General features: G+C 48.1%; 6 protein-coding genes across 15 annotated transcripts; 4 read left to right on the top strand and 2 right to left on the bottom strand.

Annotated features, from left to right (window-relative positions):
* Positions 1–5,108: 5,108 nt before the first annotated feature.
* On the top strand, positions 5,109–11,177 carry LOC120648344 (phosphomethylpyrimidine synthase, chloroplastic-like). Of its 5 annotated transcripts, none has more exons than XR_005664910.1 (8): positions 5,109–5,434; positions 6,175–6,476; positions 6,563–6,690; positions 7,130–7,956; positions 8,491–9,166; positions 9,772–9,856; positions 10,019–10,244; positions 10,931–11,177. XR_005664910.1 is itself a non-coding variant. In XM_039925090.1 (6 exons), exons 2-5 carry the CDS (start codon positions 6,178–6,180, stop codon positions 9,163–9,165), a joined length of 1,929 nt encoding a protein of 642 aa, XP_039781024.1. In that variant the 5' UTR covers positions 5,219–5,434; positions 6,175–6,177; the 3' UTR covers position 9,166; positions 9,772–11,109. The 5 variants fall into 5 exon arrangements, 1 of the variants encoding a protein (XP_039781024.1); XR_005664909.1 differs by having other exon boundaries at positions 10,792–11,109; XR_005664908.1 differs by having other exon boundaries at positions 5,219–5,434; positions 10,040–11,177.
* Positions 11,178–43,227: 32,050 nt separating this feature from the next.
* Positions 43,228–54,234, top strand: LOC120648342 (ankyrin repeat domain-containing protein 17-like). Of its 3 annotated transcripts, none has more exons than XM_039925089.1 (17): positions 43,228–43,331; positions 43,475–43,572; positions 44,062–44,193; positions 45,237–45,380; positions 45,464–45,564; positions 47,431–47,511; positions 48,452–48,619; positions 49,216–49,347; positions 49,869–50,008; positions 51,205–51,315; positions 51,457–51,582; positions 51,854–52,006; positions 52,679–52,774; positions 52,858–52,959; positions 53,419–53,589; positions 53,668–53,747; positions 53,906–54,234. In XM_039925089.1, the coding sequence occupies exons 7-17, from the start codon at positions 48,466–48,468 to the stop codon at positions 53,982–53,984; spliced, it is 1,344 nt and encodes a 447-aa protein (XP_039781023.1). In that variant the 5' UTR covers positions 43,228–43,331; positions 43,475–43,572; positions 44,062–44,193; positions 45,237–45,380; positions 45,464–45,564; positions 47,431–47,511; positions 48,452–48,465; the 3' UTR covers positions 53,985–54,234. The 3 variants fall into 3 exon arrangements, with proteins under 3 accessions (XP_039781023.1, XP_039781022.1, XP_039781021.1); XM_039925088.1 differs by having other exon boundaries at positions 45,451–45,564; XM_039925087.1 differs by lacking the exons at positions 43,228–43,331; positions 43,475–43,572; positions 44,062–44,193; positions 45,237–45,380; positions 45,464–45,564 and adding an exon at positions 46,895–47,317.
* Positions 54,235–55,958: 1,724 nt separating this feature from the next.
* Positions 55,959–64,413, top strand: LOC120648340 (serine/threonine-protein phosphatase 6 regulatory ankyrin repeat subunit C-like). The gene is made up of 13 exons (XM_039925085.1): positions 55,959–56,167; positions 56,330–56,407; positions 56,944–57,093; positions 57,562–57,693; positions 57,933–58,072; positions 58,544–58,654; positions 58,758–58,883; positions 60,920–61,072; positions 62,198–62,293; positions 62,750–62,851; positions 63,390–63,560; positions 63,656–63,735; positions 64,011–64,413. Exons 1-13 carry the CDS (start codon positions 56,050–56,052, stop codon positions 64,072–64,074), a joined length of 1,521 nt encoding a protein of 506 aa, XP_039781019.1. The 5' UTR covers positions 55,959–56,049; the 3' UTR covers positions 64,075–64,413.
* A 477-nt stretch (positions 64,414–64,890) lies between these two features.
* Positions 64,891–77,231, top strand: LOC120648341 (ankyrin repeat and SOCS box protein 3-like). The gene is made up of 12 exons (XM_039925086.1): positions 64,891–65,302; positions 65,511–65,675; positions 66,249–66,380; positions 66,891–67,030; positions 67,703–67,810; positions 67,923–68,048; positions 68,530–68,691; positions 69,630–69,731; positions 69,802–69,903; positions 70,212–70,382; positions 70,468–70,547; positions 76,898–77,231. The coding sequence occupies exons 1-12, from the start codon at positions 65,173–65,175 to the stop codon at positions 76,956–76,958; spliced, it is 1,479 nt and encodes a 492-aa protein (XP_039781020.1). The 5' UTR covers positions 64,891–65,172; the 3' UTR covers positions 76,959–77,231.
* Positions 77,232–78,084: 853 nt separating this feature from the next.
* LOC120648339 (BEL1-like homeodomain protein 11) lies at positions 78,085–80,350 on the bottom strand. Of its 2 annotated transcripts, none has more exons than XM_039925083.1 (5): positions 80,187–80,350; positions 79,403–79,934; positions 78,924–79,318; positions 78,767–78,827; positions 78,085–78,661 (listed from the first exon to the last, which is right to left on the bottom strand). In XM_039925083.1, the coding sequence occupies exons 2-5, from the start codon at positions 79,886–79,888 to the stop codon at positions 78,527–78,529; spliced, it is 1,077 nt and encodes a 358-aa protein (XP_039781017.1). In that variant the 5' UTR covers positions 79,889–79,934; positions 80,187–80,350; the 3' UTR covers positions 78,085–78,526. The 2 variants fall into 2 exon arrangements, with proteins under 2 accessions (XP_039781017.1, XP_039781018.1); XM_039925084.1 differs by lacking the exon at positions 80,187–80,350 and adding an exon at positions 80,010–80,105.
* Positions 80,351–88,203: 7,853 nt separating this feature from the next.
* On the bottom strand, positions 88,204–94,148 carry LOC120648337 (BEL1-like homeodomain protein 7). 3 transcript variants are annotated; one of them, XM_039925080.1, is made up of 6 exons: positions 93,720–94,148; positions 92,472–92,574; positions 90,920–91,865; positions 89,818–90,194; positions 89,678–89,738; positions 88,535–89,203 (listed from the first exon to the last, which is right to left on the bottom strand). In XM_039925080.1, exons 3-6 carry the CDS (start codon positions 91,763–91,765, stop codon positions 88,535–88,537), a joined length of 1,953 nt encoding a protein of 650 aa, XP_039781014.1. In that variant the 5' UTR covers positions 91,766–91,865; positions 92,472–92,574; positions 93,720–94,148. The 3 variants fall into 3 exon arrangements, with proteins under 3 accessions (XP_039781016.1, XP_039781014.1, XP_039781015.1); XM_039925081.1 differs by lacking the exon at positions 93,720–94,148 and adding an exon at positions 93,248–93,460; XM_039925082.1 differs by lacking the exons at positions 92,472–92,574; positions 93,720–94,148 and having other exon boundaries at positions 88,204–89,203; positions 90,920–91,765.
* Between the last annotated feature and the right edge of the window lie 25,064 nt (positions 94,149–119,212).

The following is a 119,212-nucleotide window of genomic DNA, read 5'->3' as shown; positions in this document are numbered from 1 at the left end:
GCAGAAAAACACTGTCTTTTCTTTCATGGGGGGAGTATTCCCCGAAAATAATTGAAGCACTCTATTTCGCTTCATTGCCTTTTGTATTAGAAATCCAGAGGCATCTTTCGTCTAACTGCTGCCACCTTACACAGGTTGTCCAATTATGGGTCCCTGCCGATATCCCAGACTTAAATCATCGAATTGCTTTAGCATATTCCCCATGTTAAAATAGGCCGAATCATCAGTAAACTAACAAAACAAAAATACCGCCCACTCTCTGACAATAGTTTCTCCATTTTTTTAAAAAAAAGAAGGATATGGGATGCCAATAAACTTTTCTTGCTCACCTTTAGGTTCGTTTAAACGGCGCCAGAAAGGAAAGCTGCTCCGGATAAGAACGCGTTGGGCCCCGCACACCTGTAGGCGTCGCGTAGAGTTGGCGAGAATCCTACAAGCGCCGCGCGCCGCGGCAGCGCTGGACCCGGCCGGCCTGGCGGGCGCATCCGGTGGCTCGGCCTCCACTTTTGGTAGCCTCGCACCCAGGCTCTCCCCTGCTGATCCGGTCGTTAATCACGGTGTCAGCTTCAGCTCCACTTTACTCCCTTCTCTCGCCGTTTTTATAACTTTTGTTTTTCTCGTCATCGTTAGGACGTCAGCGTCTTTTCCCGTTCAATTTCGACAACGCCTCCGCAACTCGCGAACATCCTATCCAAATTTGCTTTACCACGTTCCGGGAGCTGATCCGGTTTACTCCAAATCGATTGTGTTTGCAAAATTTGAATTTTCAGGCGCCTCTGTTTGAAAAATCTTCTCGGATTTGGAATTATTTTCTCAGCTCGCATGTACTAGTTTTCCCCCTAAAACTCAGAAATGGAACTCCGAATTCTCTATTAGCACCACGGGGCCCATGTGAACACATAAATGGGCTGAATTAGTTGTGCACTCCTGCCCGGGGCCTGTGAAAAACTAAACATAGGCCGAATCTTACCTTACCATCCCTGGCCAATTCCCTGGCCTGGGAGCGTGCCACGTCGCCAGCCGCTTCCGGCCGTCCGATCGGGCGCGCGGACGGTCCAGATCTTGTGTTTTTCAGTCATTTTACACAAAAGTATTTGAACTTTCTTGAAATACAACCCGCCGTCCACCCTTCTCTCTCAAAAAGTTTTTCGAATAAGCCCCTAAAATTTTCTGCAATCAACACGCAGTCCACCACCCTCCCGCCGGCCACCGCCGCGCGCCCCATGAGCCGGCCGCCGCCAGCTGCGCGCCGCGAGGCCTCGCCCGCCCCGGCCCAAGCTCACTAGAGAGAGAGAAGGGACGGCGGGAGCGGAGGAGCACAGGCCGCGACGGCGGCGCGCATGCTCGAGCGCGGCGGCCATGGCGCGGAGCGGACCTCCAGCGCAGCGGAGACGGCGGCCATGGCCGGCTCGGGACGGCGCATCCCTCGTCCCTCCCCCCTCCCTAGCCGGTGCGGCCCTCCTCCTCCCCCTTCCTTTGCCGGTGCGAGCGGCGGAGACGGCAGCCACGGCTGGCCACTTCCCCCCGGCTCTCGGTGACCTCGGCGCGAGCAGGATGCGAGCGTGGCAGCTCCGTCCGCCCTGGAGCGGGCTAGGGGCGCATGCACGGCAGCCGCTGCCAACCCTGCGTAGGCGTGGGGCTCGGGCGAGCCAGCCCCGGCGCGGCGTGCTCAGGCGGCGCTACAGGCTGCCAAAAGCGTAAGCGGCGGGTCGACCGGATGCCTGAGGCAGACTAGCAGCGCGGCCTGCGAGTTCTCTAGAAGGTGAACAGTACAAGCCAATAAGAACTCCACTTTCGTACTAATCCATGCAAAGATTTGTGAAAATCATAGGAAAATAATTATAGATCCAAATAATGTGAAATTAATTTGGTTAGATTCATAATTTTATCCTCTACCCGTGGAAAATATGTTTTACATATCTTACTCTAGCCAAAATTTCTTTATTTTATTATAATGTGCAGAATTTGATAAATGCAAAATAAATTCCCTAGGGTTCTACAAATTGCAACACCGATTTTATTGGATCTGGTGTGATGTGCCGTTACCTGGAGAAATGCATATACACAACCATCTTTGCATTATAATTTTTTTATGCTTTAGTTGCCTTATGTTGCGATTTTTTTGCGTGTATATATTAAATATTCTCTTTGCATTATATCCTATTAAATGGTTTGACAGAGGTTACGATAGCACAATATGGGGGTGAATTTCCACCTGGATACGGATACAATAGCAGACAGAAGCTTCAAGAGGTACCTGCGATGCTAAACAACCACATTTAGCCTTGTGTTAGTGGATCTGAACTGAACAACTTGCCTCACAGGCTGGGCAATCTCTGTTCTGTTAGAAGCATGTATCTTCGAGTTAAAAAAAAGCAATTGAAGCTTGAGTGTATCAGGATTAGCCCATTCATGTCTTGTAATTTTCCCTGTTGCTATGCTTTTATAAAATGCAAACAAGTTGTAGTGCTTAGCTTTTTGGCCTTTCTAACCAAGCTTCTTCAAGTAGATAGGGTCTGTTTAGCAAAACAGCAACACAAACACAGTACAGTACAACCATTTCCAAAGCTACAATTTTTGAGAAAAGTTGGTGTTAGAAAACAAAGTTTGGCTCACCTTTTCAAGAGACTGCATATATACCGGCTATCATTTTCCAACAAAAAATACGTCGAATTAACTTTCATCATTAATCCAAAAGATATTCTAGCTAAATGCAAATTCAGAAGCATCAATCTCATATGGCCATTTGAATTGGCTTTAGTGAACAGACTGTGCAATTGGAAATAGTCACCAATTATAACTATCTTTCATCGTTATATGTTGCTCAATTTGTCATCTTACCTTTTATTCACATACAAATGCACTCAATGACATTTGGTTTGCAGTTGCTATTGTAGTTGTTGTCCCCCACCTATGGAAATATCATCAGCAAGCATTTTGATGTCTGCTTTAGCTGCATGGAGATCTTACAAGTGCACCCTGTATTGCATCCTATTAATTCAATGAAGCTAGAATACCATGCTTCCTTAATTTTTGTTCAAAAAGTGATTTAGTGAACCTTAGGATATTTAATTAGGAGCTTCCTATGTATAGTATCCCACTTTGAGATTTTCATTTGTAAAAATACATAATTATCGATCATGAATCAACATCAATAATAACTTTCATAAGTTAGCCTAACTTTTACAAGAACAGATAGGTACTTGAGATAAACACTAGATTAGATTCAGTAGAAATACATCGTTAAAAGATCTCTTTCTTGTAAGATTGATTGATTGGCTTCTGCTTTCCTTGCATGCAGGCGAAGACCGTGCCACTTGCAATTGACCAGCCACAATAGCTGGTCCTCTCCTCTGGTGCTCGTCGCTTGCTCAACTGTTGCTTCATAGCACTTGGTACAAAACTGAACCTGATTGGAGGGAAGACCGTCAGTAATTTTGGTGCAGCAGAAGGTAGCTAATAAAATGTGCTTATGCGCCCATTTGTTTTATGCTGAAGCTGAATTGAACCTTGTGTCTCCCTGGCTATATTGGTTGAATATCTAGGTTTATGTAGATAAGTCTGTATTTGATCCACCTTTACCAAACAAAAATTGAACCTTAAATTTGAACTGTAGTCACCTAAATTTTGTTGTGATCAATTGAATGCATAATATTCACCATCTATGCATTGTATTTAACTAATCATCAAATTTTTTTAATAAATCTAGCTTTGTACTTTGCTACTTGTTGAGCTACAGAGCTTTTTCAAACAACTAGAAACTAATACATGTAACACATACAGATTATTACCTAAAAATAACACTTTCTCAAGTAATAATCCTACAACTACCATTTTTTACTTGTTGCTACCTTTTAAACTTGAAAGTGTTGCAAGACGCCTATGATTAAAATCAAACTACATAGCTCACCCATTAGCTTCAACTGGCAAAGTCATTTAATTATAAGAACTACAACCTCCTAAGACTTACTATAAGAACTCACTTCTGCCATACATATTCCTTTGCACCTTCTTTAGCCATCAGGAATTGAAGCTGCCTCCAGTGTTTTGCCAAGCACCCCAAATGCTGCTATAACCTTTGTAAGTTATTATCACCGAAGAAGCAATCTACCATCTTATCTATTTAGTAGACTGTATTATTATGCTCTTTCTATTCCTCACACATCCAGAATGCCCAGCGCAGATAAACTAATGTAGAGGTTTGATTCTTTTCAAAAAAATATGATTTGCCTTATATTTGACCTGCTCTTCCTGTTACGTTTACAGACAATAAATCTACTTTGCCATTATTACATCGTTTGACTCTATACTACGCTTGTAGTAGACAGCTTGATGCCTAAATCATTTTGCAAACTGACGCACCTCTCACAGATCCGCGCGCGATTTGTGATTGTAGCTTAAACACACAAATGTCTTGAAAATAAAAAAGTGTACAATGTAAAAATTCTTCAACATTTCAAAACCTACAACATTGTTGCATATCAAAATTTAAAATTCAAAACTCTTTTGTAATTTCTTTGCACAAATATTTATATTTTAACAAAAGATACACTTGAAAAGAAAATTTGCTCAATAATTCAAAATCTAAAATAATTTTAAAGCGCAAAATTTCAAATTAAGATGCTTTTACAATTTTCTTACAAAAATATTTATATGATCGCATGATGAATAAACAAAGTACTAAAAAAATCCAATGTATGGTTAGTATTCTACAAGTTTATGTGCCTTTTAAATTGAATTTTATACAACATATTCTCTTCATGCCGATCACCACAAAGGCTATCAATTTTTTTTTTCTATCTATGCTTTTTGTTTCTGTCGAATAGCACTGGTTCATCCACTGGCCAACCGTGGCAACGCTGCGGCGTTTTCTAGTGTTTAGTAGTGAAACCTCGCAACAGGCCCATGGCCTCATAAGCCAAGGCCCTTAAGAACAGGTTCCACTGCCAAGCCCGTTTGAACGGCGGGGTCACTGGCGAGGCGGAGTGCCCGCCGGCCGCCGATAGCCAGACGATCTCCTCGTCCACCCACCACGCGACAACGGCGAGGCGAGGGAGATTTTTCTTCCGTATCGCACCGAGTCACGGTCGCTGTCGCTGCCGCTGCCATTCACTCGTCGCCGAGCTCACTCTCTCTCGAAATCTCTCCCTGAGATCGTATCCATGCCAATAATATCTCCCCCGGCGATCGAAATATCTCGCGTCGCCGTCGCCGTCGCCGCCCCCGTCCCCCATGTCCTTTCTCGCTTTCCAGGGATGGTGTGGCCACCCGTCCCCTATCCCCTCCCGCGCGAGGCCTCTATAAGAAAAATCTGCCACTCCGCTCCGCACTTGCACAAGGTGCACACGCGCTCGCCCTCGCGTCGCTGCTCCGGTTCTCTCCCGCCGATCGACGCCACCCCCACGTCCGGACCCGCGGTTCCTCCGACTCCGAGGTGAGAGATATCTGCCCGGTGTTTTGGGCCCATCTCTGCTTCCGCAGCGGGTGGAATTTCGTTTGTATTATAGTTGCGCTTGTGATGATGATACCACTAGTAGTAGATAATGACGCGGGTAGACTGTGGTTCAGAAATCAGAACTTCAGTTTGTTGCGTCTCCTTAGTGCGTCATCGATATTTGAGTTGTTTTCGAACAAATTCGTGTTGCAACAGTTTACTCTTAGGGGTGAAATTATAGTATATCCCCCTTGCAACAGTATAGGCGCATAGATAAATAGTCACACAAATGAACAATTTCAAAATTCAAGTATATCCCCCCTTGTAACTACCTTATTAAACGATGTTAATGTACTCTTGCTGAAACCAGATAGAATTAGTTAAGGAATAGTTTCTGAGCGGTGGGGCATGGGACAAGCATTTAGTTGGAGTCAAACCTACAAGGTAGAGAAATTGATTCAATTGCTAGATGACCCATTCTTTTGCTGTCATGTTATGATATCCTCCACTATCCTTCACTGACCCTGCTGTCAGGTCATATGGCTAAAATCATTACATACTCAAGCAGTAGTTTTGGAAGTTGAAGTATTATCGTTCGCACGGCTGCCAAGTAGAGAACCTTCAGTCAGCTTTACATGGATATAACTTTTCTACATTGGCAAACAGAAGCTGTGTATTTTTCCAGTCTGTATTAATTCGCTGTGTGTGGTCACTAATTCAGTAGTTCTTACCTTGATCAGGAAATGGCTGCGCTTCAACCCTCATTTTCATCGACAATGGCTCTGAGGAGTAGCGGCAGCAGTCTTAAGTTCCCCAAAACTGCACTTCTACCTGGTTTTAGTGGCATTTCACGTCAAGACATGCAAGAAAGGAATAGTAGCCTTGCTTGTTTAATCCCCAAGGTTGCTTCGGTAACTGATCAGTCAATAGCAGAACCATCAAAACCCAGGAAAAATAAGAACACAGTCGACCCTACAGCACCAGAATTTCTGCCACTCCCATCATTTGAAGAATGCTTTCCAAGGAGTACCAAAGAATCAAGGCATGGTTTCCTTTCACGTTTGACCTTCATTCTTGGACATGCTAACATTCTAGTAGCTTATATTTGTTGTGGTTTATGCGTTTCAGTGAAATCGTTCACGAGGAATCTGGTCATGTCCTCAAGGTCCCATTCCGGAGAGTCCACTTGACTGGAGATCAGAAGCACTTTGACACATATGACACCAGTGGTCCTCAAAATATAAGCCCAAGGACTGGTACCTCCCTGGCTTTATGCTTTTTTTGTGTGTCTTGAATTGCTTTGACATTCTGTTTACTTGTTTACTTATGTTTACATATCTTTTATAAATCTCAATTTGACTAATTAATCTAATTTTCAGAAAAGGGTAAGAATATGAAATGGTTTTATATCCTGCAAAATGCGCTATACGAATTTCCTTTAAAACTAAGTGTGATAGTATTAGAGAATATGCTAAGCACTGATAAACCAGAATAACTTAGAAGTGCTGGCATCACCCTGTTGCTGGGCTATTTTTCTCTTTCTTTTCTATGTACAGTTTTGCTTTATGTTTAGTATGGATTAGAAAAGAAGGGCTTTATCCTGCTGACTCCTGTATCCCCTCAAAAGAAGTTCCATTGTCCCAGAATACAATATAACACATTATGCTGTTTATAATATTCAAAAATATTTTGCAGGACTCCCAAAGATAAGGAAGGAATGGATTGATAGGAGGGAAAAGCTGGGTAGTCCTCGTTACACGCAAATGTATTATGCTAAACAGGGAATCATAACAGAGGAGATGATATATTGTGCCAAGCGTGAGAACCTTAGTCCTGAATTTGTTCGGACAGAAGTTGCCCATGGACGAGCCATAATTCCTTCCAACAAGAGGCACCTGGAATTGGAACCCATGATTGTTGGAAGAAACTTCCTTGTAAAGGTGAATGCAAATATTGGGAATTCAGCTGTTGTGAGCTCCATCGAGGAGGAAGTTCACAAGCTCCAGTGGGCCACAATGTGGGGAGCTGATACTGTCATGGATCTTTCAACAGGGCGACACATCCATGAGACCCGGGAATGGATTATTCGTAACTCTCCAGTTCCTATTGGGACCGTTCCTATTTACCAAGCACTTGAGAAAGTAAATGGTATTGCAGAAAATTTGAGCTGGGAAATCTTTAGGGAGACCTTGATTGAACAAGCTGAGCAGGGTGTTGATTACTTCACAATCCATGCTGGTGTCCTGCTCCGTTACATTCCACTTACAACAAAGAGAATGACTGGCATAGTTTCGCGTGGTGGCTCGATTCATGCAAAATGGTGCTTAACTTATCACAAGGAGAACTTTGCTTATGAACACTGGGATGACATTCTGGACATATGCAATCAATATGATGTGGCATTATCAATTGGTGATGGCTTGAGGCCTGGTTCTATTTATGATGCAAATGATAGTGCTCAGTTTGCAGAGTTGTTGACTCAAGGGGAACTAACACGTCGAGCATGGGCGAAAGATGTGCAGGTAACAATAAAAAACTTCTTCTGGTTACACTGAAATATAAACATGATTTAACTTTGCATATGGTAAATGATTTGTTGAAGATGATAGCACCTATGCAGACCTTGTCAGAAAAATATTCTATATTGTAACTTGTGAGGATCTATACTCAAAACTTGTTGGACTTGAAAATGCGAGTTTGACAACATGGGAAATAGTGAACCAAGCTGTCCTTCTGCAATATGTCTAAATATGATTGCTGGATCTACAGGTTACAAATCAAACATAAAAAGATGCCACTCTTAATGCGGTCTAGCTATTTAACATCTAATGGGCAATCTACTCTTATATCAGTAGCAGCCGTATCCATTTATAGTGCAATTAAGTTTACCTAGGAATTTTCTGTTAAACCTACTGACATATAACAAGATCCAAAATTTCAAATTGCTCATTTGTAGATCATGGTCTCTATATGATAAACCTTTTTATGCATTTTTCTATATATAACTCAATAGTTGAAGTTTTGGACCAAACTTCCTGATATTTTTCTACTTGTAGGTGATGAATGAAGGCCCAGGGCACATCCCAATGCATAAAATTCCTGAAAACATGGAGAAACAGCTGGAGTGGTGTAATGAAGCACCTTTCTATACGTTGGGTCCACTGACAACTGATATTGCACCTGGTTATGATCACATCACCTCAGCCATTGGTGCTGCCAACATTGGAGCTCTTGGCACTGCACTTCTTTGTTATGTAACACCAAAGGAGCACCTTGGGTTGCCTAATCGTGATGATGTTAAGACAGGTGTGATATCCTACAAAATTGCTGCTCATGCTGCTGACTTGGCAAAGGGTCATCCCTATGCACAAGCTTGGGATGATGCCCTTAGCAAGGCAAGGTTTGAGTTTAGATGGCTCGATCAATTTGCTCTGTCGCTGGACCCAGTAACTGCCATGTCTTTCCATGATGAAACATTGCCATCCGAGGGTGCCAAAGTTGCACATTTCTGCTCAATGTGTGGGCCCAAGTTTTGTTCGATGAAAATCACAGAGGATATTAGAAAGTATGCGGATGAACATGGTTACGGAACAGTAGAGGAAGCTGTGAAGGAAGGAATGAATGCTATGAGTGCTGAATTTTTGGCTGCAAGGAAGACAATTAGTGGGGAACAGCATGGTGAAGCTGGAGGGGAGATCTACGTACCAGAAAGCTATGCAGCTCACAAATGAGGTTAGTCTCTTTCGTATATCTAAAGTTTTCCTTCAGAGACACATAAAGCTTTTATTTTTAAGATGTATGATCTCTTAAGCAGCGTGAAGTAGTCTGTCATAGAGGAATTGTATGATAAGTAGTTCCCTATTTCGACCATTTTCACATAACTAAGCTAGTATGTAAAGGACTCTAGCCAACTTGATACCTTAGTATTCATACATGCTAGTCAGTTAGCATGGATGTAACTATTACTTCTTTTCTGGATTTGCAGAAGAGAGTGCTTTAGAAATTAGAAGTACTCTTGATTATTCAATCTTTAACAATGCCGGTAATCCTTTAAAATATGAATTGTTTCACAAAACTAAGCACGTTATCAATTTGAGCCATGAATGCTTCTCTTTTTTTCTGTTGCATTGTTGGCCATGTAAGATACAATGCTTCCACCATAAAAAAAAGTATTGTATTATGCGACTTTTAGCGGTATTATTTTCTATTCTCTGCTGGAATCAACTTTTATTTGTAACTTTAGGAACTTTACCAAACTATTAGTTCATCAGACTTTGCATTTTGTGTAGTTGTGAATACAAAAGCTTGTTTACTCAATATTGCAAAATATTGTGTAGATCTCCTCAGAAGCCACCCAACGAAGCAGATATGCTGGCTAGGGCCTTCAGCAGCAGCAATTCTACCATCTTATGTTAGGAGATGGTAAGCAGTATGTGAATAAAGCTGGGTTGCTTACCTTAAGTATGTGAATGCCAATATGGATTGTAATAAAAGGAAACTCTGTTCTGTGTCCCATTGCATTATTTTGCTCCCTCAAGTATTGTTGCGTCACTATGGGATTGTTGGTGATAAAAGTTGCACCAGGGGTGCCTGTATTCTCGACAGTGTAAAGGCCTCATGGCCTTGACTGTTGTGAGATGGGCTGAGAAAGTCCCTTTGAACCTGAACAGGATAATGCCTGCGAAGGGAGCGTGCAATTCCGTTTTCATGTTTTTCAGGAACCCGTCAGCCTTCTGGTGGAAATTGAAGTACCAACTGTCCGTGAGCGTTCACGGCTCCGCCATGGGTCTGCCTGTTTCTTACAACTGAGGTAACATGGTATTCTTTTTGCATGATTTCATCAACCAGCTGTGTTACCGTTTCCACAGAGAGTTTAGTATGCTTCCCAATAACACTCAAGCAATCAATAGACCCATGATATTTTGTGAAGAATTTGCTCTTCCTGTATAATATATTTCTATAAATGTGTATCTACATTTATTTACAGTAGACTACAGATTCAGGTGGGGGGTGATTAGCTGCTTTTGCCCTTCTCGTCACTCGTCAGGATGGTCAGATAGCGTAGTTCAATATTGCACGAAATCTTTGTTTTTTAACAAAGAATATTGTAAATCTCTCACGTAAACAGTTTTCAATTCAGCATTATGCATGATTGTTTACAAATGCGTGTTTTCTGATAGCAGAGTTAGGATCTTAAAACACCATAAATTCAATATAGAAATAGATCAAGTCATTGCATTGGTGGAGAACAATTTATCACTTTTACCTTCGGTCAAGTGCATGTCTCTCATGTATTACTGCCTGCTTCGCATTTTTGTACTACCTATATTCATATAATCCAACTGCCATGGCTGAAGCGAGATGTCAAGAAACATCTGGCGGCGAAGCAAACAATTCTTCTGTGGCTAGATCTTTTGTGTTCTCTGTGGTACGGGTACCAATGAACTGTGCTCGTTTACATATTGAAGATGAATACTAATTGTGCTCCAACGGCAGAGTTTCAAACCCTTTGGGAGATGAGCTAGGCACCCGATTCTGTGGTATTGGTGCTCAAGTTCTCATGCCATGCTGAGATGTTAAGTACTACAAACGTCCGTTCTGATCTATGTATAACTCTGTCTGAATGTTACCCCTGAGTATCAATTTTGTTACTAAACTGTGCTGCTTTTCTGATATATGCTTTCGGAACCGTTTTGTGTACAAAAGTTGACTAGAGGTAATAATATTTTGCTTTATTGGTAAAGGAAAGGTAAATAGGAACTTGTGAGCCCTCACTCAGTCACTCTTGCTCGAAAATAAACGGTGGTTTCTTACAAAAGTATTTGGCGAATTTCAGGGTATCAATTTTGATCAAGGACTCGTTTGTTATACATTCCTTCCATTCTCTACACAGATTATGTATTTTTTCCTCGAGTATCCACCGTGCTGGTCCACAGTTGGTAATGTGTTGGTTTTATACTGCCACACCCACACGTGACACGTAGATAGCTTGAGGGTGTGTAGAAAGGCAGATTTTTTTTTTTGATGGTGTGTAGAAAGGCAGATAGCTTCACAGTCGGTAAGACAGTAATGACATCCCTTCATTCTGTGCTAGGTAGCTACACGCGTCACGAACTCGAGATAATCATTTGGCGTACAATTAATAACATCCGTTTTTGACACTTGAAACCACCTATTTTATTAAAGCACTTCTGACCACTTAAATGTTTCTTTATATCATTCAAAGTCTATAAAATATTAATGAAGTATGTTTCATGACAAGTCATATCATGAATGAAATAAAGCATCTAAAAATTTTTGGTAGAAAAAAAATAAAATTGCTTGATAAAAAGGTGATGTCGAGTAAACAACAGATGTTTGCACCTGTTTCGGACAGGGTTTTATTTCCCAACCGGAAACCGGTTACTGCCGCCCTCCGGTACCGGTTTACCGGACCGGTTAGGCCGGTAACCGGTGGAAACCGGTTGAATTCAAATCCAAATTCAAATAAATTCAGATTTTCCCGTGCAACCGGTTCCGACCGGTTTACCGGCCGGTTTTACCGGTTTACCGGTCGGTTTGACCGGTTTGAAATTCAAAAACTCCCGTGCAACCGGTTTACCGGTCGGTTTTACCGGTTTACCGACCGGTTTGACCGGTTTACCGGCCGGTTTGACCGGTTTGATCGGTCGGCCTTCATGGGCCGGCCCATTTTTTTTCTTTTTCTTTTTTGATTTAACTTTAAATTCTCACAAACTATACTAAATGAATGAATTTTTGAGAAAATTTGACACCATTAGATTCATCACACCTTGAAGTATTTTTAGGAATTTTTTGGGAATTTTTCATTTTTTGAATTCAAATTTAAAATTTGAATTTTGGCCGGTTGGGTACCGGCCGGAACCGGAACCGGACCGGACCGGTTTGACCGGTAACCGGTCAAACCGGACCGGTTCCCACCGGTTAGGTTAACCCTGGTTTCGGAGGGATCCACCGGTTGCTCCGGGCGTTGTAAGGTATAATATGTTGGGGAAAAAAGTACCTTTTAGCATCAATAAGTATTGGACATGGCTAACTTACGGCCAGCCGTAAATTAAACCACTCGTACGGCCGCCATCTCAGTTGGATTGTGCATGCACCTAGAGTACAAGGAGAGTAGGACCAAACAGATGCATGCACATATTTTTAAAATAAAAAATTATAGTTTTAAGACCGTGCATCGAGATTAAAAACCGATCGCACGGTTGTATTTATTTCAATTAATGCTTCAAAATAAGACCTCACACCATTATATTTTAATGATATTTTTTTGAGAGAAAATACTTTTTCATGTATTCTAGTTTGCTTATGATGTTTGCAAAAATTGTCTATGTATTTACATAATATTGCTTCATATGCCTAAGTTCACTTAAGTGGATATTGGAGTTCATGTTGTGAAGATAGATTGTTTAGTATCATTAGTGGATAAGGGTAAACAGCTTTATTAGGTAGGTGAATTTTGATTGCATCATCAATAATTGGCAACTTTAGCATAGCATATTGGTTGAGCATTTTAACAAATTTATTTTGGTATTTTTTCATTGTACATAAAGCAATTTATGTGTTTTAAAAAAATATTGTCGAAATATATAGAAGTGTGATCTTGTTTTGAAGGTCTCTTAAAATGAGATATAGTTGTGCAATCGGAATTTGAATTTGATTGATGGTTTAAAAACTACAAGTTTTTTAAATTTTAAAATTGCTTGCATGTGCTAATGTACTCTACATGATGAAAGGTCAATTTAGGCTGCCGTACAATAGCGCAAACGTACGACAGGCCATAATAAAGTCATTACCATAAGTATTTCCCAATAACTAGTTGATAAGGATATTCCTATATCATTTACATTGTTATTGGGAAAGTTGCTTTTCCAGTTTTCCAATACTCTCATCCCAATTCAACTATCTTGTGGCAAGAGTCACAACTCCTCCTTTATTTAGGGAGTGTTGGGGTGAATTATTGGATTGTCCCAATAATTATTGGGAAAAGAAAAATTTACGAGAGACTGTCGAAGCATTATTTTCTTATCAACTCTCTCAATATGATAGTTGGATTGAGGAAATGGAGATCTTCATCGTTGTGAAGTCAAAGCCGATAGAGCCCAAAATGATAGCTTTTCTCAATTTCAAATTTATTTTTCTCGAGTCCGCGAAACAGATTCACATTATATTGCATGATTTGCGTAAATTGGTGAAATCAAAGAACATATACGCCTCCCATATAAACCCTCAGTTCTCTTCCTCCATTCAAGATCAGGTGCAAATCTTCAAATGTATTGTTCGGCTGGTTGTGGTTGGTGGTTGGTGTTCATTTGCTGTGGGAGAAAAGTATTGTTGGTTCTGGCTGGTGGCTGGTGTTAATTTCATGTGAGAGAAAAGTACTGCTGCTGTTTGCCAGCAGAACAGAGTGAAAATCTCAACAGGACGAAGCCACTGTGATTATTTCAAAAAAAAAACAATGATATGAGATCATCTCAAACCCATAGTGTCTATTGGAGTATAGGTGGTGTCTAAATAAAAAAGAGAGTAAAAAAACTACCGATAGACACCACTTCCCCAATGCTCTGTTTTTATGATAAATGAAGAAAATAAATCTCATCTAATCCTCTCTGTTCTCTCTCCTTGCCTCATCCTATCACTCTTTTTTCATGAGAAACTATATCTATCTTTTTTCTCATTAACTCTCTTGTCATGTCACCAAATTACTTACATGACACTTTTATTAATCTATGGACACCATCCTACTGAGAGAATTGAGACAGGTCTAAAACCAATCTCAATGGATTTTTATGGCATTAAATATCATAAGTTTTGCTGACATCGCAAGGAGAGAGAAAGATGGAGTTTCATGAAATGTGAGTAGAGTTTCATCATTATAAAATCTATATCTGACACAGTTATCTAGTTCTTAATCTAGATATCTGTGTCATGAATTCCCAACGGAGACTAACCTAATAGGCATAGCCCTATTATTTTTCTTAATACACCCAGGTTGTTGACATTTGCAATTTTATAAGGCCAGTGTAACAGCCCAAAAATTCACATTCAAAAATTATTCGAGTTCAAAAACTATTTTCGAAACTTATTGCAAAATTAATCTCTTGAGCTCAATTCTCTTACCCTGCCTCCCTGCCGCACACGTCGCATCACCGCAGACCGCCGCGCATCACGCTGCTCGCCACTAGCTCGCCGCACCATGCACCCGGGATGCTCGCCGCGCCGCTCGGCCCTTGCCTGACCCATCGCGTCGTCATGTGCCGGCCTCGCCGCTCGCACCGCCGCTCCGCGACGCCGGGCTCCATTAATGGCGCCCGAGATGCTCGCCGGCCGCCGGCCGCCGTGCCCCGCCCCCTCCACCGCCTCCCAACGCCTATAAAAGGCACCCCAGGCTGCTCTCCGCCATCATCCCGAGCTCGCCAAGCCGTCCCGCTCCGCCGCTCATCTTCTTCCTCGCTCCAATTTCGTCATTGCTCTGTTTTTCGCCGAGAACAGAGCCATCCCGTCGATCTCCTCTCCCAGGCCATCTTGGTTCGATTCCTTCCACGGTGAGCACCCCCGCACCGCCCTCCACCTGCCACAACTCGCGCCAGCCCCTCTCCCTGCCCCAGCAGAGCCCCTCACGAGCTCCGGGACGCCGTAGCCACGACTGCCGCGGCCGCCGTAGCCGACCCTCGTTTCCCATGCCCGGAGTCACCAAAGTGGAACCCCCTCACCCTCCTCTCTCTCTCCCCATGCCCTCGGATTCGAGAACCGTGGCCGGGAGCGCCGTTCGGGCAGAGCTCAGAGAGCTCACGCCCGCTGCCATGGAGGCGCCGAGGAAAGGGACGACGCCCCTGTTCCTTCTTCCCGTAACCCCCTCCCCTCTCGTAATTCCATTTACCAGCCCAACTCGCGTACATACCTTATGAGCCCAAAACACCTCCGGCCCATTAGCTCTTTTATCAGGGAAGCAATGTGTCGGGTACCATAACTATGGGGCACCCTAACCCTGGGCTAAAACATCCCCAACACGCGCAAAACATAATTCTGCACCCAGGCCAGATCCTTCCCGAACTCGGACACCCGAAGCTTCTTTAGGTATGGAAAGCCAAAGTCACGCTCGGCCCACGGCCCAGCTCCATGGAGCGGCCCCTCCGAGGCCTTGCTAGCCGTGGAGCCACCTCCGCCCCGCTCGAGGGTCCTCCGCAGAGGCCCCTCAAAGCGAAGGCAATCTCTGACTCGCTCGAGGGTCGCCCGCCGGGGCCCCTCGATGCGTGGACAGACTCCGCCTCGCTCGAGACCGCCCTCGGCGGACCGGAGCGGCGGCCCAACCACCCGACGGGATGGGGCGCATTTACTCGCCAACTACTCCACGGCATGGGACGGGGGTTGGGCGGTGTCAGGCGACGTCAGCTGGCGTCGGCCATCATGCCGCACAGCGGACGTGACCGGCGTCCCCTTTGCCTGCGCCCGCCACTGTGCCGCTATTCCCGGCACGGGACAGGACCGCGGAGCTCTGAGCGGACTTGCTTGACACCTCCTCCCACTGTGCCGCCTAACCCTTGTACCTTTTTCCCTTGCAGGACCCTCGGTGGGCATGGGCGACGACCCTCGAACTACAGTACGGCTCTTGACCAGGGGAAGACCTGCCCGACGGCGCCCTCGACGTCTCACCTCCTCCGACGTGAGGCACCGCGCGCCCAGCAGTCATCGCCACGCCATCAACTAGCGCTACAGGACGCGGACACGCCCTGGGCACAGTCAAAGGACACGCAAGGACGACACCCACGCCCGACGCCCACGCCCGACGCTGCGCTCCACAGCGCTCGGCGACAGGGAAGACCAACTATTCTCCCCCGGACCGGGGGGAGAGGAGGCGACCCGTAGATGTCCTACACGTGTAACTCTCCCCTCCTTGGTCTATAAAAGGACGAGGCAGAGCCTCATTCGGACGAACAAACACCGGCTCACGCCCACTACATCTCTTGATATTGGCACTCGTCTCAATCAACCCTAGCGCACAAGGAACCTTGGAGCTTTCCTCCCTCTCTCGCACAAGCTTGTACCCCCTACTACAAGCACTTCGGTGCAAGTAATACAGTGCATACCCCCCTGCTGGACGTACGGCCTCATCTGCCGAAATCAGGATAAACCCGGTGTCATTGTGTTTCTTCTTGCATCAACCATCTGGAGGCAGGGACACGTAGCATATTCACTAGTTGGTGCTAAACTGCGAGGTCCGGGCACCGACAGTTGACGCGCCAGGTAGGGGCGCTGCGTGACAACTCTTTTCTGTTTCCCAGTTGATCTCCAGATGGCGAGCTGACCAAACCCATTTCCGATGGACGTGTCGGATCTGTTCCCAGCTGGGTACGTGATCTGGTTCTGGAGCCTCGAGTTTCGGACAACCGGCAACGGTTACCTCATGGAACGCCTCCCACCCAGAGTCAACTCCGACGTCCCTACACTACCACCACGATGCCAGACCCGCACGGGTCGGCACGCATGGCAAGCGTGCATCGAACGGCGCAGAGTGGCACCCCCTGGCCCCCCCGCGCGGGTCGAGGCAAGCATGCCACGAACTGGCACCACAAGGGGAGACGCCGCCCCCTCGCCGGCAACACCGGCAGCAACGCTGACAGGAGGCGCGTCAAGGCCACCGCCCTTCCCTTACGGGATGCGGTCCTCTGCCATGTCCTACGCGTCATCTATCAGTACGGACATGAGCACGTACGAGGATTTCCCTGGGCATCACCTGCTCTCGATCCGCAACCTCATCGCGTCTACGCCTGACAGCTCATACCCTGGCTCCTCGGACAGGAGTCTATCCCTGCGCGAGGTCGCATGAACCCGGAGTGGGATTACTCCGGGGTCCGTGATCTTGAAGCTTTCTTGTCATTACAGGTTGCGGCGGACTATTGCCTCGCCTGTTCCGACGACTCCAGCGAGGGGGACTACGATCCAACTCGGGAGTGCTTCGTCGCTATGATAGGAGAGCCCGACGACGACGACGACGTCGCGGCCAACGCAACCCGCGCCGCGATGGCCGCGGCGGGTCCAGCTGCAGCGCCTGGGCCATCCACCTCGGCAAATGTGGCGGAGCAGCAGGCACAACTGGCACAACTCCGAGAGCTTGAAGCCAAGCTCGACAAGGAGCATTAGCAAATGCAGAAGCTGCGCCTCGCGCTCGAGCAAGGACGCACCGGCCACAGAACGGGAGCTCGGGAGTCGGGACGTGTTGCCCGGGAACGGATCCTGGCGGAAGGCCGCGAAGGAAGCCCCCTAATGTTACCCAGGGCCAGTAAGAAGATCACTGTGGCGACACTTCTAATCTGTGCGATGCCCGAGCCATCTACGCCCGAGGGCCGCAACCTGCGCAAAGAGGCGCAGGTACTCCTCGAGGAAGCTGCAGTACAGCAGGCCGAGAGTTTCGCGTCTCGACTGCGCTCAGTGGCCTCGGCGAGAGCTGATGAGGTGACGCGGCAGGACCATGAAGCCTCGGTGCATACCCCGCCGGCGAACAGGGCGAAAGCACCCTCGGTGCATACCCCGCCGACTCCTGTGAAGGACCCACGGCTACCACCCTCGACGTGGTGGACCATATGATCACGAGGATAGGAGCCCATCACCGGAGCCTCCGGGTACCCGTGTGTTCAGCCGGGAAATCCGCGCCGCTCCTTCCCCCCCCCCCCCACGCTTTCGGCAACCCACCACACTCACCAAGTACTCGGGGGGAGACGGACCCCGGGCTCTGGCTCAATGACTACCGCCTGGCGTGCCAGCTGGGCGGCGCGACTGACGATGCGGTCATCATCCGCAACCTTCCTTTGCACCTCGCAGACTCTTCCCGAACATGGATCGAGCATCTTCCGGCGAACCAGATCCATGACTGGTCCGACCTGGTCAAGACTTTCGTGGGAAACTTCCAGGGCACATACGTGCGCCCTGGGAACTCCTGGGATCTTCGAGGGTGTCGTCAGCAACCTGACGAGCCCCTGCGGGACTACATCCGGCGTTTTTCCAAGCAGTGCACTGAGCTCCCCAGCGTCCGGACTCCGAAGTCATTAGTGCCTTTCATCTGGGCACCGCGTGCAGGGATCTCATGCGCAAGCTGGGGCGGAATCCTCCCTCCAGCGCGAACGAGCTGTTCAACATAGCGACCAACTTCGCCTCTGGCGAAGAGGCAATTGGTGCTATCTTCGACAACGAAAGGGGCAAACGCAAGGTGGACGCGCCCGCGGAGGGCAGCAAAGCCAAGGAAACCCCGAAGAAGCCCAAGCGGGGCAAGAAAGGCAAGAAGAAGGGCCCGCCTAACCAGTGCGGTCAGGGGCAAGAGGAGGGCTTTGACGAGGACTCTGATGATATGCTCAAGAAGCCGTGCCCTTATCACAAGGGCAGGGTCAATCACACCCTCGAAGAGTGTGACATGATCCGCAAGTACTTCAACCGTCCCGGCCGTAGGGATGAGGCCAAGAACTAAAAGGACGAGGACGACAAGGGTGGCGATGGCTACCCCTCAGTTGAGAACGTGTTCTTTATTTTCGGCGGGCCTACGGCGAATATGACCGCTTGGCAGCGCAAGCGGGAGCACCGAGAAGTCTTCTCCGTCAACAAGGCTACGCCATCCTACCTCGACTGGTCGGAGGAGACCATCTCCTTCAGCCGCGACGACCACCCCGACTTCATCCCGAATCCGGGTCTATACCCACTCGTTGTCGACCCCATCATTGGCAACACCCGATTCTCCAAGGTGCTCATGGACAGGGGCAGCAGCCTCAACATCCTATATGCCCACACCCTCGAGCTCATGGGGATCGGTCTGGACAAGCTGCGTCCCAGCGTGTCGCCGTTTCATGGTGTTGCGCCGGGAAAGTGAGTTCAACCACTCGGGCAGATCGACTTGCCCATCTGCTTCGGCACACCTTCAAATTTCCGCAAGGAAGTACTCACCTTCAAGGTGGTTGGGTTCCGTGGGGCGTACCACGCCATACTGGGACGACCATGCTACGCCAAGTTCATGGCGGTCCCCAACTACACCTACCTCAAGATGAAGATGTCGGGTCCGAAGGGTGTAATCACCATCGGCCCGTCGTTCGACCACGCCTACGAATGCGACGTCGAGTGAGTCGAGCACGTCGAAGCTCAGGCGGACAACGAGGCCCTCGCGGCCACCCTCGACAAGATGGTAAGCGAGGCCTTGGACTCCACGCGCCGGCACGCAGGCAGCTTCGAGCCAGCTGAGGGTATCAAGAAGGTGCCCCTCGACCCAAGCCATCCCGACGGCAAGGCGTTAAAGGTCAGCGACACCCTCGACAGCAAATAGGAAGTGGTGCTCATCGACTTTATCCATGCCAATGCTGACATCTTCACGTGGAGCTCCTCGGACATGCCGGGCATACCGAGGGAGGTCGCCGAGCACTCTCTTGACATCCGACCCAACTCCAAGCCGGTGAAGCAGCGCCTGCGACGCTTTGATGAGCTCAAGCGCCGGGCGATCGGCGAGGAGCTGCAAAAACTTCAGGCGGCTGGATTCATCAAGGAGGTATATCATCCCGAGTGGCTAGCTAACCCTGTATTAGTTAAGAAAAGAACGGAAGCTGGCGGATGTGTGTAGATTACACTAGTTTAAATAAAGCATGTCCGAAGGTTCTCTTTCCTTTGCCACGTATTGATCAAATCATTGATTCAACTGCGGGATGTGAACTTTTGTCCTCTCTTGATGCTTACTCTGGTTACCACCAAATCAAGATGAAAGAGTCCGACCAGCTCGCGACTTCTTTTATCACACCTTTCGGCATGTACTGCTATGTCACGATGCCCTTTGGCCTCAGAAACACCGGAGCTACATACCAGCGGTGTATGTTCCACGTATTCGGAGACCATATCGGGCGGAACGTAGAGGCATATGTCGATGACATTGTAGTAAAATCCAGGAAAACGGACGACCTGGTAACCGATCTCAAAATCGCGTTCGATTGCCTAAGGGCCAAAGGTGTAAAGCTCAACCCAGAGAAGTGCATGTTCGGGGTTCCTCGAGGCATGCTCTTGGGTTTCATTATCTCCCAGCAAGGCATCGAGCCCAACCCTGAAAAGGTCGAGGCCATCAGACGGATGGGACCAATCCGGGACCTGAAGGGGGTGCAGAAGGTCATGGTTTGCCTTGCAGCCCTCCGTCGATTCATCTCACGCCCCGGTGAGAAGGGCTTGCCTCTATACCGACAACTGAGGAAAACCGAATGCTTCACATGGACCCCAGGGGCTCAAGAAGCCCTCGACAGGCTAAAAGCGTCGCTCACTCACGCCCCCATTTTAACGCCACCAACGGACGGCGAGCCCCTCTACCTATACGTAGCCGCGACGACCCAAGTGGTCAGCGCAGTGATCGTTGTGGAAAGACAAGAGGAGGGTCACGCCCTACCCGTCCAGCGGCCAGTGTACTATGTTAGTGAAGTATTGTTCGAAACTAAGATGTGGTACCCGTAGATCCAGAAACTGCTATACGCGATAGTCTTGGCCCAGCGCAAGCTGCGTCACTACTTCGAGGCTCATCCCGTCACTGTGGTCTCCTTTTTCCCCCTGTGAGAGATAGTCCACAACAAGGAAGCTGAAGGTAGGATTGCCAAGTGGTTGGTGGAACTAATGGGAGAGACTCTCACATATGCACCTTGCAAGGCGGTCAAATCCCAAATTTTGGCTGACTTCGTTGCTGAATGGACCGACACCCAGCTGCCCCCACCACAGATTCAAGCGGAATGTTGGACCATGTACTTTGATGGGATTGTGATGAAGACCAGCGCTGGCGCTGGCCTCCTCTTCATCTCCCCCCTCGGAGATTCGCCTACACTTCCCAGCGTCCAACAACATGGCGGAGTACGAGGTGCTCCTCAGTGGCCTCCGCATCGCCATCAAACTCGGCATCAAACGCCTCGACGTGCGTGGCGACTCACAGCTTGTCATCGACCAAGTGATGAAGGAGTCCAGCTGTCATGATTCGAAGATGGAGGCATACTGCAACGCAGTGCGCCACCTCAAAGATAGGTTCGACTGCCTGGAACTCAACCATGTCCCGCGCAAGTATAACGAGGATGCGGATGAACTCGCTAAGATCGCGTTGCGGTGGACCACCGTTCCCCCAAACATCTTTGCTCACGACATCGCCAAACCTTCTGTCAACATCAAGGATCCAGAGGAACCAAGCCCCTCAACTGCCGAGCCCTCCGACGGGAACCCCTCGGTGGACGAGGCCGAGCCTATGGAGACAGATCCGAGGGTGAGGCCGTGCAGATCGACGAGGCTCCACTTTCGCAAGACTGGCGCGACCAGTACCTCGACTGGATCAACTGTGGGGTACCACCCTCGGATCGCGCTGAGGTACGACTCGTCGCCAGGCTAGCCAAGTCTTTCATCGTGATCGACAGAGAGCTCTACAAGCGTAGCCCCTCGGGGGTCCTGCAACGATGCATCCCTACCCCCGAGGGCAGGGAGCTGCTTTGAGACATCCACACCGGAGTTCGTGGCCATGATGCGGCGCCACGCACCCTCGTGGGTAACGCATTCCGACAGGGTTTCTACTGGCCAACCGCAGTCGCCGATGCCACAGAAATCGTACGAACATGTGAAGGTTGCCAGTTCTACGCCCGTCAGATGCACCTCCCGGCTCACGCTCTGCAGACCATCCCCATCACATGGCCCTTTGTCGTGTGGGGACTGGATCTCGTCGGACCGCTGCAGAGAGCGCCCGGGGCCTACACCCACTTGCTAGTGGCGGTGGAAAAGTTCTCCAAGTGGATCGAGGCTCGACCCATCGCCAAGATTAAATCCGAGCAAGCCGTGCAGTTTTTCGCCGACATAATCTACAGGTTCGGGGTTCCAAACTCAATCATTACGGACAACGGCACCCAGTTCACAGGCAAGAAGTTCTTAAGGTTCTGCGATGACTTTCACATACATGTGGATTGGTCGGCTGTGGCGCACCCACAGACGAATGGCCAAGTGGAACGTGCCAACGGCATGATCCTACAAGGCCTCAAGCCAAAAATCTTCAACAAGCTGAACAAGTTTGGCCGAAGATGGCTCACGGAGCTACCCTCGGTCATCTGGAGCCTGAGAACAACCCCGAGTCGAGCCATGGGGTTTAGCCCGTTCTTCCTAGTCTATGGCGCCGAGGCCATCCTCCCCACTGACCTGGAATATAGATCCCAGAGACTCAAAGCCTACCAAGAGCACCAAAACCAGCAAGCCCGCGAGGACTCACTGGACCAGGTGGACGAGGCACGCTACTAGCAGTCTCTGCGGCGATACCAGGCGCAGAGGGTTCGACATCGTGACCCCAACAAGGGAGATCTCGTGTTGAGACTGCGACAAGACAGCCGAGGGCGCCACAAGCTCACGCCACCATGGGAAGGCCCGTACATCATCGTGGAAGTCTTAAAGCCCAGCACCTACAAGCTAGCTAACGAAAAGGGCGAAGTCTACACCAACGCTTGGAACATTCAGCAGCTACATCGCTTCTATCCTTGAAACTCCAAGTCGTTTGTAAATACTTTGTACTCGTATCTTAAGTTTCCCGGGACAATAAATAAGTATGCTTTACTTTTGAAATTTTTTGGGAGTCGCCCGAACCCTCGGGGGCTCGGACGCGCGCACAACTTTGAGTGAGCCTCGACTTTACCTTCGGTAAAGCCGAGCCTCCCTCGGGGGCTACAATGGGAGGAAACCCCCAAAACGTCCCCCAAAGTGTCACGTTTTTACTGAAAATCTTTTCGCTCCTAAGTCTTTCGAGCACTTAGAAAAACGGACGCAGGACGTAAACAACTTTGGCATGGGACCGGCCGAGCTGTGGGACCGCTTACGCCCGGCATCCCCACTCACCTCCCTACGCCTAAGTAGTTTATGAACACAGCAATCCTCGCAGAAATTTATCTAAGTCGCGTGAACACGCGAGGGCGCGAAGAAATAAGTAGGAAAAGACAACACGCAAATACACGCAAAGGCCTCGAATGGCCACTCCGTTAAGATATTATCTTTACATAGCAAGGCAAATTTAAGGTAAAATCCTAACTTACCTACTTGGGCCTCGAAGCCCAGGCTATCTACAGGTTGCTGCCTCACCCCTCGTCGCGCCCCCCTCTTCGTCGTCCGCGGCATCGGGGAAGAGGTCACCTTCAAAGAGCCCGGCCAAGGTGGTGGCAGCACCTTCAGCACCTGCGTCAGCCTGCTCCATAGCCTCGATCTTAGCGTCATCATCGCCGTCGGGGACGATGTAGCCCATGGCCAGGTGCTCGAAGTCGATGACGTAGTGTGTCGAGACGACACCGAGGGCTTTCTGGACGCTGAGGCGGAGGGCGCCCTTGAGCCGCTCGGTCACCCGGTCACATAAAGATCCCAGGCGACTGACCAATGAGCTGCCTGACTGGCCGCCCTCACCCTCGGCACCCTGGCACGCGGCTATGGCGGCTTCCTCCAAGTCGTCGTGGTCCCTCTGCAAGGACGCGTACACGGCCTGGAGGGCCTCCTTCGCCGTGGTCTCCTCTGACACCTTCTTCCACAGCTCTAGACACAAACAAAAGATAAGTCTCGGCAAAATCCAGTACACTAAAGGTACCTACCCGCAATGCATTTCCTCCCCTCTTCAATCTCCGCCTTCGCAGCAGTGAGGGTGGTCTCGGCGGTGAGGAGGGCGTTTCCCTGCCTCACGATGAGGGCCTCCTTCTCCGTAAGGGAGACGGCCTGCGCGTCGCGAGTCTCCTCTAGCCGCGCGCACTGGGCCGCCCTCGCCTTGAGAGCCTCATCCTTCTGCCGTAGCACGGCGTTGAGCAGCTCGACCTCTTGGGCCTTCTGCTCCTCCGCGGCCCTCTGGGCGTCGCGCTTCTCGATGGCTCGGGCCAGCTCCTCCTTCTGCGCACGGTCTTGCGCCCCCAGGTCGGACACCAAGGTGTTGGCCTCGCCCAGTTGCTCGATCAAAGTGGCGTTCTGCTGCTCGAGCCACTGCACCTCGGAGTACTGCTGGGCCAGCTCAGCGCTTTTGTCACGCGAGATTTGCCTCAACCACTGCGGGTGGAGAGTGCAAGCGGAAGATGCACAAATGAGATCAGAAATAGACGAGTCCGGGGGAAGGGCACTTACACTGCTAATTTCTAGTTCGAGGGCGGCTTGGATTTGGGAGCCAACTTCATACTACGCCTTCCAGACCTTCTCCTCCTCCTGCTCACTGCGATTAAAACCCGGGGCGCCCCCGTGCTGGACCATCCCCCACTCGGCTCCCGTGGGGGGCTCTTGTCCAGAATCGAGGCCAGCCTCGAAAGAAGTGGCAACGACGGTAGTGCCAGGGGCGATGTTCGGGGCGACCCGCTCCGGGTCCTCAGACTGCCCTAACACCCTCACCTCCGGCTCGTCTTCCGGCGGCATCTCCACCACCGGCACCTCCTCTGGAGCCGGCTGCAGCACCGGCTGCACCACCGACTCCACCACCGTGGCTCCCTCGTCCCTGGCCTCCGTGGGCTCCGAGACAGGGCCTGTTCTCTCCACCTGACCGACGGGTTGCTCCAGCGCAGCCCTGTCAGTCCTCTCCTCTCCACCGGTGCCCGGTCAGGCGGCGCCTTCCTCGCCTCCACGACCGGTCTCTCCCTCGGCACCCCGGCCGGATTCCCCCTCGGCGCTCGGCCGGATGACATCCTTCGTGCCATTCCAACCGGCGACATTCACACCCAATTGTGCGCGGGCCAATGCAGCCCCCCGGGCCATCGCTGCCCGGAGCTCCTCGGCGATCTCCTCCGCCATCCGAGGCCCCCCGCTCGGGGGCTACGGCACCGTGCTTGGCACCGCGGACCTTCCCGTCTTGAGGGCCTTGGTGGGCGCTAGCAGAGCGGTTCGGGCGGCAGGGACTCTCATGCTGAGCCGAGGGGGGAAAGTGTCAGAACCGGGGAGGAATAGCATGCAAGAAAGCAGAAAACAAGCGGAGGGAAACATTCCCTGATGCGGCGTCGAGTTTGCGCTTCTTCGAGCTGCTCTTTGGGGCCCGCGACGACCCGCTGGCTCCTGCCGAGCGACCACCAGATGTCGCGCCCGGGCCGGTTTGACCCCTCGGCGGCGACGCTCGTTCAAGGGTCCCCGCGTCCGGCTGTGCGGGTAACTCCTCGGCCGGCGACTGCACGCGTGTGCCCTCGCCCTCAGCCTGCACCGGGGGCTCGGTGTGGGCCCGACGCTGGCCCGATGACCAGCCCCCGGCCCTCTCTGTATCAGACTCGGGCCACATCGAGTAATCGACTTGGCCGCCGCCGCCGAGGACGGAGACTCCGGCTCCGACGTATAGTCGGGCGTCGGGATGGGCGACTTGCCCTCCTTCTCCAGTGCCCGGTTCACCTTGTCCCTCGCCTCCTTCTCCTTCCTCTTTCGGTCGCGCCGCTTTTTCTCTGCGTCCTTCCGCTCCTTCTTCCTTTTCGCAAACCCGCGGTTCACTGCTCGGATCTCGGGGAGCGGAGGAACCGAGGGGTAGCCTTTGCGACTCACCCCCTGCGAGCAAGACCAGGGTCAAGAAAAAGGGGGCAATATCAACGTCGAAGCCTGGAAACAAAACTTACCACTTGAATGTACCCCGCGTCGGGGCGCATTGAGACCCTCCAATAGTCCGCGAGGTAGCTCGGGGGCTGGGACACCACCCGCCCCGCTCGCTGCGCGGACACACCGTCGGATAGGAACTCCTCCACCATCCAAGTACCTTCGAATGGGGCATCCCCCGTCATCTGGAAACGAGGAAGCTTCCTCTCCATAAGGGGAAGCACCCTCCGCCGGTGGAAGTTGGCGATGACGATGGCCGCGGTCAGCCCCTTGCCCGCCAGGTGCTGAAGCGCGTCGGTGTACACCTCGAGCCTCACTTGGCGCTCGGGAGGCGACACCCCATACGACCAAGCATCCGGCTTCTCCAGCAGCACCTTGCCGGTGTACGTCGGGAGCTGCCCGTCGTCGTTGCGAAGGTAGAACCACCCCCGGTCCGCTCGCTGTTGTTGGTTGTCATTTTGCAGGGGATGTAGAGGTCCTTCCTCGATCCCTGCAGCTGGAGCGTCAGGCCCCCGGCGCGGACGGGCCTCCTCACCCCGGCTAAAACGGACTCGGTGTAGAGCTCGCCCCGGAAGAGATGCCTCCATAGGTCCCAGTGGACCGGGATCCCCAAGTAGCCCTCACAGATGGCGACAAAGACCGCCGCCTGCGAGATGGTGTTGGGGGCGAAATTGTGCAGCTCCACCCCGTAGTGGTGGCAGAGTGCACGGATGAACCTACCGGCGGGGACGCCGAAGCCCCGCTCGTGCAGCCGCGCCAAACTAACGACGTAGCTGCTCGGAGGGTTTGGCATCGTCTTCGACCTCGGCGCGATCCACATCGGGCACGCCGGATCAGTGTTTGGCGCAAGCAGCCCGCTGGCAACCAGTGACTCCAGATACTACTGATCGGCGGTGGACTGGCCCCATGGTACCGAGTCGATGAGCTGCACCCTCGCCATCGCGACGGTGGAGGACAGGTGGAGGAAAAAGGGCTCAAAAAAGGGGAAGGTGCGCCCGCTCTCTCTCTCTCTGCCACTCTTTCCCTTTCGTCTGTTTGCTCGAGCGAAGGACGGCGAGAGGAGGAAGAAGGCAACGGCAAGGTAAGTCGAACCGCCTCGCCCATACCTCCCTATATTAACTGTAGCAGTGAGGCCGATTCCCCATGGCGGTTCCAAATCTACCGCATTCAATGCGGTAGATACAGCTGACACCAACAGCTATGCCCCACAAATGCGGAAGCACGCGTGCGTGCGCCGTAACCGCAGCGGGACGGCTCCCAAAGCGGTGCAGGCGCACTGTTAATGGCATCCCATCACTCTGCAGCCGCCCACGCCGTTCCATCTGCCCGAGGACGCCGCCTCAAAAGGCGCACCCACAGGTTCCGCTCTGCACGCACTGAGCCACGACGCGCATTACTCCACGGCTCCGTGCGCTACACCAAAAACTGTGACGGAATATTCCCTTCCGTGGGGGGTTCCTTACCAACTAAGGATCCGCTATTCCGAGCCCTACCGACCAGGGGTTCGAAGGCTGGCCCATTGAGGGTTCGATAGCCGCCTTAGATCAACAGAGTCAGGGGCAACCCGGGCATGCTCATACAAAGCCTAAGCCTGCAACGCGGAGTTCGAGATGCCCGATGTTGTGTTCGAGGTTAGACAGAGGCGGCTAGTTCGAGGGATCCCATCGAGGGAGAGCATTGTGCCCTCGGACCCAATCGAACGGGTCCGAGCCCTGCCTAGCGAACCTCTGCGAGCGCTTTATGGAACGTGTCTCCAGACCACGAGCCGACCCTCATCGAACGGGGCACGGACGTTCACTCGAACTACCCGCTAACAGCTCACTGAAGCATCCATGTCTCGCGGCCCGGGCAAGGGTAGTATGGCTTATTTCACCCCTCCTCCTTGCGGAAAGGATGACCGAGGGTCGTACCAACAAGACGAGGGTCCCCTTTGATCGCCCTAACATGGGCTAGGGCTCAGGGGCGCCTCGTACAGTCTCGGCAAGAGCCATACCCTCGAACGAGCCGGCTGCCGCTCGGTGGTGAAATCCAACGTGTCAGACGTACCTCCTCGCACGCTCAGTCAGCCGTTTAGACTGGTTGCCGATGCCGGCTGAATGCCGATGCCGGCTGAAACGAAGGCTGAATGACCCTGTTGCCCAGCCAACCAACAAACATTATGCTCATAGCCCTTGGATGAGTGTTCCCACTCCTCCAAGGCCTCGGGGGCTACACCTGCGGGTGCGCTGACATGCCCCCGGAAAAAACTTCGCAAGCTCGAGGGACAAAAACCCCAAGTAAACAAGCAAAAAGCAAGCCACGCCAAAGAAGTAGGAGACTTCATTGCTTTTTGCAAACCAAGATTACAAAGAGTCACCGGCTCGAAGCCGTCGAAAGGTACAAACGCATTGCCACCTACGTGGCAACTTTTTCTGTCTCTGGGGAGGATCCGACCCTACAAGCCGGGGGACATCACAGAAGCTGACCCTCCATGGGCCCGATGTTCTTCTGCTAATCCCACTGAAGCTGAGGGATGGTAAGCACGCCCTCTCCAGCATTCGCCCACCACTCGCAAGCATTCTTCTAGCCTCAAACCTAAGTACTTTGGACCACCCAGTCTGGGGGTCGGCCATGGGAAATGAGAGGAAACATTGCAAGTTAAAGGGAGGATAGGAGCAAGAGCAGGGAAGCTGGAGCGGCAAGGGAGACCCTGGACCCCCTATTTATAGCCCCATCAGACGCTAAGCCTTGGCCCAGCAGCGTGGGCAAGGTCTGTAGCACCCGTGAAGGCACAATGCCTCATAAGCAGAAGATGCCCTCGGTGACCGTGCCGAGGCATGACCAAACAAGGAAAAGCCGAAGCCCCTGGATGCTGAGCAGCGCAGCACCGGCGCTGGCCGACTGCCCTCGAATGGCACATCACGAGGCAGCCAGGGAAGGCAGAGCTGAGACCCTGCGCCCGGGACAGCGCGGCGTCAGCACTAGCTGCGGAGCAACAGGCGGCATCATGACCCTGGCCCGCTCAGCGCGCTGACGCGTATCGTCACCAAAACAAACAAGAAGGGGCGCGCGCCTCGGATTGTTTTTTCTGCAGGCGCACTACCCCGGCGCCTGAGCTGTCGCATCTAGCGAGCGAGCGCTCAAACGCGTCCAGCAGGGGCACTGCGCCTATCGAACACATCGAGAAGTAAAATCGCCAAAATACCCTCTGGCCGAGTCCCCTGACTCGACCAAAGGCTCGGGGCTACTGTCGGGTACCATAACTATGGGGCACCCTAACCCTGGGCTAAAACACCCCCAACACACGCAAAACATAATTCGGCACCCGGGCCAGATCCTTCCCGAACTCGGACGCCCGAAGCTTCTTTAGATACGGAAAGCCCAAGTCACGCTCGGCCCACGGCCCAGCTCCACGGAGCGGACCCTCCGAGGCCTCGCTAGCCGTGGAGCCACCTCTGCCCCGCTCGAGGGTCCTCCGCCGAGGCCCCTCGAAGCGAAGGCAATCTCCGACTCGCTCGAGGGTTGCCCGCCGGGGCCCCTCGATGCGTGGACAGACTCTGCCTCGCTCGAGGCGGCCCTCGGCGGACTGGAGCGGCGGCCCAATCACCCAATGGAACGGGGCGCATTTACTCGCCAACTACTCCACGACATGGGACGGGGGTTGGGCGGTGTGAAGCGACGTCAGCTGGCGTCGGCCATCATGCCGCACAGCGGACGTGAACGGCATCCCCTCAGCCTGCACCCGCCACTGTGCCGCTATTCCCGGCACGGGGCAGGACTACGGAGCTCTGAGCGGACTTGCTTGACCCTCGAACAACAATACAGCTCTTGACCAGGGGAAGACCTGCCCGACAGCACCCTCGACATCCCACCTCCTCCGACGTGAGGCACCGCGCGCCCAGCAGTCATCGCCATGCCATCAACTGGCGCTACAGGACGCGGACACGCCCTGGGCACAGTCAAAGGACACGTAAGGACGACACCCACGCCCGACGCCGCGCCCCACAGCGCTCGGCGACAGGGAAGACCAACTGTTCTCCCCCGGACTGGGGGGGAGGCGACCCGTAGATGTCCTACACGTTTAACTCTCCCATCCTTGGTCTATAAAAGAAGGAGGCAGAGCCTCATTCGGATGAACAAACACCGGCTCACGCCCACTACACCTCTCGATATTGGCACTCATCTCAATCAACCCTAGTGCACAAGGGACCTAGCAGCTTTCCTTCCTCTCTCGCACAAGCTTGTACCCCCTAATACAAGCACTTCGGTGCAAGCAATACAGTGCATACCCCCCTGCTGGACGTACGGCCTCATCGGCCGGAACCAAGATAAACCCGGTCTCATTGTGTTTCTTCTTGCATCAACCATCTGGAGGCAGGGACACGCAGCATATTCACTAGTTGGTGCTAGACCATGAGGTCCGGACACCGACACAATGACTCCTCCCGTGCAAAACATTTCATTTTTGGAATTAATAAACATCCCACTCTACAAAGCCAATATCTCACCCATCCAAGCTCCGATTCAGCTGATTCTTTTTCCTAAATTTTTCTAAAATCATATCATATCTATTCCTCCTATTTTCATCTCTTTCCGAGCTCATTTTATTTTAAGTTTGTGCATGGATGTGTTTCTTTGTCATGTGTGCCGTCATCGCCGTAGCCGACGGAGTGTCCGAGGAGGAGAACGCCGACGAGTTCGCCGACCAATACCGCGAGCCTGAACTCGAAGGACAGTACCACGATCAGGACTTTCCGAAATGCTTTGTGAACGGCAAGTTCAATCTCATCCTTTGATGCATATTTTGTCCCAGTTTTATAAACACAACATATTAGCCTATTTTACAAAATTGCATATACTTTTACTGCTAAAACACGGTTGGATATCCACCCCTTGACTTGTTATAACCATTCCTTGACCACCTAGATTAATGTCTAAATATAATTTATTCTATTTGGATGTTAATCGCTGCTAGAATGCTTAGGACCTTGTGCTTAAATTACAATACAACGAATATGGTACAACTTGTTTTATAAAAGGAAAACGTTTGAGTGTGTGGTAAGGGAAAATGTGGAATTTTTTTTTGAAACTAAAAGAAGGATGCACTTAGATGAGATGGATGGCATTCTTGTGTGAATTCCCAAAAGGTGTGCTCATACCGGCGTGGTTGAGCAAGGTTGGGAGATATCCATCTTGTCGCAGTTAAGGACCGAGTTGATGTGTTACCTTGCCTACCTCAACTATCGTGTAAACCAATCGACCGTTGTGTGTGGCAACGGCTTAGCATAAACCCCACTAGTTAGTCTGATAGCCATCAGGAGAGCTGAGAGCAACGGGTGATCAAGGAGAAGGGATAAGGTCATGGTGACTTATGCCCCGGCTAAACCTCAGTGATAGGTCAATGGCCCCTTGGTAGAGTCCGTGTTCACTAGTCAGGTCTAGCTAAGGTGGGTAATGGCTTTATTGGGATCTGCACCGACACTAAGGTGATCGTGCTGTGGTACCCCACTTGTGGGTAAAGTTGCACACCTCTGCAGAGTTCAAACCTATTCGAATAGCCGTGCCCACGGTATTGGGCGAGTTACGGTTTGGTCACACAACTAGCACTTCTTCTGGGATTGGGTTGGGTTGGCGTGAGTGTTTTGGGAAAAGTGTCCGGCAGTTGTGCCGTGAGCTACTGCGGATGAGGAGTACGGTAGCATTAAAACTTGAATCCTTTGTGTAGGATCAACCCCGCTTATTACTCGGTTAGTAAAGAATCGCTTTGAGAAAATCCTTTTCAAAAATAAACTCTTAAATGTGTAAAATCTAGCTTTACTGCAAATGAACCTCAGCCTTATCCTTGAATTATCCTGTGCATATCTGTGTTATTCCTCCTCCATGGATGGGGTTGGACTTGTTGAGTACTTTTGTACTCACCCGATATATATTTGTGGCTTTTCTTTAGAAGAAGATCCAGACTTCGCTGTTGAAGACGTTGAGTAGAGGTTGCGTCCGCACCCAACCTTGCCTGTGGTGTTGACCCCTTGCAAGATGCTTCTGCTAGCCCATTACTCTGAGCCCGAGCTAGAAACCGTCTGGGTCGTGCTTTAGTGTATCACCGTAGCTGTTTTACTTCTTATTATCATTTGTATCGAGTGTCCGCCTCCTCGGAGGTTTGTACATTGACAGAACCATCTGTTGAATAAACGTGTTATCAGCCTCCTGGGACCGATATTTGTATCACATTTAGTCTCTACTTATGTGGGGACACTTCAGGTGGTATCAGAGCCGTAGGTTGGCCGTAGAACGTGACCCTTAGGACCGAGGACCTTTTCTAAGCCAGTTTTCCACTAGATCTTTCCCTGCTTAGCCATCGTTCCACACAGCTCTTACCTTTGGCCCTTGCCTAGTTCCAGATGGCCGACGACGAATGGAGTGGCGGAATCTACCCCGCAGAGCCTGGCCTCCCTAAGTTGTTGCTACTCAGCCTAGAACGCGTCGGAGTTATGGACCCACCGGAGTACGTTTACCGGGAGTACGACTCCAGGGGCACCCTTCGGTGCGACATGATGATCTTCGTGGGAAAAAGCACCCACTATCCTGACATGGAACCCTGGTTCATTTCCACCACTGGTTTGCTTCCCAGACACCTACCGGAAGGCCGCCCGAAAAGCCCTGCGACGCCTGTGTGTGGTTTACAAGCATCATCTCCAGCGGGCTCCTATGGGATTTTTCCCGCCTACTGAAAGAGGACGCTCATGGATTGCCCCAATGAGAGGACTTGGGAGGGAAGAAGAATTAGAAGATATGGTCTCCCACCTATCCATCTACCTCACTGGCTTGTATCAACTCTACCAAGAACAGGCGGCACAACTGAAGCACCAAATCCGCAGGGTAGAAAAAGCAATCCAAGATATGGAAGTACAACGAAAAAGAGCCATACAAGCCGAGAACTCCCAAGCCACTCTCCAAGCCCAATGGCAAAACCATGAGGTGCCCAGGACAGAAGCTGGAATGTTAGAGGAAGAACCCGAAGAAACCCATTGGGATAAGGGTACTCAGACCGAAGATGATGAGCACTGTCTTCCACCAAAGAAGCACCGCACCTGGTTTGAGGAAGTATCCCCATGAGTAGAGAATAATATGTCTAGGCTAGAACCGCTATCTTAATTACGTATCCATGAACCATGTACCCAACATGGTGATGAAATAAAGACCATCTATATGCTAAATTTGTTCACCCAATCTTTGTTTTCAGATGGCGGAGGAAGAATGGACCCAGGGCATTTGCCAAGCCGCACCTAACTTCCCCAGTCTTTTAATCAATGCCCTAGAGAGTCTTGGCGTTACGGAATGCCCAAGGTACTACAGCAGGGAGTACGAGCACCATGGTACTCTTCGCTGCAAGTAATCCTGGTCATCGCCAAAAGTGACCGCTACCCCGACATCCAGCCATGGCGAGTGACCGCCACGGGGTTTAGGTACCCAGACACCTATCCCTTGGTCGTCAGGAAGGTGCTCCGTTATCTGTGCCGGATTTTTGAAGGACACCTCGTCCCCACACCAATGAGGTTTTTCCCCCGGCCATTAGAACCACAGTTTGGGAGGCTCGCATAGGAAGCCTGGAATGGCGCCGCCATGAAGAGGATCCCCTATACCAAGTGGCTACTTACCTAGCCTTCTTGGATCAGCTTTTTGACGAGCAAGCCAGCATTCTAAGGGAGCAGACCCATCAGACCCAGCAAGCAGAGCTCGCGGTAAGGATGCATCAGATTCGAGTGGCTCAAGCCAAGGCAAGAGCCGCAGCCGCGGTCAGTAGCAAAGCAGTTGCCCAGGAGAGCCTCAGGCAGGCCCGGGACCGACGTATGCAAGAATGGACCAGAAGTGGAACGCCAGTCCCGGCAATTGGGGAAAACCATGTCCTACTTGGGACGCCCATCATAGGATGGGGACCACTCTTGGGAACCCCACAAGTCCCACCCGAGAACCCTGAAGGGCCTACTGTTGCCGTTGAAGGAGAAGCTGTTGAGCAATCCGGGGAAAACGGAAACCTTGAGGACGGCGAGCAAGGACTGCTCATTCCCCTGGAGGCACACTCCGTCACGGAAGAAGACTCGCCCCGCGAGTAGCATGCCTCGAAGCCATTCTAGAAAAACCCTCCCCGCCCCTGTGGCTTAAGTTGTACTCTTAGTTGTGACCCTTGCATCCAGTCGTGTAATACGCGTTTTGGCCTTGTCCCAGTGTTGTAACCCCTGCAGTAATAAAGTTGTTTGTGCTTGTTGTCCTGTGTGCTTGTTTGTGTGCTTTTCGACAGGAGGTAGATTCTGCCTTTTCAAAAATACAAACAAAATAACTTAAACATCACTTAATCCCAAACTCACAAACACTCTACCCAATCAACAGATGTCTTCCCGACGCAGTTCAAAAACTTCCCACAGTCGGGCCCCTGCAGCCCCTGGCGCAGGAGGACCGCAAGATGAGCACGGACAAGACCCCAATCAGAAGGAGCAGGAGGTAAACCAGCAAGGAAAAGGGAGCCAAGGGGAAGTGCCACTGCCACCACCACCACCTATCGGGGACCTGGCACAGATAATACACAATCAGACCCTCGTACTGGAAACCCTGGCCAATGCCCTCGTCAATAAGCGGCCAAGAGAGCAGACCATGAATGACAAGCTGACAGCTTTCCTGAGAACCAAGCCACCAACTTTTGCCGGATCCAGCAACCCCTTTGAGGCAGATGACTGGCTGCGTGTGATCCAGAGGAAGCTCGAGCCGTTCGAATGCCAAGATCGAGATAATGTTCTTCTGGCAGCTCACCACCTCACCGTGACTGCCTTAGCTTGGTGGGAAAACTACTGTGCCGCTGCCGAAGATGCCTCCACCATCACTTTGAAGGAATTTGTAAAGGAGTTCCACTGCTATCATATCCCCTCGGCCACCATGAAGCGCAAAGCAGATGAGTTCCGCGAACTGCAGTAAGGAAGCAAGTCAGTAGAAGAGTACACCTACCAGTTCATGGAGCTGGCCCGCTATGCACCCGAGGAAGTGGATAAGGATGAAAAGAAGAAGGACATGTTCAAGAAAGGATTAAGCCCAGAACTCCGGACCTTGCTTACCTCTCAGATATACCCGGACTTCAATACCCTGATGAACATGGCCATTCTCACCGAAAGAGCCAAAGCGGAAGAAATGATGGAAAACAAGCACAAGTTCCTGGAAAGTAAGGCCCGCCAACAGGACCGCTTCCAGAAACCAAGAAGCTCCAGCTATACTACACCAAGATCTCAGGTCCCAATGCAGTATTGGACCCAGTCCCAAGTGACAGGCTCCCAGGCCCCTAACACACAGTTCAGGAGCCAGAACACCATGAAGGCCCCGTAGAACAATGCCAGCCAAGTCACCACCAACAAAAACAATGTTAGGGCCAGTTTCAACTGCCGTGAGATAGGGCATTACATTGCCAACTGTCCATATGCCAAAAATAAGCCTGCTGCATCGGCCTTCTCCAACTCGGTAAATGGGCCTAGGCCACCTATATCCGGAGCGAACCGTGTTCCTATCGGCAGCAACAACAAGGGCAACAGCAACAACCAGCAGTCTTACAAACGAGCCCGCGTCAACCACATCAACGCGCAGGAGGCTCGCGGTGCACAAGGAGTGGTACTAGGTGAGTTCCTAGTCAGCTCAACTATGGCAATAGTATTATTTGATTCTGGAGCATCACACTCATTCATATCGTCAAGCTTTGTGGATAAACATAGAATACCTACAGTACTACTAAGAACACCCCTATTAACCCGGACACCTGGAGGTGACGTCAAGTGTCAACTGGGTTGTTCCCGGGTAAGAATCAATTTAAGTGGGATAGAATTTCTATCCGATCTAGTAGTACTTAAGTCTAAAGGAATAGATGTGATCCTTGGAATGGACTGGTTAAGCCTACACAATGGTCTCATAGGTTGTGCTGACAAGGTATTACACCTAACCAACTCAGATGGATGCAAGTGACCTGCCATACTCGAGGAAGAGGACCAGACCCAATGGTTTTCAGTATGGAAGTGAGATCCTTAGAAGGAGATCCAGTTGTAAATGAATACCCTGATGTTTTCTCCGACGAACTCCCTGGAATGCCACTAGACTGGGACATAGAGTTCTCCATTGACCTTGTCCCAGGAACCTCTCCCATAGCCAAGAGACCCTATAGGATGGCAGCCCCAGAACTAGCGGAGCTGAAGACGCAACTAGAGGAATTACAACAAAGTGGTTTTATCAGGCCTAGCTCATCCCCGTGGGGAGCCCCAGTCCTGTTTGTCAAGAAAAAGGATGGGAGTATGAGGATGTGTGGATTATCGCGCACTGAATGAGGTCACCATCAAAAATAAGTATCCTCTCCCCAGGATTGATGATCTTTTTTATCAGCTAAAAGGAGCCAAGTACTTCTCTAAGATTGATCTGAGATCAGGATATCACCAGCTCAAGATTAAGGAAAGTGACATCCCAAAGACAGCTTAATTTTGTCACCCGTTATGAGCAATTTGAGTTTACTGTGATGTCTTTTGGACTCAAGAATGCACCTGCTTATTTCATGAATCTCATGAACAAGGTGTTTATGGATGAGTTAGGTAAGTTTGTCGTAGTCTTTATCGACGACATAATTATTTACTACAAGAGTGTCCAGGAACACGAGCAACATCTGCGGGTAGTTTTGGAAAAGTTGAGAGCGCACAAACTCTATGCTAAATTCAGCAAATGTGAATTTTGGCTAGAGAAAGTGGCTTTTCTTGGTCATATTCTAACCGCAGAAGGAGTAGCAGTCGACCCTGAGAAAGTCGAAGCGGTTTCCAATTGCCAGCAACCAACTAATGTTAGTGAAATCAGAAACTTTCTTGGATTAGCAGGGTACTATCGGAGGTTCATTGAAGGATTCTACAAGATAGCCCGGCCCATGACTGAGCTACTTAAGAAGCAAAAGATGTTTGTTTGGACAGAGTCCTGTGAAAGGAGTTTCCAGGAATTGAAGAAAAGATTAACAACCGCCCCAGTACTAACCCTACCAGATATTCATCGGGACTTTGTCATCTATTGTGATGCATCCCAACAAGGATTAGGGTGTGTACTTATGCAGGACGGAAAGATAGTAGCATATGCCTCCTGACAGCTCAGGCCTCATGAGCAGAATTACCCAACACATGATTTGGAATTTGCAGCCATAGTACATGCCCTTAAGATCTGGAGACATTACTTGATTGGAAATAAGTGTGAGATTTACACCGACCATAAGAGTTTGAAGTATATCTTCACCCAGCCGGATTTGAACTTAAGGCAAAGAAGAAGTTTGGAATTGGTTAAGGATTATAACTTGGAAATCTATTACCACCCCAAAAAAGCTAACGTGGTAGCCGATGCCTTAAGCCGGAAATCTTATGGACCCAAGGATGATCATCTGCGAGAAAAAATGACACGATTGAATGTGCACATTGTCCCTCGAGGCTCCAGCCACACGCTGAACGTCCAACCCACACTAGAGGACAGAATCAGAAAGGCCCAAGGTTCGGATAAGGATTTAATGAAGATCCGCAAACATACTGGAGAAAACAAAGCACCGGATTTCCGAGTAGATGATAAGGGAACCTTGTGGTATAAGGATAAAATTTGTGTACCCAAAGAAGGGGACTTCCGGCAAATAATCATGGACGAGGCTCATAATTCGGCATAGTCCATCCACCCAGGGTCCACCAAAATGTATTTGGATTTAAAACAAAAGTATTGGTGGAATGGAATGAAGTCAGACATTGCCTAGTTCGTTGCCCATTGCGACACATGTCAAAGGATCAAGGCTGAGCATCAGAAGCCAGCAGGATTACTACAACCCCTACCTATCCCAGTTTGGAAGTGGAACGAGATAGGAATGGACTTTGTGATAGGATAGCCCAAGACCCAGAAAGGTTATGACTCCATTTGGGTAATAGTGGACCGGCTCACCAAGGTCGCTCACTTCCTACCCGTACGGACCAACTATGGAGGAGAAAAACTAGCTCAGCTCTATGTAGATAACATAGTAAAGCTGCATGGTGTACCTAGTAGAATCGGTTCAGATCGAGGAATCCAATTCACCTCCAAGTTTTGGAAAAGTCTACATAAGGCCATATGGACCAAATTGGATTTTAGTTCGGCCTATCACCCGCAGACTGATGGACAGACTGAAAGGGTAAACCAAATTATGGAGGATATGTTAAGGGCATGTGTCCTTACCTATGGTAAAGATTGGGAACAAAGTTTACCCTATGTAGAATTCTCATACAACAACAGTTACCAGACGAGCCTAGGCATGTCGTCATTTGAAGTTCTCTATGGGAGAAAGTGCAGAACCCCTCTGATGTGGTCAGAAGTGGGAGAGCGTTCATTAGTTGGACCCGCCCTCATAAAGGAAGCAGAGGAAAGAGTAGCAGAAATCCGCGAGAAGTTGAAAGCAGCCCAGTCCAGACAGAAGAGCTACGCGGACAAGAAGAGACGAGAAATAAATTTCAATCCAGGAGATTTCATTTATCTCAAGGTTTCACCCATTCGAGGAACCCGAAGGTTTCAAATATATGGAAAGTTAGCCCCTCGGTACATTGGACCGTACCAAATATTAAAGAAATTCGGAAAAGTGGCCTACCGACTTCAGCTACCAGAAGGAATGTCAGACATACACCCAGTGTTCCATGTCTCACAACTAAGAAGGTATTTGAGGGTACCCGAGGCAGAACACGTGCTAGCAGAGGCAATAGATTTGCAGCCCGACCTACGATACCAGGAGGTACCAGTCAAAATTTTGGACACTGTCACGAAAAGAACAAGGAACTCAGAAGTACGGATTTGTAGAGTGCCATGCAGCAAACACAGTATAGAAGAAGCTACGTGGGAACGCAAAGATGTTCTGAAGAAGGAGTTTTCCCATCTCTTTAGGAACCAGTGAGTCTCGAGGACGAGATTCCTTTTAAGTGGGGTAGGTTTGTAACAAACCAAAAAATCACATTAAAAAATTAGTTGAGTTCAAAAACGATTTTCGAAACTTATTGCAAAATTAATCTCTTGAGCTCAATTCCCTTACCCCTGATCTCCATCGTGTTCCTAATCACCTCCCAATTATTTTTTCTCTCTTAATTTTCCAAGCAGCCAATCATCTTCCACCTCTCCTAATCTCCTTTGCTCCCTCTAACACACACTCCCAGCACGCAAGCAAGCAAACAAATAGCAGTAGCACGACATGCAATTCACCCATGCATGCACGCAAGCAAGCTCATCAGATAGGCAAGCTCCACACACACAAACAGACCAGGCCGCGTGCGAGCACGCCGAGCCAGGCCCCGCCATGCCTCGCCGCGGACCCCGCCGCTGCAGCCTCGCCACCTCGCCGCACGTGCGACACACTGGTCCCATGACGGGACCGCACGCTGCACCCGGCACCACGCCGTGCCGCCCACCACCCAGCCCGTCGCTCGCGACCACGCGCACCACAGTGCGACCCTACGCCCTGCCGCACGCGTCGCATCACCGCAGACCGCCGCGCCACCAGCTCACCGCACCACACACGCGGGATGCCCGCCGCGTCTCTCGGCCCCTGCCCGACCTGTTGCGTCGTCATGTGCCGGCCTCGCCGCTTGCACCGCCGCTCCGCGACGCCGGGCTCCATTAATGGCGCCCGAGATGCTCGCCGGCCGTCGGCCGCCGTGCCCCGCCCCCTCCACCGCCTCCCAGCACCTATAAAAGTCACCCCAGGTTGCTCTCCGCCATCATCCCGAGCTCGCCGAGCCGTCCCGCTCCGCCGCTCATCTTTTTCCTCGCTCCAATTCGTCATTGCTCTGTTTTTCACCGAGAACAGAGCCATCCCATCGATCTCCTCTCCTAGGCCGTCTTGGTTCGATTCCTTCCACGGTGAGCACCCCCACACCTCCCTCCACCTGCCCCAACTCACGCCAGCCCCTCTCCCTGCCCAAGCAGAGCTCCCCACGAGCTCCGGGACGCCGTAGCCACGGCTGCCGCGGCCGCCGTAGCCGACCCTCATTTCCCATGCCCGGAGTCACCAAAGTGGAACCCTCTCACCCTCCTCTTTCTCTCCCCCCATGCCCTCGGATTTGAGAACCGTGGCCGGGAGCGCCATTCCGGCAGAGCTCAGAGAGCTCACGCCCGCTGCCATGGAGGCGCCGAGGAAAGGGACGACGCCTCTGTTCCTTCTTCCCGTAACCCCCCTCCCTCCCGTATTTCCATTTACCAGCCCAGCTCGCATACATACCTTATGAGCCCAGAACACCTCCGGCCCATTAGCTCTTTAATCAGGGAAGCAATGACTCCTCCCGTGCAAAACATTTCATTTTCGGAATTAATAAACATCCCATGCTACAAAGTCAATATCTCACCCATCAAAGCTTCGATTCAGCTGATTCTTTTTCCTAAATTTTTCTAAAATCATATCATATCTATTCCTCCTATTTTTATCTCTTTCCGAGCTCATTTTATTTTATGTTTGTGCTTGTCTGTGTTTGTTTGTCATGTGTGCCGTCATCGCCGTAGCCGTCGGAGTGTCCGAGGAGGAGAACGCCGACGAGTTCGCCGACCAGTACCGCGAGCCCGAACCCGAAGGACAGCACCACGATCAGGACTTCCCGGAAAGCTTTGTGAACGGCAAGTTCAATCTCATCCTTTGATGCATATTTTGTCCCAGTTTTATAAACACAACCTATTGGCCTGTTTTACAAAATTACATATGCTTTTACTGCTAAAACATGGTTGGATAGCCACCCCTTGATTTGTTATAACCATTCCTTGACCACCTAGATTAATATCTAAATATAATTTATTCTATTTGGATGTTAATCGTTGCTAGAATACTTAGTACCTTGTGCTTAAATTACAATACAACGAATATGGTACAACTTATTTTATAAAAGGAAAACGTGTGAGTGTGTGGTAAGGGAAAATGTGGAATTTTTTTTGAAACTAAAAAAAGGATGTACTTAGATGAGATTGATGACATTCTTGTGTGAATTGTCAAAAGGTGTGCTCATACCGGCGTGGTTGAGCAAGGTTGGGAGATATCCATCTTGTCACAGTTAAGGACCGAGTTGATGTGTCACCTTGCCTAACTCAACTATCGTGCAAACCACTCGACCGTTGTGTGTGGCAACGGCTTAGCATAAACCTCACTAGTTAGTCTGATAGTCAACAGAAAAGCTGAGAGCAACGGGTGATTAAGGAGAAGGGATAAGGTCGTGGTGACTTATGCCCCGACTAAACCTCAGTGATAGGTCAATGGCCCCTTGGTGGAGTCCGTGTTGGCTAGTCAGATCTAGCTAAGGTGGGTAATGACTTTGTTGGGATCTGCACCGACACTAAGGTGATCGTGCTGTGGTACCCCACTTGTGGGTAAAGTTGCACACCTCTACAGAGTTTAAACCTATTCGAATAGCAGTGCCCACGGTATTGGGCGAGTTACGGTTTGGTCACACAACTAGCACTTCTTCTGGGATTGGGTTGGGTTGGCGTGTGTGTTTTGGGAAAAGTGTCCGGCAGTTGTGCCGTGAGCTACTGCGGATGAGGAGTCCGGTAGCATTAAAACTTGGATCCTTTGTGTAGGATCAACCCCGCTTATTACTCGGTTAGTAAAAAATCGCTTTGAGAAAACTCTTTTTAAAATTAAATCCTTGCATGTGTAAAATCTAGCTTTACTGCAAATGAACCTCAGCCTTATCCTTGAATTATCCTGTGCATATCTGTGTTATTCCCCCTCCGTGGATGGGGTTGGACTTGTTGAGTAATTTTGTACTCATCCGATATATATTTGTGGTTTTTCTTCAGAAGAAGATCCGGACTTCGCTGTTGAAGACGTTGAGTAGAAGTTGCGTCCGCACCCAACCTTGGCTGTGGTGTTGGCCCCTTGCAAGATGCTTCTGCTAGCGCATTACTCTGATCCCGAGCTGGAAACCGTCTGGGTTGTGCTTTGGTGTATCACCGTAGTTGTTTTACTTCTTATTATCGTTTGTATCGAGTGTCCGCCTCCTCGGATGTTTGTACGGTGACTGAACCATCTGTTGAATAAATGTGTTATCAGCCTTCTGGGACTGATATTTATATCACATTTAGTCTCTGTTTATGTGAGGATGGTTCAGCCAGTCTCAGTAGGAGTTTTATGGACACAGTTACATAGACTGAGAATTAGATAACTGTGCCAGATGAGTTTCATAGTGATGAAAATAAAAATCCTAAACAATTGAAAGTCATCTTCACTTCAAATATCCCACCATACCCCTCACAGCCGGGTTCACTTGTCAGGCCGGTGATTGCAAAAGTTTTGAGGTGTCGATGAAAACACTCATTTCTAAAATGGTTCTGCCTTTTGGGGGCTATTTTTTTCACCAAACTTCTTGCTTACCCGCCCACCTATACCCACAATTATTTCCTTGCTTTGTTCCAAACGTTTCCTTGTTTAATTCCGAGCGTTTCCTTGATTGCTTCGGCCTCCACGTATTTGCTTCTTTCCATATTTGCTTCTTTCACGTACAAGCGACGCTGATTTGTTGCTTTCCATCCAATCGCTGCTGCACCATCATCCATTGCTACTGCAACTAATTGGCCGCCGAGTTTGAGCACCAGGACGACCGGTTTGCCGCTGCTGCTCCACGTAGTCGTCGACGACCAGCGCAAGGCCGAGTCCGGGAGAGCCCGCTGCCGCTGCGCCGTCCTTGTCGGTCCCTTGGTCTCGTCAGGGTGTGCCGGCTCGCCGAACGTCGACGCCCAGCGCCCCGCCTCCTGCTTTGCATCCCCGAACACGCGGCGCCGCCGATGCCGCTGCTCGTCCCCGTACGTCCAATGCGGACCGGACAGGACTGCTTCGCCGCCGAGATCGAGTGCATGCTGCGTCCCGTCCTGGCGGCGTCGGCGTGCTCTCCGTCAGCTCTGCATCGGCACGCGCCTGGGCCAGGAGCGGCGCACGGTGCGAGGGGCGGCGGCGGCGTGCGGGCATGCACCGCGATGCAGCAGAGGCGACGCTCGGCGCGCGGAGCGAGCGGCCGCGGCGTGCGGCTTGGAGCTACAGTGGTGTCGTGCGGGCGTGCGGCGCTAGCAGAGGCAGTGCTGCGGCGGCGTGCAGACGTGCGACTTGGAGCGGCGGCGGCGGCGTGCGGGTGTGCATCGCGAAGCGGAAGAGGGACGCTCAGCACGTGGAGCGAGCGGCCACGGCGTGCGGCGGGGAGCTGCAACGGTGTCGTGCAGCCGTGCGGCACGGAGCTGCGGCGGCGTGCGGGTGTGTGGCGCGAGGGCATGGAATGGCCGTGTACTTTTGCTGATGATACAAACCAATAGAAGTCGAAGAAGCGTGGTAGATCAAATCCTGACCAAATCGGTAATGTGTACCTACTGTTTTAGTTTCTAACATCCAGCAGTTGACATGAAAATGCAGCCGATCCAATACTAATGACATTGGTAATATGTATGTGTGGCTATATGTGACTGGTTTTACTTGTACTTATATTATTTCTGATGCAGGTGAAGAAAATATTGATGCTACTGAACAAGCGTGTCAGAAGAGGCATCAGAAATACACCAATTTAATTGAGGGGGAGAAGGAAAGAAGGCATGCAATGGTGAGATAGAATTATAAACGTCATAAAGATAAAACACAAAAATTAGACTCTGCAGTTGTGTGAAAAATGGATGCAAAGCATGAACGTTGCTCGGGCCCAAAGCCTGCTTCCGTTGTCATATCACATTAAGCAACACTTGCTCAAACTGACAATCATTCTGGAAATAATTTGCCATATGGTAATACTAATTTTTAAGATCTGAATATCTGTAGTAGTTTATTCTTTTGTAAGTATATATTTTATTGAGAATATATATATACCTGTTTGAGTGATACCGGCTTCTGTTCAAGATGAAAACATGACGTCCCGCATCAATTTTAGTGATATAAATGATATTGCTATTGCCTCTGAGGATGGTGACCCGTGGCTCCGTAGAAATGGTAATTTCATGAGGAAAAGTACATATGACCATAGTTTGCGGTAATACGTTTTTTATAATCTATTAGTGTAGTTATCCTAATTGCTATATCTTAACTTGTTTTTTTTCAGATGATCGGTCTGGAGAGATACAAGAGAGAAGGCGTGCTAGGGTGAGGGAAAAATATCACTTTAGAAAAGCTCGATCTACATAGTTGAACAGCCCTACTCCTGCAGTGTTTGAAACACAAACATATAGTCAAGGTAGCTGAAATCATTTTTATTTGGAAAAAGTCTATTTTTGACCATCCAACTATTACCCGAGTTCGATTTTGGCCATCAAACTTCAAAACCGGGTATTTTTGACTATCGAACTATCAAAACCATTTATATTTGGCCAGCTGGCCGTTTTGAAGAGTGGTTTTGCTGACGTGGATGACACGTGGTAGTGGGGCCCACATGTCAGCTTCTTTTCTTCTCTTCTCTTTCCTCTTTCTCTCTCTGCTTTCTCTTTCCCCGACATCGGCATCGCAAGCAGGGGGCAGAGGAGTTATGGCGGCGCTCACTGAGGAGGCAACACAAAGGGCAGGAACGTGGGCCCCAAGATGGCGAGCAGTGGCGAAGTCAAGCGGTGCACAGTGCGCCGGGGAGGCAGAAGGAGAGGCCCGAGGCAGAGCAGCCCGACGATGACGGCGCAGCTCGAGGCGGCGAAGCCCGAGGCAGCGTCGACCGGGTCGGTGGTGAGGAGGGCCTCGCCATCGCCGGCGACCGCAACCGGGGCACGCTTGCGCTACACGGTGCGGAGGTGGGCCGCGCGGAAGGCGGTGTGGTTCCTGGGGTGGCGGCCACGAGGGGAGTGGCAAGAGGGGAGGGACCAGTGTTGCGGGTAGCGGTGGTTGGAGAGGGGAGGTGACGGGGGGAGAAGAGGTTCGCGCGACCGGCGCGGGATGGAGCCGGCCATTGCGGCGGCGGTGGCGGCGGATGAAAGGAGAAGATGAGGAAGGAGATAACGAGAGTAGAGAAAGGGAGAAAAAAGAGAGAAAGAGAAAAGAGAAGAGAGAAAAAGAAGCTGACATGTGGACCCCACTGCCATGTGTCATCCACATTAGCAAAACCACTCTACAAAACAGCTAGATGACCAAATATAAACGGTTTTGATAGTTCGATGGTTAAGAATACCCGGTTTTGGAGTTTGATGGCCAAAATCAAACTCAAGTGATAGTTGGATGGTCAAAAATAGACTTTTTCCTTTTTATTCAAGACTTATAGGTGACACTTGTTGGTGAACTGATATGCATGTGATGTAGTTTGCGTCCATGAAGATGATCCCCTAGAAGAGTGAAAGCGCGTAAGGAAAAGGAAATGGTATGCCAATTTGCCAGACATCATCGAGAAGCAAAAGAAGATTACAAGGAAATATGAATTAAAGAAAAATAAAGTGAATATACAAGGTGAGCAGTTATGTAAGTCATTATATCGGTTATTATGAACTTACATCTGACTTACTCCATTGTTTAACAGATGTGATTACAAGATCGAAACCAGCTAGGTCTATAATCAGTGTCGACGAAAGGAATACTGGTCAATTTTCATCAGGCCTTTGGGAGCCAGATGATCCAAATGCACTATTGGAAGGTAATTTAATCTATTGTGATAGATATATTATATCAATTTAATTGATTGTGCATCATTGGGTTGTTGATATATAATGCTTATACCGTATAATAGAGGAAGACTTGGATTGTTTCTTGCCCAACAAAGGTGCACCTTAAAATTATTTTTTTATTTGCATCAGAATTGTTCCGTTTCTGATCCCGAATTGGATCTATGTATATACTATATATGATATACAAGTTTGTAATTTTCTTTATTAAACTACATTTATTAATGATGGATTGACACCATTCAAAAGTAAAAATATGCTACAATTATAGTTCTTATATCATAAATATTTTGTACACACGTGCGTGTCGCACGTGCACCCTACTAGTGGTGATGAAACTCTCCTCACATTTCATGAAACTCCATCATTCTCTCTCATTATCATGTCAGCAAAAGTGATAGCATTTAATGTCATAAAACCCCCATAAAACTTTCATTGAGACCGGCATAAGACTAAGCTAAGCTAAGACCGGCCACAGAATGCTAGTGAAGCTGCAAAAAATTAGGCCTCACACAGCAAAATCAGACATTGAGTACAAGGGCTACAGCTTGGTGAAAATTGTGGCATCACTACTGCCTTGAAACATGGTCCCATAACAAAGTAAAATTTGGGTCCTTTCCCGTGACATGGAGCTGTACTTTGAAGGTAAAAAAATATTGTTTAACAGGGGCGAAGTCAGACCGGAAGAGTATCGGGGTCTTATGTGTAAAATGATGGGGTTATAATTGATCATTAACAACTAGCTACAGCAATTTAGCAATGTCTTTTGCAAAATTTGTCGGGGTCAGCAGACCCCGATGCCAAGGCACAGCTCTGCCGCTGTTGTTTAATAATCTGGCATTGGTGCACGTAGTTGCCTCGCTTCAACTTTTTTGTCATCACATTTAGGTCTTGTTTAGATGTGTAAATTTTTGAGTGTAAAGTACTGTATTATTTTTATTTGTATTTTATAATTATTATTCTGGCATGGGTTAATTAGACTTAAAAGATTAGTCTCGAAAATTATAAACAAATTGTGTAATTAGTTATTTTATTTATTTATATTTAATACTTTATGTATACGTTGAAACATTCGATATGATGGGAAATCTTATAAAGTTTTGAAATTTTGAAAACAACTAAACAGTGCCCTAGTTGGCTTCACTTGTTTCAGTGGAGCGATGTCTAAATTTTCTCTCAATTATTTTGACATAACTCAAAGCATACATTATGGAGGGCCTAACCCGCGTGTTCGTATCATTTCCACACCAAGATTCCCGCACGATCCCGGAGTCTCCGCCACCATGCAAGCCACGGCCGCTGGTGCCGCGGAGCAATGCCAATACCCACGACCTATCACCGATCTATCTCAACCGTCCACACGGAGACGTGTCGACCTTTCGCGCCTTCTCGATTTTCCCACCCCTTCTCTCTCCAATCTCCTCCCCTGCGCCCTGCCATAAAGGCACGGCCGCGCCCCCTTCAGCTTCCAATCGAAGCTACCCGTCCCATCTCCCATCCGCCGCTTCTACAGTGCTCTGATCGCCATGCCGAGCGGGAGGCGTCGCCGCGGCGCCGGCGGCGGGCGGGGATCGTCCGCGGGCCGCGGAAGCGGAGTTGGCGGCGGGTCTGGACGCGGTGGCGGGGGCGGAGGCGGGGCTGGGCGCGGGGACTACGACCAGCAGCGGCAGGCTGCGGAGGCCATGTGCGACGCCGCCTCCCGCTTAGGGTTCAATTGCACCATCAGTACGTCCGATACGGCTGCTCTGCTCCGATTATATACCTGTTCTCGCTCGCTTTGCATTTTGGGTTTCGCTCTTGTGGTGGTCTCTAATGGTAGCTGCCGCTGCTGCTCGCAGACTATGGACCGGACCTTCTGCTGTCGCCTCAGATTAATTTTCTCGTGGCGTGCGACAGTGGCAACATCCGCCGCATTAAGGGTGAGATTTTCCGATTTGTCTATCTCCGCTTCGGTTCTGGCTTGCTCGTTTTTCGGAGGGGGGTTTTTCGTTAGGGGTTTGACCCTAGTTCTAGTTTGGCCTGTGCGTGGGCGCGTGCGCTTGTGCTTTTCTCCCTCAGTATGAGCAGTGTGTACTAGGGGATCCAATCATCTAGGAATGGTGCCGGTGTTCCGAAATTTTCGATTTCATTGTTCTCGATATGATATGATGTGCGGTTCAATTCCTGTATTTCAAGTATTCCTATGGTTAGAAACGCCAGGTTTCGGCTTCTGTATTTTTGTTTTGATTTGTTCCGTACTTTTAAGTGAGCACAGCGCGAAATAGGTTAGCCTTTGGTTTAAAATGGGTCCTAGCGCGCGCCTGTATGCTTCTATTCTACTTTGAACAATGTACTGGGGGTGGGGGGGTGTGTGGTGGTGTGTTGGTTGTGTGTGGTTTGTTGGTCGCGGGTGTTGGGCTGTTTTTGTTGTGTGTGGGTTGGGGGGGGGGGGGGGGGGGGGGGGGGGGGAATGTAGGAATGCTGCCAGTGAATGTGAATGCATTTTCACTTTTTAGTGTCAAATGTGTCTATTTTTCTCTTTGCAATGAGTCTTTTTCACTGTTTGTGGCATGATTTGCCTTTTCGATTCCTCTATTTGAAGGAGAGGCCTGGGTTAGTTGACTAATTTTATATAAATTTATTTCCTACTTTCAGGAAGGACGAATAAGGAATATATTTCCTGATTTGTAGTTGTCTGTTAGCATATGGTTCCACTCTGTTGTGATCCATATATGTAGGGATTTTAAACTTCTGGGTCACTCTGGGGTTTTGGGTTGAGGCACTGATTTTGTGTTATGCAATAATTTCTTGTCATACCTTAATCAGGATTTTCTAGCAGTTGCATTTACTAATTTCGCTTTTAAAATTTGCCATTTGAAGCACTGGTGGAAAGCATGGATGAGGATGACAGAGAATCACTTGCCTCTGTGCGTATGGAGGGCTTAGGGGCACTGCATGCGGCAGCAATGAAGGGTAAAGTGGAAGTTTGTCGGTACTTGGTGGAGGAGCTGAAGTTTGACGTCAATTCGGTTTCTAGCCCTGAATTGGGTATGTGTCCCCTCTTGTGCTACGATATATGCTTTCATGTTTCTCCTAGTTCAAATCCTGGGCTTATGCTATGTAAGATTTGATGTGTTCTAAATCATTATTGAGTTTCTTTTTTCCTCGTACCTATGTTGTTAGTATCTCAATTTTGCATGAAGTCAGATATTTTACTGTTTGGATTTTTTATGTGTCTATTATATTTATATATCTAATAACCAACCACTCACAATCATATTTTTTCTTCTCGGAAACAGGATTCCCATATACATGAATTGTGAATGTTTTGCGAATGTATATTGTGATTGTAGTATCAAGTATCAACAGTAAAACTTGGTCGCATCTACACAGGCACATCCGAAGTGGTGTTTCTGTGTGATCACCGTAGCTATATTTCATATGCTAAGCATGTGTCATAGAAAGAACTTATGTGAAATGCCCTAGAGCTAAGTGTTTGAATATTATCTGCGAATGTTGAAAGTACAACTGTGTTATGCTGTTATGTGCTGATCAATCTTTAATGTTTACTCATTAGTTGTGGTGGGTAAAGCAGAGATGATAACGATCTTGGTAAATTGTTTGCTTCTTATGCTCTTTGGCAGGTATGACATCATTGATTTCAGCTGTCTCGGAAGGACAAGTTGCTGCTGTCAGGTATCTTCTTGCTAAAGGTGCAGATCCAAATAAGCAAGATCATGAAGGCTATGCTCCTCTGCATGATGCTGCAAAAGGAGGTCTACTTTCTGCACTTACCTTGACTTGCACTCATGTTCTGCATGTTTTCTACTTAATGCACATTAGGTTTTGTGTTTCTCTTTATTGAAGTCCTGTTCAACCTGGGTATGGAGATGATCACTATCTTTTTTTTATACCATTAGATGGTGCTTCAAATGAGCGGAGGGTGTGATACTGCAACTGTGATTGTTGTCCTTGTTAATCTCCTCGAAACATATTCTTTGTTAAGAAAAGAAAAATGTGTATACCTCTATTTGTGCATATTACAATTTCATATCTGTATTATTCTGTTTGCTGCTTAAAATCTGTATGGGTACCCATGTGGTTTGCGCTGACATGAATGGTATATTACAATCCATGACTTGACTGAAATAATATGCTGTCCATGAATCATACATACATGGAGGCTACTCAATATTTGCAGCCCAGTAAAAAATATCTTTCTAAATGAAATAGTATTGTGCTAAACATGCATGTTCCTTGCTGTAATCATGATCCATGCCATTTCATTTATTTGTAGGATTTGATGAAATTGCTCGGTTGTTGCTATCTGGAGGAGCAATAATTGATATATCATCTTCTGAAGGGACACCATTACATGCTGCTGCTGCCTTTGGAAAGATTGGTGTCATGCAGATTTTACTGGAGCATCATGCAGATGTAATAATAAGTTTATTGATTTCTTTACCTGTGCTTTTTGTGACAATAGTTGTAGAAGTAAGGTCTAACTGATAAGAGCAATAGCTTGCCCCTGAGTAAAGTTGCTGAGAGGAACTTGAATATTTTGGTAGAAATGGCTTTGGTTTTGGTGCTTGTAGGATATAGGTTGATTCCAAAGTTTAGGTTGCCGAAGTTTTGTTCCAATTTAAACTTCTTTTAACTTTGACTAAGCTTATATAAAATAATGCGCTAATATCTACCAATATCAAATTAGTTTCATTAAATCCACCATGACATGTGTCTTTATATAGCATCTGTTTGGTATTGTAGATGTTATTTTATTTTTCTATAAACTTGGTGAAGTTAGAGAACGTGATTATAAGCATTTTGGAACAGGAGTAAAACATTAAACCTTTGTTTCGACTTCCTCTGTCATAAAATATAAGTGTATTTAGTTAGACTAAATAAATAGAAGGGTATCAACATCTACCAAATGAAAGTAAGCCCACTAAATATTGTTTTTTCTTTTCTATAAGTTTTTTCAACTGAAGATGGTTCGACTTCGGACAAAACTAGAAATGCATAAGATTCCAGATTTCCAGTACATAATGTTCAATTTGACCTTTGGTTACATAATACTCCATCCATCCATGAACCTCACCTGAGGAAAAAAGGAGAAATCCATAATTGATCCTAGCCTATGCATGTTGAGTAAATATGCTGCACAGTCCTGATCATATTCACAAATTTCCAGTGCCACTCCAGCAATCAATAGTGCACATTTATTTCCTAGCTTAATGTTTCCTTCCTGAAACCCAATGTGGATCAACAGAAAGCCAGCACAGATCCACCAATCATTAGGAAACATTTATTTCCCTTTATTTAAGTTTCCTGGAACATGATGCAGATTAACTGGTTAGTTAATGGGGAACTGTGGAATTTGTCTCTCCTTGGCCTTGCTATACAAACCTTAGGTGCTGATAAAAAATGGACTGGAGTATCATGCAGCGATTGGTTATTCATCTGTTGTAATTTTGGGCTTATGAATTCATAATAAGATTTGTTTATATTTTTCTTTAATTTCAAGTATATACTAAACTTGAGTAGCTCCTGACATGTACATTAGCATACTTGTACTAATATCAAAATTATGGATTAAACATGGGAAATGACTTTTTTCTCTTAAAAAATTGCAGGTGAACAAGGTCTCAGCAAGGGATTGTACACCCCTGGCTGAAACTCTTCTTGCCATTCCGGAAAGAATGAATGAATCAACTCGCTTGAAGTGCATGAAACTCCTTGTCAAGGTCTGGTATCTCACATCGATTTTGTTCATTTGTATGTTTAGTGAAGGGGCTCCCATGTGGAAAGATTTTTCTATTGTCTTGTGTTTCTGTGGACTGCAATGTCCATAACTTTATTTTATATTGTATCATCTGTTCACGCAGGCTGGTGCTGATTTGAATTCTAGACATCCACAAACTCCATTGGTGATAGCAACTTTGAAGGGCTTAACAGAATGTGTTGAATACTTGTTGGAGGCCGGAGCAGATGCTAATATTCCTGCTATTGATGTGAGTTCTTATTCCTGATTGTGATTGGGTGTTATAATCCATGTCACTTGTGAAGAGTTCTTTTCATGATAATGCTACCCTTTCAGTTTATCAAGATTCATGGCATCATTAATGCTGTTTTTTCAACTTTGTATTATTTTGATCTTATTTACATAAATTCCATGCTATTTTTTCCCCTTTTTGTGGAAACTTAAATGTGAGAATCATATCATTTGCATGAAAATCCTTACTAGGGGAAGCTATTTCATTTTGTTCTTTTGTTATATGGCAGGTTGGTAGCAAACCCATTGAACTTGCTGCGGAATCTGGAAGAAGAAAGCTTGTGGAGGTCTTATTTCCTTTCACTTCACCTATTCAGGCTGTGTCAAACTGGAGTGTCGAAGGAATAATTGCTCATGCAAAATCAATTAACTCAAAGGACAAGGTAGCCTCAATTTGAGCTTTTTATTTATTTTAGTATTTATGCGTGATCAGCTTTTGAGCACATGTTTCACGCTCGCTCTTCTAGATGCTCTTCATTTCTAGTTTGGCATCCTACCTGCCAGATCGCAAGTTCGCAACACACCATGCTTTCTCGTATAATGTAAATAAGGCTAACTCGATAACCATGCAGATTCTATGAATGTGTTGCCATGTTTATGTAAATGTTCTTTCTATGAATTTCTTTATGTGCAAGGCAATTTCCAATGAAAGATGGTGAAGAAATTCATTCTGTTCAGGAATGAAAAGTTATTGATAACTAAATTTTATTTGGAAGAACTTGAAGGAGTCTTCTGTCCAAAAAAAGGGTTTAACTTTTCATTCAACGATGCACAAACAGTTAATGGGAGAAAAAATGGAATGCCCGCTTGCATTTCAACCTTACCTCTTTTGTTTTCATTTCATTCTTTTGTCAAAACTTCGAATGAAATGCCAGAGATTGGCTATGGAAATATTTCTTGACATGTGCTAAAATTCTTGCACTTACAAACATGCTTTCTATGCTTTGAGTTTGAATATGTTGCACAAGTCAAATTAAATTTCACATCCTAGTCTTTGTGTAAGTAGGCAACATCAAACTCATACATGGTAATTGCACTACTTTTTTTATCTGTAGGTTGATCAACGTGATAATAAAGATAGCAAGGTCCATCTGAATTTACATGATGAAAAAGCAATCAAGCATGATGCTGTTTCATCTAAACCTCTTGAGGTATGTCCTGTCCATATTTTCCTATTGAATTGTATATAAATTTTATATTGACCTTCCCTGACTCTTTTTGGGTATTGATTTAGGATAAGTCAAGTGACAAGGATAGAAAGGCCCAGCTAAAATTACAAGGTGGAAAAGCAGTCGAGGTCAAGGATTATGCCAGTGCACTCAAGTTTTACAGTGAGGTATGCCGTTGCATGCCCTATTAGAAAGCTCTGCCAGTTTCATTGTGCAAAATCCACCCTCTTGTCACAGTGCTTAGGAATGGCTATCCATGTGGTGATATATTCATATATATGACGAAGTAACACCTCCATGGCTAGTTTCATACGAGGGATGCTTTGGGTTTGAATCCTTGTATTTCAGTTTGTTTCTACATTAAATCGAGTCTTGAAATATTTTTGAGTATCCTTTGATTTCAAGTTCCTGAATTTTGTTTCCACATTAAATTGGGTCTTGTTCTTTTGTTTATCCTTTTATTGTGTCGCTTGTCACAAGCCTTCTGCTTGGTACCCAGATTTCAGTTTGTAGCATAGTGTTGCGTTCTGCTCACAACTAAATGAATTATTGTTTATTCCAATCAGTTATGTTGGTCTGGCCTAGTTCTGGAGCCACATGTTGGGCTTACCTCTTGTTTGATGCAGGCGATCAATCTGGATCCTAAAGATGCTGTCCTGTATTCCAACAGGAGCTTCTGCCATGTAAAACTTGGGGAAGCTTTTGAAGCTTTTCGTGATGCTAATACTTGCATTACACTGCGTCCTGAGTGGACAAAAGGTTACTATCGTAAAGGAGCTGCCCTCATGTTGCTCAAGGTCAGATAAAATTACAAGCTTTGCTAGTGTTATTATGCTTTAAACATCCATGTGGATAATATGCTCATATATCCTTAGGAGTATAAACAAGCTTGTGATGCATTCATGGCTGGAATTAAACTGGATCCTACAAATGAGGACATGGAGAAAGCGTTCTGGTACGTGTCTATTCCCTTCCACTTTGTTTGATATATTGCATTTGTTCTCTTGCAGAATTGCTTTTTTCTATATATATGAAAACATAAGGGTAGGTGGGGCAATCTTCATGGTGCTTGATTCCACCTCGTTCCTCAATACTGCCAGTGACATTTTGCAGGGAGGCAGCAGAGGCAATGAAGAAGGAACATCCAGGCGAGAAGAAACATTCCAGTGACAGTGTCAAATCGTTTGATTAGGGTGTGAGAGTTGTTCTGGGTTCAGTTCTGGACCTCTTGATTTGTATATATTAGCAGCAGTGGTAGGGAGCAAGTTATCAAAGCTTGAGCTGTGACATGGTGGCACTTGTAATGAAACACCAGTCAGATTTTGCTGTGGACATGTTTTCTTTTGCGCAAGCTAATCTGGTATCGTGAACATGCCACTTCCTAGTGATTACCCTGCTGTCTCGGTTTAGTTAATTTCACCATTGGCCTTCTGTTCTATCGATGATGTGGAATCTGTTCTCTCCTTCAGAACACATGGAATTTTTCTAGTATCTAAGATGGATTTCTATTTCTTTGTCTATGGAGTTGTGATGTTTGCAATGCCCCTTTTTTACATGTCCCTGATGTCTGAATTTGTTGGCTGTTGCTTCTCTTATGATCAGGTTGAATCGAAGTTTGCCTCTGGATGTTCTTTCCCATTCAAGAATGTGATCAGCAAGTTCAAGTTCCTTTTACACGGAAACTTGAAACCTGCATTGCTCAGTATGGTTGATCCTCACGTCATTTTATTTAAGGCTCCTTTATTGAGCAAACAATTTTCATTTTAAGCAATTGGTTATGCTGTTTCAACCACTGTTGGAACGGGGAAGCCTATGTTCGAATGCCGGTTCTTTAGGGTCCGTGTGGAGTTGTGGGCTATCTGGAAAGAAGAGTTAAACATTCAAACCATGCAACATTATCTTCTATTTGCACTTTCTATTGGAAGTAGGCATGTTGCAAAGAAGAGTTAAACATTCAAACCATGCAACATTATCTTCTATTTGCACTTTCTATTCAAAATATTATCTTTTTGTAAATTATATAACTGAAACTTGGCAAACTGTTGATAGAAGGAAAGCTTTTTATTTCCCCTACGAAGGTGCGCTGAGGGCCTTCATCAAGGAGCTGAAACAAAAATGGATGACAAACAACGGCCGGGAACTTCATGATGGTGAAATTCGCACATGAGATAGGAAAATTAACTCGAACTTTTGGACTCTTCATCCCCATCTCCCGTGTGAAGTTCAAACCAAAGCAAGAACCTCATCATCTGTCGTAGAAGTAGCCGGCCTGCCGTCCCACCCACCGGCGCTTACCGTCGTCAACCTCGAGTGGAGGCAGCCCCGCCTTGCACGCCCCTCTTGATCACGCCGTCGACCGTGACATGCAACGAAGGTGTTCCTGAACCATGAATACAGGCTAGCGCTAGCACTAGCAGCTTTGTGCCCGCCCCGGCAGTGTACGCGTACCATTTTTTCTTCCAAGGCCGTGTTTAGGCCGTCCACAGCGGGCCGAGCATCCTAAGGAGCATCTCCTCCTCGGTTTCCACGCCCTCTCTGTCTACAGTGCCAAACAGTGTATCTACAGTGTCAAACAGTGTATTTGCTCTTTCATTTGCTCTTTTCGCTGTGGACGGTCTTAGTTCACTTTGCCAAAAAAAATTTGAAACAAAATCTTAATATTTCAAAGTACTAAATAAAATCTATTTACAAAAAAATTTACACAGATGAATTGTAAATCGCGAGACGAATTCAATGAGTCTATTTAATTCATGATTAGTGAATGATTATTGCAGCATCACTGTTGCAAATCATGAATTAAATAGGCTAATTAAATTCGTCTCGCGATTTACAACTTATTTATGCAAAAAGTTTTATAAATAAATTTTATTTATACTCTATGCATGTGTTCAAGTATTCGATGTGATATTTTTTTAGAAAAAAAATAAATCTAAACACACCCGTAAGTTCCAACCGTGGACACGATCCCGAAGCCTCCGCCGGGCAAAAGATTCTGCCCGGGCGCCGCATAGCAAAGCATTCATCCCCGACTGCTCTCTGCCCCCATCTGGTCCGTCCATCAAGACACGCGTCCACTTCTCTCTCTCTGTCTCTCTCCCCGCGCCTCCCCCTGCGTTTCCCACTGCATAAAGCTGGCTGCCTGAGCAGCGCGCACGCAGCCAGCCCGGCCTCCCCCCACTCACTCTCCCTTCCCCTGCAAGCCTCCGCATTCCTTCCGAAACGAAAACCCCAAATCCCCAAACCCCAGCCCCTCCTCCATGGCGGGCTGGAGCCGGCGCGACGGCGGGATGGGGGGCGGCAACTACGGCTCGCAGATGGATGCGTCGCTGAGGCTCATCGCCTCCGCTGCCCTCAGGGGGCGGACCGCCGGCATGAGTACGTGCGACGAACGCGCCGCCGCCGGAGCGATCCGGGGTTCCTTCGGTTTCGCTTCCGTTTTATTCTCCTTGTTCGCGCTTCCGATTCGTCGGGCTCCAGGCCTGCTGTGCAGCGGCTGCTGGTACGTCAGTACGTGACGCTCCCCGCCTCCTCGTGCAGGTCCCGAGATGGCGGAGGAGATGAAGCGCTCCATAGCCTCGTCGGATTGCGAAGGGAGAGCAGGGAGGAGCTACATGGGTGAGATCGAGATCCCCTCCTCTCCCGAAATGGTTCAAGTTTGTGGACTGGCAGGCTGCCTTGATTTTGGTTGAAGTTGTGGGTTTTTGATCTGTGCTAGTCGAATCGTGTTCTCCTGTTGTGCATGGAGCCGCTTTCAAGGGGGGGTAAGCGTGTCCATGTTTATTCACGTGTGGGGGGCGTGGGTAGGGATAATTCACTTGGCGATCTCATGTGCACGCGGTATGAATTGTAGTCCTATACTTGTTTGGGACACAAACCACAACTAGTTTTCCTGTTTTGTCCTTGCTAATTCAGATTTTTGTGCATGAACGTCGAGTGTTCCTATTGTTTCCATGCTCTTCTGTTTCTGGAAATGGCTACTCTTATGCTATGTATTGTTTGACACTGTTATGTTGTGAGCTGTGAATATGGGAAGGGTGGACCTTTTCCTGGTTCCATGAGGGCTTTGGTCTTGTTACATAATTATCTCTTTGAAAATATGGAGTGTGCTTTTTGAAAAGTTCGTTTCTTTCCTGTTTGTTTGGGCCCTGTAGAGTTTCTGGACAGAATTACTGAGGACTCTGAAGAGGAAGAGCACCTGGGGCCACTGCATGATGCAGCAAGGGAGGCCAAAATGGATACTTGCAAGCACTTGGTGGAGAATCTTGGGTTTGATGTCGATGTTCGTGCTAATGATGGCTCGGGTATGTGTTTCCTCAGGTTTTAAGTTAATTAACTTCAGCTTGTTATGTAAGGTGAGTTGTTTCATGTGATGCTCATCTTAACTGATAATGTGAATCATTTGTGTGTGTACGCATATTTATTTTGCTCTCATCTGTTTTTGTGGCATGATTACATGGAAGATGCTAATTGGATTCACCATATGTTGAGAATACGTTTCTGAATGATACAATATCGCAAAATGGTGTTTCTATGTGAATTCTGCTTCTACTATCCCAAACAATGCATGTTTTCATGTTACTAATAGGAAGGCCCAATATGAGATGAAAATATTTTTGCAAATTATTGCTTTGCATGTGCTAAAGTTGTACTATGAAATGGTATGGTGCATCGGCACGGTGGAGTTTTTATTCCTTCTCTTTTACAATTGTAGTCCACAGAGACATCAAAGATATGACTAAATTGCTTTTTTTTTGTAACACAAATGGCAGGTAAGACTCCTTTGGCTTGTGCGGTGTCGTGTGGCAAAGTGATTGCTGTGAGGTATCTTCTTCACAAAGGTGCTGATGTTAATAAGCAAGATGTCATGGGCTTCGCTCCTCTGCACTATACTGCCAAACGAGGTTATCCTTTCTGTGCATGCCTGCATTTCTACTCGCACTTATCATGTTTCTTTTTTATCCATCACTGCATGGTGCACAGAATTGATATCTGGTCATAAACTTATAATGATGATCGCCTATACAATTCCTGTGTGTTAATGGCATGAATTAGAGCTCCTGTGGGTTGTGGGTTGATAGTATTTAAGAGATGGCTGCATGCATTTGCTACTGTAACACTATTACCTATTTCTTTTTTCCAGGATACGATGGAATAGCACGTCTGTTGCTATCTAGAGGAGCTAATGTTGATTTGAATTCTTCTGAAGGGACACCGCTACATGTTGCTGCTGTGCATGGGAACTCTGGTGTCATGCAGATTTTGTTAGAGCACCATGCAGATGTGAGTACAAACTTATTTTAGTCTCCATAACTGAACAAGGATGAAATGTTCACTGTACTTCTTTACATTTGCTACGCCAGACTTCATTTCCATTGTTGTCTTCTTTTATTTGTTCCTGACTTCGAATTCTCCATACCCTGTGCTTCCATGTCTATTTGTTCATCGTATATTTTTACCACCCATTGGTTCAAAATCATGCTGTGTTGAATCAGTTGTTATCAACAACTTATGGTGCTTTTTAGAGGGTTTTATTGGGATAACTTTGTAGCTGTTTGTTTTGCGCAATGTGCCCTCCTAAGGGTTACCAAATGGACCGATGTCCTTGAAATCCTACCTTTACTCAAAAGTGTTTGTCATCTCAGCTTAGGAATTCCTTTGAAAGATATATTTCCATTTTTCTAAATTTCATGTGGTGACTGTCTGTTGCTTTGACATTGGATACGTCAATAATCTGTATTATTCCTTTTGCAGCCAGATAGGGTTTCACCGGATCTTTGTACACCCCTGGCCGATGTTCTTTGTGCCGTTATTGAAAAAATTAGCGAATCTGATTGCTTAAAGTGCATGAAGCTCCTTGTCAAGGTGTAACCAATTTGCTTTCATTGTATATTGATACACTGGATATATAATCTTGAAATATTCCTATTGTATTCAGTATTTTATTTATGATCTGTGCTAACCACAGGCTGGTGCTGATTTGAATTCTACGAATCCTGATACTCCATTAGTTATAGCAACTAGCAGGGGCCTACATGGGTGTGTTGATTACTTATTGGAGGCTGGTGCTGATGCAAATATTCCAAAGAAACATGTGAGCTTTTACCGCTTGCTAATTGTTTTTCTTACTTATTGTTATACGCAATACTCAATGCTCTAAGTAGATTAACTGATAATCATGTTGACATATTTATGGCAATTAATTCTGTTATGAATAATTTGGATTCATGTTCGAAGTAATATGGATCATGAGCTGCAAGCTCCAATCCTTTTTGTTGTCAGTTCTTTTACTGGGGACTCTTTACTTTCATGAATTTAATCTTCATGCCACTGATGAAATGGGTGATAACTCGAAGAGAGACACAATGACATGTGGCAAGCTGGATCACCCCGACACGTTGGTCTGATGGCGTGTCGGTGTCCGACACCGACACGTGGCCGATTCCTCTTCCAGGGCCGTACCGGCAAATTTGGGGGCCCTGTGCGAAACAATGGACTGGAGCCCTGGTGGCCTAGTGAAGGATCATGAATACCAAGCGATACCAGTCGGCAAGCGCGATATGCTGTGTGAAAGCACAAATGTTAGAAGTCACACGAGCGCGATGTGCTGTGTGAAAGCACCAATGTTAGAAGTCACACGTGTGACTGATAGTTAAATCATCACATAAGGTCCAATAACTATTTTTTGTTTCGGAATTTTTTTTTGTTGCTGGAACAATTGTTATTGTTTGGGCAACAAAAATTTTTTTCCGAAAAAAAGTTTGTTCTAGCAACAAAGCATTGAGGGGTCTGGTTTATTAGGCCGATTTTATGTCCAAAACACGAAATCTTGAAGAGGTTGGGGTGCTGTGACAGGTACATTTGAGATCACACACGTGACCCCAAACAGCACCCATGTAAAAAAAAGTGGCAAGTGATACGCCTACGACGATTTATCTTTTAGGAGCAATTTGGGCCATGTTTTGCCACAAATTGGGTCAAACAATCAACTAAATTAAAGTGTTTACATGACTATATCTAATATATACCTAATATTTTGGGGGCCCTTCGAATTCGGGGCCCTGTGCGGTCGCACGGCCTGTCCTCTTCGATACGTATCGAAGCAGTATCGGAAAAATAAAAGCCGAAAATAAATAAATTAACTCGCTGATACTTCGTCGATGCGGCCCAGACTCGGCCTCGACACGGCCCGCGCCGCCGCTCGCCTGCGCGGAGGAGGCCTCAGGCGCCGCCGCCGCTTCTTTTTCTACTACTCCAGCTTCCGAGATGGTGCTGCGCCGCCGCCGGAGCGCGCCACTGGACGGGCCGACGCGTCCGCCGGAGATGGGGAGGATGAGCCGCGGCCGTCGGAGATGGGGAGCACGAGCCGCGGCCGCCGGAGATGGGGAGCATGAGCCACTGCTGCCTGGATTTGCCGCCGGGGAGAGAGAAGCATGCGCGATGGGAAGGGAAGGGGACAAGCGGCAGCTGTCCAATGGAAGAGATAAGGTTTTGGCTTTTTTTTGTTTTGCCCCTTTTCTTTCTTAATAATTATAGAACATATAATATATGAATTGGTGACACATTATAGTCCCTATAACTTCTATTTTCTTATATTCTAGTCCCCAGAACTTCTATTTCATCACATTCTAGTCCACAGAGAATGCTGATGAGTTCTTATTTGCCTAGGTGATAATAAATATTAATTATTATTAAATTATATTTCCGTGTCGCCGTATCGGCATTTTGGGGAATATGGCGCATCCGCGTGTCCGATACGTGTCGTGTCCGATACGCGTGTCGGAGTCGGTGTGATAGAGGTGGCAAGTAGAACACCTACTGAAAGTTTCTCATATAGACATGTGTAAACGAATTAGGCACATAACCAACGAGATGGTGAATTTCCACGTCGTGTGGGAGAAAGATCATATGGCACTGGTCAATGGTCCAGAGCATGATATTATAAACTTTTGCTTGTGCCTTAATATTTCACATTGTGCATTTTTCTCTCTTTCTTATTTCTCTTTTGGTTGAGGAGTTGAGGAAACAAATTCATCTGTATGAGAATTCTAACTAGTTGTGTAATAGGATTCCTTTTGTTCTATATATTGGCTAATATAAGATATTACCCTTTGTTTTGTTACATAACAGGGTGGCAGCACACCTATAGAAATTGCTGCAAAGTCTGGATCAAGAAGTCTTGTGGAGAGTTTATTACCTTTCACTTCACCCATTCAAACTATTTCTGACTGGAGCGTTGAAGGAATCATTGCTTATGCAAGATCAAGGCACTCAGAAAACAAGGTAAGAATGTAATCCTATGTTCTAAATCTTTAGACATTTTCTTTGAATATCCTTCTGCACGGCTTAACCTATTTGCATTTATATCATGATCTCTCTCGGTTATTTAGAATAAAAGATGGGATAGAAAAGAACTCGATCACGGGGAGAAGATAACCCCCTCACTCTACCTCCCTCCCTCTAACTGCTAACTGCTAGGTTATTTAGAAGAAAAGATGCAATATAACAAGAAGTCAGCCACATGGAGAAGATGTCCCCCTGGCTTTACCTTAAAGAAAGGGGAGTGCCAAACCATTTAGGGGGTCAGACAACACGACCTGCGAGCACCTTGATTCGAGCCTGGGTGGGCGGCCTCTCAACCATGAGGTGGTTTACTGCTAGCATCATGTTAACCGGTGCTTGCAAGGAGAAAAGCAGTATCTGTTCCAGATTTTGTTTCATGGCATTATTGGTGGAAGTCAACTTCGTTAGGTTTTAGGGTATGGATTATTTTTTCCCATTGCATGCTGTACTTGTTTGTGGTTATTGCCGCATCATCCCATCTATCTCCTGCCAGGCGCTAGCTTCTTCCCTGTTGCTGGTGGGGTTGAAAGAGAGAGGGTGGATGGATGAGAGAGTAGAGTGCCAGATGGAGGGATAATTTTTAGGTGTTTGGATTACAAAATAAACCATGCTTGTTTCCCGAGACATCATGTTGAGCAAAAGATTTGTTCCTGCACCCATGTGCTCAAAAAAGCACTCAAAAGCCTCTGTAAATTGGTGTTAGTGATTATTCTTAAGTTATAACTTGATGGTCAATCCAGTGCTTGTTTGGTATTCTACATCTGATTTATTTGCTAAAAATAGTACTAGTGATTTGTTTGTCTCACCTAAACTACTACAGTTTTATCTTATAAATAGTAATTTTTTGGCAGATTTATTCATCGTTGTAATTGAGTGTTATAGTATTTTAGTCAACTTTTAGTAGTGTGTAATAAGTGCTACAATTGTCACTCTAAAGAATGTGGTTAAACTTCCTTTGGTTGAATGTTTTGTTGACATCCTGTAAAGTTGTTCGGTCAAAACTATTTTCAGTTGCTTCTTGATTCTTATAGCTGTGATAGCCTTTTAACCATCACCTTGACTCAGGGGCATGAATCTGACGAGCATAGCAACATTCAGCAGAACTTACATCATGAAACTGCGGTCAGGGAGGATACTGGGGCATCAAGGGCCTGCACCGAGGTATGCCTAACACGCATATTGTTATGGATTGACTAGATCAGGAAGACTGGAACGCCTGGCCGGGCAGGAAACCCGGCCAGATCGCCGAAGAACAGGCCGCCTAAGGCTGGTTCTATTCTTCTTCGATAACTCTAACCCTAGGACTCAGGCCACCTTTATAGACTAGGCGCCCTGGCTAAACCCTAATCACCCACGAGGTACTGTTCACGCGTTCTGTAGACGCGCGAACAGTACCGCGGCCTCCCTTTTGGGCTCTACTCAGCCCATACAGGCCCAGTTTGCTGCCATAACACATTTCTATTGGAAAATTGTGTTAGCAGTTGCATGCTACTAAATTTTTGGTTTCATAAATTGGTTTGGTAACAATAGTGTGCTGGACAGCTAGCCTGTTATATATAGGTTTGCAGCATTGTTTGTTTTTCTGTTACATTGCCACATGTTTTCTTTATGATTTAGGATAAATTAAGTGATGAAGATAAAAAGGCTCAGCTAAAAATGCATGGTGGAAAAGCAGTTGCACGAATGGACTATGCTGGTGCTTTGAAATTCTATACAGAGGTATATCATCGTGCACTTTATCTTTCTAAAAGCAATTCTAGTTGCATATTACATTGCACAAACAACACAAATAGGTAAATAAGGAATAATTGATGTTGATATCCACCTGATGGAGCCAGCTTTTATTATGTGTTTGATTTCTTATTATCATTATTTGTTTTCAAGATGTATAGTTTTAAACTACTATTTCTTTACAGCTGTTTGCTAATAAATCAACATGGTGAGTTCGGTGGTATAACTGGTCCGCTTTTTCTTGGATTGAAATGATGGAGCTTATTGTTCATGAAAAAGCTTTTTTTTTAACGAACCAACCACAACATACATTGTTAGTTTTGGAATGACAACTACCAACAACTATCAACCACTATCAACAGCTACCAAATATTCTTTTATTCTTACATGAATCATGGGCATACTGCTCACATTTTACTCATAAAAGGATCATACTGTGGTAGACACTAATAAAATCGATTTGTCCTCGATTCCTTGTTTGATTCTGGAATGACATATTGTGCTCTCACGATTTGGTTTCATTCAGGCAATCATGTTGGACCCTGCTGATGCAACATTATATTCAAATCGGAGCTTATGCCATCTGAAAATTGGTGAAAAAGTGGATGCTCTTGTCGATGCTAATACTTGCATAAGCCTGCGGCCTGAGTGGCCAAAGGGTTACTACCGTAAAGGAGCTGCCCACATGTCCCTCAAGGTCAGATAACACTAGAACTCGCTAGTCTTGTGCTGCTTTGGCGGTTTGGCCACCACACCTCCCTGTATATCATCTTTTTCACCTTTTGTCCTTAGGAGTACAAAGAAGCACGTGATGCATTCATGGATGGGTTGAAACTGGATCCTTCAAATTTGGACATACAGAATGCTTACTGGTATTATTCTGTCTCTTGCCTTTCGTAATAAGAATTGTGGTGTGACATTTTCTACACCAGGATTGTGGTAATCAAATGAAACATGTTCCATTAATCTATGCTTTGTCATGATATATTGTTGGTGTAAATCTCCAATCTATGACATTTTTCTGCGCAAAATTATCATGTGTCATTGTAAACCAAAATATAATCATAGACAAATTGTATCTTTCACTTTCAAGGTTTCTTAAAGCCAAAATTTTCATCTCTCTGAATAATCTTGCTGACATTTTCAGGGAGGCTGATGAAGCAATGATCAAGAAATATTCTGCTGGACAAAGTGCCTGGCCATTTGAGTAGGGCTTGGGCGAGTTTCAGATGTTTCTCTTTTTTGAGAGGACAGAAGTTTCCTTCGATCATCACAATGTTCTGTATATCACAAGGAGAAAGTAGTACTAGTACGCTCTTTTTATGGTTCCCTGCTAGCCTCTGAAGTGGCAGTTTCTGTTGGTCGGACATAAAGAAGGGATTTCTGACCAGTGCCTCAACTTGCGATTTTGCCATAACTTGAGAAACAGTAGTTGGCATTTGCTGTAAGCAGTGGTTGTGTTTGAAAATGTTTGCATTTACCGTCGCGATCATCCCGCGATTACTACTATTGCGGATAATATAGCTAGCATGATGCTCTGACTTTCTATAGCATTTTGCTTGGGATGCAACCATATATATAAAATACTGGGCGTCTGATTGGAGATCAGAAGTTGAATTATTGGGATTCAAAACATTTCTTAGCTAACACAACTCCGGCAGGGAAATAAGGCGAAAACACCTGTTACCTTTAATATTTATGATGCAGCAGCTTTAGAAATAGTGATATGATACAAAGCGTTAGAATTAGCCTAAATGTTTCTCGTTGTAGCAGTCAAACACTACAATATTAACATTTGCATGTGGCTAATTGATATCCTTGGCCACAGTTCATGCTACGATGCTCAACGGTTGGTGATACCAAATTACCAATCCACCCGAGACAAACAAACCAAAGGCTTTGTTACGAGTGTGTGTGTGGAAATGTAAATGCTGGAAAAAAAAACTATCTGGCCTCGGGAATCTTCTGTCAAAAGAATCGTGGACACCGCTCACGTGCTCCCGGTCAGCTCGGGGTGGTGCGCCGTGCGCTCCCCTCCCTCCCGGTTTGCTCGGCGCTCGGCGCTCGGCGCTCGCACACACTTCCACCCGGGTGCCGCGTAGCCTATATCCACGGGACACGGGTGCGCGTGCGCCGGCATTGCCCATTCCCCGAGAAGCCTAGCCTAGACCCCTTCCCACGTCCGCGCTTCTTCCTCTCAAACCAGCTCTCCTGAGACCCGCAACCACCCCCAAAACCCCGGCCGCGGAGGCGGAAACCCTAGCGAGCTAGACGAGTCCGGGCCGTGCGCGGCGGCGGCGGCGGCGGACATGGAGGGAGCCTTCGATTTCAATATGAGGGCCATGCTCTGCCTCAACCGCAGACTTCCGTACGGCACCACCGGGCCGGACGTCGACTTCTTCGAGGCCGCGTTCGAGGGGGACATCCCCCGTCTCAGGGGTAAGTCCGCCGCCGATCGGCAGACCCCCGTCGCTCCCCGCTGCGCCGATGCGGCGGCCGCTGCCCCTGGCCACCCGCATTGCATTTCGCGCTAGGATTTCCGCTTTCCGGGTTTCGCTCGTTTGCTTCGCGGGGGAGCACGGCTACGTGCGTCCTAACATATTTTTTTTCCCTATATAACCGCTGTTCATGGATTCATCGATTTTAGAGATGGTGAGCGGTAAGGACGCGAAGGAGAAGGCGAGGCTCGCCGACGTGTCCTTTGGGGGTCTGGGCGCGCTCCAGGCGGCGGCGCGCCTGGGGAGGCTCGACGTTGTCAGGTACTTGGTGGAGGACCTTGGCTTCGACGTCGACGGAGGTAGTGCCGAGCTGGGTACGTGCGCTCTTCCTACCTCTGCATTAAGATTGGCTAATTTGATGCTTGGATGGACCTGATTTTGCAAGTTAGCACGGGCCAACTTACAGCCCGTTCGGCTGAGCTAAAAAGAGCTCGCTGGGCTAGGAATGGAACGGCTAGGCAGCCAACCGTTCGGCAGATCATGTGCAGCCGTTCTTTCCTTCAGTCAATTCCTTCAGCTCTATCCAGCATGAACAGTAAATACCATTATTTGCCTAGCCAACGATTTTCAGCTCAGCCGAACGGGCCGTTACTATTTGCCTAGTCCTTCCATTTGGGATCCATTAAATGTTCGGTTCAGTAAATTCATGGCATTAAATTCGTGGACCATTGGTTGATGTAGCCTTCTATCGTTGAAATTTTGCATCCTGTGTGTCGCTTGTCAAGGTATTTATCATATTTAAATTTGCAGCTACAACACTACATGTATATTACCATACCACGTGCAAGTACATTATTAGAGTTTTTGTAGATCCATGCTTTATAGTTGTGTCTCAGTTGATTTATACGATGATTACAGCCAGTTACTTGATTTCAATCTTATGAAAGGTTTGACGGCTTTGTGTTCTGCCGCACTGGATGGGAGATTGGAGACTGTGAGGTACCTTCTGGACAATGGGGCTGATCCAAATAAGAAAGATGAACTTGGCGAAGTTGCTCTTCATTGTGCTGCTAAATTTGGTATTATATCGACATATTCTGAACATTCTATTTGCAGATTTGCGTGCTGCTATACAAAAGGAATAGATAGAAAAGAATAGTTTACTGTTTCCCGGGATAGTGATCATTTCATGGTGTCATTCCTTGCTCAGTGACATGTGGTTTTGTTGTTCTTTGAGCTTTCATACAAATTACTTTTTGTCCTTTAGTAATGTCCAATCCTTTAAGCATTCTGATTACCTTTTGAGCCCTGGCTGAGGTGACGTTGAGGACATCATTACTTTCCCTCCAAATGCCATTTTGTGACAATTAACAAGTGACAACTACTGACAATCACATGAGTTGGTGCTTGAGATAATACAAGACATGGTTATGCTCTTCCACTCCAGTTTTACTTAAATTATACGTGCTTGCTCTCTCTCCGAGGCAAGAGATGATGGATCACATGTTTAGCCAATTTGTGTAAGATTTATTATGCTCCCTGTATTTAGTGAATTGATAGCAACTCAGATTTTGTGCTTTTCTGGGTAGGGCATGATGAAGTGGCAAAGCTGATATTATCAAGAGGAGCGATAGTTGATACAGCTTATTCTGATGGGTCGCCACTACATATCGCTGCTTTCTATGGGAAGACCAATGTCATGAAAGTTTTATTGGAGCACCATGCAGATGTAACAGACGAACTTTACCCCTCTTTACTTGTGTTTTGTGTGTAATAAAAATGCATATGTGTCTAGTTTGTTGGACTGCACTTTCACTGTGTCCTATCAACTTCAATTCTTGATATTTGTATCTGTATTTTCCAATTACTATCAGCTCAAAATCATGCAGGGAGTGATCAGCTGGAACAAAGACTTGTATTTTCCAATTAATATTCATCAAGTCCTATTGTTTCTAGTGTCTACAGTTGCATCTTCTTATTTGTGATGCTCAATCTTCATGGTGTAGCTGGAGATATGGATAGCGCATTGTCTCACAATTTTAATGCTGTACAGATATCTATGTCATGATTCCTTCGCGTGAAAGGCTGTTGTTGCTGTTAGGCTTAGCTACCCATAAGAAAATAAATTGTCATAATCCTATAGTATTTTTTTTTGTTATGCCATTTGCAAGGAAAGGCAAGGTTAATTATGAAAATGGGGACATTTTTTTTATTTCTATATATAGTATACTATTGTTTGATGTTTTGAATAAGGTGGCCTTTGCATTTGTATCTGGATCTCTTTTGTATTTGAAAATACTTTGCTCTATATTTTTGTTCGAGCATTTTATGTCTTGCATAGATCATACTGATTCTCTTTTCACTAGAGGTGATATTTTTCCTTTTTTTAAAAAAAATGTAGCCAAACATGGTCTCGGAACTAGGTACGCCAGTGACTGCAACACTTTATGCTACTACGGAAGGACTTGAGGAATCTATTTCATTAAAGTGTGTGAAGCTTCTTGTCGAGGTCAGCTGCTTATTTTTCGTATTTTATTATTGAAGGTGTAATCTCCTAGAGTGACTTATGTGACTACTATTTTGAATTTTTGATATATTGTTCACAACTTCCATATCTACAGGCAGGTGCTGATGTGAATTGTACTGATCCCGACAGTCCCTTAGTCGTAGCAACTACTCATGGCTTGACTGATTGTATTGAATATTTGCTGAAGGCTGGTGCAAACGCTAATATTCCAAATAATTGTGTGAGTAACACCCCCCCCCATATTTGTAAATAACAATTTTACATATTTGTTGCTAGCTTCCCTATTGTTACTGCCGTTACTATCCAATGATGAAATAGGGGTAATCTTCACAGGTTGACTTTTTTATCATGAGATCTGTGCTCTTGAGATTTTGGGCAGATTTACATCAGTAAATCGATCTAAAATTAGTTGTACTTCAGGCTAATAATGTGAGGAACTAGTATCTTGACAAGAATCTTGCTTGACTACAGATAATTATATCACTTGAGTTGTGCTTAGTACGGGAAAAAGAGAAATAAATAGCAGTACTTCATTGTTTTGTATTTGCTGCATTATCATGTAGGTGTGAGTCTTGTGAGATCCATATTAGCCTTTTCAGTTATCAAATATATATAAGTCTATGTCATTTCTTCTTCTTTTTTTGATTGACCTGACTGGACATCTAATAAGGTTCCTCTCTTGTTCTTGTGTTTCCTGACAGTGTGGTACTATGCCAATAGAAATAGCTGCAGGCCATGGAAGAAGAAAGCATGTGGAGATGCTATTCCCTTTCACTTCTCCCATTCAAACTGTTTCAAAATGGACTGTTGACGGAATTATTGCTCATGTAAAATCAGAAAGTTTGAAACATTCGAACCATAAGGTATGAACAGTGAGTGTTTGTATATAATCCCTCTGCTCCAAAATTGTAGTCAGCGTAAATTTTGAAATGTCTAGGCACATCTACAAAAGCCCAGAGTACCCTCATATAGGCCCTTCGCTAAGCTATTGTTCTTGGAATGGTGGAAAAATGAAAGTGGTGTAGATAAGGAAAGTTTAAAGTCATCTCAAAACATGTTTGAATTTGCATATGGAAGCAAAATTAGTAAGCTAGAAAAGATATATTTTAGGATAGAGGGATGATGATGAAAGTTTGTATGTGTATGTTGGTTTTATTGTGGAGTTCTGTTCAGTTCAGGTGGTTGTGCTGATGAGTTAGGTTTCACTTTCTGGTATATAGATTAGAAATTATGTTAGGACTTCTCAACATAAAAGAAAAGAGGTATGTTTATCAATTGTTTCAAGCTAGAAGTAGTATTCTACCTCTATCCTTGCCCTGACTCTCTGTACATACTCTTACTTTTTCTTTTAAAAGGATTTGATACTCTTGCTTTTGTATCCTTCTTCCTGCCTAGAACTTCTCTTTCTCTAGGTCTCCTGCTATGTGCCCTTTTCCGTTGTATTCGCCCTCTATTCTTCTTTCATGACCAAACGGCAACTCTTTGCCGGGTGTCAACCGCACAACATACTATTTAAATCTTCTGCTAAAGTGATTTGAGATCAGGTGAGCACTGTACCATGTCACCATGGTGGCATGTGCTGGCAAAACAATGCCAGGCTGAAGCCTTGGTTTGTATTATGTTCTTTGGCTATGACACTTCCATCTTTAGAAAAAGAGATGATGTTGTTTTATTTGAACTGTACATGACTTGGTTATTTCTGAAATTCTTTCATCTGTTAATGTGATGTTGCCTTATTAACTTTTATCTTTGGCAAGTATTATATATTTCATGGTTGGATTAATTTGTCTTCATGATTTAGGTTGGGCAATATGATAAAAGCACAAAAGTTAAGCTGAAATTAGATGGTGACAAGGATGTTGGGCGAAAGAACCACAGTGCTGCATCAAAGCTATACAACGAGGTTAGTTGTAACATGATTAACAATATGTTTGTTATGCTCTTCTGAAGCTTGATCTGTCTTCATGATTTAGGTTGAGCAGCATGGTAAAAACACGAAAGATAAGCTGAAATTAGATGGTGACAAGTCTGTTGGGAGAAAGGACTACCTTGCTGCATCAAAGCTCTATGGCGAGGTTAGTGGTGGTACAAGGAACAATATGTATGCTGTGCTCTTCTTATGCTTGATGACTACTGTGCTGGCATTAATGTTCAATAGAAAGGGAGGGGGTGTATGATTTGTTCACACCTGCTGGTGTGCAAGGGCCTGAATTCAAACCTTTGTTTTCAGGTTGCAATCTAGAAGACTTGATCCTTCATCAAGCATTAATATATCTTTATGGCATTCCTTATACGCACATACTCTTAGTCTGTTTTTTTTCCTGCATTCCTTGAAAGTTGTTAGATTATGTTGCTCACTAAATTTGTCTCTGTTCTGATGCAGGCAATTGACCTGGATCCAACTGATGCAATACTGTATTCGAACAGGAGCTTTTGCCTTCTGCAAATTGGTGAAGCAACAAAGGCTCTATCTGATGCCAATTCTTGCATAAAGGTGCGGCCTGAATGGGTAAAAGGTTACTACAGGAAAGGAGCCGCCCTCATGTCACTCAAGGTCAGATAGAACAACGTAGTTCCTTATGGTGTACCTTCTTGTGTCACTAAGGGTATATTTATTAGCACAATTCTTTTATCCGCAGGAGTATAAAGAAGCATGTGATGCATTCCTTGCTGGGTTGAAGTTGGACCCTGCAAATGCTGAGATGGAGAGAATGTTCCGGTAACTATATACTATTAGAGTATTAGACTATATTGCTTAAGGTTTCATTTTCTACACGAACCTTGGTTTATTTGGGAATAACAGCAAAACCATTTCTATTATGTGCAGTGGTGATAGGCTGATAGTAGTTGTTTAGATGATTAATTATCATAATAATATGTAGTGTCATAAATATCTCTCTAATGGTGTGGGTTAACAAAGTTTAGCATAATGCCACTTGTCCCTTTCTCCTAACACCCAAAATGAACCAATTTGCTTGTCCTAAATGTCATGAATTTTGAAATGGTGGTAGTACTTTTTAAGCGAAGGATTTTACTTTTTTTTTAGGAGAGCGAAGGATTTTACTTAGTTCTACTTAGAGGGGAAAGTTGTTTAATTGGACATATTTTATGAACCTGTTCGCAGGGAGGCAGTTTTTTTTTTTTTTTTTTTTTTGAGGTAGCAAATACTTTCATTAAGCACTGTGTCCAGGTAAGTCACTGGACACCATTACAGCAACATGTTCAGGTACATCACCCATCCAAATTAAGGGACTTTCACAATTTAAACCCATGGTTGCTAATGTATGAGCTACAGAATTACACACCCTAGGGCAATGAGAGATGGAACAAACAGAAAAATCATATAACATATTAGCCCTAATCTCTCTGAACATCATGCCAAGAGAGGATCTGTCAAAGCAGGAGCCACCTAAAGCATTGACCACATTGATAGCATCAGTTTCCAGAATCACGCGTTGCATTCCCAGGGAAGCAGCCTGCTCCAGGGCTTTTAAGCATGCCAAGGCTTCAGCATGTTGGGCATTCAGAAGATAAGCAGCAGGACCTACGCCTGCAGCAGCCACCTGTCCAAGATGATTTCGAATTACAAAGCCCCAACCACCTCTACACATTTCAGGCAAGAAAGATCCATCACAGTTTATTTTGTAAAAATCCTCAGGTGGAGCTTTCCATGTCTGAGAGCCAGAAAGCTTGCTTGAATGATTTTTTTGGTGATTAGCTGAATTCCAGGCATTCATATGATAGAAGACATCACTAACAACCTCCTGGGCACTCTTCATTCTTTCACCAACATTAGCTTTATTACGAGCTGACCACCAACACCACAATAATAAAATAATCTTCTGTTGAATTTCATCTTGAAATGTCCAGATTTTCTCCAGCATATCCCTACCAGTACTCAGCTGCAAAAAACTTACCCTCACCTCTTCCAAATTAAGTAGCAACCAGCATAAGCGCATTTTCTTGCACTTCAGAAATAAATGTCCCATATCCTCATCAAATCTTTGACAGATAGGGCATAGGGTGTCCAATTTGACTCCTCTCCTTGCAATGTTTTTCTTGACCTGTAATGAATTGTGTGCCAATTGCCATACAAAGACTTTCACTTTGTTCGCGACATTCATTCTCCAAACTCTCTTCCAATCAAAACAGCTAGCTTCACCATTAGAAGTAGATGCATCAGCCCCATTATGATGATCTCTAATTCTAATTCCCAGCGCGTAGGCCGATTTAACAGAGAACACTCCCTTAGGATCTGGGTGCCAGGCTGGAAAATCATCAATATCTTGAGATATCGGTAGTGCTAAAATGATACTTGCATCTTCATCCCAGAAAGTTTCCTTAATCAATTGTTCATCCCAAGTGCCCGTAATCGGATTAATAAGCTCAGCCACCGTCCGGAGTAAAGATCCGCGTCTTGGAGTGATAATCCGTCGAGAAATATCCCTTGGAATCCAAGGATCACTCCAGATATTAACTGATGTGCCATTGCCAACTCTCCAAACAATCCCCTCCTTGAGCAAGTTAACTCCTTTTAATATACTGCGCCAAGTATATGATATACCTGCTTTGACTGATGCCTCTAAAATGGTTTTGCCTGCATAGTATTTGGCTCTAAGAACTCGTGCACATAGGGTATCCGGAAATATGAGAAGCCTCCAAGCCTGTCTGGCCAGCATGGCGATGTTGAAAGTGTAAAGGTCTCTGAAACCCAAGCCACCCCTTCTCTTTGGTCTTGTTAAAATTTCCCAAGATACCCAATGAATTTTGTTTATTTTATCTTGCTGGCTCCACCAGTAGCGTCCAATAATGGATGAGATCTCCTGGCATAAACCTTGGGTCAGATCGAAACATGCCATTGCATAGGTAGGGATAGCCTGCGCCACCGCTTTTATCATAATCTCCTTGCCAGCTTTTGACAATAATTTCTCTTGCCATCCTTGGATCCTAGCCCAAACCTTTTGTTTTATGTATTCAAACATCCTTTTCTTGGACTTGCCAATATAAACAGGAAGACCCAAATATTTCTCATTACAGGCTAATTGAGAAATACCCAATTCTGCGAGCATTTGCTGTTGGACCTGAACCTTCGTATTGGGGCTGAACATAACTGATGTCTTGTCTTTATTAATAACTTGGCCTGACACCTCCTCATAGAGTTGAAGAATTTGCCGTAAACAATACGCACCTGATGCTGTTGCTTTAAGTAGAACCAAAGTATCATCAGCAAAGAAAAGATGGCTAACATGAGGTGCACCTGGGCACACACGAATCCCTTCCAACTCACCATTAACCTCTGCTCTTCTAAACAAAGCAGAAAGGCCTTCTGCACATAGAATAAAAAGGTACGGCGATAAAGGATCTCCTTGTCGTAAACCTCTTTGTGGCACAAATTGGTGTGTGTACTCCCCATTCACCTTAACTCTATAAGTGACAGTGGTCACACATTTCATGATCAGATCCACCCATTGGTCTGCAAAACCCAATTTTCTCATGATCTTCTCTAGGAAACCCCATTCGACTCTATCATAGGCTTTACTCATATCCAGCTTGATAGCAGCCAACCCCATTTCGCCTTTCCTTTTATTTCTCAGGTGGTGAGTCATCTCATAAGCTAGAAGCACATTGTCAGTAATTAACCGGCCCGGTACAAATGCGCTCTGTGAGGGAGAGATGATGTCTGGTAAAGCCATTTTCAGGCGATTGGCGAGTACCTTGGAAATCAACTTGTATAGGACATTGCATAAGCTAATAGGCCGAAGATCCTTTAATTTTTCTGGCTTCTTAACTTTTGGGATAAGAACTATGACAGTGTTATTCCAGCCACTTGGCATATGCCCACCATTAAGCACTTCTAGTACTTCCTTTTTAATTTGATCTCCCATGAGTCCCCAGAAACGTTTGTAGAAGATAGAGGGAACACCATCTGGTCCTGGAGCCTTGAGATCCCCAATCCCATTGAGTGCCTCTTCCACCTCCTCTCCAGTGAAACTCCGTAGCAGGATTTCATTCATAGTTGGAGAGACCTTGCAGGGCACCGCTTGAAGAACCTCATCTGTTCTTTGGCCTGCAGAAGAAGTGAAAAGTTTTTTGTAATGGTTAGCAATAAAAGGCTTGAGCCTTTTCCCCGATACCACATCGCCCCCATCCTCCCTCAAGCACTTAATATAATTCCTTCTCTTTCTGTCTGAGGCACAGGCGTGAAAATACTTTGTGTTTTGATCTCCTTTGGTTAACCATAAAGGATGGGCCCTTTGCTTCCAATAAATATTTTGTTGTTCCTGTAATCTCTCCAACTTGTACCTTAGTCTGTGTTCCCTGTTCACATTTTGCTGGGACAGCCTACTCCTCCTGCATCTCTCCAACTCCTTTTTTATACTGCTAATTCTCCTTTCTAATTCACCCAGAACATTTGTATCCCAATCTCGCAGGTCTCGCAAAATCTTCTTTTGCATCTGTACCATCTCCACTTGCCCCAATTCCAAGGCTTCATTCCAGGCCTCCTCTACACGTCCAAAACAGTCCTCCTCCTCCAACCATTTTGCCTCAAACTTAATTGAGATATCCCTAAAACATCCATGTATAGTAGGCTCTCTTTCTCCACATTCAACTATTAGAGGTCTGTGATCTGAGTGGCGAGGGTCACCATTTATAACTCGCACCAAGGGAAATAAATATCTCCATTCTATATTTGCCACAGCACGGTCAAGTCTTTCTCTAATATAACCCTTGGCATTGTGATGATGGTTTCTCCATGTAAAAACATCTCCCACAAAGCCCAAATCCTCCAACATGCAGTCCTCCAAAACATTCCTAAACCGATCCATACACCCTGCAGATTTAGGCTGACCACCTTCTTTTTCACACCCAAAAAGGATTTCATTGAAATCACCTAAGCACAACCATGGTTTATTGTACTGGTTACTCAGAATTTTCATCAACCTCCATGTTTTGTGTTTTTCCTCCCCTTTTGGCTCACCGTACATTCCAGTCAGCCTCCATTCCACTCCTTCCCCATCATGTACAAAAGCATCAATGTGATACCTAGAAAAACTCTTGATACAGACCTCCACATCCCTCCTCCAGAATAGGGCCAGTCCACCACTATTTCCTTTACAGTCTTTGGCCACCATGTTTGGCATTTTTAAAATCCATCGGAACCTTTCAATCCTTCTCCACTCCATTTTTGTTTCAGAGAGAAAAAGGATATCTGGGGATTCATGCTTCTGGAGATCCAGAAGCCCACGAACTGCCGAGGCATTCCCCAACCCTCGGCAGTTCCATGCTATAATCTTCATTTTGTCTGGCAGGACTGCTCCGGCAGCCCTGCCTCATCAAGATTCAGATCAGTTTCAACTTGCACCACGTCGCCTTCCTCATCCCTCCACATGACCTCCATCCTTTGTCGTTTTGTCACTTCATTTCCTTCTTCCATTACATCACAGCCTCTCTTTTTTCCACCATTATGATTAATAGGTTCAACAATTCTCTGATTCACACTCTTAACCTTTTTGACAGTTCGTCTTCTTTTGTTATGACATGGTTGTACTCCCTGAATCAAAAGTTGATTGCGCGGGTTAGTCAGAGAAAAAGCGTCCACCTCCATCTCATGATCTTTTGGATCTGTTTCATTAAACTGCATGGTAGATTTTCCCTCACGAATCAGACTTTCATTTTCCTTCTCATCTCTATGCTCATCCTCAGTAAACTCAGCACTTTTTGTGGTACTTAATGACACCTTCTCCGCCAAATCACCACAATCCTCATCAGCAGAACGCTCTCCTTCCCCCACCTTTATAGGACCCTCTCCTCGATATCATCACTCCAGATTAGTTTCTTTGCTCCCACCAGCAGTTGATGGGCAGACTTTTGATTTAGGGGGTTAGTGGGATGCTCCCCTGTGTCAACACTCCCCTTCACTGAGTTCCCTGAACCAGAACCACTACCAATTATCCATCCCTTCCTTGTTGATGAACCAGAATCACCCTCTAATTTCTGTCCCCCAGATCCACTGCTCCTCGAATTGCGGCTCCTAGAGTCCTCCAAAACGCGCCGGCGAGAAGGCCATACTCGAAGCTCCGGGCCAAACTGTTTCTTTTTTTCCTTCCAGCTACCCCTCGAGCATTCCCGATCAACATGTCCCAGCAAACCACAGATGTAGCAAAAATTTGGGAGGAATTCATACTCCAGTGGACACCATTGTGTCTTACCATTTGGACCCACCTCCATTGTGACACCTCTCATCAGTGGTTTGCGTATGTCAAATTGGATTTTGATTCGAAGGAACTTTCCAATTGCTGAACCACCTTCATCTGTATCAACCTCAATGGTCTTCCCCACCTTGTTTCCAATCTCCTCGCCTGTTTCTGTGGTCATCAGACCAAAAGGCAGCCTGAGAACACGAATCCACATTGGGGTAAACACAAATTCCAGCTCTTCCAACAAAGAGCTATCATCAAAATCCCGCACAATCAAAAGATCTCCCCCAAATTCCCATGGACCCTCTTCAATTGCTCTTCTCTTCCCCGCAGCTTGCAAGAAGGTGAACAGAAAAATATTATCCCCCAAATCCTTGCAACGAATCCCCCTACGAGGACACCAAATATTCCCCACTGCATTGATAATACCTTCCGCATTCCCTGCCTTCTCCGAGAACAGCTTTCCCACTGCCTGCATTTCTTCTCCATCTCCCGCCCCTTTCTTCTTCCAAGCACCCTTCAGCACTGAACTCTCCGCCTCCGACAGCTTCAGGCCTCCCATCATTCCTTCAAGCCCTGAAGTTGCCTCCTTCCCATGCGCCATGACTCTCCTCGCACCTTACGAACAGAATCCTCAGAACGAAAGAAAGGTGGATGGGATGGAATGGAAAAGAGGATTGGATGTGGAACTGTGGAAAAAGAACTATGGGAGAGGGAAAAGGATGGATGGATGGACGGATCGATGGATTGGATGAGGAAACAAAGATTGGAACCACTCGAAATCCTAAACCAGATGGCTGGATTCGAGACTCACTCTGAGTCGCCAGAGCTCTCTAGAGAGTCTGCAACCAGAGACGTGCCTGTTCCGCAGGGAGGCAGTTGAGGCCATGAAGGACTGTGTTGTCTTAAAGAACCTTGAGTCTATCGATTAGAGGACCCAGCACGAAATATGCAAGCTCTGGGATTTCTTTTGTGCGGCCAGCCCATTTTGTATATGTGTAGACAGTCACTGACTATGTGGAATTGTCTGAAATCGTGGTAAAAGTGCACTAGGGTGCCTGGGGTTGATCGCTCTAAGCTGCACGGCACTGCTTGGTTGCTCGAACCAACTGACGGCTTGTTGGAAAGTTTAGGTTCTTTTATGTATGCTTCTGTCTGGGAAGTGGGAAGTAAAACGAAGTTAGGCGGTCAATGGAGCTCTTGTTTATATCTGTGCCCCGGTGTTGCCCATTCTCGATTTTGCACTGCGTCATTTTATTGTGTTTTGCTAATTCTGCCTTTTTCTTCATTTTGTTCGGCCTGTTATGCTCAAGCCTCTAGGCTGATATTTGTTCACGGTCAGTCATCACACCTGGTTTGACTCGCCTTATTTTTTTTCCATCGGCATCGTCTATTTGATGTTGTGCGTTTCTCATCGGGATCCTCATTACGGCGGTGGTGCTTTGAGTTTTGGATGGCCGAATCGGAGATGAATTTTTTTCGGTATGTTTTGGTCCAGGAAAAATAATTATCGGTTTACTGACGTTTACCCGAGTTGGGTTAGAGTTTCTAGTTTATTATGTTAGCGAATAGTGAGTTTATATTTTCTATGTAATATTGAATCATTTGTCATCTAGAACTTCTCTTTTAAATGAATCTGCAGTGCTCTGCTTTTGTTTTTTTTTAAAAAAAAAGTATCGGTACAGTGTGGACTATATAGTTACGGCTTACTACGATATGTCCACCTTAAAGCCAGTTGTAGCCGTCATTGGGCCTTAATTCTTGGGATCAGTCGAACCGTAGTAAGTTATAGCGGGGCGAACGAACAATTTCTTGACTGGCGCTAAATGGGCTGCCAGTTGGAACAATTAGCTATGGGGGCCCATTCTCAATGGAAGACAATTGTGCATGGGCCCGAAGCTTAAGATAGAGACTGCCCTTTTTTGACACAGAACAAATGAATTATTTTGTTCTGTGGACTAAAGGATGTTTTCCCACTTGTTTGCCATTTAGTAGTCGCAAATTTCGTACCATGGCTATTAGCTGCTAGTCCGAAAATGGAAACAGATGAATCCGAACTGAGTCCAAACTCTCGCACTGGACAGGAAGAAATGATTGATGAAAGCATGAAAAAAAGGACAGGTGGTCAGGCCACTGAGAAAAAAAAACGGGGCACGAACAGCGTGCTCGCTCTGATAAAAGACAGAAGACACCTGGCTCCTCTGACAATACCAACACGAACATGAACAATCCCACGATTCCTACACTCAAACATGATCGCCACCTCCCGCTAATAACCTCCTCCAGACCCCGCACAGTGCGGGAGCCTACGCACTGGGTATGTTTTTTTTTTCGAGTCCATCAGCCTAATCTTTTGTCGCGTGAGTTTCTTAGAAAAAAAAGACACGTGATTAAGCATGGATATATAAATCAACTATAATGTAGTGATACCCAACCAACATGTGACAATCTCCAGTTCTCAAATAGTTAGCCGCTCTCCATCAGGATTAGTAATGGTTGATCAAGACGAGGAGGAGGCGCCGCTGGTGTCGTCGTCCCTGGAAACGGCGGAGCCCTCGGAGAACTCGTCCTTGTACATCTCCTCGATCATCGGCTTCCACAGCCGCACGCGCGCATTGATGAACCAGCACGATATCTGGCTCATCGTAACAGCCGGTTGTCAATTACGCGGCTAATTGCAATGCCAAATGCAGATTAACCTGTGGTGTGGTGTGGTGTGGTGTGGAGCAGCAGTACGAACCTGCCTTCTGCTCAGACCGGTGCTCACCGCCAGCCTCAGCTTCTCGCCGTCGTCGGGGTACCTGTTGCGTTGCAGGGACGAGGGGCGCCATTGATTATAGGCTGCGAGCAGCACAGGTGTGTGGTCGCATCGCATGGTGGAAGCTTCGGGTACTTACGGGTGGAGGAAATGGTCGAAGAGCCACGCCCGGAGCACGGCCACGGAGCCCTCCGGCAGGCCCCGGATCGGCCGCCACGCCTGCTCCGCCCGCGCCGCCGCGGCCAGCTTCGTCCGCCGGGCCACCCTGTCCACCATCTCCTCGGTCACCTCCTCCTCGTCGTCGCCGCCGCCCTGCTCCCCCTCCTCGCCGGCCCGCAGCGACCGCTTCGCCGCCGCGGCGGCGTGGAGCCTCAGCCTGCGGAGGATGGCGCGGCGCAGGTTGCCGAAGTGCCGCGCCATGGCCTGCGCCATCAGGGACGTGTAGGCGGACGCCGCGCCGTCCCCCAGCGCCGGCTCGAACGACGCCGCCACGCGCCCCAGCTCGCCGAAGTAGCGCTCCTGCCGGCTCTCCAGCTGCAAGCGATTCGCCATGGCTTTTTGTTTTTTGTAACCAGAAAATTACAATGGAAGAACGCAAGAACTGTAACAGCATGTTACCTCGCTGAGCAGGCCGAGCAGCTTGGCCTGGATCCCGTCGCCGTCGTTCATGGCCGCGCGACGCGCCGCCCGGTGGTGACCGCCGGCGTCGAGCCGCTCCTGCTTGTCTGCAGCCGCCTCCTCGTCGCCCGCGCCGGCCGCCAGGTCGGCCATGCGCACCACCTCGCCCAGCAGCTCCTGCGCCGGCCTCAGGTACCGGGAGCCGCGCAGGACGGACATCGTGGCCGGCGCCGGCGCGATGACACACGAGCAGCGGCAGTCGTCGGTGGCCGGGCCGAGAGGCCCGAGAGTCAGGAGCAGCGGGCCGGCGCCGTTCGACGACGAGCCATCGTCCTCCTTACGGCGGTGGTCGTCGCAACGGCAGCACTGCTCAAGCCGGAAAGGCGCCGGCGGGCTTGGCCGGCCGGCGACGGCGCCGCGGCGGGGAGCAGGCTCGTTGGGAGCTCGCTTTGGTGAGCCCTTCCCGTGCTGCTTCGCCATGACCATTGACTGCAAGCTGCTAACCCAAGGACGCGTACTTATGAGCTGTACCCTGAAACATCAATTTGGTGCGCATCAGAAACTGCCCAAAGTGATCAGATCGTCAGAAACAGAAGGAGCAACTAACTACGATCCATCTGGTTGAACCAAGGCAAACAAGAGATTGATTGCATGCTCACAATCACAACTAACAACTCAAATTAAGATACTAGTCATTTTCAAAAAAAAAAAGAAGATCCGAGTAAAACTTATCGCCAGAACATGCTTGGGGTTGGGGTGGCTATGACAGCCTCGCATCATCTACCTTTTGCTTTGGTGTGGGGCGGGGCGGCAGCAGAGGACTGGACCGGGAGGCAGAAGACGCAGCTAGCTAGAGAGAAGAGAGTAGAGGAAATCTTATGATGTCTATCTATGTGATGCATATATATAAAGTTGCAAAGATATACAGCACAAATAAAGGCATGCCAAAAGGGACTTGGCAGCGGCATACATGTACACACAGCAGCCGTGCTCACTCGAGTGTGGAGTACCAGAGCTTGGTTGGCCTGTGCCCTGCCTGCCCCGCTGTCTGTACTGTGGAGGCTTGGAGCCTTGGACCATCGATCTTTGGCCCCTTTTGCTTTGCATGCATCGCATGTCCACTGTACAGTCTGCATTGAACCACAGAACCAGGATGCACCAACAACCACAGGATCCATTCAAGCGTTGCAACTTTAGTGCAAGCCTCAGCTCCTTTGTGTGTTGTCACTCCAAAATTATTACTGTCCAGTCTACACTTACTCAGTAGAGCAGCTGTGATGCTGAGACGCTGAGTCCAGCCGTCTACCGCCGGCCTGGTCTGGCCTGCCCTGTGTGATGTGTAAGCGTGCCGACGGCCAGAAGACATGCACGCTACTCCTACACTGCAGCAATACCACTAGCTGGATTCCTGGAGCCGGTTTGTTAGAGAATCTAGGGGAAGAAAGTACAGGAGTAAATAAATTCTTGATTGGTAGTATTTTTATTTCTTAATGGATCCCAGCACATGAGAGGAAACTAAACGTTTTTGCTAGACAGGTAAGATATGACGTGGCTTCCTTTGCACCCTGGTGAAAGATTATACACAAAGTTGCCCTTACGTAACTCGGTGAACAGAACTGCTTTCCTTTCCATGAGAAGATATTTCGGCGCTGAGTGCTGACTAATGCGACACTCGGCGGTGTTTGGTTACTACAGTGAATTTTACGCGCACGTTTTCCGGAAAAAAAATTTATATCCATGGAGTACTAAATGAAGTCTATTAGTAAAATCTTTTCAGAGATGAGTATAACTTTTCGAGACGAATCTAATGATGGTAATTAATCTATTATCTTTCTATTATCTTAGTACAATAGTATTAAAAGAAGTCACCACGTTCGTTGAGAGAGTCTAGAAATTCTCACGTTAATCGAAAAAAGAGAAAGATTTGCACCGTTGGATTTTATGAAGATCTAATGGTCTAAATTAATCCAAACAATCTATATCAAATATGAGTACTAAATATATCTAAACTCGGAATTAAAAAAAAGAAAGCTAAAGTTAATTTCAATACGGATTGTAGCGAACGACCGTTGCATGCCATCCATATATTACCATATGTAATAAAGAACTAATTTAGCAAGCACATGTACTCCATTGCTTGCCAAGCACACTATCCCATAGTAACACATGTCCACACACAATTTGATATGACCATCTGATATGCACCATCGCGATATATCCACCTCCATGATATATTTATTCTTTTCGGTTCATCCAATCAAATACGGTCATCCAATGTTTACAAAAAAGGAAGGGATGGAAATAAAGTGATGGATGATGTTACACAGATTTGTGTGTCTATTAAGTTATTAGAAAATCAACATTCAACGTTTCTTTTAAAAAACCCGCATGTATTAATTATTTTAATACTTAAGTGTGATACAAATCCACGACATTCGCTTATAGAGCATATAAATTACATGTTAGTCAATGAAAAAATAGAGATATCTCTATGATTGGATCCAGTGCGACCATATCATCACAGCTCTGATTATTTGATACAGAGTAAATTACAAAATTACAACTCTATTTTAAAAATAACGGCTCAGATTATTTGATACTGATTAAAGTACAAATGTACAACCCTATTTTTAAATAAATCTTAACCTACAAATATAGCCTTCAGCGGAAGGAAATGTTAGAGATGAGGGCTTAATGCAATGCCAAGGAAATAGGAGAGCAAAAGAATGATGTAAGAAGATGGCATGGCAAGGATGTGGAATGACTAGATGAGGAGCAGTGTCAGACCTCAACCAATGAGGAACCACAACCCAAGATCATCACAATGGTGACCATGTTGCTTATCCACATGTCGCATACATACTTTCTAGGAAAGGGTAAAATAAATGGGTTGGGCATGATATTTCATATTAGCACGTTGTCCATCACAGTGGTGCTCTAAACGCTGGAAGGATAGTGCAACTGAAAGCACCCATTTTTCAAGTGGAGACGACTGACCATGATAGCACCTTTCGTAAGCCAAAAGTGTCTTTAGAACATAAACCAAGATGCAAGTATACTTCTGGGATCCAAATGATGCTCTTAGGAGAAGCGATTGGAGTAAAAAAAACTCACCAATGATTGTATTGCAACATTGTATCGCCGGAGTTGCAAACAAAGCATCTATCCAAACAATGCATTACAACTATTATTACCTCAAGAGTGCAATGGATAAGCGCTGGATAGAATCAGTAGGGTGTGAAAAGCGAAAAGAGTTGTTGATTTCCACTATGCCATGGATTGTCGTCCTAGCGACGGTATGCCTATTGAGCAGGTGTGAGAAATAGCTAGGAAGGTATAGGTGAAGCACCTTATGGAAGGTTGAAAGGCTTCACAAATTTAGGTGAACACACCAAGCAATTGTGATGGTGGTGAGATTGAAAGAGAGTAGAAGAGACAAAAATAGATAAATAAATAAAATTTTCTAGAAGTAAACAGATGACCAACTACAAAAGACTAGGGTGAGTCTCGAGGGTATATCCCCTATTAGTTTGCAAAAAAAAAACATTTATAACTAATGAATTTTCATAAAGGTGTATGAATATTAAATGAACTAAAAATTTAAAGCATTAACTATTACTGTAGATCAACGATGGGCGCAGAAAACAATAGAAGGAAAAATAGCAGTTTATTTTTCATAAACTTTGGAATGTAAAGTAACTAAACAATAGAAATAAATACTAAAAGTCCATTATTACAAGAAAGCTAAATTTATCTTGAATAAATAGTTCAAAAATATGATAGAACAAATATAGTCAGGTTATTTTGCACGGTTGCTACACTTGGAAAGTATAGTAATAACCCATATATGAAGGTTAGGGGCATAGTAATAAGACGACTTGAAAATATTTATTTAGTTATTTTTCTCATTGAAGAATGGTGGGTGGTCTGGTCCAAACCCGAGCTCTCCTCAGCTTGGCCCAAATTCGCTGGCTTTGTATAGCTGATTTTGGACCTAAATTAATCAGGCTTTTTATTGTTCCAACAAGAGCCAGGTTCTACCCACAAAATGATAATGTTTGTTTTTCATGAGCGTCCATCCACAAGCTAAAATACAATCAAGAATTTATCTTCATCTTTAAAAAAAAAGGTAGCAGGAAAAGCTACTTGGAAGCAAAAATAGAAGAGAGAGAGAGGAGCAAAGCAGAAGGATATATGTTACTAGAGAGAGGACGAGCACAAAGGAGAACTCTATACAACACAACGTATCGTAATATAATAAATTAGATGACTCGGGCGGACGAGTTGTCCTAGGAAAAGGATGTAGAAGACGTAAGAAAATATGAGAGCATAAATGCAATAGGGCTGTGGTAGATTTCGATTGGAGAATATTGAAAAGAAAAGAGATATGGATATGATGAAAACTAAAAAGAATGCATTCACTTCTAAACAAGATTTCAATGCAAACTTAAAACTAAATTATGAATATTGTTTCTGGTGGTACACACACAATCACTCGTTCACATATTCTTCTAAAAACTCTAAGGATAATTTATCACTGTGAAAAAAACCCGTACATTGCTGATAAAAATAATCAAATATAATTCTATAAAATGTAAATATTTATATATATTATACAAAATCTTTGTATTTATGATTCGTAAAGATATGGCATAGAATATAATAATGAAAAAGTTTTGACATACTTTGATATGTGCCGTTAGAGCAAACGAAATAAATGACATGACTAAAAACTATTTTCAATAATGTTTTTCATGTAAAAATATATATACTAATATATATAAAAAACTAGCCACCCGCGCTATTTGCGCGGGCCATCTTGCTAGTTGATCATTTACTATAGTGATGCTACAGCAACCATCCTCTAATTACGCGGTCAAATGTCTCATTAGATTCGTCAGGAGATTTACACGGTGGGTTGTGGAGGTGGTTTTGTAATTAGATTTTATTTAATACTATAAATTAGTGGTCAAAGGGACAAAAAAATTTCGCGAAAATTTTTACACCCCAAACCAAACACGGCCCTGGGCTAGGTGCGAAAATTTTTACACTCCAAACCAAACACGGCCCTAGGCTAGGTGTGGTGTGGGCGTGTGGCGTAGTGTAGAATCTCAAGAAAGCCCGGCCGGCCGGCCAGGGCCAGCAGCTCAGTTCTGACTGCTTGGCCGTTTGGCAAAAGCTTCACCGAAAACGACTTCCCTCGTAGAGCTAAAAGCTGGTGAGCTAAAAAAAATTAGCTTTGCCCTGTTTCTAGTTACGGGTTTATAAACTAGCTTCACGCTATAGTTATGGAGTTATAGTTTTTTTTATGAAACAGGAGAGGAAATCCCTACCGGTTATATATTAAAACCAAAAACATATGAAACAAAGGGCTAAGAAATCAAGAAACAAAGAAAATGTGGAAAAAATAAAGAAGATTACAAGAGGGCTTCTAGCCATTCTGTCATTACAGTTTTATGTCTCGTTTTTGCTCTTAGAATAACTAAGTCAAACTATGCTTGAAGTATTCTCTACAGTTGTCTGGATGGGGCTAGATACTCTTGAAAATAAGATCATTACGTTGCATCCAAATGCACCAGCTAAGAAGGATTATAGCTTCCATGAAAAAAGGGCACACCAATTATTGGAATCTGAGCTGCTCAAAAGCTTGAAAAGGGTCGGTGATGTTTTCAAAATAAAGTTGAATGGAAGCCCAGCATTCTTGCGCGAAGGGGCAAGCAATGAAGTAGGGGCGAAGCTAAAAAAATAAAAAAGAAGTGATAATATTCAAATTTTCACCATATTTGCGCATCCTATACATCCACAAGGCAACTACACTCTCCTTCAATTTGCTGCCACTGCAATGAAGAGGTGTTCCAAATAGTTACGGATTTATAAACTAGCATCACGCTACAATATCTTAATTTGCGTAAAATAAGTGAAGCAAAAGCAAAATCTAAATCCTAGCAAACACATCCCTAAGCTTTACTGTGCGCGCAGCTAGCTGGCTGGGGATGGCTGCCTGTCTGTCTGCGCGCAGCTGGCTGGCTGGGGATGGCTGCGTGCCTGTCCTGATCCATGGAAAGCCCGGATCCTTTTCCTGGGCGCCTGCTGCCGCAGCAGCAGTTGGTTGGGGTGCACATGACATGACATACTCCTACCTCCATGGCTGCTGCTCAGCTTAACTGGAGTAAAGCGTTTGGCCATGCATGGTGGAGCGAGTACTCATCAGCTGATAAGGCCACCAGCAAACAGGCGTGAGATCTCACGCCCATATCGAGTAGTATGTGACTATACGGCCATGCATATGGATGTGACGGGTGGATGAGCACACCAGCAGGAACAGCGATTGATCAACAGGAAAGGAGCCTAGTCAAGATGGATACAGTTCTGGGAGGTGCCATGCCCATGCATACCATTACAGTTTTAAGAGAGTGAGGAGGAGCAGGGCTGTGCCTTTTTCAGCCGTGCTTCAGGTGATGGGTGATCCATCGATCTCCACAGTGACGTTCAAACCTGCATCAGGCGACTGATCGATCTGAGGCTGCTTTGAACGGCCCACGTTTGACCAACGATCGAATCCTTTCGCGCTTTCCAGTGAAAGGCCTCCCAAACGTATGGTGCAAGACAGCAATGCAATAGCTGTGTTTGGATTACACCCCGAAATTTTTTTCATAAAAAGGCAAATGTATGCATGAAGTACTAAACGAAGTTTATTTGCGAAACCCTTTCACGGATGGGTGTAACTTTTCAAGACGAATCTAATGAGTCAAGTTTCATCATGATAGCTACAGTAATCACGCCAAATCATTTCCTAATCGTACAATCAAAGGCATCATTAGATACATTAACTACTACAGTACCGTCGTTGTGGAGGTGGTTTCGTAATTAGATTTTATTTAATACCTCTAATTAGTGGTCAAAGGGCGGAAAAATTTTCATGAAAACTTTTTCAAGGGTCATCCAAACACGGCCAATGGTAACTAGCACCCCACTCTGTCTCTGCTGATACTTGCCTCACTGAACTCTGAAGGCAGCAATGCAATGGTAATGGAAGTTCAGAGCATCAGACTGAATTTTGCATTCATACTCCAGAAGCAACTCCTACAGTGAATCGATCCATTCTGCGCTTCAAAATACTCCATTTGGTTGGGCTTTTTAATATATATGTGTGAATTTCCCTCGCGTGGAAAAAGAACTGATAAGGCTTGTTTGTAACTGATTCCCAGGGGGGCAAGACAGAATTCCAGTTGAAAAATGTACGACCTGACGACAGATCATCAGTTCTATTTGCCCAAGATTATCAATTCCTTGAACCCACCGGGCATCATACCGGACCCACATGACAGCAACGGCCCAGCAATATAGATGTCCATTCGGGCCGCTCGGCCCGGCCCGCGCTCGGGCCCGCCCTGGCCCGGTCATCTCCGGGCCGTGCCTGGCCCGGCCCTACTCCTTAGCGGGTCGTGCCGGGTCAGCCCACAGGTTGCGCCGACGGCCCAGGCACGGGCCCGCGGGCTAGTTTCGTGCCGGGCCAGCCCGCGGAGCCCGGCCTGCTTGTCGGGCTCGGGCCACCCACAGCCCACGAAGGGAGGCAGGGCGGGGCAAGGGGGCGGCGTCCCAGTCACCCGCGGGAGGAGGGGCGGTGTACCGACGAGGCGCGGGTCGCCGGTCACGGGAGGAGGCGCGGGTCGCCGACTCGCCGGTCGTGGGAGGAGGCGCGGGTCGCCGGCGGCCGGTCGCGGGAGGAGAGCAGGAGGCGAGGAGAGGAAGTGCAGCGGCGCTAGATCTAGGGTTGCGGTGCGGAGCAAGGGGCGGAGACGACAAGGCGGCGGCCGGGAGGCGGAGCCGAGGAGCGGCGACCGACGGGGCGGACCGGAGACGAGGAGGTGGCACCGTGGCGGGGTGGAATCGCGGTCTTGGCCGGCGTCTCGCCCTCTCGCGGCGATGCGGTCGCAGTCTCCGGCCTCGAGGGGGGCGGGGACGGGGGCGGGGGCGCTGCGCGAGAAGGGAGGGGAGCGGGAGGCGCGGGCGCTGCACCGCTGCACGAGAGAAGGGAGGGGCGGGGGCGCTGCGCGACGCGAGAAGGGAGGGGGGAGGGGGCATTGCTGGGCTGGGCTGTCTTGGCCATTGGAGTTAGCGGGCCAATATCGGGCCGGCCTGCTAACTCCGTGCCGGGCCGTGCCAGCCCACAGGCTGGGGTGACGGCCCAAGCCCGGGCACGGGGAGCGGGCCGGGCCAGCCCGGGCACGGTTTGGACCGGGCCAAATTGACCGTGCTTCGGGCGGGCTACGGGCTGCATGGACATCTATAGCCAGCAATTACTCGTATAAATACAAGCCATTCTCTGGGGTGGCATCCATACCATACCTTATCCCCACCGACACGAGGTACCATGTGGAAAATCCAATGAAAATGACACAAGCTTCAATATTTTCTTCAAGTGTGAGAACAGAGATTTGTCCTCCAAATAAATTGAGAACTGTATCTTATCGCAAATATAAAATAAAAAAATCAAATATCAAAAGTATCAGCATGTTGTAGCTCCAATTGCACAAGATAAAAGGAAACAAAGCAGCTGGTCCTCACCAGTCACCATAACCCCAGTAACATAAAGCCTGAAGCGCAGGGGTGAAGCCAGCCGAAAATCTCACCGGGGTCTGCAGTGTTGGATAATGGGGTCATCTACCATAGTGTACAGTAATTTTCTATAGGATATGCTGAAATTCATCGGGGTCTGAAGGGCAGCTCCGCCCCTGCTGAAGCGTGCACTAGCAAGAAAGACTGAAGATTCTTCTGCAATGCATTTCAGTTTTAACCTCTTTTCTTAACAGCCTGAACAGTATATATATATATACCTGGATCACAAGTACTCATTACAGGTAAATATTTTTTTTACATCATGGCCCTTAAATCATAGCATTTTACATGTATAAACGTATTCCATCTTTACAAGATTTCTTTACCGCTATCACCCCCACCTAAATTTACATTACATTTACGCTATATACCTCTCCTCCCCTTCTGTACCCCAATTGCAACTACAGCTACAATAATTCCACACCTGAAAATTCAATCCAGGCATGTTATTCATCCTGGCACTACAAATACCAATCTTTTCCCAGCGCTTTTATAGAATGTGTGAGCTGAAATTCAAGCCACAAAATCATGCATCAGAGGTGATGGCTCGAAGCGCTGCCGTTGTTGTTGATCCATCTGGTTCGTGGATTCGTAGTCTGAAGACGTGGAAGTAACATTGAGAGGAGCGTTGGCATTATAGATGTCTTCGTCTCTGACACCGGGGAATCCCGACTGGGTGTACGTGTTTGGCACTGAAGAGAGGTTGTTATCGGCATGCTGCAGACCCAGCGTCAGGGACACGTTGTTGTTGCCGTACCTCCCGAGCTCTGCGAGGTGATACGCCATGAACTGCGTGCTCTCGTCCGAGTGATGGGCGACAGCGTGGTGGAGGAGGCCGCTGCCATCAGTTTCGCCTGGTCTCTGGGCCTTCAGCATCAGGCTCATGAAGCTGTCCTCTGGGTTTGGTTCGTTGTGGAAGTCCCCGGCTGGGGCACCGTCGAGGCTCATCATCCCACCCACGTTGGCCTTGGAATCACCAAGCTGGTTGCTTTGGCAAGCCTGGCTTGTTGAAGTCTTCAGGTCCTCCTTTTCTTCAGAAGATGGTGCTTTGTCCTTGCTTCGTGCCCCATTGTCGGAGGAGGAATTTGAGTCCAACTCCCCCTCACCAACCTCTTCTTTGTACATGTCTTCGATCATTGGCTTCCAGAGCCGGACACGGGCATTAATGAACCAATTTGAAATCTAGGGGAAAAGGACACAGATAAGTCTCACTTAATAAATGATGCTTTCCTCATTATTCAAAGGAAAGGAAGCTGTCAGATCGGCAGTACTAATTCAAAGCAAATACTCAACAGAGTGTCAATGTGTTTTGTCCCAGGAAAGAGCAATTGCATGGTCTTTATAAAAGTTGTTTGTTAATGGAACAAAATTTAAGATACCCTATTCCTAGCATCTGAACTAAAGTCGGTAAGGTAAGCAGCCATGCAGCATGTAGAACATGTTTGCACAATTGCACTTTGCAGCAGTCATATACAACTATGCAACAGCCTAAATTAGTTCCAGTTCTAATTTATCAAAAAAAACTAAATTAGTTCTTTCAAAAAAATGCCTATGAATTTTAATGATATGACATGCCAATTCTTTGTAAAATTGATGTGCTAGCTAGTGTAGATACTTGCTAGCGACAGAAAATATATCTTAAGCAAACAAAAATACCTGACTTCTTGTTAACCCAGTTTGTCTCGATAACATTAGCTTTTCAGAATCTTTTGGATACCTGAAAGGGTGTCATAGTATCATGAGAACAAAAGAAAAAAGGTGTGACTAAACATATCTATAAGTTAAAAGAAACTTACGGGTGAAGGAAGTGTTCAAAAAGCCAAGCACGGAGAATTGAGACTGAATTTTCAGGTAGTCCCCTCTGTGGCCTCCAAGCATTTTGTTGTAGCATACCATACTGTTGGAAAGCTCGCTGTTGCCTTATTTGCTGATCAATATAGCGAAGGCGAGTTAATTTGCCCTCTTTGCCAGATGTATTGTCGTCCTCTCCAAGTTTCTTGCGGATAACACCAATTTGATCATTGATAGCATCCTTTAGACATCGGAAATGACGCGAGATTGTCTGGAGGGCAACTGCAGTATAAGGCTTGGCAGCTCCAGAACCAGCAACCATATCAAATGATGACATTACAAGTAGCATCTGATGATAATAGTGTTTGTACTTTCGGTCTACCTGGAAGCAAATACCAGTGCGATCTTAAAAATCCAGATATACCGCATTAGAGAAACAATCAAAATACACCTAACGCATTCCTCTGATCCCATGCTAAGATCAATTTACTGCTGAGGTTTGGTGATACTCTTACCCTGAATAATAGTTTTATCAATGTAGCGGTTCCTACAAATGCTCAGTCCTTTGGAGGACCTTTTAGCTAAAAAACTGTCTATCTATAGGTTCAAGCCTTGTTGACATGGCTATGATTGTGGGCAGCTAGGCATTATTAAGAAGGCCAGACCCGCCTAAACTAACCTTTGACCAAGCTCTCCCAGCTTGATAAAGAACTCTGCTCGTGGAGCTCTTGTTAATCGTTGAACCCTTGTAAATGACCTTTGGATCAGGAACCGACTATTTGACTCGATATTTAGACCACAACTCAAACAGAACCGATGGGATTGGGATTCCCCGAGTACTTTCTAAGAACAAATGGCAGAAAGTAGAGCTGAATTTCAATATATGAGAAAAGGTAATCTACAGCCGTCCCTACATAATAAACTATATGTTTATCAAACTTTATATTGCAATATACGTATATTTATAAGTGAAACTAATCTTTGCGAACAATTCTCTGAGTCTTCATGCAGATTACTCCTACACTCTACAGCAATCAGTCTAGCAAAAACATCACTGTGTTACTTTAGTTTGATTTAAAAGGTCTACAAGGCAGTAGACTCACACACCTCATCCAACATTGCCATAAGTTTTGCCATCTTATTTTGGAGCTCTTGTTTCTCAGCAGTTGAAAGCTCAGCTGCCGCATTGGCACCAGACTCTTGTGGATTGGAAGACACTCCCTCGCTTTTAGTCCCCTCCTCAGTCTCTTTACCATCTGCTTTTCCTGCTTCAGCAGGGCCTTTATCTGCTTTCTGCTTAACACTCTTCCAAACACTGACAATCTCGTCAAGCAATTCCTGTGCTGCCTTCAGATACTTGGAATTTCGGATTGCCCGTGAGGCCTCAGATTGCATACTCTTCATTCTGTTGTCATCACCCTGGTAAGAATTTGGTGTCAATAAGTCTGGTTTTGCAGACCAATACGGATAGGAAGGTGCCAAGATATGTGTGTTGAGGCTGAGAGACAGCCCTTGGCCTGGTGCTGATGGAACAGTTGTTGAGTTGTGGTTATTTAACATGCCAAACTCAATTTGCCCTGTGTTATGGGCATCATTGTGGATGAGATCACTGCCGCTGCTGTGTGCTCCATCCATCAAATGCATCAACATCTCATTTCTCATATCTTTCAAAGGACCAAAAGAGCGCTGATCTGTGAGTGAAGTGCCCATGTTAGTAGCTTCGTTGGATGATGAATCATGTGACATTGCTGAAGGATGGCCAGGAAGCTCCATGAAATTCTGCTGAGGCTGTATAATGCCACTAAATTCTGTATACGGTCCAGAAGATGCATTGTTCGGATAAAGCAAGTTCCCTAGGGCTGATGGAATGGGATATGATGCATTGCCCGACTCTGTTGAGTACATGGTTTGTGAATCTCTTTCACTGCCAGGACTCGAGTAATAAGTAGCCATGTTTAGCTTTGACTATTCACCTATCAAGATTATTGCAAAGGCATAAACAAGTTTGGAGAAGCAACTACAGAGCCCTCGACCAATATTTCTGCTGGCTTTCCTGCAATTGGGTGAGTGGAAATAATAGAACAAAAATCAGTTTAAGGAATTATTCTGTGCATACAGTGACAGCAGATGATGAAACAACGTTTTTCATTCGCCGTAAAATAATATGGTGAAAGAGCTTCCAGAAAAAGATAGGGTGAAAAGAAGCTAAATCATAAACCGCTTCTGCTGCTTCTACAAAGATAAAATCATAAAAGACGCCCACAAAGGCCAGTCACGACTCACGAGTGTGCAGACCAGGGCCAAACCCTCAGTTTTGGCAGTAGTTACCACTACCTTGTTCTTTTCTCTAACAAATTTCTGGAGGACAAAGAGAAATGATGCTCATCAAATAGGAGCATACAACTGACAAGGTAAGACGCTGGTTTGTGACCTATAGGTACAAGTGGTCCTTAGCTAAGTTGTTGTCCTTTTGCTACTTCCTTACCAAGAGGATAAGAACGTGGTTGTAAATTCCTTCTGCTTCACCAAAATAATATGGCTATTCAAGGTGCCCAACCAGAAATTCCATTCTATAGCATAGGCAAATTGCAAAACCACGAACAAGTCTCGATTTCGAAAATGGTTTTTTGTGCAGAAACTGCTTGTAAGATATCAATACCTTTTTCAGTCACTTGGCTGATGACTGATGTGTACACTAGGCTTATTAGAGCACCTTCACTAGCTCAGCACCCAAGTAGAATGAATACTGCTTCAGAATCACTCTGGAAGAAAGAGATAAAATAGCATGAGATTTCAAGTTCGAAATTTCCTAGGAGAGACCGGGATGCTTCGCTGCTCGTTTGCAGCTGTAATTTCACTATTTTTAATGATATGAAAGAGGTGGAACTTGGAGAAATGTCCTAGGCAAAACATAGTTGCCACACGATAGAAATAAGAAAGCACTGCAACTCCGATAAAAGGAGCTAAGAATTCCATCGAACAAAGAATATAAGAGAGTAATCCAACACAAGAACCGACTCCTGAAAAAAAAAGATGGTGGAAATAATTGAAGAAAAAAGGGGTTCGGTGCTTTAAGGGCATGGCCTTCATGCAGGCATCCAAGCCGAGATAAAAGAAGATATTCAAGAATCAGCAACAAATCCGAAAGGGCTCCACCGCAATCAAGCTCAATTCTATCATCTCCACAAAAAGCCATCCCTCCCGGTGGCTCACGAAGCAACTAGAAACTCAAACTATGCGATATCAAACGGAGACAATCCAGCAGCAACCACCACCAAGAAACACTGATTTCAAGAAATTACGCAAGAATTCTTAGTGCAGGAGAAGAAGAGAGGATGGTTTCTCCAAGAACCAACATCCAAAAAAAATAAAATCAAGAACGTGAGGCCAGGAGGTAAAAGGAGAATCATGAATTCAGCAGCTTAAGCCCCATACCTGCACTTCACAACAAAGCGAACTCAAACACAACCGCAGCAACCCCGACCTGCTGGAATTCCCCGATGAAACTCTCACGGCTACAAATCCCCAAGCCACCCAAGAACCCAGGGGAAACCAAGAAACCTCACAATTTAGAGAGACCAGCTATTCCAGAGCCCACTGGACCAAGAAAACCCTGTGCTATAGCACAAACACCATATAATTGACTAATTGAGAGGAGACCAACCAATCATTGGGGTCATAACAGCACCCATGGAAACCAAAAGGATTGATTGCACCCACCGAAATCGGACGCGACACAATTCCAGAAGCAGAGAAGAAGAGCAAGAACCAGAGCAAGCAAACTGAATCATGCATCCAGGGAATATGCACCAAAGAATCCCTGTTGCTGCTGCCGTTGCTGCAACCAACAGGCGGGAGCCAATGATGCGGTGGCGATTGATTAAGCAATAGGAAAATGAAGGCAGACCTGATGGTGTGCTCCTCGTGGGGGGCAGGGCAAGACGGCAGCGATTGCTGTCACCGGACCCGAGCCGATGCTCAGCCTTGGGAGGAGGGGCGGTGAGGTGAGGTGAGGTGAGCAGAGGAGAGAAGAAGCGAGGAGAAAGAAACCCAACCGCCTCCCTCCCTCCCAGTATGGGGACAAAATCAGATCCCAAGATAACAATACCAAAAGGAAAATAGAGGAGAGAGAGTCTCTCTCTAGCTAGTTAGCTACCACCCTCTCTCCTCTGCTTCTTCCTCCTTCCTGCCCCAGGAATAAAAAAACTCCAGCACCACCCACTAACTGCAACAAACAACAACACCCAATATAAAAATAATTGGAGGGCCTGCTAGAGAAAGCTGTTTCTCCCTCCCCCCCTCCATCTTTATTATTGTTGCTGGTGTTCGTTGATTATTGTTGTGGAGGATTATTGGGTGGGGTGGGGAGTTTGGAGGGTTTAAACCTACTCAGCTCGGCTCAACTTGGCAGCTCTGCTCGGGCTGGTGGGAGGGACTTGGCGGTGTGTCCACCACAACTTCCGGTTGCTTCTTTCTTCACGATAACGCGTACTGACATGGGCCGTTCTTATTCGCCATACGCATCGTCGCAGCACCAATTATGCGGCTATTCTATTGGTCATAGGTGAGTACGCATAAAATTAATTCTTGTGGTGTACCAACTCATCTTTTTTTGTTAGCTCTCCTCTTGGGTGCATCACCCTTGAGCAGGTATATTAAGTTAATGTTCCGCAGAGTACCATCTGGTAAAATTCAAAATTATCCAAACGCCTCCAACAATTCAATATGGATAGGAAGAGAGACAATCGCTTACATTTACCAAGCGATGAGGTAGCTCAATTTTGTATTAAGAGTAGGCTTGGCACATTCTTCTAGTTTGGAGCTTCTTCAAGAACACGATTCGAATTTGGCGTCCGGATGTGCTGTGCACCCACATGTCCCACTCCCACCCATTAAGCTAAACTTTGAGTTAGCTAAGCGGATAAGTCCAGGTCTTTGATACTACTACTGTGTGCTTAGACCTATCCGTAGCTCGAATTCCGATTTAACAAGAGAATAAACTAGCATCGTGTGTGCATATGAATGTACTCCTATATAGGGGTTGTATTTGTTACCTTGGATCAGTGGTGATTCAACGCCTGAATACTATGCCGAAACGCCACTCATTTATCGGCCGTGCCAAGACGACATCCAGCCCGCCCTCCTGCAACCGGAATGCCGCCGTGGGCCAGCGGCATCCAGCCGTGACATTTCCGCTCCCACTGCACGAAAGCCCCGGCCGCCTCGAATAATTCGAGCCTCCTTCCCCGACTGGACCGTGCTGCTGGTGCTCTCATGGAGCCAGACCGGACAGTTGATGCGAACAAGCTGCAGGTTGGCAAGTACAGAGATCTCGCGAATTACGTTCGAAATGCTTGGGAACCTGCAATCTTCCTGGGGATCGATCTGGATTTGGCGTACGCGGAGCACGCGTCGTGCCATTTGAAACCATGGGGAAAGGCGATGCTTCGTCAGAGCAGAAGCGAGGGAGGGCCGGGACCGAAGGATGAGCTTGATCGCGCGGGTTTGCTCAGGCTCCAGCATTACGCGGGAGGGATGGAGGTGAAACCTCACCGCTCGCGCGTGGGATGAAGGCCGGGAGGAACGCGGACCCGAGGGGAATCGGGATGATGCGGCGTCCGCTGAGGGGGTCAGGAGGGCGGTGGATGCGCGGAGGAAGGATCAAGCGACGGCGCCGCGCCACCTCGGCTTTCCGTTTTGGAGGTGTCGTGGTGTGCAAACCCACAGCCGGGTGGCGTAGTGCACCCGCCTAAACCCAGATGGTGAGTACTCGGGGGTTAGCTAGGATTAGCCCAATCTCGATGGAAGAACACGATGAACACAACAGTTTAGAGTGGTTCGGACCGTCGGAGCGTAATACCCTACGTCCACTGTGTGTTGTATTGCTTGTGCTCTCAAGAGGTTGAGAGCAGGGTTGTTCGGCGTGAAACCGAGCTCGTGTTGTGAGAGTCTTGGAGTATCTTGGTGTGTCCCCGAGAGTCTGAAGTGTGCAGTGAGCGCCTCCCTTTTATATCTCAAGGGGGGCGCGTACATGGCCGTTGAGTCCCCGACAGGTGGGCCCAACGATGTAGTATAAAATGACATACTGTACAGACATTATGGCATTGCAGGCGACGGAGATCTCATTCCTGGATTTCCTTGCTCTGCCCGTGGGAATCCTCCGTCTGGCATAGCCATGCCCTGTCTTGTTGAAACGGCGCCAGGGTGTAGCTTGCGGTGTTGCCTGCAGCGTAGCTGAACGGGCCGTGTAGCTTGCAGCGTAGGCAGTATGATGAAAAGGTGCCGTGCCGTCGTATCCATTTAATGTGGCAGACGGGCTCTGCGCGGATGCGGCGCATGCAGCTGCACTGTGTACCTCGGTAATATGCGGTCTACAGTGAGGCCTGACAAAGGCTGCCCCGCGTGCCGCGTCGGCAGAGCACACCTCAACCACTCGCATTGAATGCGGTGGGTGGGCGAGTCTTCCAGCGGAAGACTCGCGCCCGCGTCTGCGCCTGCGGGACACGTGGCACCCCAGACCCCGCCCCGGCGGTATGTTGGTTCTACGCGCGTGGGAGGTCCAGACGGATGCAGGGAGGTCTCAGCGAGCCCTCGGCTGTTGGCGCGGAGCTTCCCTTCCTCAGGGACACGTGGCGTCACTGGACCCGTCCCAGAGCGGGGAGCGGGTTCGGGGCCGTTGGCCCGGTGAGGTAAGAGCCTAACCCGTGGGGCCCGGCTGCTCCGCCCCTTATGGCGTAGTTACGGATGACTACGCGAGTCCTGCCTTGCTGCAGTAGGAGTGGGTATCCAGGCTACAGGGTACCGACAGTGGCCCCCGGGCCCATCTCGGGAGAGGGGACGAACCCGCAGGTGGGGCCACTACTGTGATTTGGCTCTGCATAACTTGAAGCTTCTAGCATTAAACTATGCACACTGCAGGAGTCTTGTCCGGCTTTGACCATCCATCGGGTTTCTCGCTGCCTCATCACATCGCAACGGCTCACTGACTCGTGGCCCCCACATACAGTGGTACACCTAGTCACGCGAGCGACGCTCGACATTGTTGCGGCCGGGGTAAATGGGATCCTTACCACCAGCGCAGTTCCCGAAAAGCCTGGTCATGCCAGCGTTTTGTGCGCGCACGTCAGCTCGGCTTCCGCCTCGCTTCGCGCACGGGCGACGGTTCAGATACTGCCTTTTCACACCTTTGTTTGTTACCCACCCTCCCTGACAGGCGGGCCTGGTCCCCCTTGTCATGGACTGGGCGGCAAACACCAGGCGTGAGCGTCGCTTGGCTTCCAGCGACGGTTCCGGGGCGCGCCGGATGGGTCAGGCTTCATAAAGGGCCGAACCGCATACCGCGGTTACTTTTCCGCATTCGCCTTCTTCCTTCCAAACCTTTGCGCCCTTTTTCCTTCGAGCCTCCTCGCCCCTTGCTCTTCTGCGCAGATTGCTCCTCGCCTCCACAGCAAGATGGCGTCCCTCGTTCGTCCACGTCGTTTCCAAACCGAGGAGGAACTGAACACGGTGCGCCGCCTGCTTGGGTGGAGTCCACAGGAGGCTGCATGGGGGATTCGAGCAGGCTCGGTTCCCCTCGGCGATCTACGCGCCGGGGAATTTGTGCTATTTATTTCGCACATTTCCACCGGCTTGGGGCTGCCGATCTCTTTGTTCTTCCTGCTGCTGCTGGAGGATTTCGGCCTCCAGCTCCAGCATCTCACACCCCACTCCATCCTCATGACGTCGATCTTCGTCCACCTATGCGAGATGTTCATGGGGGTGCGGCCCTGCGTCATTCTCTTCCGCCACTTCTTCATCCTGGTGAAGTCCGGGAAGGGCAAGGATGAAGTGGGGACGTACTACTTCCAGACGAGGAGCGATTTACGGACGCCCTACATTCCCGGGCTTACTGGCGGGAAGTGGAAGGATTGGCGCAAGGAGTGGGTGATCGCCACTACCGAAGCCAACGAGCGCCTCGTCATGCCGACCGGGGGACCCGCCTCCGACCGCCAGTCCTGGAGGGCCAAGTCGTCCCTGCCGTCGGAGTTTGACCCCGTGCTGAGCAAGATCATGTCGCTGGCGGAGAGCGGCCTCACCTCGCTGCACGTGCTCGGGGACTTCCTGAAGCACCAGATCGCCCCTCTAAAGCAGCGGTCGCGTCCTGCCTGGAGCTTCACCGGACTCCAAGACTGCAGTAGGACCCACCGCGGGGAGGCCAGCGATCTTACCCAGGAAGGCCTGGAGGTCTTGGTGCGGGTGGTAACGGGGGAGATCTTCATCCCGGAGCACCTGATCCTCCCTTAGGGTGTCGTTCCCCTCTTCGAGGACTTGAGCCTGAGGGCTACAGTGCTGGCCACCTTGCCGACCCTCGACTACGGTGGGCTAGCAGTGCGCCAGACTGGGGGCGACCCGGACCGTGGGATCCGGATCCCTGGTGCGTCTGGGGAACAGGCCGTGCCGAGCGCCGCGGAGTCTGGCCCTTCTGCCAAGGGCAAGCATGCCGTGGATGGTAGCTCCGCCGCGAGCGGTCACAGCCAGGCCCGGAGCAGCTCCGGCGCATCGCCGGAGGAAGCGAGCCGGCGCAGGTTGCACCGCAGCGACGGGACCCCAGTTATGGAGCTCGCCGCAAAGCGTCAGAGGACCGCTGAGGATGTGGGCCAGGGTAGCTCCCGGGCCCCCGGCTCATGCGGGACCCCTGGAGTAGCCGCGCCGCCACCACCACCGCCGGGAGGTGCCTCCCCCCGGCAGCAACAGCCATGAGGTGCGCCTCCGCCACCGCCACGGCAGCCGTGGAACCGCGGGAGGTGCCTCTCCCTGGCAGCAGCAGCAGCCACGTGGTGCGCCTCCGCCGCCGGCACGGCAGCAGCAGCAGCCTCCACCACTGCCGCCACCACCAGGGCAGCAGCAGCAGCAGCCCCGAGGTGCGCCTCCGCCGCCGCCATGGCAGCAGCAGTCGCCCGGCCTCCATGGACGCTGGAGACCCGGCGCTTCGGGGTAAGTGTTCTTCCATTCACTCCCATTATTCCCGGTGCTTCGCTTTTTGCTGAAGGGTTTCTTCTCTTTGTTTGCCAGGACCTATCGCCCAGGCAGCTCTTCCACCGTTGCTAGCTCGTCAGCGGGGGTCCAGGCGACCGGCGCCTCGGCGGCAACGGCGGAAGCGACGGCGGATGTGGGGAGCTCGGGTGCGGCGACCTCCACTAACCCGATGGCGCCCAACACGGCGGTGGCGGATGCGCCAGTGCCAGGCGCAGCAACGCCCGGTGTGGTGGCCCCCGAGGCCCCGGCTACGGCGGCAGTCGCACCGACATCGGGCTTGGCGACGGCGAGCACAGCGGCAACGGGCGCGGCAACGGCAAGCACCTCGGTAGCCGAGGTCCCGACGTCTGTGCCAGATATCCCCTCCCCCAGCTCCCAACCTGCAGTAGAGGAAGAGCTGGAGGTGGTCTCTGGTAGGCGGCTCTTGCAGGGTCCCCCAGAGGAGTATGCGGTTCCCCTCCCCCGGATGCTGACCCGGGTCTGGCGGACGATAGAAGAGGCGACCTCTACCGCCGAGGCGGCATTCCGGCGGGAGTGGGCGGCTCTAGAGAGCGAGCGTCAGCGCCTCGGCGACTGGCATATCCGCCTGGAGGAGCGCACGAAGGCCGAAGCCTCCCGTGCCGCTGCTGCCCGGTCCGAGCTTGAGGCCGACCTTGAGTCCTACAGGAAAGGGCTCCGGAAGGTGTTCGACCGGGAGCTCGTGGCGGCGGGACGGGAGAAAGCCTTGGTGCTACGGGAGGTGGCTATTGCCAAGGAGGAGGCCAGCCTTGCGGCCCAGCGATCCGAGTTTGAGTCTCGCAGCCAGGGACTCGAGGTCCGCAAGCTGGAGCTCGACAAACTCTCCGAGTCCCTGCATCAATGGCGCCAGGAGCTGCAGGAGATCGCCAGCCAGCAGGCTGTTGCCGAGATAGAGCTCGAGGGGGAGAGGAAGTCCCTTGCCAGGCGGGAATCCCTCACCACCAGCATGGCGCAGGCCCTTGCGCGCCAGCGCGAGAGTTTTAAGACCCTGAAGGAGTCAGCGGCGCGGAAGGAGGCCTCGCTCCAGGAGAAGGCCCGCCAGCTGGAGGCGGCTCAGGTGGCACTGGATGCCCAGGTGCAGGAGGCGGTCCAGGAGGTAGTCCAGAAGCTGCAGGAGGACCAGCATGCATGGGAGCCCAGCGAATCATCGACTGGGCGAGCGAAGCAAGCTCAGCTCTGGTGCCACTTGGAATGAGTCCAATCCAAGTGGCGGAGCCGCCAGCTTCAATTGATGACGCCCTCCCTGTGCTGAACTCTGCTTCAGATAGACTCCGGCGCCTGGAGCCGATCCTTGCTGGCCACCTTGAAGCTGAGGGCCGCGAGCTGTGCCGGATGGTGGCGGAGTACATTTTGACCTGCCTCCGGAGCCACAACCCTGCTATCTCACTAGCCCCCTCGTCGATGGTCCAGTGGCGGAGGCGGAGGCCTCCGCTCGGGAAAGCGTGCGGGATGTCGTTGACTTCGTAGCTGCTTATTTCAAGCGGGAGCCTGCAGATTCCTGAGCTGGACCATCACAGCAGGCGAACTTTTGTTTTTTGTGTTATGTAAAAACATTATACTTGTTGAAATTTTAATAGAAGAAAATTTCAACTTAGCTGTTTGTCAGTTGCTCTGGTTTGCGGTATGCAGCACCCCAGCGCCCTGGCCCCCTGGTAGATAGGTTCAGTTGTTAGAACCTATCTGCCATCCGAGCTGAGAAGATGCTCCGGACCCCCGTATGAGGTTGAGCAAGTGTCCTTGGGCATAGGTGTACCATAGATTGCAAGTCAAACGAGTGACTTATTCCCTGTACAGCAAAAAAAACTACAGAGAGGAAAATCAAACTCGCTGGGATGGTAGTAATGATACTGCAACTTAGCTGTTTGACGCATGCAGAATCGATTCTTGGTGTCTGACTCAAAAGCGAACGCTCCGGGCCCCCTGTGAGACAGGCTCAGTTATTTTGAGTCTGTCTACCACTGAGACTGGACCTCGATCTGCATGAAGCCTTAAAGCGGATGCCGGGACCCCTGGTAGGTAGGCTCAATGGTTTGAGGCTAGCTACCACCAGTCAAGACCTAACCTGCATACCACTCAAATTCAAAGCTTAGTAGCAGGCCCGCGGGACCTATTCTGGACCGGCTCCAAGCTAGTACGAGGTCCTGGGCTCCGGATACGCAGGTCCAGGCAGCACAATGCTTGTTACAGAGAGGTGGAGTGTGTAGGCTTAGGGTACGGAACCAGGCTAAGGCGTTACACAGGGCCCCGGACCACTCCAGGAAACAAACACGACTTTACCGGACCTGGCTCCGACGTTCCGGATCGCTCCCTAGTAGTGGGTGAGGCCATTCTGTCATACTCGATCCTTTGAGATATGGAGCTGGAACTGCCATGTAGGACTTAAGAAGCCAACCCTTGAGCTAGAACGAGGTCCGGGCCCCTAATTACCCAGCTCCGGGTACTAGAGCACTCGTTACAGGGTGGTGGAGTGTGTAGGCTTTGGGTACGGAACCGGCTAAGCGGCTACACAGGACTCCGGACCACCCCAGGAAACAAGCACCCCCTCTCCAGAGCAGGTCCCTAGGGGTCCAGACCCCTCTCCCAGCAGCAAGGGGGTCCGGACCTGGATAGCAGTCTGGCAACTCAATACAGATCTTAGCTGTAGCGACAAGAGTGGAAGTCCGCGCGGGGGTTAGAGAGGGAAAAGCTCGAGAATCGAAATGCGAAATAAAATTTTGACACAAAGACAGAACTGGGAGCAAATCTTTCCTTTGCAACTTGATATACATGGCTTGCGCGATGGATGCCAGAGGCCGGGTTCATGAGGGCGGACCTCTACCGCTCTGGGCCGCGCGTTAATGTTAGCCGATGGTGCGATGGATGCCAGAGGCCGGGTTTACGAGGACAGACCCCCACCGCTTTGGACCGCACACTAATTCTATCTTATTACAAAGGAAAATTTCATTTTCCTGCTCTGTCTAAGTGTAAAACTTACGCAGATGCTCTATGTTTCATGGGTTGGGTAGCGGCACCCCTTCTTCTGTGGCAAGGCGAACGCATCCGGGCCGGCATACTTCTGTAAACTTGAAGGGACCCTCCCAGCTGGGGGAGAGTTTTGTGGAGCCCTGCTCGGTTCAGGATCCGCCTCAGGACGAGGTCCCCAGCCCGGAGCTCCCTACTGTGCACGAACCGTTGATGATAGCGCCTGAGCGCCTGGTTGTAGTGTGCATTTCGGATTGCTGCTCGCCATCTTCATTCGTCAACGAAGTCCACATCGTCATGCCTCAGTTGTTCCTGCATGGATTCGTCAAAAGCCTGGACCCGTGGTGAGCCCAGGTGAATTTCCGGGGGAAGGCATGCTTCAGCCCCGTAGACCAGGAAGAATGGGGTCTCCCCGATGGCTCGGTTGGGTGTGGTCCGGTTGCCCCATAGTACGCACGAAAGCTCATCAACCCATTTTGCACCATGCTTCTTCAAGCAGTTATAGGTGTGGGTCTTGAGTCCCCTAAGGACCTCTGCATTCGCTCTCTCGACCTGTCCATTGCTGCGGGGATGTGCCACGGACACAAAGCATAGTTGGATGCCGATGTCCTCGCAGTACTCTTGGAAGATTCTGCTTTTGAATTGGGTCCCGTTGTCCGCAATGATGCGGTTTGGGACGCCAAATCTGCACACAATGGACTTGAGGAATGCGACTGCTAATTTTTTGGTGATGTTCACCACAGGGGTAACCTCCGGCCATTTTGTGAATTTGTCAATGGCAATGTAGAGGAACCGGTACCCGCCGACGGCCCGGGGGAACGGCCCCAGGATATCCACGCCCCATACGGCAAATGGCCATGAGGGCGGGATCATTTGCAGACCTTGAGCCGGTGTGTGTATTTGCTTTGCATGGAACTGGCATGCTTTGCAGGACCTTACCAGCTCAGCCGCATCCTGGAGTACTGTCGGCCAGTAGAAGCCATGACGAAAGGCTTTACCAACAAGCGTGCGAGATGAGGAATGCCTTCCACACTCGCCTCCATGGATCTCCGCGAGCAACTCGCGGCCCTCTTCCTGGGAAATGCACCGCATGAGGATACCATTGGCGCCACGGCAGTAGAGATCCCCTTCTACCACCGCGTAGCGTTTAGCTAATCGTACTATGCGCTCAGCGGACAAATCGTCATCAGGAAGGATATTGTCTTTCAGATAGTCCCGGATCTCAGAGATCCATGCATCGGGACTTCCCTGAGTAGGTGGGAGTGGCACTATGAGATCTCAAGGGTCCTCAACAGCGCACACAACCCTGGGCGGGCAACACGGATGGAATGCCGCCGGGACCGCTAGCTTCGAGGTGCTAGCTTGATCCCCTTCACCCAGCTCAGCAGGCTGGGCGGTAGGTCTCAGCAACTGTCTTTCGAAGACGCCCTCGGGCACGGATGCCCAGGTATATGCTCCCACGGAGAGATCATCTGCTGCTGAGTTGAATTCGCGGGGAACATGTTGCAGTTCCAAGGCGTCGAAGTCCTTCTCGAGCTTATTCACGTGGAAGAGGTGTGCCGCGAGCTGGGGATTATTGCAGCTGCAATCCCCTCGGACCTGCTTGATGATTAGCTGAGAATCTCCCTTCACCAGGAGCTGCCGGACCCCCAAAGATCAAAGCTTCGTACTCTGCCATGTTGTTGGTGGCCTTGAACTCAGGGTGCACCATGTACTTCAGCTGATGTCCGTTTGGGTCGATGAGGACCACACCAGCTCCAGCCCACTGCTTGCGGACGGACCCATCAAAGAAGAGTGTCCAGTGGGGCTCGGTGAAAACTGGTGTCCTGACTTCCGGCTCCGGGGGTCCGGCGTTGAGGTCCGGACCCCCAGAATTGCTTGGGGAAGAAGTCCATTCTGTTATGAAATCAGCCAGAATTTGGCTTTTGACTGCATGGCGGGGCTAGAAGTCCAGCTGGAACTCAGCCAACTCTGCTGCCCACTTGGCGATTTTGCCCGTGGTGTTGGAGTTGTGCATGATCGCTCTCAGCGGGTAAGAGGTCACTACGACAACTCTGTGTGCCTGAAAATAGTGGCGCAGTTTCCTGGATGCAATAAGTATGGCATAGATAAGCTTATGCGTCTCAAGATACTTGACCTTTGCCTCGTGGAGGACTTCGCTGACGTAGTAGACTGGCTTCTGGATGGTCCGGACCCTGGCCACCGGGTCCGGCTCGCCCTTGTCCACCACATCAGGTCCTTGGGTCCCCAGCGGTTCTGGGTCCCCACTGGGTCAAGGCTCCTCCGGACCCCCTTGTGCGGGGTCCGGACCTTTAGACAGAGGAGTGGTTGCCAGACCCCATGTCCGTGGCCCGGCTCACCATCCTTGGCCGGAGGGACCCTAGTGTCCCCCTGGCGAGCTAGCTTCGTCCTCTCGGCGACCAGCACCATGCTGACCGCCTCAGCAGACGCGGCAAGGTACAAAAACAATGTCTCACCTGGCTCTGGAGCCACCAATACTGGCAGTGAGGTGAGGTGCTGCTTCAGTTCCTGGAAGGCTTGTTCAGCCTCTTCAGTCCAAGTGAATGGACCGGACCTTTTCAATAGCTTGAAGAAGGGGAGGGCCCTCTCAGCTAGACTCGAAATGAAGCGGCTAAGAGCGGCCAGAGATCCAGTAAGCTTCTGGACGTCCTTGATGCGGCCGGAAGGCCTCATCGCCTCGATCGCCTTGATCTTGGATGGGTTTGCCTCGATGCCTCAATGTGAGACCAGGAAACCCAGCAGCTTCCCTGCTGAGACTCCGAAAATGCATTTCTCGGGATTCAGCTTCGTGCGCGTGGCGCGCAGTCGGTCGAAGACGAGGGACAGGTCCTCAACTAGTTTTGACCCTACCTTAGTCTTGACTACAATGTCATCGATATACACCTCGACTATATCTCTAATTAGATTACAGAAAGTTTTGTTCATAGCTCACACAAACGTGGGTAAGGCATTCCGCAGACCATATGGCATGACAATATAGCAATAAATTCCATCCACTGTTACAAAAGCAGTATGTTTCTTATCCTCTCTAGACATCTGAATCTGATGGAAACCAGAGTATGCATCTAGGAAAGACAAAAGGTCACACCCGGAGGTGGAGTCCACAATCTGATCGATACGTGGAAGAGGATAGGGGTCTCTAGAAAATGCCTTGTTGAGGCTGGTGTAGTCGATGCACATCCGAAGCTTCCCATTGGCCTTTGGGACGACGACCGGGTTGGCCAACCACTCGGGGTGGTGGACCTCCTCGATGAAGCCAGCGTGTAGCAGCATGCGAACTTCTTCATGGATGAAGTTCTGCCGCTCCATGGACTGCTTCCGAGGTTTTTGGCGTACCGGCGTGGCGTCGGAGTAGATCCTCATATGGTGCTCGATCACTTCCCTGGGGATCCCGGACATCTGTGACGGTTCCCAGGCGAACACGTCCACATTTGCCCAGAGGAAAGTGATGAGCGCGTCTTCCTATTTCTCCTCCAGGTTTCCCGCGATGCGGGTGGTCGTGGAGGAGTCCGCTCCGATCTACACGGTCTTCACGGGAACATTGTCCGGGTCGGACGGCAGAACCTGAGGTGCCTTTGCGGGCGCCCTGGCTCGTGAGGTGGATGGGTCCTCCTCGGAACGTGCAGCCTCTGCCGCCAGAGCATGCAGTTTCTCAACTGCAGCGACGGCAGCGGTGCGGTCACCCCGCATGGTGAGGACACCGGCAGGGGAAGGCATCTTCAGGACCAAATACCCGTAATGGGCAATGGCCATGAAACGGTAGAGAGTCGGCCTGCCAATGATGGCATTGAACGGGAGGTTTACCTCCGCAACATCGAACTGGACGCTCTCTGTGCGGAAGTTCTCCTCGGTCCCGAACGTGACCGGCAGAGTGATGCTCCCCAGAGGTAAAACCGGATGTGGGCCCACTCCGGAGAATGGGCGAGAGGGAGTCAGCTTGGACTCCGGGATCTACAGCTGGTTGAACGCTGCACAGCTGATGATTGTGAGGCTAGCCCCACCGTCGATCAGCACGTGATAGAGCCTAATGTTGGCTATGACAGGGGCGGTAACTAGAGGTAGTACACCAGCCCCGGCCATGTTCTCCGGGCAGTCAGATGGCCCAAAGGAGATGGTGGTGGTCCTCCACCTGTGGTGCGGCGCCGCCATCGGGACCCCCGGCTTCGCCGAAAGGACATCTCGGCGAAGGGTCTTCACGTCCCGCCGGGAGACAAGCTCCCAGCTTCCGCCGTACATTACGTACAGCTTCTTGCGGCGGTCCTCATTGTCAGAGTCGGAGTTGTCGTGGCTGTAAACGCCCTTCAGCTCCCGAGCGGGGGATTGGTACCCCAGCTCCTTCTCCCCGACAGCGGTCTCGTTGTCGGAGGCTTTCTCCTTGCCAGACCGCTGGCGAGGAGGGGGTGAGCCGTCCTTGGAGGCCTGCTCACGCCGCCCACTGACCTGCTTTGCGAGTTTCTGGATCTCGCGGCAGTCAATGGCGCTGTGGCGAGCGGTGGGATGAACTGGGCATGAACCTCCGTTGCCACCTTGCGGGTGCGGGCACTTGCCATGCGCATTCTGGCCCCCAGCCGCTGCCGCAGCAGCTGGTGCTATTGCTGCAGCGACTGGACCGCCGGGATGTGGCTCCCCGCGACCCCGGTTCTTGTTCTTCTTTTTCTTGCCACCGCCCTGGACGGTAGCCCCGGAGTCACCAGCCTTGGCGTCTCCGTCTTGGGGGGCTGAGTGCCATGCGCGGCCCGGGCACACTTGTCAGCCAGGGAGAAAAGCGTAGTAACGCTTACCACCTCGTGCGTCGCCAGTTTCTCGAGCATCTTCTCATCACGTACCCCCTGACGGAAAGCAGTAATGATAGATGCGTCAGAGATATGAGGAATGGTACCCCGTACCTTGGTGAAGCGCGAGATGAATGCCTAGAGCGTCTCTCCGGGTTTCTGCCTCACGGCGTCGAGGTGAGCCTCCACACCATGTTGCTGGTACGCACTGGCGAAGTTTGCAGTGAACCTCGCACAGAGCTCCTCCCAGGACTGAATTGTTCCAGGAGTGAGGTTCATGAGCCAAGTCCGGGCTGGCCCAGTCAAGGCTACATGAAAGTATCTCGCCATGACAGCGTCGTTACCACCAGCTGCTGTGATGGCGGTAACGTACACCTGCAGGAATTCCGACAGATTAGTGGTGTCATCGTACTTCTCCGGCAGGTGCGGGCGGAACTTGGACGGCCATGCCACCGCGCGGAGGTGATCCGCCAGCGAAGCGCAACCCACCCCAGCCACCGGGGTGCCCGCCTGTATCCGGGCATTTCCCGGAGGCTTGGGTGCCGTTGCATCCAAGTTGGCGTTGAGGTTGCGGCCCTCAATGTTGAGGCCTCGTTCTCGCGCCCTTTCCATGGAGATGCGGGCGTCCTCACCCGCGCGCCTACGGTTGAGCTCCACCCGCAGGACTTCTGTTCGTGCACCCCTCACCATGGGGGAGCGCACGGACGCCGACGCACCGCCCTAGCGCTGGTGGTAGGGTACCACCGCATTGCCAGGCGGAGGTCGTTGCCCAGTCCTTGCAGAACTGGGGGAGGCCTGAGCCAGATGGAGGAGATGGTCAACTTCATCCTGCCACTGCCTCAGGGCGTCTGGCGAGGCAGCAGCAGCCGAAGGGTTGAGAAGCAACTCCCTCGCTGCCGCCAGCGCTCCACCGCTCGCAGCTTGTGAGGGGGCCCTTGACGGGCGCCCTGACTCTTGCCGACGTGCAGCGCGCGCCGCTACCGATGGTGGCTGCTCCACGGGCATAGTTGCCCCTGGCGCAAGAAGGCGAGAGGCGTGTGGCGCGGATGACGCCACACCCTCCGTCATCTCTACGTCGTCGTCGTGGTCGGAGTGCTCAACCACCCGAACCATGGAGATGAGCAAGAGATGAACTAAGACCAACTAAATCCCCCTACCTGGCGCGCCAAATGTCATGGTGTGCAAACCCACAGCCGGGTGGCGTAGTGCACCCGCCTAAACCCAGAGGGTGAGTACTCGGGGGTTAGCTAGGATTAGCCCAATCTCGATGGAAGAACACGATGAACACAATAGTTTAGAGTGGTTCGGGCTGCCGGAGCGTAATACCCTACGTCCACTGTGTGTTGTATTGCTTGTGCTCTCAAGAGGTTGAGAGCAGGGTTGTTCGGCGTGAAACCGAGCTCGTGTTGTGAGAGTCTTGGAGTATCTTGGTGTGTCCCCGAGAGTCTGAAGTGTGCAGTGAGCGCCTCCCTTTTATATCTCAAGGGGGGCGCGTACATGGCCGTTGAGTCCCCGACAGGTGGGCCCAACGATGTAGTATAAAATGACATACTGTACAGACATTATGGCATTGCAGGCGACGGAGATCTCATTCCTGGATTTCCTTGCTCTGCCCGTGGGAATCCTCCGTCTGGCATAGCCATGCCCTGTCTTGTCGAAACGGCGTCAGGGTGTAGCTTGCGGCGTTGCGTGCAGCGTAGCTGAACGGACCGTGTAGCTTACCGCGCAGGCGGTATGATGAAAAGGTATCGTGCTTCGTATCCATTTAATGTGGCAGACGGGCTCTGCGCGGATGCGGCGCATGCGGCTGCACTGTGTACCTCGGTAATATGCGGTCTACAGTGGGGCCTGACAAAGGCTGCCCCGCGTGCCGCGGCGGCAGAGCACGCCTCAACCACCCGCATTGAATGCGGTGGGTGGGCGAGTCTTCCAGCGGAAGACTCGCGCCCGCGCCTGCGGGACACGTGACACCTCCGGACCCTGCCCCGGCGGTATGTTGGTTCTACGCGCGTGGGAGGTCTGGACAGACGCAGGGAGGGAGTCCGAGCCCTCGGCTGTTGGCGCGGAGCTTCCCCTCCTCAGGGACACGTGGCGTCACCGGACCCGTCCCATAGCGGGGAGCGGGTCCGGGGCCTTTGAACCGGTGAGGTAAGAGCCTGACCCGTGGGGTCCGGCTGCTCCGCCCCTTATGACGTAGTTATGGATGACTACGCGAGTCCTGCATTGCTGCAGTAGGAGTGGGTATGCCTGCTACAGGGTACCGACAGGAGGTTTGGAACGGGTTGGGCTGTGGGGTTGCGGGGCCGGACCGTGCCCGTGCGATGTGGGGATTTTCTGTGGTCGGGGAAAGCTTCATAATGGTTTTTTTAGCTTAATCCGTGCTATTTTTTGAGAAAAGAAAATGCCTTAGGATAAGCAAGTGGTATTTTTCCGTGGCTCTATAAGCACAAAGGTTGAATACAAGCATCTTCAAATCGAAGCCGCTCTTTTGCAAAACATTCATGTACTACCGATGGCAGCACTTCAGAAGCACAGCAATGAACTATTCTCCCAGATGGAAAATAGAGATTATTCTAGTTTTATTGTAAGTCAAACTTCTCTATCTTCAATCAAGTTTAAGTCAAATATTCTGGGATGCGTTATATTCGAGTACAAATTGATGAGCCAAGAAAAATTAACTGTTTTCCTTAATTGCTTATCCAAAAATTCTGGGATGCGTTATATTCGAGTACAAATTTTAAACCCTTCGGTATATTCCAAGACACAGAAATTATACAATAAATATTTAGTTTCATTAAATCTGTTAGGATAATGTATTTATTTAGTATTGTAAGTGCTAATATATTTAAGTTAAGAAACAAGTTTGATTTAGGATAAGATTAAAAAAATATTTTGAAATAGAATGGCGAGCGCCTTTGCTCAAATATGGCAACTGTACCCATGGACTACACACCCATCAACGCATCAAATCCTTTAATTATATGCAGGGACCGCGATGACGGGAGAGCAGCCAGTTTGCGCTGCGCCAGCTGAATTTGTCACCTGTTTACCGTGTGATGAAAATGCGCGCATTTAATGGCCGCGCATGAGAGCACCCGCCCGCTCCCGCGATTCGGCGGCATCTAGCGCCCGGGATATGCAGGATCGACGAATAGTTCCATGACAAAGACATGGGCAGAGGATTTATCGCATGTGACATCCAACTCTCCTTGACAACACTCCACTGGTGGGGGCACCTCAAACACTGCAAACGCTACGCACACGATCAAGGAAAATCAAACCTCTGCCTGTCAGACCTAGACCAGTCTCAGTGCACAATTACTAAATCTGTGAACTATAGTAACAATATCAGTTGAGTTTTATATGATAAAACTCTTCTCTCATCTCATACGACTCCTCTTAAAATTTATGGTGTGGCAGAAAATTTAATGTCTATAAAATTCTTAAGAAATCCCCATTAAAACTGGCTTTAGAATCAATAAATTTCATAAAAGGAGGGAAATTAGAAGGGAGAAAAGGTTGCTTGCTATTGGGATTCGAACATTTGCATTATGTTCGTACGTGTAGCAGTTGTAGATGAAGGGAGTTCGGGCTCTCGATGATGTGGTCCATGGTGTCGTGCAATAGCTTCGGGTCCACAACGAGCATGCTTCTCTGTGCACCAGCTGGGAAGAGTAGGAGGGCAAAATGTTAGGCACACCCTTGTCATTGGGACTAAGGGAAAAAGAATATGTATAGAGATATGAAAACAGGTCCTCAATGTGAAAGCTAAATGGATTTTGCTTAAGTTCATGTCATAATAATATGTCGTGTTGACTTTATCTAAATTTGAATGCACAATAGCTTTTATGCGAATTATGGAGACATAGACACATCATGCCTCCAACTGCCCAACCTAAAAGGTAATTTTGGTCCATTTTTTCCTTAGTAGTAATAATATCATAAAAGATTCCTCACGAACTTAGAAAAAACTTTCTTTTCCTCAAAAATACCCAGAGAAGAATTTCCACAGGCTTAGCTTTTTACAATTTGTGCTGTAAAGTGTAGAAGTTCAAGTAAAATCACACTATCACCCTTTTACTTTTTGTCACCTAGTAACAAGAGAACTACTGCAGCTAGCTAATCTCAATAGTAGTTTTTTTGTCCCCCTAACGGCCTTACCATGTGATCCACACTAGGATAGCACGTGTTTCTATAATAATTCTCTCCCTTGAGATCTCAATCCAGGACACCCATAATTTAGTCCGAGCACCCAACATGCTGCCTGGTGAAAACTGTCAAGACTCGAGATAAACAATTTACAATTGCAAATTCTCTTAGCCAGCCGTGGTTATTTTTAATCAAATTATGGACCAGAGCTTGCAGCACACACGTTTAAGTTGGGAGTGGGCGTTTTGGTTAGGATGGATATGAAGATGATAGATGATGGATGGATGGATGGTCTCCATCTCCTTATAACAACCAGTTGGTGGACCTAAAACCGCTTCTTGCCGAGCTACAAAGACCACAACCTCACCTATCTCCCCACCTTTATATCCTATCCCATCCTTTTCTTTGCTTTCTAATTTCTTTCTCTCTCATAACCTTCTTTTTTTTCTTAGAGGTTTTGTAACCATGCATGAGTGTGCCCACTAATTTGTGTGTGTGCACTTTTTGGGCTGTCTATGCTGCAAGTGACACTAGGACCACAAAAGGGTGTTTTTGACAGCAACTTTGCGAAACGGTGCGGGTAATATGTAAACATGCAGATGGTGAGAGTTTTTAATTTGTGTATGTGAGACCGAAGCCGGCGACCAGAGGGGGGTGAATGGAGCCGATCAAAATTTCTTCCGAAATTCAAACCGTCGGCCTATATCCCGAAAATCATCCGAACCCTCAAGCGTTCTGGCCAAAGTTTGGAATAGCTATGGAAAAGCTAAACCAACACAAAAAACCTCGAACGAGCGAGCGAAACCACGAAGCAAATCGGAAGCGAATCGGAAAAACTGCAGAACTGATCAGCCTGGACCGGTCTGACCGGTGAGCTGGACCGGTCTGACCGGTCGTGCCTATCGGTCTGACCGGTAGCACCCAGAAAACCCCCGAGAAAGTGGATTCAAACGGTGAATCCCAAGCAAACGACCACGAAAATCGATGAAACTTGGGGGAATTGCTTCGCCCCTACCCCGTGAACATATCCCCAAAAGATCTCGTCCTAAAGATCAACGAATCGTGAGAATTATGGGGGAGATCAAAAGGGATTGGGGTTTTCTCAAACACTCAAGAACTCGAATTCGAACACGCCAGTGATTCCAGAGGGTTTAGATCAGAGTTGGGAGCATGGGAATCACAGCAAAGAACTCGTAGCTTCCTCTCAATCAAGTGTGCTAAAAACGAAATCGAAAATCCATTGCACAAGGCACAAAACCAGGGGATTGAATCGAATCAAAAGCCCAGAGGGCACGAGGAGGATAGGGCCTCCTTTCCCAATCAAATCCCTTACAAGGTTTCAACAATCCATGGACAAAATCAACTCAAAAGAGAGAAACAGGGGGAGGAGAACACAGGGGTGGCGGCCTGGAGAAACAGAGAGTCCACGAACAGAATACAAAAGCCGCTATTAACCTAACACAAGTTAAGGGGTATTTATACCCGCGGGACCGGTCAGACCGGTACGCTGGACCGGTTAGACCGGTCAAACCGGTGCCAGGGACCGGTCAGACCGGTTGGCCTGCAGCACCCCTGTACAACGATCTCATCCGACGGCCGAGGTTCTTTCTTCGAAACGAAGTCTTCTCCGCGATGCCGCCGTCTTGATGAAGATCCAGTCCGCGGTTTTGGAGGGTCCGCGAAACCCGGGTAGGTGGCCGGTTTTGAGAAAACCGCCAAAACCTCACGCGCGGGAAGATTCCCGCCTCCGCGCCGTGGCCCTAGACGCCGTTCCCGCCTCGGCCTTCTGACAGCCCTAGACGCCGCCCGACGCCTGTCACCTCCTCGCCCGCAGCGAGGCCCTAGACGCCGTCGACGCCCGTCGCCTCCGTCAGTCCCGAGACCGACGCCCGTGCCTCCACGACTTGGCGTCTTCAACCGCCGTCCGCCTCCTTGGTTTTGTGGCGCAAACCAAGAAACCCGCCTTCCGTCGCCGCTTGCGCCCTCGATCCAGGAGTGGACGCCACAGCTGCCGCTCGGTCCAAGCTCCGGTCCCGGCTGCCCTTCACCGCCATCCACCGCACGGTCCATCGGCCACAGCACCTCCACGGCAGCTCCCCATCGACACTCGACGCCCGTGTACCTGCAATCCAAAGACCAAGCGCACGATCACACCGCATGGTTGACAATTCACTCATCACAAGCAGGATAGAGTACTCTCGTTCCTCAATCTCCACCTTGATGAGTGCATTGTCAACACACCACCTGAAAGCTGAGTAGTGATAAAAAGAGAAGCAAAAAAGTGAAGAACTCAAGCAAGTGACACAAAGCTCAGAGAAGCAAGACCAGTCACTTACTCAAGCAAAGATCGATCCCCTAAGACAAGGGCAACGGCTCGACGCAATCGATCAAAAGCCAAAACATGACTCCTCAAAGACAGAGGTAACGCTCGACGCAGTCATACAAGCAGCAGAGGGAAAACGAGAAAACCAGGAGCCAAAACCAAAGCAGAAACTCCCCAAGCAAAGTTTTTCCCTCTCACAAGTGCAACTCTCCCAAAATGATGCACTCTCAAAGCCCTGTGCTCAACAAGTTTTTCAAAAAATCAAACAAGTCTCCCCCTTGTTCGATCACTTCTCTCAAAATTCTCCCCCTTGATGGCACATGCACACATCAAGTCTAAAAAGACCTAAAGCTCCCCCTGAAGAAAAAACTCCCCCTGAACAAATGCTATGCCATGAATGCAATGCAGGAGGTGTAAGTGAAAGCATTCAGGGATACAAAGATATGAGCAACATCTAGTCTCAAGCACGTGTGCATCCATAAACATGACATGCATCTAGCTCAAAAGGGTATATCAAATCAGTCTAGAGCTAGGCAAGTTCAGTTTAGGAGAAATAAAAGCATCACCCATGATCTAGCACTAACAAGTAGGAAATGTAAAGCAGTGCTAATCAAACTCATACAGGTGAGCCAAACAAGCCAAAACAAGTTGCCAACATTCATTTTTCAATCAAATTTGTAGCAATCAATTCTTAATGCCAGGGGTTGAAAGCTTGTCATGCTTTACTTAGCAACGAGGCCAAGCCTATGTCAAAAGACAATCAGAAGCTTAAAGCACTCATTTCAGTCATGCCCAGCCTTGCCCGGGTTCTCACAAGTGCAAAGTGAGCCGTCCCGAAAGCTCGATCAGTGCGACAAGCAAACCCACCTAGATCTTTTCAATCCATTTCATGAGCAGTTCAAGCAATTTTTATCAGATTTAGATCATTTCAAGTATGAATTGCTGAACGAAAAGGCACACTAGCATGAATAAGATAGTAAAGCACATCAACACGCCCTAACATGCTAGTAGCCAAGACAGGGTGATCATGATTTCAGATTTTCAAATCAAAATAGCTTAACTCAGATGATGTCATATACACAGTGGAGCAAGCTATACATGATCAAGTTTATCAACTCACACTAGCAGGCACTAGAAGATCATAGCAATGTATACAAGAATGCTAGTGCAAGTGAGACAATGCAAAATGGAAACATGTACAATGCATATGCACAATGCAACTACCAAACCTAGAAAAACAAAGAGAAGCAAGACAAAGACCTACCAAGCTAACCAAAACAAAAGTCAGCGATCAAAAGGGGTAACAAACCCCAAGCTCCCCTCGCAAGCGAGCAAAGGTGTCCTGCTCTAGCGGTTTGGTGAGGATATCTGCAATTTGCCTCTCAGAAGGGACATGGATCAACTCTATGTGTCCTCTCTCATGGTTGTCTCGCAGGAAATAGAATCAGATGTCTATGTGCTTGGTTCTGGAGTGTAGGACAGGGTTCTTTGCAATGCTAATGGCTGACATGTTGTCTACAAAGATGGGAACCCTACCGAAACTCAAGCCATAATCCTGCAAGGTTTGTTTCATCCAAAGTATCTGGGAGCGGCAGCTAGCAGCGGCAACATACTCAGCTTCTGTGGAAGAAAGCGCTACACTAGCCTGCTTGCGAGAGGACCAAGACACCAAAGATGTACCGAGAAATTGACAAGTGCTGGATGTCGACTTGCGATCCAACCGACACCCACCGAAATCGGCATCAGAAAAGCCCACCAAAACCAGAGAAGAATCCGCAGAATACCAAAGACCAAATTCAGGGGTGAATTTCAGATACTTGAAGATGCGTTTCACCACCTGCCTGTGGGAGGTGCGCGGCGAAGCCTGATACCGCGCGCAGAGGCAGACGCCGAACTGGATGTCCGGTCGCGTCGCCGTCAGGTACAGGAGAGAGCCGATCATGCTCCTGTACTCCTTCTGGTCCACCGCCTCGCCGTCCAAGTCCTCATCAAACGCCGTAGATGTGCTGATCGGAGTCGGCTGAGGAGACAAGTCACTCATGTCGAATTTCCGCAGCAAGTCTCTAGTGTACTTGGCTTGATGGACCAAAGTGCCCTGAGGAGTTTGCTTGATCTGCAGCCCGAGGAAGAACTGCAACTCACCCATCATGCTCATCTCGAACTCCCTGGACATCTGCTTAGAAAACTTGGAGACAAGAGCGTGAGAAAAGCCACCAAAGATAATATCATCCACGTATATCTGAACCAAAAGGAAATCAGTGCCAGATCGCATGAGGAACAAAGTTTTATCAACACATCCCATTTTAAAGCCCTGAGCCAGCAAAAAGGTTTTTAATCTATCATACCAAGCTCTAGGTGCCTGTTTCAAACCGTAAAGAGTTTTCTGAAGTTTATAAACACGGTTTGGAAACTTGGGATTTTCGAAACCAGGGGGTTGCTTTACATAAACCTCTTCTTCGATAAAACTATTCAAGAAGGCAGATTTAACATCCATTTGGAAAACCTTAAAACCCTTGAAAGCAGCAAATGCAAGAAAGATTCGAATAGCCTCCAAACGAGCAACAGGAGCAAAGGTTTCCTCAAAATCAATACCCTCTTTTTGGCAAAACCCCTGGGCAACAAGACGTGCCTTGTTTCTAACAACCATACCATCCTCACCCTGCTTGTTTTTGAAAACCCACTTCGTTCCGATGGGATTACAAGCAGGTGGAGGCTCGACTAAGACCCAAACTTGGTTTCTTTCAAAATTTTCAAGTTCCTCATGCATGGCATTGACCCAATTAGAATCAGAAAGAGCGTGTCCAATATCTTTGGGCTCAAAAGAGGCAACAAACGCTGAATGGGCAAAGCCAGCGATACTTGTTACCTTGGACCTGGTGACTCGCTCGTTGAGATCACCTAGCATCTGTTGAGGTGGATGGCGGCGCTGAATGTGTCGCGGTGCTTCCCGTGTCGAAGTCGCCTCCTCCTCAACCAAAGCTGGTGTCTCCTCAGGATCAGCTGGTGTAGCCTGAGTCACCTCCTCGAACAACCCCCGTGAAGTAGACGTAGTCGGATCGGGGCCGTCGTCATTGTCCAAGGTCATAGCAGAGATAGCTGGGTCCACAGCACGCGTGGTAGCCTCAGCCTCGCCATCTGCAGCTTCTTCCTCCTCATCTTCAAAGATGGAGGTGCCGAGCTCATCATCTCCTGCAACTTCAAAGACAGAAGAATTGCACGGTGCAGTCTCGTCGAAAGTGACTTCACAAGTCTCTCTGACGATGTTAGTATCAATAATCAGCACACGGTACGCTCTAGAGTGAGAAGCATAACCGAGAAAAATACCGTCAGACGAGCGATACTCAAACTTATCAAGATTTCCATCTTTCAGCACAAAACACCGGCAACCGAAAACTCTGAGATGGTCAACACGGGGCTGGCGTCCAAACCGCAACTCATAAGAAATCTTGTGCATGAAAGCACGCAAGAAAATGCGGTTGGACACGTAACAAGCGGTGTTTACCGCCTCAGCCCAGTACCTGCGAGGAGTCCTATGCTCATCGAGCATCGTCCTCGCCATCTCAACCAGCGTCCGATTCTTCCGCTCCACAACTCCATTCTGCTGTGGAGTGTATGGAGAAGAATACTGGTGTTCGAGCCCTTGATCACTGCAAAAGGCGTCAAAACGAGCATTTTTGAATTCTGTGCCATTATCACTGCGAATCGCTCTCATGGCCTGGGGTAGCTCGTTTTTCAACCTCAAGATCAAGTCTCGAACAAACTCGAAAGCCTCATCCTTGGTTCTCATGAAAAAGACCCAAGAATAGCGAGAAAAGTCGTCCACAATCACAAGCACGTACCACTTCCCACCAACAGACATCACCCTAGAAGGACCAACTGTGTTCATGTGTAGCAACTCTCCAGGGTGAGAGGTCATCACCTGATTAACAGACGGATGTGAAGCGGCAATCATCTTACCGTGACGACACGGATGGCAAACAAGGTCCTTTTCAAACTTCAATTTGGGCAATCCTCGGATCAGGCCAAGTGAGCTCAGTCTCGACAACAAATCGAAGCTCAAATGTCCAAGTCTCCTATGCCACTTCCACAAATCAGAAGAAGGACCAGCCATCAAGCAATGAGAAGGGCCAAAAGGAGTTCCAGAGAAGTCATCCAAGAAAACTCGATCGTGAGGTGTAATCCGGCAAACCAAATCTCCCCTGGAATCCAAAACACGCGAACAGCCCTCCTTGAAGCGAACCTCAAACCCCTCATCAAGAAGTTGCGAGACAGAGAGCAAATTAAAACCAAGATTCGAAACCAAAGCAACTTCTCTTAGGGTAAAGCGATCAGAAACTCGAACAACGCCAAGTCCAGTACCTTTTCTCTTCCATTATCCCCGAACACAATGTACTCCTTTGAGCGCATCGGGGTGAGGCTGGAGAACCATTTGTCATTTCCGGTCATGTGACGCGAACAACCAGAGTCCATGATCCACTTGTTCTCCAAGCCTCCGACCTGCACATCAGTAGTGAGACAAAGGGTGAGCAAATGTCTCAACACTGGGGTTAGCAAAGTGAGAAGCAAACCAGTGTCGAGCCATTTGCTCTACAGAAGGGTTAGCAAAACCAGACAAAGCGTATCCCTCGTCCCGTCTACCGCGTGACTGACGAACACCACCGCGAGGAAAGCGTGGAGCCTCAAAACCTCCTCCAAAGCCTCGGTCTCGTGGTCCATAGCCGTACTGAAAACGACCAAGAGCACGGCCGGCAAAGCGACCACCCGCTGGAGCACGGTAACCACCACCGTCTCCCTGACCTCCACCTACACGGCGCGGCCTAGCATCTCGCCTATCACCACACCGAGAAGGACCATGCACCCGAGCAGAGTACATGTCCGCGTTCCGTCTCTCCTGCTCTCTCCTCACAGTCCGCTTCCTCCTGAAGCAAAACTCCTCCAAGTGACCTTCCCTGTCACAGAACTCGTAGTGGTACCTCACCTCACGCTTGGGAGGTGGAGGCCTAGCCTGCGGACGGGGAGGAGCAGCCCTCTTCTTCTGGGCAACCTGGGCTGTGGTAGCAGGGAGCGTGTCGAGGGAGTTCCTCAGCTCATTGGGCTTTGGAACCCAAACCTGCTTCTGCGGAGGTGCTTTCGGTGGTTCTTTAAGCACACCATCCGCGGGGTCAACAAGCGAAGGCTGTGTGCTCGTGCTAGCAGTGTTTCCAGCAGCCTTGCCAATCTTACCGTACAACCTGTCAAAGTTTGACTTCGTGTACGTGTAACCGACCCCAAACCCATCACCACGCTTGAACTGCTTGATCATCATGCCCAACTGCGGCTCACTAGCAGAAACCCAACTAAGAATCGCCCTAAGATAGGTATTCTCATTCTCCAGGTTGGCTTTCTCTACCGCAAGATTATCCAAATCAGAAATTAAACCAGGGCAAACAGAGCAGTCAATAGGTGGGCTAGACTCTATGACCTTAGTCTTTCCAAAAGACTTGATCAAAGCGTTCTTCTCCTCTAGCTCCAACCTAAGCGTGGGACAAAGCTTACAAGCACCAAGCAAAACTGGCCTAGACTTCATCTCCTCTAGCTCGCACACAACAGTAGCAAACTTAGACTGCAATGAAGCTAGATCAGACTTAAAGATAGGACACTCCTCGCATTCAAGCACATCGCTAACAATAGGAGCATCCTTAACCAGTTCTAGTTCATGCTTGGCCTTAGCGAGCTCATGAGACACGTCAGCAAGCGAAATCTTAGCAACATCTAAGTTCGCGACGTTCTCATCATGCTTGGCACGGAGAGCAACAAGATCATTCATGTGAGATATTCAGCCAGCGCACTCATCCTCACTAGACTTCTCCCTAGCACAAGCCAGCTCAGCCCTAAGCTTTCTACGCTCTCTAGCTGCTTCCTTAAGCAGCCTCTTCTGGTTGTCGAGAGCGGCGTACAACTCCCTAACCTCTGTATCAAGCAGGTCGATCGTGGAATTTACCTCTGAATCGCTCTCGGATCCAGGAGAAGAGCCGGAGTGCGTCGGTGTAGCATGTCCACACGAAGACGCACGAGCACCATCGGCTTCGCCCACCATGGTGCAGAAGCTCTTGCGTCGACCGGCCGCCAAGCAAAGGCCGATGAAGCCGGTGGCTTCCTTGT

The sequence above is a fragment of the Panicum virgatum genome, chromosome 9K (assembly GCF_016808335.1).
Source record: "Panicum virgatum strain AP13 chromosome 9K, P.virgatum_v5, whole genome shotgun sequence".
NCBI lineage: Eukaryota > Viridiplantae > Streptophyta > Magnoliopsida > Poales > Poaceae > Panicum > Panicum virgatum.
The sequence above is the reverse complement of the archived record's forward strand: the minus strand, read 5'-3'. Positions and strand labels throughout refer to the sequence as shown.

Bases quoted from the DNA above. Each gene is read 5' to 3' on its own strand.
- LOC120648344 (XM_039925090.1), top strand. From the start codon at position 6,178: ATGGCTGCGCTTCAACCCTCATTTTCATCGACAATGGCTCTGAGGAGT. The intron at 6,477-6,562 runs GCATGGTTTCCT...TATGCGTTTCAG, and splicing joins AGGAGTACCAAAGAATCAAG to TGAAATCGTTCACGAGGAAT. The intron at 6,691-7,129 runs GTACCTCCCTGG...AATATTTTGCAG, and splicing joins AAATATAAGCCCAAGGACTG to GACTCCCAAAGATAAGGAAG.
- LOC120648342 (XM_039925087.1), top strand. From the start codon at position 47,119: ATGCCGAGCGGGAGGCGTCGCCGCGGCGCCGGCGGCGGGCGGGGATCG. The intron at 48,620-49,215 runs GTATGTGTCCCC...GCTCTTTGGCAG, and splicing joins GGTTTCTAGCCCTGAATTGG to GTATGACATCATTGATTTCA. The intron at 52,007-52,678 runs GTAGCCTCAATT...TTTTATCTGTAG, and splicing joins CAATTAACTCAAAGGACAAG to GTTGATCAACGTGATAATAA.
- LOC120648340 (XM_039925085.1), top strand. From the start codon at position 56,050: ATGGCGGGCTGGAGCCGGCGCGACGGCGGGATGGGGGGCGGCAACTAC. The intron at 56,168-56,329 runs GTACGTGCGACG...CTCCTCGTGCAG, and splicing joins GGGGCGGACCGCCGGCATGA to GTCCCGAGATGGCGGAGGAG. The intron at 57,094-57,561 runs GTATGTGTTTCC...CACAAATGGCAG, and splicing joins TCGTGCTAATGATGGCTCGG to GTAAGACTCCTTTGGCTTGT.
- LOC120648341 (XM_039925086.1), top strand. From the start codon at position 65,173: ATGGAGGGAGCCTTCGATTTCAATATGAGGGCCATGCTCTGCCTCAAC. The intron at 65,303-65,510 runs GTAAGTCCGCCG...CATCGATTTTAG, and splicing joins GGACATCCCCCGTCTCAGGG to AGATGGTGAGCGGTAAGGAC. The intron at 66,381-66,890 runs GTATTATATCGA...TTTTCTGGGTAG, and splicing joins TCATTGTGCTGCTAAATTTG to GGCATGATGAAGTGGCAAAG.
- LOC120648339 (XM_039925083.1), bottom strand. From the start codon at position 79,888: ATGGTCATGGCGAAGCAGCACGGGAAGGGCTCACCAAAGCGAGCTCCC. The intron at 79,319-79,402 runs GTAACATGCTGT...AATCGCTTGCAG, and splicing joins TGCTCGGCCTGCTCAGCGAG to CTGGAGAGCCGGCAGGAGCG. The intron at 78,662-78,766 runs GTTCGTACTGCT...ACGATGAGCCAG, and splicing joins CCGGTCTGAGCAGAAGGCAG to ATATCGTGCTGGTTCATCAA.
- LOC120648337 (XM_039925080.1), bottom strand. From the start codon at position 91,765: ATGGCTACTTATTACTCGAGTCCTGGCAGTGAAAGAGATTCACAAACC. The intron at 90,195-90,919 runs GTGTGTGAGTCT...ATTTGCTTCCAG, and splicing joins TTATGGCAATGTTGGATGAG to GTAGACCGAAAGTACAAACA. The intron at 89,739-89,817 runs GTAAGTTTCTTT...ACACCCTTTCAG, and splicing joins TTTGAACACTTCCTTCACCC to GTATCCAAAAGATTCTGAAA.